Source organism: Thalia democratica, chromosome 6 (genome assembly GCF_965202585.1).
Source record: "Thalia democratica chromosome 6, ktThaDemo2.hap1.1, whole genome shotgun sequence".
Taxonomy (NCBI): Eukaryota; Metazoa; Chordata; class Thaliacea; order Salpida; family Salpidae; genus Thalia; species Thalia democratica.
In genome coordinates this window covers 21,428,831-21,551,337 of record NC_139170.1, presented here as the reverse complement: position 1 = coordinate 21,551,337, position 122,507 = coordinate 21,428,831, and the positions used below count along the sequence as shown (strand labels likewise).

Here is a 122,507-nt window from a genome sequence, read left to right as displayed (position 1 = left end):
AAAAATTTTTTTTTTGTAAGTGTTAATGCTAAAACTACTAAATTTACAGTTTTTAGACATAAATATACTATAAGGGTTCTGTTTAAGAAGTTTTATTAAGTTTTTAAATAGCTTCTTTTATTAAATGGTATCTTGCATGCTAAAAAGGTTTATATGTAGATTTAAACGTTGTTTAGTATTTATTTTAATGAAAAGACTAATATTAGGTAAACTGATAAATTTAGCGTGATTTAATCTACTTAGATTTCTGATTATAAAACTTAATCTAGTTAAAGAATATACTCTTTTAACTTTTAATTAATTTAATATATTATAAATAAAATGTTTAACTTTGTTAGTTTTGAATTTGTTTAATGTATTTTCTAAAATAACTTATCGTAATTATTATCATTTAAATGTCTAAGTAAGTAAAAGAAACAACTTAAGAAATAATACAATAAAATAAGTAACTTTACTTTTGGTTTTTTTATTTTTGAACAAATATTTTTTTTAAAAGTTTCGCTTATTTAAAACGAAAATAGTTTTCGATCTGTAGTTATATTTAAGGTGAAAACTGTTCCTACTTAAAAACAAAATATAAAACTAAAAAAGAAATATATATAAGTAATATCGTTTTCACTATTTTATGGTTTAAGTATAGTTTTATAATTTTAAATATATGATTTTTCTCCGAAAGTGTCTAAGTATTTTGAAAGTTTTTTATATATTTATAGATTAATTTTGAATATAAATAAGTTAAACAAAACTTTATTTGTTATAATATATGTGGTACATGATAGTCCAAAATTTAAAAAAATTCTTTAAAAGACCTTAACTTTAAACATAAATATATGAAAAAATATAAGTGTATAGGTTTTATAAATATCTACAAGCCATTTTGCTATTTTTTTTTAGATATAAAACAATAAAAAAACAAAAACTATATCTCAAAAAATGTTCAAAGTTTTGCAAAAAAAAAAGAAAATAGCTTATAGATATCAATAAGACCTACATCAATTTTTTTTTTCAAATATACAGTAAATTTTGAGTTATTGAACTTAAAAGAAGAATTCGAATTGTCCGTATTTGAATAGTCGTTTGCCCTATTTATGTAGATGTTTTGCCCTGGTATTAAACTTAGAGTGAATATTGAATTCAAAAACGTTAGTTTAAACTTAGTTTGAAAATCCCAATAAAAAAAAAAACGAGTTTTCAATCCACCCTGATAAAGGTGCTCTAATAAGTTTTAGAAACATGTAAAACTAAATATGATGTAATACACTCGCATTTGCCTAGAAAACATTTATCTATCCAAACGGTAGACTTTTACTTAAGATTTGTTACTATAAAAAAAAAAATTAATCATTCAATAAAGTTTTGGTTGTTGTAAATACTCCTATCAAACAAAAAAAAAAAAAAACACAGTTTCGTAAGTTTACTAAATAATTTTCAGATTTTTATTAAGGTTTGAGTTTAAGCCTTGAAAACTTGTAAAAATTTTATAGTTAAAGTAGGGTTTGGAGTTGTTAAAAGTACGAGTTTGATTAAGGGTTAATAAATAGGTTTTAATATAATTAAAAATAACTAAAATAAGAATAAAAACAATAAATAAATTTACTCACTCAAGTGTACCAATGAAAAACTAGATGTATAATGTATACGAACCAGTCTTACAAATTCAGTCAGCACTTTTAAGTAGCCTGCTGAAATTTTATGATTATTATTTACATTTTTTAAATAATTTTCTTTGGTATTAGCCAACTTGCTCACACAACTTGCTAATAATAATATTATAAGTAGCTAAAACTACTAATACCTAGCAGGGGCGTAGCGTGGGGAGGGACGCTGGCGCATGCGTGCCACCCAAAAAAAAATAAGTAAAAAATAATGCTATATCTTTATCCTTTATTGTTTTTTTTTTGCTTAATTTGCCTTTTTTCAACTATGTTTTTCTACTATTTGAAAAGTAAAACGAAATTTCGAATACCAATTAGTGACAAGTTAGGGAAATTACCGAGTATACTGATTCGGTGCGTAATTGCAAATGCGCACCGATGTTGATGAAAAACTCCACAAGGAAAAATTTCATAACTTCATTAACTTCATAAGAATTTAGACTCAAACAGTACGCAACTAGTTAGTGCACCGCAGTAGTATAACCTTATGACAGATTTTTTTAGACAGACAAATGCTAACATTTTGTAAACAAACCATAAAGCTAAACCTGTTTTATAGTGATAATGATTCAAGAATTAACAAACTGTAGTAAAAATAGCAATAAAAAACTGCTAAGAAAATAAAAACAAATTGATAATCAAAATAAAAAATACTAACAACATAATTTAAAAGAAAAATAACAAAAAACAGAAAAAAAAAAAAAAACAACAGTTTATACTGTGATTACAGTTTTAATCTCACTTAACAAAAAGTATTGTTTAAATTAACTAAACTTAAAATTTTTTAAATATTTTTTTTTTATTATGATAACAAACAAATCAAACTTTGTTATTTTATCAGCCATAAAGTTTAAAAATTAATCAATTTTTGTAGCAGGTTATTTTAAAATTTCTTTAGTCACATCATGAATAAATTTGTAGCAACTTGTAAAACAGAATTTTTTACAATCAATTTTTAGTCTAAAAGACATAATTGATTAATTTTAAATTTAAGTTTATTTTGTTTTAAATCAAATTTTAAATGATATTTAAAAAAAAATTCTTTCTACCAACTGTTTGTAGTATTTAAAAAATGCTATTCCCTAAAGATCTTAGAAAAACTGACTTTAAGATAAGTGAAAAGTTATATTTCTTGTGAATTTTTAAAAGCATTGAAAAAGTTGACCTTTAAAAATTTATCTTTCAAACATTTTTTTGTATCTCAAATATTTAGTAAAATATTTCCACACACTCAGGATAACTAGGATAACTCAGGATTTTATAAAGTTTTGGAAAACTTTAGTATGACTCAGTAAAAATCATGATAACTCTGAATGTTTAAAGTACTTTTAAGCTCAGGATGACTAAGGATAGACTTGTTTTTTTTTTAACTCAGGGTATATTTAGTGGTTTTAAAAGCTTTGTTATAAAGCTTAGTTTCTATTAGCTTTAAAAAAATAAAAAATAAACCTGTAAAAGAATTTAAAATGCTTATGATGACACATGACATTTTTTAACTAACTCAGGACAATTATTTTGACTCAAAGAGTGGCAAGGCAATCCTGATATCTTCAAAGTTAATTGTTTTTTGTAAAATGTGTTTTATAATACTAAAGAAAAAGTAAATATTTGTTTTCATTAATTTTTAGATTATTAATTAAAATAATATGCAAAGTAATATTGTATGGAATGTTGCAAGTATAAAAATATGTCAGGTAGGAAAATTATCTGAAGTTCAAAAGCTTGAATTGAAAAATAGCAGACCAACACCAGATATTACTATTACTTAAGACTGCAGTTCAAGTGGTATGAAATATTTTTTATATTTCAGATTTTCTTCATTTATTAAGATTAATTTTTACAGTTTTATATTGTAATATAGGTAAAAATGTAGAAGTTAAAAAAAAACTAGCTCATTAGATTTATTCCACAAAAAATTAAAACTTTTAATTTTAATACTGAAGATTTAACATTTTTATATAAAAGATTAAAATAGTATATTAAAAGCTGCAACAAACTAAAAGTATGACTTATTTTGAGTTTAATACAATTCTTTTTTGTTGATATAAAATAGATATTGAACATTATTTAGAAATTGCACAGAGAAAAATCCTTCGAGGTATTAATTGTTATACTTAGTTGACTATATATTTTAGTTTAAGGCCATAGGGGGGTTCAGCCATGTTTTTTAGAAGTTGATCTTATTTAAAAGATTTTTTTAAGCTTTAAGATGCTTTTTATTGTTTTAAAAAACTCGAATTATTTTTTGAGATATGACCAGTCAAAGTCGTGCAGCATAATAGTTTACCTATTGGAAGGAAAAATTAAAATAGCGAAAAAAGGCTTGTTTTTTTAAAATCTATCTCCTCCTACATTTTTCAAGCAATCTTCTTCAAACTTAAACAGTTTAATCTTTATACAATAACAAAAAAACCTTACTTGTGAATTTAAAAATTTGTAGTAAAAATATACTTTGTTTGAAAGAAAAAAGATTTTTTTTAAATTTTTGTGAAAAAATTTATTTTAATTATCTAAATTCATAAGTAATATTTTTTTCTTGTAATTTATAAAACATTTTCTAAAATTTGAAGATTGCTCGAAAAATGTAGTAGGAGATAGATTTTTAGTAATAATTTTAATTTCCGAGAAAATTGACCCCGAGAAATTTGCGGCCCAAAAGTTTTAACTTAGGGGATTTTATGAAAAAAGTTTGCGCACCCCCTGACCAAAATACCACGCTACGCCACTGATACCTAGTAAATACTGTATAATTTAGTACCTTTAATAATATTAAATCTAATATATTGTTATTTAAAAGAGCTCTAATTTGTTGCAATGTAGCTCCTGGGCAAGATGTTTAAATGTATCTGTGGTGTGCGGCTCGATTACCAAAAGATTCCTCTCGCACTAGGTCCTAGGACCAAATATTTTGAGCTTGTTTTTTTGTTGTTCAATAAACTGTGTATATATGTATACAAATTAATGTTAGTTTAATCTTTAATATAAGATGGTTTTTCATTTGATTTATAATTTTTCCAAACAGAGTCGTGTAACTTTGCTTTTTATAAGTTTGTTTTTAATGTTTCTAAATTTTTCATCATAATTACTTTAACCCTTTTAGATTTTTTATTTAAGTACTGACGAGATCTTTGACCGAAACTTAGTTTGCATAATAAAGTCTTGACAAAAAAAATATTTTTTTTTACCTCTAGTATTTAGGATCTCTTTATTTGTTTTCTAAAAGTCAAAACATATAATAATAATTTTAAATGAAATTTCTATAACTTCTTAAGTATTCAATCATATGTAGTTCTACTTTTTTCTAACATGTTGTGATCATTAAAGTTACAATTAGTTAAAAACTGTCTCCTACTTCAAAAGTAAACTAAAGTTAATCTAGTATACTTTTTACTCTCTACCTAAGGATGTCTTTCTAATGGTAGGACTTGATTTATCTATAATTGCTAAGATTTTAACAACAGATTATGCAAAGTTTATTTTTAAAATACTAAAGTTAAGAAAAGAATTTAATAAAGCAATTAAAGAAAAGTTTTTTATAATTTTTTTCGTTTTTTTTTTAAATTTTACCTCGTTTTTTATAAAAAGCTATAGATAGGTGTTGATAAAATAAATAAAAAATACTATAGGTAGTAAAATAGGTATGTTTGATAAAAAATTATATGCTAGACATATCTATAACGGCTAATTTTAAATTAAACTAATAGCGTTATGTACTTTTAATAGCACATCTATTCAAAATTTTAAAAATATAGCACGCAAATTTTTTTTTTATGAAATTTGGTCCGCAAATAATAATTTTTTTCCGACCATTGCTTTTAAGGGCATTTTTAATCGGATTAAATTCAAATTTTAAATTTTGCTAGAATGCTTATTTTACTATTGATAGCTAAAAAGAGACTTAATGAATATAATACTTTAAGCCCAAAGTTATCAAAAAAGATTTTTTTTTTGTTTGATTAATTGAATTATCATACATGAATTTTTTATTTGGTTATGTGTTGAATGCGTTAATATTTAGTTAGAACAGAGATTCTTAACCTGGGGGAAATTCCTTTGTTTTAGGAGGTAATTTTTCTTTATTGCAAGTTATGTAAGTTAATATTTATTAATTTTCTTTTTAATTTATAAAATAGTACTTAACTATAATTTTTTTTAAAGTTAAATAAACTCTTTAAGTTTTACTAGTTTTTATATGTGATATGTTTAAAATAAAAATTGTTTTTTCAATAAAACTAAACACTAATTTGTATATTGGGGTTAAATTTGCCAATAACCTTCCAAAAAGGTGAAACATGAAAAAAAAGGTTAAAAACTGCTGAGTTAGAAGATATTGTATCGATATATTGTCGACTAAGTTAACAATTTTATAATTTTTCTTCAAATCTTCTAAACAAATGTAATTATATTTTAATGCTATTTTCGTTAACACTTATGACATACAACTAATACTTTCTTAGATTAATTTTAATTATAAAACCTGTACATTTTTTTATTCTAAACTTTTTAATATTTTTACACATTTAAAGTTTTAGTCGAAAAATAAACATTTTTTTTATGATAGTAAAACTGAATTACGCTTATTGTTAGAGACAAGTTGACTTTTAGAACACCAAAATTTTTAATAAAAAAAAATCTTCTAAGCACCCACAGTCAGTTTGTTTACTTTTATAGATCATCGATACTTAAAAACCATAGTTGCCATATCAGATTTGAGAGTATCGCGACGCAATTACTGAAGCTTAAAATTAAAGAAAAAACTTTTGTGTACTTGTTAAAAAATTCTTAGACTTTGGTGATTTTGCTCTTTAGGGGTGACGCATAGGAAGTAACACTGAAGCAGTTGTCCCTCCTAAACAGAAAAATAATAAAAAAATGAAATCAGTTTACTAAAACATTAAACTTATTTATTAAGCCTTTAATTTCTCTGCTAATTTTGTTTTTTCTCAGCTGTGTAGTGTATATTTGATATCCGAAATGTTCGTTATTGGGAACAGATGCGGAACGCTAGTCGTGGTGGAAATTGTGCGCAGTTTGGAACTGAGCGTGTCCCTGTCTGACCATATCAACAAATCACTTTTAAAAAAATACTCCATGCTTAAAGTCTTTTAACTTTTACATTGAAGACCTTACTTATTGTTTTCTATAGGCTAAAGACTTTTATAAACTCTATTTAACATAAAAGAAAAACACTTTATTTATGCTTACAACTAGAAAAACTCACAAATTTCATAACAAAACAAAAAATAATTAGGTATCAATGACAGTAGAAATCTTCTACCTATGTAAATTGTTAAAAAACGCAAAACTAAAATTATTTTTTTTAGTTTTTAAGATCTGAAATACTTTTCTTTTCCTTTTAATAACTAATCTTAACAAGTAAATCTAAAGGAAACATCTTTTGTTATAGTTTGATTTTATTGAACGACAAAAAAAGCGCTCAAAATATACTGTCCTAGGACATGGGGCACGAAAAAACCTTTCGGTTATCGATTCGCACACCACGGATACCTTTTAACGTTTTGTCGAGGACTACTTAAAGTTTTTAATTATAAACGTTTAATTAAGATTAAAAAAAAGAACTTGGTTTCTTATAAAAAGTAATTGAATTAAAAGTTATTGGAACTTTTAAAAATAGTTTCTTTTTTACCTTATAGTTGCCTTAATAAGTCTTATAACTTATGTTTTTGTATAAAATAAACCAGTTCAGATTTTATTAATTAGAGCTAAGGTTTTATCTTTTAGTTGAAAAAACTTACTTTAACAAAAATATGTAGATTTCCAACCAATGTTAAGCTTATTTAGTTTAAACGGAAACCAGAACTTATCATTTAAGTTTAATAAACAAAAGTGTATTTAAAATTAATCGTTTTTGAACAAAAAAACAACAACACTAAGTATTTTTTATAATATTTTTTTTTAATATACATATCCAATTTTTCAAAAGTTCACATTAAAACAAACAAAATAAAGATTGTAGTCAAAATAGTTTAATTAAAAAAATTGAGCTAAAATTGTAAAGTTAACTATACACTAATAAAAAATACTTTAGCATAGAATTAACAAAACAAACAAAAGTTAATTTTTAGTATTTAACATAAAACCAGGTTTAACTTAACGGGCTTATCACTTAAAAAGTTTATATTCAAATAAAAAATTATTTGGTTCTGTTATTTTAAAAGTTTGTATAACTAATAAGCCTTTGAAAAGTGCAGAAAAATTTGTTAGAATGTTTTCTCCAGCTTAGTTTCAACCTGATTTAGGTTTTAGCTTAAGTTTTTAAATAAATTTTATACAATAAAAGTTTAAAAGATGTAATGTTTTGATTGGTTGTTAATATCTTATTTAATATTCTTTAGTAGCTAGAAATATACTTTTTGTACCAGTTTAATACACCTTAAAAAATGCTATAACTATAGTTCTTCAAGGAGTAAAAGTGAAATAAATAATCTTTATATCTAAAGATATATAAAAGTCAAACAAACAAAAATTAAAAGAAATAAAAACAATTAACTGGCTAAACTTACTGAGAAAAATCTGTACAAGCAGTTTTTAAAAAAGATAAAAACCTAATGAAAAATAGTAGCTGAAACACCAATCAAAATCTATTAAGTTAATTTAAAATGTTGTGTTATAAATATAACTAAAAAATTAAAGATTTTAAAACTGCAATAAATTAAGATATAACACATCTAAAACATTTCTTGATATATAAAGTTATTATTAACAAAATAGGCTAAGAAAAACATTGGCAAAAGTCTACAGCAAAGAAGACTGGACTTTCATATACCGTTCGACAAGCTCAAGTTTATATGGTTTGATCATACCAATCATCAGACCACAAGCTTTCGGTAGACTGAAACCGGTTTCGTCCTCATTAAGATTTTTCAGTCAGTCACAACTGAAAACTTGCAGTTAACAATTTACAAACGGTTTATACATGCAAGTATGATGCAACAATTTGCTGGCATTGATCAGTGACGCCAGCATTGTCTTTTGCCGTGCAACGTTCAATACATTGTCCACTAGGCAATACATCTGGTATGCTGGTTTTGAATATGATCAACAAAAACACGGCAAAAGACAATGCTGACGTCATTTATCAATGTCAGCAAATGGTTGCTTGATGTTTGCATATTTAAATTGTTTGTTGATCTAAGTTTTTCGGTTATAAACTGACTGATGTGTCCTAATCAGGACGAATCCGGTTTCAGTCTACCGAAAGCTTTCAGTCTGTTAATCGAAATGGTATGATCAAACCTAGTAAAAAATACTTTAATAAGATTGACGTATAGTATTTTCATGTATATGCAATTAAAAGTAAATTAATTGTTCGAATATGGTAGTTTGTACAGCTATATTCAAATAAGCCCAAATCGTTGAACAGTATCAAGTTCATGATAAACAGTCTAACCACATAGTAAAGGCTGAACTTGATATTAAATATAACGACGTACCATAAAGTCTTATAGTTGGCAGTGTGACAACACAAAAGTTTTGATTTTGTTAAAAAAACGATTGTATATATGTCATCATTGCCCTGTCCATCAATGATAGTTTCTTCTGTCTTACAATTGATTACTACACCAAATATAACTGATTTTCAAATTAAAAACTCCGGAACTTTAAGTACTAAATTCAGCACAACTTAATGTACAATCAAAGCTTTACTTTAATTTTTTACTTGCTAAACGTTCTTTAAAAACTCTTTTGGAAAAAAGTAACACTAAATAAATTTTAAAAGCTTATCATTGTATTTACCAATTGAGAGTTGAATAAAATTAATTAAAAAAAAAAAAAAATTTAATTAAACAAACTTTGTCGGTGGCGATTAATTAAAGTTAGATGGTTATTTAGTTGCTTAGGGTAAATAGTTTTTAAAATAACTGTTCACTTAAGAATTCTTCATTTTTAACGATGTTAAAAAAATTTAAAACAGAATAGGAGAAAATTAAATGTAATCTTTTGTCATTTCGTAAATGAAGTACTCACACACAAAACTTAGCTTGTCCTTACAGTTGCGTTTTTCTAGTGTCCATGAACCATGTTTGTTTTTGTTAAGGGCAATGCATGTTCCTGTGAAATCGTTTTGATAGCTTTTTTTACCCCATTCTTTCCATTGATTGTCTTCAACGTTTGTTCCATCTACATACCTCAAAGTACTTTCATTCTTATTTGCTGTACTGTTGCCGTCTATCCGTGCACCAATCCAATAAGGCTTGTGGTCATTGTGAGACATAAGAGTTGTTAAAAACTTCTGTCGAAATGAAAAAAAATATACAATCTGTCTATAAAAATATTTATATTATTTGTTTACAAAAAACATCTTTAAGTTCAAGCAGTCATATATGGGTAGCTGTCAAATTTGCACGAGCGTAAAAAATTTCATGAAGATAAAATTGCACGATGGGTCACTTTTGCACGAGCAGACAACTTTGCACGGAGACATTTTTCCAGGGGTTGAATTTTTTATCTATATTTTTTAATAATTTTTAGATAGTTTTTATTAATATTATTATTTTTTTCAAACTTAGTTTTTTTTTGCTATTTTACTATCACTGTTACTCCTAACCCTTATTCTCGATCGGTAACTTATTTCCTTTTTTGAGTTATTATAATTAAAATTTTTTTTTTTTTGCTATCACTGTTGCCCCTAACCCTTACCCTCGGTCGGTAGCTTTTTTTTTCTTTTTAAAAAACCTATTCTTATTTATTCATTTTATATTTTTTTTAATAATATTTTTTAATAGTTTTTATTTTTACTACAACTGTTACCCCTAACCCTTACTCTCTTTCAGTCTTTTTTTTGTTTTTTTATTAATTTATCTTTTAGATTCTTATTTCTGTTCTTTTTTTTATATTTTTTTTCTGTTTTTATTTACTCTCGTCCAAAAATGACCCTTGGTGCAAAATTGTTAATCGTGCAAAATTGTCTTCGTGCAATTTAGTTACCTCGTGCAGTTTTGTCTTCGTGCAATTTTGATCCGTTCGCGTTATTTATATATTACAAAATTTTTTTAAACAGATCAACTTTACAAAAAAAACTAAAACTGTATAATTTGATTTTAATTACTATAATATACAATCGTATAATTAGAATTTATCTTTATTATCGAATTAAAAAAAATCATTTATTAATGAGATGGTTATTTCTTAAAAACATATGTTTAGAATAAAATAAGAATTTTAAGATTAATGTCTGATAAAAAAAACTGTTTTATTTTAACTTGCATAAATTAGAGTTTTCTATTTGATTCATTACGTTATACACTAACTATGATTGCTGCACAAATGTGACCTGTAAATGGGCTTTGTTTGTATGACGCATTTTTTAAAGCTTGTTTTATTGATTAATAATTTTTAAATAAAATTAAAAAGTCGAGTTTTTTAAGCTCTTTTTATTTATATGTATCTAATACAATCTTTTAAATCAACTTAAAAACTTAAGTTTTTTTTCTTATAACTTTAAGTTCTGGTTTAAAAAAATTAAACGTAAATCAACAAAGAAACTAAATTGTTTGTAAAAACGTTTTGTATAGTTTAAAATTAATGCTTCAGGATAAGTATTTAATCAGTTATTAATTCATAAAATTTTCGATGAAGATCAACACTGTAGATTAAAATTACATTTTTTGTAGTATATGAAAAGAATCTTTAAATACAGTTCAAAAATTTTTTTTGTAAACATTGTTTATCAAAATTTATAAAATTCCATATATGTATTTTAAAGTTCACTAACAAACTGCAAGCTGTTTTTAAGCATTGCTAAATGTGAGTTTATGCCATTAATTTTTCCACACATTAGCTCCGACTTTTTGTAACTTGTTTTACTTTGCTGTACGTTGTAACAAAGCAAACCAAATCTGTTTGCTTCATCACCTTTTCTACAAACTGAAATTTTTTTGTGTAATTATTTTCTACAAAAAACAAAAAAAAACAAGCAGAAAATAAACTGACGGTTAGAGCTCGGGGACTTGGCAGACTTTTTCAAAGTATTTCTTTCAATCTCTGTTCAAGTAAGTCTTAAATTATTTTTAACATACAAACGATCATAAATTTAAACTGATTTAATTTTTAGCACTGGTGTTAAATGATCTCGTTCAATCTAAAATAAAACTTAACGAAACTATGGTTACTATACAAAAAATCTCATTAGTAATAATAGTGCAATAAGCTTAACAAGTAAAATTATAATAATGTTAAGTTTATACTTAAATGTATAGACATTTTTATTCATTTAACCTGATATTTTTTCTTCAATTTGTGGTATTTTGTTAATGTATACTTTTTGTTCAGTTGTTAGTTTTAATTCCCATATTTGATCATTATCATCATCATAATAGTTTTGTAGTTGTTCACAGCTAAAAATACTTTAACTATTAAACTATATACTACTTAACACTGATACGATGTCCGCATTTCGGGTTTGAAGTTTTTCAATGCTACAGTTTTACGAAAAATGATGTATAAATAAAACTTCTAAATATTGTAAGTGTTGTATGCTGCTGACTTAAGTACAACTACCTACTTTTCTATTTTCAATTTGTTTTCTTCTATATCATCTTTTATTTTAACAACTGTTTCATCAATTTCGTCTAATCTTTCCCACAATTCTTGTTGCTCTAGCTCTTCATTACTAATGGTATCTGTTAATTGGTACTCGTGTTTGAACATTTCATCATTTTGTTGGAAGTTTTTTGCTTTATCAACTGTAACTTGAGGTATAAATCTCTCTTCGCTACAAGTAAGTCGACAATTTTCGGTCTTACTGAATGCTGTTAAAGAATTATTCAATAAGTTTAAAACAGTAAAGTTATTTATAAGTATTAAATATAAGAAAATTCATTTTCCCAGTCAAAACTATACTATTGAACTTATTAAAGATTTGTTTAAAGCAAGTTAACAAAGGAATCAATTAAAGTTGAACATTATTATAATGAATAATATTTATTACAAACTCACACAGTTACTAAATTTTTTTGCTCAATGGATAATCAAACTGTTTATTTTCTAACAACTATAACTAGTAGCAATACTTTGGCTGTCTTCAGCAAAGCTGAGATATTTCACCATCATTTAATAAGCATCAGACTGCACCGTTCGACCATTTATAACAGCTCATAAGACATTTTTCAAATTGGTTTCGTCCTAAATAGGACTCATTTAGTAGAAATTGCTACGATGAACTGCTTTTATCAGTAAACATCAATGTATGAGAAGCAGTTATGAACGCTTTTGAGGCGTCAATTTTATCAATTTTATCCATAAAGAAAAGCTTCAACCTTAATGTATCTAATCAAATTTGATATGGTTGATACAACGGTTCATCGTATGTCTGCCTAATGAAAACAAATGGCAAAATATCACATGTTGTTTATGGTCGAGCGGTGTAATCTATTGCAGATGTAAAGATCTCGTAAAAATGTTGACAATCTAAATGTTTTACGATTTCGACAAACACTCTTTCAACAATAAATTATCAAAATTTAACAAAAGAAATTATTTTTTTTTCAAACGACGAAAAGTTTGGAACTATTAGAGTGAAGCTAAAAAATTCATTTTCTCCATGTTTTTATTATGCATATATTATGAGTCAAATACTTTTTCCAATTATTTGACTTTTTGTAATATTAAAAACCAAAAAACAAAGCTAAAAACCGAACAAAATACAACTAATTACTTTAAGTTTTTACTGAATAATAATATTTAATTGAAGCCTTTGTTTATTTCTTTGCTAAAGTAAATTATTTATGTATACTTTGTACCTATCTGAGCCAAAAATGTTTTTGCTAAGCTATAGTATCTGTACTAAATAGAAATCTTGTAAAGGAAACTAATTTCATAGACCAGTAGTCTTTAACCTTTTAATAAGTTGTAAACAGTAAATTACTTAAAAATAAAATCTGTTTACACTAGACAGTATAATATATAAATTATCATAAAAAAAGACTTCTGCTTTTATATTTTGAACACATTAATATATAACAAAAATATATTAGTTTATGTTATCTTTAGTTTTGTTATGCACAAGACATAACAAACGTCATTAATAAATACTTTTTTACCTACTTATATTTTCTGTGCACTATAAAACAAATTTTGTTCCCACTAGTGTACACAGGTACACATTAGGGTGCATTTGTTGCCTCGACCTTAGAGTTGAGCTTAGTCTAACTTTTAGTGCGTGGCAAATCACTTGAAAAATCTAAACAAAAAAAGATTAGCTTCCTAGCTTTTATCACATTCACGCTATTTATATTTTTCTGAAAACAACCCCTATTTAAATCATGGGACCTTAAAATTTCGACTTTCGAGTTTTTGACTGAAAAAGTTTTTTTACATGTAGCAATCATCACAAAACTAATTCTACGCGTTTTCAGACAATTTGAAGTAAGTTTCTCGGAGGAATTTCTTAGTTTCTAAAAAAATAATTAAAAATAACGACGAATGATAAAAAATACAGAAAAAATAAAAACACCTCTTTGAAACTTTCTTCCAATGCCACGCACTAAAATTTAAACTAATCTCTACTACCAAATTTTCATTTTTGAGGGGCAACAGGTGTACCCTAGTGCACATCGTAAAAATCACTGCTCTAGACAACAATAAAAGCTAGAAAAAACAAAAAAAAACAACGCTTATTTGGTATTAAAATGGTATAGATTACTTTTTTTTGTTTGAAAAATTACTTAAAATTGTTTACTTAAACAACTCATTACACAAAAGGTTTACCTGTACAATGTCAAATGTTGCTTCAAATTTGTTTATATAAATTTGAAATGTCAAACATAATAAACCAGTTTAGTTTCTATTTAGATAGTCTTGTTATAAAATCAAGCTGTTTCATTTTTAAACATTTGTAATTTTTTATGAAACATATTTATCTTAAAAATTATATAAAATATATCTCATATAAAAACTCATTAAAAAAAACTTTAACTCTATTACAATAAGTATTCAGACGAAAAAAAAAATATAAGTAACTATTTAATAAACTTTACGATAGTTAAAAATTCAAACAGAAAATTTCTTTAAACAGTAATTAATACCAAAATAAAAGTTGTTATTAAACTATGACTTTTTAAAGAACAATGCTATTTGCAACTTGTCGATTTAATTTATTTTAAAGCTTTTATATTAAAAATATCTAAAATAAAACTTGTGAATATATTTACAAAAGATACAATTTTACTCTTTTACAATTAGTATTATAATGATAACATTTTTTAAACGATTCTTTAACCTTGACAGTATAGATCTCTTTATACTGTTTAAAAATACTAGTTTTACACTGTAAAGCTTTAAATCAACGTAAAACAGATTTTGCTATTCTAAATAAACTTTAATGTATTTATATCTGTAGAGTAAGCTGTGAATTGTGATTTTTTTTTACATAGTGTCATAAATTTACTCTATTACGAATATTACTATAATGGCTCTTGTTTAATAAGAAAAACTATGTAGAAAAAATCACAGTTCACAGCTTACTCTATAGATACAAATACATTAAAATTTATTTAGAACAGCGTAATCAAAAACTGTAAAAAACAATAATTTCTTAGTGTCATAAAATTACTCTATTACGAATATATCTATAATGGCATTGTTTAAAAAGTAACTAAGAATTTATTGTTTTTTACAGTTTTTGATGAAGAGCAATGATCACGAAATATCTCAATAATAAAGAAAAAAGATGCCTTTCATAAAATTAAAAATAAGAAGTATTTAGTGTTACAATAATACTTGGTAAATTAATTTTCTAAATGAATTTTTTAAAATGCAAAAGTGTTTTTTTTTTGTAAAATATTCAAAAATAAAAAGTACTAGTTGTTTTGTTTTGAACATTTTTACAATATAAATAAAGAACTAAATTATAGTAAACTTTTGTATAGTAAATATTCTAAAATAAAACAATGTTTATTACAAAGACATAATTAAACATAGTTTAACTACTATAAATTTTTACCTATTTATTTATTTTTAACTTGTTATAGTAAATTTAGTCTTTTAACTTATTAAGTTTTAATTAAATTTTATAGTTTATTATAATAGTATTATAAAATATAATTTTTTTATTTCACTTTATTATTATTAATTTCAGTTTTATGTTTATTAAAAACTACTTCTTATAAAAGATTATTTACACATGTTTTGAATTGTGTAATATAAAACCATTTATTAAAAACTAACTAAAAAAAAAATTTTATAATAATGTATAAAAAATTTTATCTAGCACATCCAAGTAATCTAATCTAATTATTACTGTTTTCTATTTTCTTTATTCGAATTTCAAAACTAAAACCATATTTAATTTTAAATACTGCAAACCACAACATTGTTTATTTTAATAAAAGTAAACAATAATAAAAATCTTAAATTTTCTACACATAAAACTTAGTTTTTTAAACCTGGTAGGATAATGTACTTTACTACTCCACATAAAATGTTTAAATACTTTCCATGTACGAAATTTTTCGTATATATAACTTTATTATAAGTAGTGTTTAAAAATGAAGTAGTTTATTTTTTTAAGCTTAAGCTAACTTAATAATTAGCTACAATAATAGAAATTTATAAAGTGATACAAAATTATATAAATCTAAACAATTACTTGTGTATATAAGCATTCCAGCTAAACTAAGGTCAAAAAGAAACAAGATAGCTAAAGATATCTTTATCCACAGTTTTGTTGGTTGAGAAGGTACCCTATAAGGATTAGAAGCTGTATCCCTGTTCTTAAACATTTTTTTAGCAACACATATATAGCTGAAAGACTTTGAAAATTAATGAAATTATAAATAAAATAACAAAATAGATATTAGCTAAATTAATGTACTTTAAATAAACATTAAAAAAGTTTAATTACATAGTTATATTAAAAAATGTTTAGTAATATTTTATTTAGCTCACTTTTTTAGTTTTTTACTAGGTAAACATTGTTTTAATTTTATCCAAACTATAATATTTTCTCAGTTCTTAAGCTAAAGTATTAACAATTTTTTTTCTATAGTATAATAGTTTCGTAAGTTTCGTAAATTGTATAAAGTCAAATTTTAAGTTCTACAAATTTTTAACTGTATTTTGTGCTAAATGTTATAATTAATCTTTTTTTCTAATGTAATTTATTGAAATCTTTTTGTCGTATGTTAATTTTTCTTAGTTTTTACAAACAAGAATACTACAACATAAATATAGTGCTTTAACTTTTAAATTCATTAAAACCGAAGATCAAAACCGCTAAAAAACGAAGTTTTATGGAATGAAATTAAATTACAAAAAATTATATATATTTTTTAAATTTTTACGTTGAAAATAATATATGATTCGTTTGTCTAGTCTGATATACTGTCATTTTTTAACCTAAATGTTTTCACTGAGTCTCATTTGTATAATATTTGCTTAATAAAAAATAAAAAAAGATTTAAGAAAAAATACTTTAACATTTAAAAAAGGTAGTTGTTCTGTAAGATTTACTTTTGTTAACAACTTAGTATTTTGTCAACAACGCTTTGTTCACATAACAGAACTATGAAAATAACTTATTCATTGTTTTTTGTAAGTGATTTTTTAAACCAAGGCTTATAAAAGTTTTAAGTTAGGATAATTTTCGGTCTTATAAATTATGTGTTCAATATTATATGATACCATTTGATCAAAAAGACCTACATTATGCTGACATTTAGTTTTGTAGGGCATTCTTTTTAAGTCTTGAAGTAATCAAATTTTACCTTTGTAACAATGAAAACACTACAATTTCTAATATAGTCAGAAGTAGCTAATTTTTATTACTCTTAACTTCAACTTTTTCACAAAGAACTTTTCGGTTATCGAGTCGCACACCACGGATACTTTTTAACGTCTTGTCCAGGACAAAACTACAAAACTACAGTCTATCTAGTATTATCAACTTCTGTTTTAAGCGGGTCATATTTAAATGCTCACAAGTTTCAGTTTTATCATTCGCTGCGTCCCACTTAAAATAAAAACCCTTGCTGGCTGCAATTTTCCGTTCCCTGCACTAAGTTGTTCTTATACTTTATTAGAAAAAAAAAAGAATTAAAAGTGCTGGACGTTTTTTAAAGATTAAAACTTATAGAATACATTAAATTCACAAAAACTTATAAAACAGGGAATAACTAGCAATTAAAGACGTTTTCGGTGATTTTGTAAAAAGTAAATGTTTTTCAATATACTTTAGTTTTCAAATAAGGGTTAGAAATAGTATATTAATTTTTTTGAAGTCAGATCCCAGCCTTATGTGTTAAATGTTTTTTGAAGTGTGCATTATTGTAAATTTTATACTATGCTACAGATTTAAGGAAGTATTCTAATTTTTACAATACAAAGCTTGTTTGTTTCCAAAACTTTTTATATTTATAGTTAATTCAGCTTAGAATATCTAATAATCTAAATAACTTTACTGTTTCCTATAAAATATAAATTCTGTGATTTGTTAAAAGATTGTTGGTATAAAATAATGCAAAGTTACTTAAGTGTATGTTACATATTTACTAAAAAAAATGTATAGTAGACGTAAAAATATTTGTTTTCTTAAACTAACTACCACTTTTAGCAAAAAAGTAATCTTTTTGACACTTCATAGTTTTCTATTAATAAAAAATCTCGAGTTTATTTTAAAACAGCTCTGTAAAGTAATTAAAGTAATAACTTTGTTAAGTTTAAACTATTTTCTTGCGATACTACAGACTTTGACTTAAAGTAATAATGTACGCTTGCAACCTGCAGTATAAGACTGATCAATAATTCATAGTTTGCATTACTTTTTACCTTTGCTTCTATCATGTTTTACTGATGTAAAGAGTAAACATAAAATTTCATAAAAACTTAGTTTTTGTAGAAATAATTTTTTAATTAAAAATAAATGTTACTAAAAGTGTATAAAAAATGAAAAACATTTTATAATAAACTTTGTTGAAAAACATAAAGACTCAGGGAAAAAACGGAGTAAAACGTAACAGATTATAACGAAAAAGAAAGATAAGAAAAATGTTTTTAAAACCATGATGGGTCTAACATTTGCTTTATACAAAAAAAAAGATCTTAAATAATTAATTTAATGAAAAAAAGTTATTTTTTTACTTATTAACTAGAATGTTTTTACCTAAACATTTTTAAAGGCTTAATAAAAATTAGAATAAGAATATTGAAAAACGATATCTCAAAAATCGTAGAAGGTTAAAATTTTTTACAGAAGGAATCACATTTTTGCTTTTTAGTTTGCGCTTTCCAAGAGTAACCATAAAATTTAAAACTTCGATCGCTTATTCCTCTAAAATTAGTTGATAAAAACAGTATAAAGCAACTGTTACCTTAGCTACTAATGTAAAAGATATAACTTTGAAATTAGGTTTACTTTCTTTTTTTGATTTATACAATGTTTTAACTCAAGTTTGTAAAAGACAATGTGTTTCGATCTAATTACTTAGTTAACAAACGCTTATAAGTTTTGTAAATTGATTATTTAAAAGTATATATATATATATATTTTAATGTTTTAACGTGTTTAATTCATGCTAGCAGGGACGTGTCTAGACTTTTCTCAGTGGGGTTGCACAATTATTAGAAATTTTGGAAAAATACATAACTGTCTAAAATTTCTCAGGTACATAAAAATATTTAAACTTAAAATAAGTTGAAAATACTAATAAAACAGAAGGCAAAATCTTCATAAGTAATTTAGCTCTTTAATTTTTAGTAAACTATTTTAAATATAAACCTTAGTCTTGTTTTTAATATTAAATTTAAAACTTTGCTTTACCTTGTGAAACTAAAATGCTTAATGAAATGTTTTATACACAAACAGCTAAAATAAATGTACTAATTAAAATTAAAGATTAGCTTGTCTTAGTAATAAAATGCATGTTCAATCATATGTAAATAAATAGTTTAGTCAAACAGGTTCAGTTAAAATAATTTAGCTAAAAATCAAATTTAAATCAAAAACAATTATGTTTTCAAAAACTAACTAATAACAGACATAAACATTTATTTTACGATTTTATGACAAAAAATAAACAGCTTGTAAAAATACGGTTTTTTTAATGTTGAACAAATAAAAACAGTATGCGAATTGGTCAAATATTTCCAAAGTTGAGATTAAAATTCTTTTAGTTGTAAAATTATTCGAAAATAGTTTTTAAAAACACTTTTGATTGGTTAATTTTGAGTGAAAAGTTTCCATTATCAAATTTTTGTAATTATAATTTTTTTTGTACAGTTTATAAAAAACTTTCAAAACAATGTCATTTTTGATGTAGTTCTAAAAAATAACTTAAATTTATTTGATATCAAAAATTTAACATATAAATATGAAGCGTCGGCTGCAGATCTAAGGTCGCTTATGATTGGCTAATATTTTATCGATATGAATTTTTAGTAAAATATTTTTGTGGAAAACTAAATTCAGTCGCTTTTTCTAAAGTTAATTTCAGTTTTTTAGGGGTCGCACAGGAAACAAGAAACCAGTCAAAACACGCCCCTAGATGCTAGACATATAAGATAACAAAAATTGCATTAATGTTATTCAGAATTTATAACCATTACTCTCTTAATTTTGGCAGTAATTTGTTTAATGTTGGTTTTTATGTTTACTTATTTTTATTTAAAGTTTAGATTATTAATTATATTTCAAATTGAATAATTGCAAAAAGTATATATAACAAATAAAAAACAATTTAACGTTTATTAAAAAAAAATCAAAATAAACAACATATTGAAAACATTGCTAAATGGACAAAAGATGTTATTTTTTAGGAAACAAGTTATAAATGTTTGGAACACCTCATTTGGCTCTTTTGATTAAACTAGTTTATAACTTAGTTTTAAAATACAAACTATGAAACAAATTAATGTCAAATAATTACTGTGTCAAAAACCCAATTAAAAAAATTATAATAAAAAGATATACAATATGCATATGATAATATTTGATACAATCAAACAAATTTCCATATTTTTGAGTTTTTCTATTATTACTAATATTCATATTTCTCATAATTTTTCTTTATTTTTTAATTTATTTTATTGAAATTAATTATTTAAAATAAATATGGATTTAAACATAATTTTAAGTTTATATCGTTGTTTTGTTTATATGATGTTCGCAGTATTATTGTTAATGGTTTGTGCTAAATGTTAATTTGCTTCACTATTTATTTTACGTTAGCCATTTACTTAATTTTTGATTCTATTGCTATTTTTAAAAAAAGGTTTATTATATTATGTATAATTTTCATAACTATTGATTTGTATTAAAAACTTTTCGCTGGTAAAATGGTATTTATAAAAGAAACTTTCAAAATTACTGGTAATGTATTATGTGTTTTTTTAAGTAATTGTAAATAACAAAAAATATTAAAAAAAGTAAACTTATAATATTTAAAAAAAAAGGATAAACTAAAATAGAAAAAAATAATAATTTCAATGTTTCGATTAAACCTAAAGAACAAATAGGTTAAGTCTTTATTATTTGTTTGAGATAGTGTAGTTTTAAGTTTGGTCAAAACAAAAATATCATGTTCTCGCAATATTTTAAAACAAAGTTAGATTTAAAAAGGACTTTGCTTTAAAGCGTTGTTTTATCTATTTATGTTAACTTCGTATATAAAAATCTATAGAACAAACTTACTTATTGAAAATAGCTAAAACAACAATTTTAAAAGGCCACATTAATAAACTTAAAAAATTTTGAAACTTATTTTGTTTCAAAAATAAAGGTATATCCTTTTAAACAAAATAAAACTAACTGCTTTATCTGTTATCAAAAGAAATATATTTGATGCTGAAATTTAGTAATATGAAAAAAAGAAAAAAATAAAGTTTTACCTGTAGTGTGACTACGGTAATAAGTTTAAGCTTTATTTATGATACTTTATGATTGGAAATAGAATATTTAGAAGATAAGATTGTGTTTAACGTGACATACTGCATTGACAAGTTTCTTTATAATTGTTATACAATTAACCATTTTTAACACGTGCAGTATGACTAGATAGATTTTATCGTCCGTTTAACTCTTATATTAAACTTTATGAGCATTGTTTTTGTCGTTTAATAAACATAATGTTGTATAGCTCGATGACCGACCTTCTTTATATACCAGCTCCTTTGACAAATTTTCAAGCTTCGATTTCTTTACCGAGTCTAATAAACTTACTTGTTGATGGCGCAAAAACGTCATTAAAATACCCTAAATTAATAAAACTAAATCGAACGTTTTTCAAAACTAAATATTTAGAGAAACTAGATCAGATTGTTTTCTTATACCTATCTGTAGCTGATTGTAAGTAAAATTATTTTAAAAGCCTGAACAAAAAAAGATAACTAAAATTAGTACTAGTTTATTTTAAAAACAATGCGAATAAGCGGGCTTGAATGGTGTGTTAAAATTTTGAAACTATGATTTATTGAAAAAAAAGCTGTATTATAATAAAAATAATCTAAAAGCAAAAGTTTTAATTTATCGTCTTTAACTTTAATATTTTTAAACTATGCATTATATAAATATTTTTAGATTTTAAGTATAGTTTTTTGTGTTTCTACTTAAAATTGTTAGTGCAGTTTGGTATATTTACTGTTGTTTAAAATATATTTAGTATAACAAACATGTTTTGATTTAAAAGTTTTTCAAAGATATCTAAAAATAAGTTGAATTCAAATAACTTTTTAGTACTGCAGATATTATACAAAAACTTGAGACACAATCCATTTAAAGCATTTTATTGAGAAAACAAGTAAATTACATTTTAGCATACCTTTATCAATTACTACTCTTAGTATCTAATTTTAAAATTAAATTTTGAGTAAATAAACAGTTTTAGGTTTCATCAGAAAATACACAATTAGTAAACTAAGAAAAATTAAGCCAAATTAATTAAAGATAGATTAACCATTTATATGTACACGATTAAAAACTAGTTAGTAATTTAAATAAGATGAGCGTACGAACAAAAATAAGAATAAAACTAACAAACAATAAAATAAAATTAACGACAAAATAGACAAAACATATATAACAACTTATAAAGGATATATTTATAAACGTACTGTTGCTTGCATAACTTTGGTCTAAACGTTTTTATAAAATCGATTCTAAAACAATTAGATGATATATATTACGTGCTAAACTTAAAATAAAATAAAAAACTATCACAATAAGTATTTGCACTATCATTTTTGTTTAATAAGTGTTCAGAAATTGCCTATGACCTATTATATGGTTTATTCAAACCTGTGTCCATCTAACTTCTAAAGAATTTTCATGTATTTTGGTCATTTATAGTCTTTGGGAAGTACTGCCGATATACACACTATCACAGTGGCATTTAAATTTATAAATGATTTTAATTTTTTCTGAAAAACGATTGTATTCAAAAAGTAGTCAATGTACATTCAAAATTTATCTAATTTAATAAATTTAATAAAATGAACTCAAGTAGAGCACAGGGTTAATATAAATAGTAAAAGGCTTAAAAAAAGAGTTTTTGAAACAAAAAATGTATATTTAACAAAAATATATCCAGGTCTTAGTACTGATGTTAATTCATTGATTATTAAGTTTGACGAATGATTTGGAGATAACATCTTTTAAATGGCTAACAGAAATTAAATTTTTTTTTACTTTATTTATTCTTATCCTAATTAAAATACATATAGTAAGAATAATAACTAATTTAAAATCTACAGTGTCTACCTTTTGAATACGTTCGTTTGAGCAGAAAATGTTGTGTTCCAATACAAATTTTTGCATAAACTCTTACGTAAAAAAACTAGATGAAAGTAAATTCAAATTATACCATTAAAAAACAAAATTTTTACTGTACGTAAATAAGATAAAAATAAAAACACAAAACTTTAAAATACTGATAACTTAAAGTATTGTACTTCAACATAATAGATACCAAATGCTTTAGAAATAACGGTAAAACGAAATATATAAAACTAAGTTATTTAGCGAATACAACGAACAGTGCAATTGATATATACTTATGACTAAATTCTTGAACTTTTTTTGATAGAGTGGATTATTTTTTTGGTAAGCATCTATGTTGTTGAATTTTCAAAGTATTTCAAATTATATAAAGCAAACTGTAGTGATTAAAAGTTGTGACCTTTCTTTAGTAGGATCAACATTTATTGGCTTACATCATCTGATATAATATTTTAATTGTTTTTACTACTTTATGTTTTCAACAAAATTATTTCGTTCTTCAAATATCTCATTTTGGTACAAGCTAAACCTCTTTAGCGTAGTAAGCTTAGTTAGTTTTACTAGCAATAGAGTGTTTGTGATGAATGTTTATTTTTGTTTTGGAAAAACTTAACTAATGATCTGATCATTTGGCTAAAGTTCTATTTATTTTTATTAAAAGTAAAACTTTTTTTTTATAGTTTAGTAAAAGTACTATTTGTTATACGAATTAGAAATAGTAGTTTAGGGATTAGCGATTAAATTTAAATTTTTGGGTAAATGGCTTAAGTATAGGACTTTGAATTTTGGTATTCTACTGCTGTATTGTTACTGTTTTCATTTGTAAACTAATTTACTTGCGTTTTATATGCTTTCTATAATCAGTAAGTTTTAATTAACGTATTTGGAATAGTTATGTGTGTATGTATATATAAAACCAGGACTTTTTAAGTATACATTTAAAGGCTTTGTCCAAAGTGCGGACTTAAAAGATTAGTATTAAGTTTTAAAACTATTATTAGATTAATTGCTATCAACATCTCGATGGTTAAACATTGAAATTAAAAAAGCTGATATTTGCTTTTTGATTTTAAAACTTCTATATACTTCTCAAAAATCCTAAGCGCAATTAAAATATTTAAATTAATTCGGAAGAAAATCATATAAGACGTTTAAAGGTAATAAAAGTAACCAGTCTTTTTGGTTCACAAGCTATTTCCACTACTAGAGAACATTTATAAGTAGTTGTTAGAACTGTTTGAGCATATTGAGGTTTTAGTCTAGTTGTTTTATTCCTTTGTTGTTTTCAATTTTTTACAAAACATTTTGAAAGTTTTTAAAAATGAGTTTTGGTTTTCCATAGTTGTAAAATTTTACTTGTACTATCAGTTTTTATTAGCTGATCCTTATCTGATGTTCGCATTTTCATTCACTGCTTTCTTAATTTTTATAATTAAAAAAAAGACGTTTTCAAAAAATCACAATGAACAGGTTTCGTTTAAAATTAGTTATCTTTAACTATTTAACTGAAATAAACTTTTATCAGTTTATTGTTTAAAACCAAAAATTATGTATAAATCAGTATAAACAATCTTATGTAGCTTTTTATGTGTTATAATGGTGATAAAACATTTTATTCTTACTCTAAAGCTTTCATACTCTATAATTTATAACAACAGTATAATATTTTATCTACAAAAAGAAAAAAAATGTTAATTTAATATTAGCTTATACCTATAAAACTACTGAAGACAAATTTTAAGCAAAACACTTATTATTGATAATTACCTTTCTGTACATCTATCTTAAAACACATTCGTAAGAAAAATTGTAGTTTTTCGAAAAAAATAATACTATTTTCATTTTTATTTTAGGTAAATTTATGTAAAAAATTGAGTAATATCTGTTATTAACAAGAGTAAGATAAATTATAAGTTGTTTGAGAAATTAGTATATTTGCTTTAAAACCCGTTTTGTTGAAAATGGAATTAAATAAATAAATATATATATATAAACCATTAAGGTTCTATTATTTTGGGAGCCGATCATTTCTAACTCAATCATATATAACCCAATTATTTCTAACCTGATCAATTCTTACCCGACCAATTCTAAACCGATCATTTTTAACCCAATAACTCTTAACCCGATCATATTTAATCTGATCAGTAAACTTTTTATTTGTTTATATTATTTTCTAAATCAAGATTTATCATAAAACCAAACTAATGTTAACAAAGTTAGTTTAAAAAAAAACGCTATTTTGTCTAAAACAAAACTTAATATTTGTTGATATTTGTTTATATATTTGTATTTTACATTTTCTTTAATGATAAGAATTAAAACAACGAAATCACTAAGAAAATAAAAATGAACAAGAAAAAAACTATTCAAAAAGAAAATAACAAAGTTACTCTATGTTAAATTAAGTATAACTACGAGCAATATCTCGTAAAAACACTATCACAGTTTTTTATTCCCTTTCATAAGCTATATTTTTAGACAGTAATTCAAAGCAATATTCTTATAATTCTTTTTTTACATAAAAGCCAACTTGATATTTTTCGACTATGTTATTAGTGGTCAATTGCTCCTATAAATTTTTTGATATGTTTTAAGTTTTTTCTTTTATTATAAACTAAAACCTATACAATAGATTTCACAAAGGTCCTATCATGACCACTCTTAGTAAAAGATTTTTTTCATACTTTTTTGTAAATTTTATGTTTATTTAAATAAGAGGTTATTTTTGTTGTTTAAAAGTAAGTTGTTTAAAATTTATAATTACAAAATTTTTTCAATTACTTTTTTTTTAATAACTTTGTTGTAGTAATCATTATTTCTTTGTATTAAACTAATATTTTAGTACTTTTATATGTTAAATATTTCTTTTTTCTTTGTTTTATGTTAGTTTAAGCAATTTTTTTTGCAAATATAATGGCAAAACATGGCGAAGTATGGCAAGTTTTAGTAAATATCTACATCTTAAATTTTTGTCCGTTATAAGATATATAGTTCAAATTTACCTATTATGTTAGGGGCTTTAAGGAATGGTCATAATATAGCTCGACTCAAACGTTAGGCGACCATTGTTTTCGATTAATTTTTGGAGTTTAAATGAAACAATTAACATAGAATTAAAACCAGGTTGCAGAGTGGCACAGAAGATTCAAGTCTTGGTTATCATGTGCTAGTTTTGTTTTCTTACTTGTGTTAAAGAATTGAAAACAGAGCAGATGAACACCGATAAAAAATTAAACAGACTTCAAGCTGGCTTCCCTGTAAAGTAAAACAATGCAAAGTAAGAACTTTTCCTTTAAATATCCTTTAAAAAAAGTTGATGAAAGGGAAGACAGAACTTTGATGGAGAGTTTACAAACTACTGCTCGTAATTCAACAACAAGTAACTTCATTATTTTCCTTTAAAAGTGTTCTTGAATTTTTCATTGTCATTTTGTTTCTGCTTTCGTTTCAAGTTTTTTATCGAAATGAATGTAAAAACAAGTACGTCAATATAATTACTAACTTAAGTCGTAATAAAAAAGAATTAAGTGGTATTACAATTCGTCTATTATATAAACTTAAGTGAAAAATTATTTTAAAGAAGATTAACAAAACGAGATCTGATCACTCTCGGACTTGTTAAATTAATGAACAAGTCTGATCAAGTGTGAGTGATGTTTTTTGCCCTTGGTCTTTGTAGTTATTTTTTGTTTGACTTTGAGTTTTTTGATCTAAAACAAATTACAATATTATAATATTTAGTGTGGTTGTACACTATTTTTGTCCGTAACTTCGTATTTCGATTATAAGGTAAAAAGTGCGCAAATATACGGCAGGTGCAAAAAAAAAAAAAAAAGTGTGCAAATATATGGCAAGTACCAATATAAATAATCAAGTGCGCAAATATACGGCAGGTGTGAAAGGTTTGAACAAATGTAAGCAAAAATGAAATTTATTAATGAACGAAAAGCTAGACGGTGTTTTGCGGTTTCTTAAATCTTACAACTGTTTTTCAAGTTTTATTTAGATAGATTATTTCCAAAAGTTATAGTTTTACACTACATAAAACAAAATTATCCAAATTTGCCTAATGTTTGTTTAAATTTAGTTATCTGAATAGGACTGTGCAAGTTTTAAAACAATTTGTTTAAGTATTTTATCTGAAAAAAAAAATAAACCGACTATAAATTAGTATTGGATTAGATAACAACTATACAAAGTTTGTGCTAGACTTACAGAGTAATTTTTAGACTGTAATTTGAAGATTTTTTACCTAAAGGTTTGTAAAACAATGAAAGTAAGTTAAAATATTATATCTTAAAAATTATTAATGTAAAAAGTTAAAGTATTAAAGTACAAATAAATAAAAACTAAGTTTTGTTTGAAAAAATTCACTAAATTCTAATATAAAAACAATTTTTAAGATGAGTTTGTTTTTATAACAAAATCTTATCAAAAATCTTTAAATAAAATAAAATTTTACTGAGCGATTTATGTATTATCGGATTAGAAATGGTCAGGTTAGATCGGTTTAGAAATGATCGGGTTAGAAATGATCTGGTTATAAGTGATCCAGTTAAAAATGATCGGGTCAGAAACGATCACGGGTTAGAAATGATAGTAAACCTACTACTTTAGTTTATAGTTTAACTTAAACTAGTTTCTACACTGTGGTCAAAGAATTATGAAAACTTGAATAATTAAGCTAGGGCTATATTTATAGAATCCAATTAAAGGCTAATTTCTTAAAATTCTTTTCGCTGATCTTATCTTCATCTTCAAAAATTAAAAGTATGAATTGAGTTTTTTAAGCTATAAATGTTTTTTTTTTGTTTTATACACAAATTTTTGAATATTCATTATTTTTAGTTTGCCTTATTCATGCTAGGTGACCAAATAAACTTATCTTTGTATTTAGAGAACATTTTTACAGCAGTAATTTTCAGTTAATTTATTTAAATATTAATTTTAAGATATACTTGTTCTTCACTCTGCAGTTGCATTAATACAAGGTTCGCATTAGATATCAACACAAGTATGTTTAATACTTTAAATAAGACCTTTACGCTTAATAGTTGATTATATATTAGATAAAATAATAAAGTTGTATGTATTAGCTTTTTTTTAATAAGTCACCGTTATTTAATTAAAATATATCTAACAAAAATTATTAAAGAGTAAAGTATTATTATGCAGGTTTCAAAAATGAATACCAAAAAAAAAACTTCTAGTAAATGAAAAAAAGGGTAAGTTTAATAATTTTTAGATAGATAAATGACAAACATTTTTCTTGATTGTAGCTCCAGTTAAAATTAAAAAAAAATTTAAAACAAATATTGTAACCATGAAAAGACTTTAAAAGCAATTTACACCTTGTTTAAAATTTTCACTCGGTATAGTATATAAATATGTTTTATTAACTTTTTTTTTAATTCAGTTTTTTTACTAATCCAGTAGACTTACATTTACATTTTTTACCTAACACTTGTATTTAATTAAAAATAGACCTTTTTTAGTTTTATCTTTGGTTGCTTACGATTTTAGTATTTATAAGCTTATTTATATTTCAAAGTACTACCTATAGATAACTTTATTGCTTAAATAACCTACGTTTTATAATTAAGTATCCAAACACTGATTTAGTTTAGTAAAGCAATTTATTTTAGTAGTATGTATTGAAGATAAAAACAGTTTTTTATATTCTTTAGAGAATTAATATAATTTTTTATAGGTTTATATAAAGTGGTTGTTTCTAATGAAAACTATTAATAGTTGTACTTAAAATAATTTTTTATTCAAAGTTTAAGAAATTTAGCAGATTTATAAACGAAAAAAGATTGTAAACGTTTTATTGTATTTTTTATGTTATATTGTAATTATAACGAAAATTCATATATATCATATGCCATACACTTATGTTAAAGCAAAACTTTAGTTAATAAAACTTAATATCAAAAACATTATCAGAAAAATATAGTACTTAACTTTTGAATTTATACTTTTCAACTAAATTTATTGAAAATTTTTAATTTTCAGTAACTAAATATTTAGTGTTACCAATTAGTCTTTGAATGTATATGCTTAACTTTTTTTTAATTTCAAACTATTTATAACATTTATTTTAGCTTTTAATGATTTTTCTTACATTAGAATACTTGTATGTTTTTGAACTAAAATTTTAAAAACAAAATTACTTAAAATAATTTTCTACAGTTTAAGACTAAAAAACAAAACTTAAACTTTAAGGTAAAAAATATCTTGTGATTCTTAAATTTTATAATCATATTTATATTAGAACGAATTTGTCAGATGACAAAACTTCGCAGTTTAATCTTCACTTGTTTCAAACTCTAACAAACATCTTTCAGACCTTTTTCAAGACTTAAAAGTGACTTTACTGAAATTTTCGAGAGCAATAATAAAAAGGTAAGCAAATTGCTTTTTTTTTCTTAAACGTCTTAGAACGAGAGAAAATTTAAACCTGCAAGACAAGCTTGCAGTAATGCCTTCTTAAAATGCGATAACTTCTTATAAACAGTGGTTAATTTAAATTTAAAGTAGTTAAAATTGCATAAAATCTAGCTACGCATCATTAAAGATAGAATAAATTGGAATTATCTTTTTGTTTTGTTTAATCCTATAACTATATTTTAAAAAGCTTGTATGTCCTTGTCGATGCTTATGTTCATTTTCCAGACAGATTTAAATAACACAGTATTTATTTTAACAGAAATTGTTTAAAAATATTCAATTTGTACTGAAATGAGTTTATTTCATTTTTGAAAATAATCTGAGAGAAAAGCATTGAATATGAAGCACATTGATTGGCTTTTTATAAAAGCAGTTTTAGTTTTGCAAATATCAGTGTGGAGGGTGAATGGACAACAGAACAGTTTGCTACAGGTTAACGAGAGCTTAAAACTATTTTTGTCGAAATCAAAAAGCACAGCAATTTAGAAATTGATACTTCCTATTACGTCATAAAATGGGGTTATTAGAAATCAAAAATAGAAAACAATAACAAATTCAGAATGAATTAAAAAAAAACGTTTTAAACTTTCAAATGCAACTAACATAGTTTTTTTATTAAAAAAAGAATTTACGCACTCATAAGTTTTTCTTATAAAATTTCCAAAATTTACATGTTTTATCGAAATAAATTTTATATTTATTGTTTTTATATAATTTCTTTAAAAAAGTCATTGATCAACGTTAAACAATTTGATCACCAAAAGCCTAACAACACTTTTTATAAACATAGTTAAACATTTTAAACTAAAACAAAATTAAAAGTATTTTACTTACTAAATTTCTATGCTTAATAAAAAGCTAATATGCACACTAATGATATTAGTAGCACATATCTACAATACTATTTTAATAGAAACTTAACATGCAGCTTTAGGTTTAAGGCTAAGATAAATGTTTTGAAAACAAACGTAAAAGGTGCCAGTGTTTAATTAAAAGGTTCCAATTTATAAGCGAGTTATTGAGTTGAAATGCAGAATTTGTTACAAAGTTTTCTAAAGCAAACTTTAAAAGAAAATTTTAAGCAAACTTGCGTTTGATCTTGAAACGTTCTGGGATTTCCCTACACCGCGTTGTAATAAAAAATCGGAAGATTGACAAAATTCGTGAGAATTCGCGAATATTTTTTTAAAGCGGCGAAAATCGTTTCGTTATGTTTCAGTGATCATTGTTGTCGCTCAGTACTCGTACTTATTTCATATTTGCATGTTGGGAATGTGACGTCAAAGTTGAACAAGTGCGATACTATGAAGCGGTCTTTTGTTTGGCGGTTCGAAGGTGACGTCATCATAAAGTTGATTTTACGGTCGCCGGGTCGAAGCTCCGGCAGTTTTTAATACTAAACTGATAAAGCTTTGGATAATTTTAAGTACAACAAAACAATTAGTTCTATGAAGAAATTTAGTAGTTTTAAAGAAAACTTGCTAGGATGTTATTTTGGCTCAGGCTTTTTAAACATAGCTAATAAAATCCACTTAAAATAGAAAATTAAGTTTAAGCCGAATTGCTTTTATTTGTAATAAGTTGAACAAGTTTAAATTTTATTGCGTTAGTTCTTATAGCATGAAGTAGTATGTTTATTCAGAACTTTAAAAAAAATATTTTTACAGTTGCAAAGCACATATTTATGCTGCTTTTCTATTTTTAATTGATAAAAATTGATTTTTATAACAAACATAATTTTTTAATCGTTACTATAAGAAATTAACTAAGTTGGTATAAAAACTTTTTTGAAAAAAAAAAATAATAATATCCACAAGTTTTAAGCATAACAAATATTATTTTCACATTCTATTTTTTCCAAAACCCTAAATATATAATAAATTATAGAAATTACAATAAAACAAAGAAAAACATAAAGTTAATAAAATAATAGAAAAATTTAATTTTAAACATTTACAACAAATGTTATTTTTACAAGTTCACCAATTAACTGAGAGTATAAATATAGAAAATATGTATATTTAACTGTTATGCTAATTTAATTTTAGTTATGGTCCGCATTAGCTTAATAAGTATAGCTACTCATGAAGTCAATTATAAAGAAAAAACTAAACAATTTTTTTTTTGAATAGTATTAAAAAGATTATATATATGATTGACAATACTAATTTTAAAACTTTGAAGATAGTTTTTGATAAGTTTTTTGAAATATAAGTAATATTAACAAAAAAATGGTCGTAACGCTGTTATTAAGGGGTAGCTGTCTAAATTGCGCGAGCGTACAAAATTGCACGAGGGGACAAAATTTCACAAAGATAAAATTGCACGGAGAAACTTTTGCACGAAGGGTTACTTTTGTACGAAGACACTTTTGCACGAGCAGACAATTTTGCACGGGTTAATTTTATTTTTTTATATGTTTTAATTATCTTTTTAAATTTCTTTTTTATTACTATTACTGTTAACCCTAACCCTTACCCTCGGTCGGAAAGTTTTTTTTTTCTTTTAAATTTTTATTTTTTTTTTTTTTTATTTATTCATATTTTTTATTATCACTGTTACCCCTAACCCTTACCCACGGTCGGTAGCTTTTATTTTTTTAATTATTATTTTTTTTTTATTATAACTTTTATTAGTTATTTTTTATTTATATTTTTACTATCACTGTTACCCCTAACCCTTTACCCTCGGTCGGTATATTTTATTTTTTGAATTAATTTTATATTAATTTTTTTTTCATTATAATTTTTATAAGCTTCTTTTTTATTTTTTTTATCACTATTTCTCCTAACCCTTGATCAGTAACTTTTTTTTATTAATTTTTTAGTGTCTTTTCTGTTTAATTTTTATTTAATTTTTATTTTTTTACTCACGTGCAAAAATGTAACTCGTGCAAAATTGACCGTTGGTGCAAAATCATCTACGTGCAGTTTTGTTCACTCGTGTAATTTTGTGCCCTCGTGCAATTTTGGCTATGTGCAAATTTGGCTTCGTGCAATTTATACCCGTTGCCGTTATTAAGATAGTAATTTAATATTGAAGTAGTAAAATTGTATGAATTTACAAATCAATAACAAAACTACTAATAAAACGATTTATCTATGAAAATTTTTGAACTTAAAGAAAGGCTAGAATAGGGCTGGGCAACGATTTTCAATCAACGGGCCGGATCCGAAAATTTTTAGTCTTTTGCGGGCCGGAGCATTTCAAACAAGTGATTTACCAATCCAGATTCCAGATCTAACCGAATAATGACTTTCCGACATATGAATAACGACATAATAATTAAAGGTCCGAATCTGAATGGATACTAATTTTAAGTCGAGATCATTATTCGGTCGGATTCTAATTTAAATAAAAGTTTTGGTTCCGGTCGGAAGCTAATATTATGGATGCAGTTGATCGCTTTTTTAAATCCTTCAAATTCACAAAATTTCTCAACTCTGAAAACTTTAGATGTAGATTGAGACATTTCAGATGTATAAATAATGTCTACAAAATAGAATTGATATTGTAATTGACATTTTTACGTATGTAAAAAATCATACTTGAAAAAACACTTTGTTGGGGTAACTTAACAAAAAGATATTCCAATTAAGTTAGAACATCACAAAGTACTAGGACTAAATGGTGTAATTATTAGTATAGTACAAATTAATTTATTAAGTAATAAAAAAAAAATATGTTAGATTCTTGCAGTTTTGTTTTGTAAAATATGATACAAAGTTTAATAAAAAAGTTTTTATACTGACCCTTTGCGGGCCTGTTACTTTGCTCGCGGGCCGGTCAATTTCATTTGGGGGCCGGATCCCATTAAAGATTTAAAAACGGTCGGGAGCCGGTCATTTTCACTCTGCGGACCGGATCCGGCCCGCGGGCTGTACGTTGCCCACCCCTAGGCTAGAACAATGTTATCAAACAAAAATAACCATACAGCAATAACTTTTATGTAATTTGGGTTTTTACGTTACAGTGGAAACTATTTTAAAGTCACAATCGTAACCGTGCTACACAAGTTAAAGAATATTTAAATATTTGTAGTGTAACACACTAAGTGTAAAACAATGTTTTCAATAGTCGAATAATAAGATCTAGGTATATGATTTATGTAAAACAACTTATCAAACTTTTTTTGTACAAGAATATAAAAATTCTTGTACTTAAATTTCGAAACAGTTAAAGTAAAAAGCTATTACATATATATTAAATTTTCGTAAATATTTTAAAATTTTGCATCTTTTAATAAATGTAAATTGCTTGCATTATTTTATATGCTCAATTTTATAGATTTTAAAATGTTGCTTAAAATGTTTTTTTTGCTATTTACTTATAAAGGAAAATATTTAACTAAGGAAACTTAAACTTTTATAATGAAAAGAAAAAACAATTTAGAAGTATATATTTATAAAGGTAACAAATTTTCATATTACAAAGTTTATAAATATTAGCTATTGTAAAATAAATCAATCAAATAGCAAAATGTAATTGTTTTAACGGTTGAATTAAAACAAAGGGGAGAAACCCGCAGCCACCAAGAATCGCACCAGGTGCGAACCCAGATGTAGTTCAACCTCCACCCCAAACATTACCAGATCCGATTATTCAAGAAATACTTACAAGGTTTGGATGGATGGAACAAGCTGTAATGGCAATGAACTCCCGACAAATGGATTTTGCAAAAAGGTTGCAGCATTTGATGTCCATGCCAAAACCCGAAACTACTAGTAAATACAGTTTATTAATAGCTTAAAAATATTTTTTCTCGAAAATCTTAAACTAATACCTTTAGATAGATGAAACAAGTGTTTTTTTACTATAATTCTATACTAGAATATTAAAAGTGTTATACAGTATTTTAAACAAGGTTCTCCTTTGTTTATTAAATTTATAAAAAGGATTTTAATTAAAATGAATTGGTTTATAAACCAATTTCTTAATTAAAAAAAAAAAAACGACAAACCATAAAGTAAACAAAAGTATAAAAGTTATAAAAACTATATTTCAAGTTCTAAGTTAACTTCATAGTAAAGAAGAAATAAAAAAAAAGAACTAAACCTGCTGTAATTTTTAAAATGTAATATAGATGTTTTTATAAACAAATTTTATGAATTTTGACTTTTGTTTTTTAGTATTTGAAAACTGATGCTTTTTTTACTCGGTTAATTTTTGAAAAAAACCTAAATCATAGTAAATTATACTTAATATACTTTGTTTTGTATCAGCATTTTTAAAACTTTAGAAATAAGTGTTAAAATATGTGTATGTAAAGAACGATAAAATTTTATAAACAATTTTTTAAGGAACTTTTTTTAAACTAACCGTTTATATTGATTTTGTTTCATTTTACGTGTTTATTCATATAAAATAATGATTGAATTGAATTCAAGGTAATACTGACTCTAATGGAGATACGACAGAGTATGAATCTAAAATTACAAAAAACAAAGAATCAGTCGATTTCTTAAAAAAAGAGTTAGGATATTTAAAAAACAGTAATGATAATATGCAACAAAGAATAACTAACTTGGAAGGTCAGTAAATGTTGTTTTTAAACGATAAAATGCTACTTAATTCAGCTCAAGTAGTTTGTTAAGCTTCAAAACTAATACATGAGTTGAAAATTAAAACTTTTTTGTTTTGTTTCGTGAAAAAATTATATTTATGTTAATTATTTGACTGCTAAAATAAATAAAACATACTATATAGTAAGTAGTGTATATTAAAACTCATGCTTGATAACTAAAATGATCTAAAAACCGTAAAAAGTATTGTAAAAAGGTTTGTGTAACAACAAAATCTTAATTATTCTTAGAATAATCTAAAATCTTTTTTTTAGTTGTTCAACTTAATTAAGGCGATTTTAAATACTTCCTTGTTGTAAACATTTCAAATTATTTAAAGTTTGTTTTGGAAAATAGAAGTTTTGCTCTTTTTTATGTAAACAAAGCTGTTTATTATTTTATTCGTTAAAGTAAACTGGTCAAGTACAATTAGTGTTAATATTTAAAGCTATTTAGCAGATTAAAAAAATGAAAATTTTTTTAAGAAGATTTTTAATATTGGTATGCAGATTACTACCTACACTTTGATTATCTAAAAAAAAGGTTTTTTTAATACCTTAGAATAAGCAGTTTTTTTAATAAATACTTTCGACGATAACCAATTAAAATATAAAGCATATGACATAGTACTCACAATATTCTTTTATATACAAAATTACATTTTCTTTAATGTTACGAATACTTAGATACATAGACATTAAACACAGATAACTACATAACTAAAATAATAAGACTTAATATTTTCCGCAACATAAAAAATTTGAATTACTTATTTGCTTTTTAGACATTCAAAAACAGCAATCCTCGGAAATACAATCAATAAGAAGTTTAGTTCAAGAAATAGAAAAGAAACCTTTTAAAAATCCACAGCAGCAAGTTTACACTTCTACAATTACGAGTCAAGTAGACTCTATAGGTAAGTACAAAATTGTTTTGTTATTTTAAGATTTTGTATAACTTAAAATCAAAACACCCATTATCGAGTCAAGTTTTACAACCAATTATACAAAGTATTACTTAAAATGCAAAATGTTTTAAAACTTGTTTGTTTATTATAACTGTTTTTTTTAAACTACTCTAATGCTATATATTACTCGAGTACATATATCTAATGTTCAGCATTGAATTTCATAATTTTGAAAACTATTCATACTAATTAAATAAATGACATTTAAACCGTTTTTTTATAGGCATAAGGTTTATATTAATTTTCAAACAAAATTTATTGAACTCTATAAATTTCACTTAACTATCTAAGTGATGAAAAAATATTTGTTTTAAAAATTTTTTTGGAAAAAAAAATACAAGGATAATAAACTTTTAAACTTGATATTTCTAAAATTCATTAATTATTAGTTTTACACTCCTTTTAGAATTTCATAATACTTTTCAAAACATTACAACCTTAAAATATTTATTGTTTAATTTTTACATCTTTGATAGGTGTAACTAATAAAAACGTTACATTTTAAAATAATAATAATAAAAAGCAACACGACGAAATTCTGATGAAATATCTATGTTGGGACTTCAGTTAAATCAACTTTATAACACTGTTAACAATACTGGATCAGTTGTAAATGACTTAAGAGGTTACATGATAGGAATATCTGGTGATCTCAATGATTTAGATCAAAGATCTCGAATTTTAAAAGGTATTTCTAGATTTTATATGTTTTGAAAAAATTCTTAGTTTTTTAAACTATGTTAAAACACTATACAACAAAAACATTGTTACCAATATTTAGATTTAAAAATAAAACATGTAAACTTTTCGTTTATAAAAGTTTATTATAGTTCGTATAAAATACCAGTTAAATTTTGTAAGTAAGCTTGCAAATCATAAAATAATTAAATAAATTAAAAAATTTTTAGCACAAGCTGACTCTAATGAACAGAGGGCAGATACTATTCGTAATCAGGTTCAACAGTTAACTCGTAAGTATTGTCTAAACTTTAGACAATAGTAGTAGCGACAGGGGTCGGCAAACTGCGGCCCGCGGGCCACATTGTAATTTTTATTCAACTAGTTTAACATACTAATATTCTCAAAAACACAAAAATAAAATTTTAGTGTTACATTAAAAGGATATTCTAATGCCTAAATTTTTTTTCTTTAAAAAAACTTTCTTTAAATATGTTTTTTAAAGCACATAAAAAAAACTTCCTTTTTGACTTGCCGACCCCTGGTCTAAAGTATAAATAAACCAAAAACTGACTCAAATTTAAAATTTACTATTTTATAGGCTCAATATGGCTTAAAAAATTAAATTTATTACTTTTATTAAAAAAGTATAATCAGAACATTTTTTAATAAATCTGTATCTTTTTTAAGATATTTTTTCTGTTAAAAGTCATTTAAACTTATAAAAAATTATCAAAGTACTTTTTAAAACTGTTGAAATAATTTTTGTTTTCCAAATTAAAAAAAAAAACTGTTAAGAACAGTTAAAAGTCTTTTAAAAGGAGTTTTACCCGTAACACTAATGTGTTGCCATACTTTTAAAACTTTTTGTTAATTTTCGCTATTCTAACTTAAAATTAATTCAATTTTAAGTCAATGCATTTTTGAATAATTACCAAGTATTATAAAAAAAGTATCTCTGTAACTACAGATGTAGTTAAAAAAAGCTTTATAACAAACACCTTGTTAAAACTATTGTAAACACTACTATTTAAAGCTAACTTATCTATTATGTTTAATAGATCTATTATGTTTAATCTATTATGTTTAATAAACATTGATTAATAGACAAAAGAAGCACATTTTTGTTTTAATTTACCGAACAAAAAGTTCTTATATTTCTAGCTAGATATTAAACGAGAAAATAGAGTAAATGATAAAAGGAGGCTTATATTTAGATAAAATTTATTGTAAAGTATTGAAACCCAAGTATAACCAAGTAAAATTGTTTTTTCTAGTATAAGTTATATAGGTTTTTTTTTGAAATTTTTTCTTTTTATTTTCAAAACTAGAGCTATTATACATTTTCTTAACAATGACAGTCTCACATGAAAGATTTGCTCGTAATACAACAGCAACATTACTATTGTCTCGTTTTCAACAACCATCAATGAAAAGTGAGGTTATAAACAACCTGCAATTTCAAATTGACGATGTTCGAAGCGACCAAATAAAGTTATCTGACTCGATAAAGGTTTTTCTTGCTTTATTTTATATCATTAGAGAGATGTACTTAAAACTTTAATAAAAGAAGCTCAACTAGTAAGGTTAAAAAAACTAAATTAAAATGCTAAATTTATTTAAATAATAAAAGGTAATATCTTTAAGCCGATATTACTTAGTTAAACTATTTTTTATTGTTTAGTAGATATTAAACTTAAACAGGTAATAGAGTCAGATGTACAAGAAAATAAAGACTTAAATAGTCACAACAAAAATAATATTGATAAAAACTCTGAAAACATAGTAAAAAGTTCTCTTAAAGTTGCTGAACTTGAACAAAGAACAGATCAAATATCTGATAGAGTTGGAGAGATATTTAGCAAAACAGAAGAAACGTTCTTATTAGTATCTGAGATAAAAAGTAAGTCGGAAACAAAAACATCAGTTGCATCAGTCAGAAAAAGTTATGAAAAAGAAGTAGACGAGCTAAAACATAAACAAGAAATACTCGAAGAAAGTCTTGCAAACACTTATAGTTAGTTTATCTAGAAATACTTTAGTACAATTTTGACTATTATTTAGTTATTTCTAAGAAACTTTTATATGATGATACTGATGAGTATAAATGAATTTGATAGCTTGTTTTAGTTTGTACGAACTTCCTCTTTAATTAATAATTAATTTTTTTCTTTAGTAACTTGTTTTATGTAGCAAAACGAAACTAACATAAACAGTAGTTTTAATCAAGGTTGCAGCAGGTTTTTACTCAAATGCTGGAAACAAAACTCAAAATTTTCAAATTGAAAACTGTTCTTATATTATTTTGAATGACTTTTAATAGTTTTTTAAACAAGATAAACAAATTTTCACTTAAAAATATAGTTTAAAGAAAAAACCTGACGGTCATCAAGCTACACTTCACTTGATTATTTTAACTATTTTGAGCTTAATGTTTTTTAGAAAAATATAAAATTAAAAAAATAAATTAAAATATAACAAACATAAAAAATGGTATATAAATAGTAGAAAAAGTTGTGCTTAGGACAATAAACTCAAGCGTATAAACTTGTTATAATATCTCCAAATAGATAAAGTACTGATTTTAAAGTCAATGTTGTTCAAAAATATGTTCTTTATACTCGTTTTAAACTTTTAAATTATTACTACTATGAAAAAATATTTAAACTTACAAATTAAACTATAGCGAAACAAACCATGCAAACAAAAATAAAAAGTACTTTAGTTTTATACTGTATCACTTTTATATACGAAAAAACAAACACAAAAACTAGTTAAGATACTACAAACTTAAAAATTTAACAGTAGTTTCAATTAGTTAATTAACTGATTAGTTTTTTTTCCGTATAAAATATTTGAAGGAATTACAGACAAAAAAAACGCTAAGTGTAAAATAAATCTTTTATGCACTGTATTAGCTTTTCTTTTTTCTTTTTCAAAAGCAGAAAACTTTGGCAACGTTTCTAAGTAAACTTTCAACCATTATCATTTTTAAATTTTTTTCTGTATGATAAAGAATTTCGAGACTTGACAATTTTGCAAGATTTCATTAATAATCACAGTATCAAGATGTTTATTTATGTTGATGAAGTCTTTAAAAAATAGTAGTTTTGATATTTTAAACTTTGATGATTTATCTTAGCCTTCTCGTCATAAAATCTTACTTTCTAAAAGTAGGGTTTAAACAGCGATTTTCACTTACAACCTTTTTATTTTAGGCATAATTTTTTACAAGAACCTATTTGGCTTCTTTAAAAACTGGGGTAAACTAACTTTTTCAGATTAAATTAAATTAATTCAACATCTTAATTACTTTTAGTTGACTTTCAGTAACAGCTCCTTTTCTTTTTTTATAACTTTTAGAAAATTCTCTGATAACCTTATGCATACTTTCATTACTAATTCTATCTAGCTGTGCATGGTCTTATTATCTTTTTAAATTAATTTAAATTCTTTATCCAAAAACTCACCCTCTCTTCGAACTCATTTATTCGCTGTTTTTGGTTAAGAGTTCCTTTTTTTATCTCTTTTGTTTCCTTGACAATTTTATATTGCCTATTTTAAGGTCAGTATTTAATTGTTTTGTTCATGCTTTTAAACCAATTTTTTTTTAAAATCTGAGCCTTGATGTTATTTATCATTTTTTCGAAGGACTTGACGTTTGATATATTATACATTTTTATCAATTTGTATAGCACTTTATAAAAATAAAATAAAACAAAATAACCTTACAAACTTATAGTTTTTAAAAATAACTAAATTAAAGAAACATAAGTAATTTTTTTTAATATCATATAAAAATTTTAAAAGAAAATACTATAAAAAGAGTTATGGTTTTTAAGCTATAGTTGATTAAACGTATATTAGTTTGTAAAAATGTATTTACAACAACACAAGAAAAGTTCAAGTAGTTGTTTTAAAAAGCTTAACTATAAATATGTAATTAATAGCTACTTAATTATATATTTATTTATTTATTTTAAATTAAATGTCCAACCAATGACCATATAAAAACAACAAGTTTTATATAAACTTTTTTGTTTAATTGTTAAGTAAAAAAAAAAATTACAATCTAAACTAAAATAGCATATATACAGAGCTAATTAATAATTTACTCATTTAGGATATCAGATAACACAAAGTGATGAGCTAAAGTTTTTAACAAGAGATTTTAGTGAACTTAATCAAAAGTTTCATAATCAAACAAATGTCTTACGAGTTGGAATAGAAGTAAAAAAGTTTTTTTGAAGCATTCAAAACATTATTATTTCAAACTTTATGTATACTCATTAATTTCTAGCACACTAAAATTAATCGACAGTACATTCGATGAAACTAATTAAAAATGTTTTTTTAATTTTATCTACTAGCTAAAAACTTTTTTTCATTAGAGCACTTGGATATTCATTGATGAAATTCGTGCATCTGTCGATTTTCTTTTGAGTAAGTTTTAAATATATATTTATATAAAGTATAACACACTGTAAAATATTGTTTTATCTTTAGGCAAAAAAAAAAAGAAAAACTGCACAATTTTTATTATTGAATCTAAAAGTTTTCAGTAGGTACTTTAAATGTATTTTTGATTTAAATCAGAGATTGGGTTGCTTTAATAGACAAGAAATAATTTATTTAAGGTTACGTTAAAAAAATAACCACAAATGGAAGTCGTCTTAATTTTAAAATATTTATTATTTCAAAAATATTGAGAGAATCTAATAAAATATTGATCAAGTAAAATTTTATTACAACAATTCAAATTAAAAAAAAATCTTGTTTATTAAGACTTTGAAATTAGCATTTCTTGTGCAATCCGCAAGCTTTATGATTATATCAATAGTCTACACATGTAGATTTTTTTACAGATTAGTTTTATAAATTTTAGTAATTCTTTAAAACCAAGTATCTAGCCATTTAGTTTTTTTTTCAATATTTTTTAATCAATTAAATGAAATCTACTACAAAATAAATGAATATCTTTTTAAAATTTTCATTTAATTTGTACAGTTGTCAGAGTTTCTAGTACTGCAGTTTGAAATCAAACATACAAAAAATAAAAACTTTGTGCTGGGTTGGTCATGTAGTAGTTTTGTACGATCTGAATTCTAAAAAACTTTAAGGCCACGAAAAGTCGATTCAAAACATATTGAAAAAAATTATTTTTAATTTTTAATTCTGTTAACAAAAAGCCAATCTAAGAGTTTGTGGATTAAAGTACAGTAAACATTTGGTTTAGAACTATAGACAAATAATAAGCCAAGTGTAAATTTAAAATTCAAAAGCAGTCTACTAAAGTTTTTTTTAAGGTGTTATTTTTCGTTCAACTCAAATTTTTAATAACTCTAATGATACTCAAACTCATGCTACTAAATATCAAACATTAAAAGTAAATTAGTTATTATTAAATTAATTTTTAGCTTTACTAACCTTCTTATAGTTTTGAAATGTTTCCACATTTTTATTAGATTAAACAAAAAGCTGTGAAAATTAATTGACTTTAATTTGAAAGTATTACTTTAATTAATAGTATACACTGAGTTTTATTGTTTTAATGTGAAGTACTTTTTACTTTATAAAAACAGATGATACATACAACCGAGAGCAAGATTTTGAACAGACTCCTAATAAAATTTTACTTGCTGACTATGTTACTATACAATACCTCGAAGACAGAGATCAAGAACTGAAGCAGAACTTTAATAACGTTTTGAACAAAAAATCTGATGATTTTAACCAAACTCTAACGTCTTCAATGAGTAGACTTGACAAACAAGTCCGTACTTTAGAACCAAGGATCATTTCAGTAGAACATTCTTTTAAAGCGAACAATAACTTAATAAAGTCTTCCTTTGATGAAATAAATCTAAAAATTACAACTTTTAATTCTGGCTTAGATGACATTAAAGTTGATCTACAATTTGTAAACACGTCACAAATACAATTAAAAAGGTTTTTAGAAAACAAAACAAAGAATACCGGCAGTTTGGACGAAAGGTTAAATTTTTAAACATAATACTCTTTTAAATGAATAAATCATTAAATTACGTATATTATGGCTACAAATTAAAAAAAAAATTTTGAACCCTGTAAAAGATTTAATAAGCCATTTTTTGATAATTATAACTTTTAAGTTAATTTTAGTATATAAGGTATTTTACAAATTAATAAAACATAGCTTTACTATACAAAAAAAAACACTTAAAATGAAAATTTTTTAAAGTTTTTTATTACGGAATCCATTTACCAACTGTTAAATTGATCTTTAATATTGAATTCAAGATTTTTATAACAGTTTAGAAACCTTTAAACTTCTTTTATAATATGAAATACAGCTTTAAGCCAATGATATTTTATCAAGTTAAAAAACAAAGTTTCTTTTTATTTGTTAAGGCTTTTACTTATGGCCGGAAGGTCTTACTAAACACCAGTTTATCTAAATATATTTTTGAGCGTGGATTTTTTTATCTTGTTCAACATAATAATTTAAAAAAATATTAAGTTAATTAGAAATCAAATTTATCTTATATGCTCCACTTTTGTATAAATATAAAAGTTTTACAGCACCATGAAGTGTTAAAATTGTAATACTTACTTTACTAGATGTTCTTAAACTGTTTTAAAATTTATAATCATTATCTTATCAAAAAAAAAAAGATGATGTACTTAAGCAAAAGTTCTGTTCAATCTCTCAACTTATTTAAATTCTTATAAAATTCTTTTTTTTTCTAAGTCAGAAATTTAATTGCACTTTTAAAACTAAGCTTAACTTTATATTAGCTGGCGCACTTAAGTAATTATTTTGACTAAATCGACCTTCGCATTTTGAAGTACCTAATAAACTTGTTTTATATTTGTTATAAAAGTTAAAGTTTATTAAAAACATCAATTAATAGATCAATAAAAAAACAGCAAAGTCTATATGAAGGTATTCACATAACACTTGCAATTTAAATATTTTCTAAATTGAAGCTATGCTGCATCTGTATAATTTAAACTAGAAGCATGTAAAATTAACTAATTTACATAAATAAAGCTTAGCTTTTAGTAAAATTTGGGCGCGGTTTCGGTCAGCTTTTTCTGAAGACGACAAAGTTATGGCTTCGGTAGAAAATATTTCTGTTTATAAAATAAACAATCGTAATGTTGCAAAAGCTATAAAAATACATTAAACATACTTGGTGTTTGTAAGAATAAATGTTATTGAGTTATTTATTTTTAATTAGGCCACTTATCTAAACTTTGAAAATCTTAAGAGTCGAATTGCTGTGTCATTAAATATACTAAAAATTATCAATTTTGACACTCGGAGTTTACTATATAATTTAACTTAAACATTGTTTTGGTGTTAGAATACGACGTAATTCATTATCAAACTTTTTTTCTTACTTTATGACTTAAAAAAATTAAACTATATGTTTGATTATTATTTGAATAAATGTTTATATGTACCGATAATTTTAGCATAAACAACAAATTTTGTTTACTTTGATAAATCAAATGCAGCAAAAAGGATTTGAAAAATGTTTAAAAATAAGCATTAAGTAATATATATATATGTGTATACATATCTTTTTTTAAATTATATTTTCTCTCAGGTTTAATTTATATACCAAACTAAATAGTTAAATTAAAAAAAATCCACTCATCAAACTATACAGTTTTAAGAGGAAATAAAAAACCACAAATTTCTTGTCGGCTAAGTTTAAGAATAAGTTTAGACAAATGTTTATTTTTAAAGATAAACATCTATTACAAAACGATCAAAATTTGTAACAAAAAATTCTTACGTTTAAATGTCTTCAGTGTTAAAAAAGCTATATTGGATTAACTTTAACACTTTTGAAACCTAAATTGATAGATCACATTCCAAACGCATTAAAAATTGTATCATTAGAAAACCTACTACAACGACAACTATGCTAAAATTTGCAACAAAATTAACTTAAGTAGTACAAAACTTAGTAAAACACATAAGGTGTTCACACCAAGTGAAGGAGCCTAACTTTAAATTAATGAGGCAAATAAAGTTTTTTTAAACTTGAACTACTAAAACTTTTATAAATATAAACATTTTATATAAATATAATAAAAGTTAAATATTAAGTATTAATAAATTTTTACATACTTAGTAAATTTTAAGCTGATTAAAGATCTGGCCTACTTTAAAGTTTAAAAAAACGAAGTGTTTTACTTAAACTTAGGTAAAACTAGATACAATAGTAACATTAAATTAGAAAACAATAAATCAAATGCTTATATTTAAACTTATGAATTATAAAACTTGTATTTAAATTAAGCTATTGAATTTTCAATTACACATATTCTGTGTTTGAAATGAATACATTGTAGGTAAACTGTAACACTTAATTGCAACCAGAACCCTACCATAGCAAAAAATTGAACCTTATAAATAAAATCTAAAAACAATTGATATGCAAAATGTTATTTTAAGGTGTTTAGTCCCTAAAATATAAAATTGTAGTTCTAAATATTGATAAGCTATGACATTAATCGAAACATAAAAATGTTAGAACTAAAACAAGAAAGCTATGCTTATTGTTTTATTCATCTCTGGTTAACAATAAAAAACTTTAACGTAATACAATAATAAGTAATCGTAGTTTACAACGAAAATATAGAATAAGTTTATGTTCAAACCAAGTAAAACTTTATGCGGAATTATAAAAGGTTTTTTTTTGATATTCAGTGAATTTCTATTACATTTAAAAATGTTTTAGAGATTTTTTTATCGTCATCAATAAAAATGTCAGTAAAAACTAGTTTTTACTTAGTCAGTTTATTTTCAAAATAGAAATATTTAAATGTTATCAAAGACTAAAAACCTATTTTCAGAGTTTAAAATATGCTATCTAGTACTGTTGCGTGGATTTTTCAAAAAACTAAATCGTTTTTGATAAAATGGGTCGAAAGGATTTTTAGAGAGTCAAGTCAAGTATATTTTCAAAACATGAATAAAAAATAAGTCTTTTTATTTCAAATAGTTTAAAATGCTTAAACAAAACTTTCAAAAACTTTAAAGAACAATAAAGTATCTAATAGTTAGGTTTTATAAAACATAAACGATAAAAAAAGAGTTTTTAGTCTATTGAACTTGAAAAACAATACATTAACTTTAGCAGGAAACCATTGAGTTAATAAGACTTATCGAGGGTCTATTAGGCACAGCCTGAATTGCTTGGTGAAACTGCATAAGCCTGAAATAACATTGAGACTAACTTTTATTTTGTTCTGTAATATGGTGTTCTATATAAGTTACGCAAATTAAACCCTCGCTAAAACCATTTAAGTTAAGAAAGAACATTCTGTAGTTTGTAACAAATTTTGCTCAACAGAATAAGTAAACAAAAACGAATAGAAGCAATCTTGAAACCTGAGAATGTTGTAATAGTCTAAATTTTAAAGAAAACTTAAGTAGATCAAATTAAAAAATAATAAACCCTCGTTAATATTTTATGCTTGTTTTTATAGTTTTGAATAAACACAATAACTAATTACATAACTAAAAGAAAAAAAAAATATTACTTGTGTTTAAAGCTTATTTTTAGCGTTTAAGTTGTTATATAGTTTTCTTAGCTTTTAAGTTTACTATGTTAATTTTAAGTTTTATTATACGAAATGTTTTAATTTATTTCTACCGTTTGATTTTAACTTTCAACGTGTGTGCAATAGCAATGTAAAAATGCAAGTATAACCATTCAATCTTCAATGAAAGAACATTTTTTAGATTAAATATAATTTGTAACTTTAAATTATTTAAGAAAACAGCTTATTTTCAAGTTTAGTTTTTTAACAACTTTTTGTAAAGTTGCAAATTGTTTTTTACTAATTTTTACTTGTGATTCATTTAAATTCATTCTCTTGTTGAACAGTTCTTTATAACTTAAATACTCTTAGCGTTAAAGCTTTAGACTACAACTTTTAATACATTAAACAGTAAAAAAAAGTTAATAATCTGCTCTTCATGTGTGCGCTTTTGTTAGATATTTAAAATCTATAAGAAGCTTAAAACAAACTTATACTTTTACAGCATTCAAAGTTTAAACAGAAAACTCGAAAATAACTCAGATGAACTTGAATTAATGCGAAGTCAAATCACTTCAACTGGTACTATTATATCTGATATTAGTTTGTCGTTGGCTGACTTAAACATCCAATCGGAAATTGTTGAACAGGTTTATTTGTTTGTTGTAAGCTTTGGATCACTTTTATCATACTTTTACTACCTAATTTTTTATATAGCTTATACATATTTTAACAAATATATTAGTTTGATAAATAAACAGTTCTATTTAAACTAACGCTTTACTACTCTTACTTTGTGCAATTTTATATTTATTTTTAGTCTTATTTATGATATTGATTACGCTCAAGTTAACATCAAAAATTCACCAGAAAATGCAAGGTATAGATGAGCTGGTACATGTATGTAATCAAATTAGCTACGAAACTAAGTTTAACATGGCTGTACTCAATCAAACTGTCCAAGGTCTTGTCGACGGCAGTATAGGTAGTTTGAGTGACGAAGCAAGAGAACACGCAATTAAAATAACTGCTGAGTCAAATGAGCAGCTTCAAACTAAACTTAAAAATGTAGAATCTTTTTACCAAGGTCTAAAAATGAAGCTTGACGAACTAGACAGCTTGGAGAAGCATTCGCCGCCTTTTAACTTATCTGGACTAGCTACTAAGTCAGATTTAGAGCTTTTATCAAATAAGATAAATGGAGTAAAAGTTGAAGTTTTAGGATCTTCTACTCAGAAAGTTGCTGAACTAATGAAGGACCACGATGTAATGATAGAAAATCAGCGAAAGAGAATTAGACTTTTAGAGAGTTAGTTTTATACTTGTAATAAAGTCGTAATTTTTTAAATATGAAACTTTATGTAACTAAAATCAATTAAATAAAGTTTTTCGTAATATATGTTTTCGAAGGTTGTACCACTAAAAATTGTTGTAAAAAGTTTCAAAGAAGAATAACCTTGACTTTAAGTTATTTTATATGCTTTAGTTTTCAAATAGTTTTTAAATACCTGAATAAATTATAACCAAAATTAATGGACATGTGTTTTTTTAAAATTTTTGTGAAAAAAAATTTAGTTATACAGCAAACTCATTAGCAAAGGTAGCTTATTTATATAAAAAATAAAAATGAAGTTTAAGTGTATTTTACTTACTTAAAATTTAATGTCTCATATCATAATTACTTTCTTTTCATTATATTACAATTTACCTTAAAAAACAAAACAAACTTATTAAGCTTTAACTACAAGTATTTGTAAATTTATGCATTAGATATCTGTGCTTAAAATAAAAAATATTAATGTCTACAAACTAGACTTTTAGTTTGTTTAACAATTTTTAACTTTAAAACACGTTTAATTGTGTGTTTTACTGCTAAGTCTTAAAATATTTAGTACTGCAATATACCATAAAATTATGTTACATTAAAGGATTTTTTTATTACTGTTAAAAGTTTAATAAGATTATAAAAAAATTCTTGCTTCAAGTTAAATATTTTTGTGCTTTGGTTAACCGCTAGGTAGCGTAATTGCAATACAAAAGTATTATACTCCTAGTAAATTACGTAAAACTGATTTACATAGTTTAGTAAATGGTATACATTAAACAGCAAATGATAAGTTTACATAAAATTTTTGTTAATATAACAAAACTTACTTTATTTAAAAACTGAACAACATTTTTATATTTGTTCACATATATTTTAAACTAAAAAGTTTATTACAAAAAGTTATTAAAATAAGTTTTGCACAGTACACTTGCATTAATAAACAAACATATGTTTCTGTGTGTCGAGCAAGTTAACACACTTTAACGGGTTTATGCAAGTCCAAATGATACTCCGTTAAGGTAATTTAACTTGTTTGACATACAAAAACATAAGTTAGATTAATAAAGAAAGAGTGCTGTGAAAATTTGTATAGAAACATTTAATTTTTTTTATTAATTTTATACATTTCAGGCCAAGATTTCAGCCAATTCGTAAGATTTTCTGATATAAGAATACTTAATAAAAGCATTTCTGCTGATATGTCTTCACTAAACTATGCAATGAGCTCAGCAATAGAACGAGTTAATAACCTGCAAGTTCGTGTGATAGCCTTAGAAATACTTGATCATGATTCTGATTATTCAGTTGCTTCTGATTACTCTCAAGTAATTATTTGAAATATTTTTAAATATTACTCTATAGTAACAAAGTTCATGTAGTTGTATGTTACAATATTTTTTAGTCAAGTTAAGTTTGTTTTTATTTATTTATGACTTTTTAAAGGAAATAAAACACAAATAAACAAATCATATACATATAAAACTTAAAAACGATTCACTATTCATTATTTTGAAAATATCTAAAGTTTTAATACTTCACTAGAAGTAAAAAAATTGTCATAAAATTGATACCAGAGTATAAATAAAGTACTTCACTTTTTTTTAACTGTTATAAACTTACAGCTGGTACACTGTTTTTAAACTTAAAAAATGTTAATTGAAAAACAACTTTCATTTTTATTAGCTAAAAAACTATTTACTTATGACAAAGTTATAATATTTTGACTTTTTAAATGATAAAGTTAGACTTAATTTTAGATTTTTAGTATCAAGCAAAACAAAGTACTATGTGAAAACTTGAAACTAAAATATTTATCGTGATTTTTACCTATTTATTATTTTTTATTTTTACATATGCTATAATACAGTTTAAACTTTAAAAACTAAAGAAGCTATAATAAAACTTTGTATTTACTTATACTAAAATCTCAAATAAATTCTTTTGTGCTTTGACGTATTTTTTAATGTACTTTCTTTTAAAGTTATAAAACCTACTTATATAATTATCTTTTTTTTTCATAGTGAAATTATTAATGTACCTGGTTGTTTAATAATTTCTTTTAACTAATATGTATTCTACAGTTTTTGAATGAGTTATAAAACAAAAAAAACTCTTTACTTACTATTTTTTTAAAACTCTATAAAGGTGAACTAAGTTTACTTATAAACTTAACATATTTTAATAAGAATCTAGGTTGACTCTATTTATTTTGCTTATATTCATTTTTTTGGTTGAATATACGAGCGTTAACTTGGCTTAAATGGTTTTTTCTGTAATTTTTTTTAAAGCAAATTTAAAAACCAATTGTTTCCAATTTCTTTAATGCTAACTTGGAACTTTTTTTTATTCTAAACAACGATCTTTTGCTTTTCACAATAATTTTTATCGAATTAGGGTTTTACTTTAGTAGTGGGGCTCCTTTAAAAGTTTAATGTTTTTTTGCATTTTTTCACTTTGCAACGTTTTTCTTTAAAAGTATATTTTTTTCAAATTTTTTTTTATAACGTATGCTTAAATAAATTTTCCAGAAAAGTTCCAAATTTGCACGGTTTTGGTTTTTTTTTACATGGTTTTATAGCAAAAGAAAAATATATTTTTAATAAGTTTTATTTTTAACAGCCTTATATAATTAAGTTTTATAACTTTATTATAATTTCTTCCAACTTATTATTATTTTTCAAATATATGACCCATTTAAGTTTTACCTAAATTCTTAGCATTTGATCAAAAAATCCCTCAATTACGTCAACAAAAAAATTAGGTAAAACTTGTATGGGTCATATATTTGAAAAATAACAATAAGTTGGGAAAAAATATAATAACGTTATAAAACTTAATTATATAAGTCTGTTAAAAATAAAACTTATTAAAAAAATTACTTTTGCTATAAAAATATTAAAAAAAAACCAAAACTGTGCAAATTTGGAACTTTTCTGAAAAATTTATTTAAGCATTTGTTATAAAGAAAAAATAACTTGAAAAAAAAAACGTCTTAAAACTCAATCTAATAAGTATGTTCATAATAAAAAAAATTCAAAAAAAAAAAAAAGGTTTTTTGAGAAAAACATTGCAAAGTGAAAGAATGCAAAAATAAATCGAATTTTTAAAGGGGCCCACTACAAAAGTAAAACCCCAATTCGATGAAAAATATTGTGAAAAGCTAAGCAAAAGAACGTTATTTAAAATAAAAAAAAAGTTCCAAGTTAGCATTAAAGAAATCGGAAATAATTGGTTTTAAAGTTTGGTTAAAAAAAAATTTCAAAAAATTCTATTCCAGCCAAGGTAACGTTCGTGTTGAATGTACGTATAAAATAGCTTAGATTTTTACGTCATCAACAAATTTAGAACTTCTAAGTTTTTATCAACAGCCCTTTAAAAAAATTATTTTTATCTTTTATTGTTTATAAACAGGTATTGAATTTATTTTTGAGTAAATACTGAGTACAAATAAACACAGTTCTTAAAGCTAGAAGTATAGTTGCTTTCAATTGTTTAGAAAAAACAGTCGAATGATTTAAAATAAAAGATCCACAATTTTTTATTGCACATTCAAGTTCAAAACGTTTTCAAGAGTTCTGTTTTCTTCGTCAATAAATTTTTCAAAGTGCTTTAATAGTTTACATAAAGTTTATTGACAAAGAGAGTAGAACTCTTGAAAACATTTTGAACTTGAATGTGCAAAAATTGTTTTTTAGATTTTTGTTTAAGATTCATTCGATTATTTTATCCACTTGATGCCGTACAAAATCACAAACGAACATTGACTGTGTTCTGGATAGATTTGAGTATTATATTTGATTTATAAATCTTATCTTTTAAAAGTTTAAAGTGGACCTTTACATTAATAAATTTTTGCTTTATTTTGTACAATTTAGTATCTATTAAACATTAGGAATAAAAAACAAAAAGTATTTGTTAACTATAAAATTTCGTTTTTATACTGCTTAAAAAGAACTTTTAAGTTTAAACACGTTGTTTCTTAATATTAAGTGTTTTTTGTGTTTGTTTATTTGGTATTTGATAATACAACTTAGTACTTAATAAACACTATTCTAAAAAACTAAAATTTTGTTTAATTTTTTTATTTTTTAGTTTTATCAAAATAATTATAAAGTAAAACGTTTGTGTAAAAATATTTTTTGACGATGCTTATTTTATATACTGCTCGTAAACAAAAACACATATTTATCATATTTGATAACAAACTAGTGAAAACAATAACTAGCTTATTTGCTTTATTTTAAATAGATGTTACAGACTAACTGGACAAGAATGTTAAATATTAATTTTAAATTGTTTACAAAAAAGTTAGACTTTCTTATTTCAATATAGATTAATTTTTACTCTAAAATCTTTAAAACTAAAGGTTTGTTTTCATAAATTGTAGCAATAACAGTACATATTTAAAAAATTTAAATGTCTAAACAAAGTAAATACAAGGAAATTGTTAAAAAATTGTAGACTAAAAAATATTTTAAACAAATATCTTCAAATTTTAATATTACTTATAATATAAATAAATAAAACCTTTTTTTTGACAGAAAGCAGTATTAAACACAACAACTTCAGAAGAGGAATATGTAAGTTTTGAAACATATCCAGAAGTAGAAAGTGAGTATTGGGAGCAGACTGTTGTTGAAAAACCAACTGTTAAAAGCAACCCTGAAATACAAACAAATCAGTTGCACGATGTACTTGACAAACAAGTTGAAATTTCAAACTTAATCCGTATTGTTGAATCACAGGTATATATATCTAATATTATACTAAACATAAAAAAACAATAAAACAGTTATTTATAATATGACACCTCTTATAAATGTATAAAATATTAAACATTTGTCTGCTATTTTACTTGATTATAAAACAAACAAAGTCTTTTATCCAACACAAAACTGTTTCAACAAATTTTCATTAGTGTAATACAGTTGTGACAAAATGGATTTTTTTTTATTTATATAGCCTTATAATAACATCACAGTTTAGTAAATCAAGCAGAAAACAAAGTTTATTTAAAATTAAAAAAAAACATAATTAACTACAACATGAGAGTAACTAATTTAAAACCAAAAATAGTTTAACTTAACAAGGATAATGAATAATCAAACTATTTCTGCTCACATAACTTTGGTTTGTTTTAATGGCTGTAAATGGCTTCAGTTTTGATTAGGTAAGCAAATATTATTACCACTTCTTAATATTTAGTATCTCATTTCATTATAACCTTTTCCACATATTGGATTTTTAACTAAATTTTCTGATATTGATGATCTGTTCGTAGTATTGGAAGTTGCAATACTAATTGTCTTTGGCTGATTTTTAATATATTTTCTTACACACTTTGGAACGTGCTCTTTTATTCTAGTTTCAAAAGGTCTAGAAGTTTGACCACAGTATAACTGTTTGAGTAATAGCACTAAAACGTTTAAACCACTCAACTTTTATGTTTGTTAGATATAAGGCCGTAACCTTTAGAAGTCGAAACAGAACTAGATGTAAAAATAGCTCTCGGTTTGGCTGCACGGTATATATTTTCCGTTATTTTCTTTGTGTTTCTTTCGATCTGGGTCGATTTTTAACCTGCATAAAGCAAAATAAAAAAAAACAGACATTTCTCAGGCCAATTAGATTTTATATAATTTAATCTGTCAATTTTAGCTTTAAAAATTTTATCAATTAAAGGGTTAGGATATCCGTTCTTTAAACGCATTTCTTTTGTAGCAATGAGTTCAGTTTAAAAAATTCTTAAAATAAATTCTTAATTAAACCTTTTTTTTTCTCTTACTTAAATAAGATTAAGAATTTAAATGTTGACATAAGAACGAATTAAAACTTTGTCACACTGTATCACACTGATGTAAATTTGTTGAAATGTTATTTTTGTTGAATAAAAGACTTTGTTTGTTTTATTATTATATAAAACACGTTTTCTCTTAAAATTCGTAATAACAATAGTACTCGATTAAAAAATTAATTTAATTATTTTGCTAATATTTTATACTTTGTTATGATTAGACTAATATAACATTTATTAAAAATCATACTTATCATACTTTTTACAAACTGGACACTTTTTTTTAAATAATTAAGTTTGTTATAAACATAAAATATGCTAAAGAACTTAAGATAGATTTTAAAAACTTGGCTTTTTAGTTTTTATAGATAAATTAATATTCAGTATAATTACAAAAAACAGACGTCAGGGGTCACTGTTAGAGCTACTAGTTTTAGTTAACAACCAAACCGACCTCATGAAATTTTGAAAAGTAACGATCAATATTCACTTACTTAGGATGTACTTAAAATTTACTAGAAAATTAAGCATTTTGAATAATTAAGGATCTTTTAATACCATCATGACTATTAAAAAAAGGCTTCGTTTTTTTTAGATTTAAAACAAAATAGCTTAATTTATAAACAAAGGGTGAATAACTTATAGCCCACGGGCCGAGTCCAACCCGCCAAGCAGAAACATATGGCTCGAAACGTAATTTTAGCTGAAAAATTGTTGTTAAATTTAAAATTGTGCAAAATAGATAAAATAGAGCTTATTTAAAAAAAGTTTTAAAACAATCTCATAGCTTGATTTTTTTATACAGAATAGTGCTTGTTAAATGATTATTTCCTAACTAATTTGATTTTTTAATGTTTTTATAATCATTACTCCATAATTTTAAAACTACGCTGCCCGCGTATGACTTTTTCTGATAAATCTTATCTGCCGAACAGTTGTCCATTCTATTTACTAAATCTTAATGCCGCCTGGCTATAAAAATCGTAATAGAATAACTTGTTTTGTAGATTCAACACCTTCAAGAGTCAACAGCAGTTGTTGAAGAAATGAGGCAAAAAGTAGAAGCTATTGATTCCTTAAAGCAAAATGTCATTCAAAACTCACACCACATAAACGGAATATTTAGCAAACAAGAAACTTATCATAATAGGCTAACATTAGCTGATAGCAGTAGAAACGATTTAACTACAAAGTTTTTACGACTTCAAATGCAGCATGATAGTCTAAAGTAAGACTACTTAATAGTAATATTTTGCGTAAAACTAAAATAACAGTTCTAAAACAAAAAAAAAATCGTTTCGAAAAGATCTGCTGAATGTTTTTCAAATTTGTAAATGCTTTTTTTTAAGTTTTTTTAACAATACATTTTTTTGAATTTTTTTTAACTGATAATTAAATAAGTTACTTGTTAAAACTCTAAATATGTGTCAGATCACGCTTAAATGAAACAAATCATCGAGCGGACGGACAAGATGACATTTCAAACAACCTACTTTATCAACTGCGTAGTTTTAAACACAGCTCTAATTTAAATTTTACACAAATACGTTCATTAATAAATTCACATGAAAGCAAGCTGTCAAACCTTAAAAAATATTCCGACAAGATCAGCAACGACAACATTGAGCTTGATGGCAAAATTGTATCATTAAAGTCTGATTTTGAAGTTGAAAAACTTCAGTTGAAAGTTAAAGTTTCTAAACTGGATGATAAAATAGTTAGAGTCAAGTCAGATATAGAAAAGCAAGCACGTAAAGTTAGAGAAGTTGAAAGTAGTTTAAGAACAATCGAAAACAAACCTGTTGAAAAAGTTGATACCACTCAAATTGAAATTGACATTGAAGATATGAGAAGCAAGATTTTTGAACTTGAAGATTACACAAACAGCAAATTTTCTAACTTTAATTTACAAGTTTTAAAGTTAGACAATAATATTACCCACCTAAATAATAAAAACATACATTTTAAAAGAAGAGTTAGCCAGTTTGAAGTTAAAATCCTTAACGTAGAAAACTCTGTAAATCGTCTTGAGCAATTAAACAACGAAATGGATAACAAAATAAACGCAATTAACAGCAGCCTTAACTTTAATGTTAGTTTTTTTTAATAACCTTAAATATTAAAAAAAAAAGAAAATATTAAACTTTTACAACTTTAACTTTATCAAAAAACTAAGTATGCAAAATGTTACAGTTAATAATTTATAATGTTTTATTTTAATTTTTAGTTTGCATCACTTTTGAAGTAACTAATATAAAAGTTCGTTGTTTATTATACTAACTTTTTGAAGTTTATTAATATGTATTAATCATTAAAACAGGATAAGTCATTAATAAAAACCAATGAAGACTTACAAGAAATTCGTATGAATATAAACCAAGCTCAAAAACAAATTAAGGCAAGTTAAACTTTTTACTTTACTTATGGTTTTAACAACAGCAACTAAAAAAAGGATTTTGGTAGTCTTTGAATGCTTTTTTATGAAAAATTCTTAAATATGACTACAATGACAAACTACATTTGAAATTCCATAAAAAAATATTTTTTTAGAGAACATTTGAACATTTAAAGTTACATTGCAAATTTAAAGTTTAGTTTATAGTAAAACTTTATAACCATTTTTTATCAAAACAGCCGTGTTTATGATAAAACACTCGACAAATTTACTTTTGCTTTGCACAGCAGTTAAGTATTTGTTTTGTTATTCGGTACATTAAAAAAACTCTAATGTATCTAAACTTAAGTATAATTTTTTGTAAGTAGCTACGTCAACTTAATGTTTTTCTAAATTTATCTTAGTATAAAGTTAACTATCTGAGAAAAGTAGAGTAAAAAATGTATTACATCATTTAGAAAATCCTGCAGTATGTTGTGACCGTTGCTGCATTTTAAAATTACTTAGCAGCATTATACACATAAGAAAACTATTGTGATATTGAAACTATTAAATAAAGAAAAATAGTTTATAGTCTTTTATGTAATATAAATAACTATTTTTGTAATTAAAAACCACCAATTACACCAAAAAACTTTGAATTTTTTTTAATTTTGTTAACGACTTAAAAACTTACTAGTTGCTTAACTTTTTTTTTTAACAGAAGTACAAAAACTTGCTTACTAGAATAGAAAAGACAGAAAACAAGAATTCCGATGATATTTTAATAATTTTCGATAGTTTTACTAATCATTCTTCAGCAATTCATAAGTTAAGAAAAAAACTTAAACATGCACCTATTGGTCAGTAAAAACATGTTTTTTTTTTAATAACGATACCTATGAAAATGCTGTTTTTTAAACAATAAAACAATAAAAATAATTTCTTTATGTCTTTTAAAGTTTTGTTTTTGTAAGTAATATAAGTGTCAATAATTTTTCTATAAAATCTGTTAAAATTTATACATAAAACAGAAAAACAAGTAAATATCTCAAGAGAACTTATTACTGAGTTAGAACAGTTATCTGATAAGCAAGAAGAATTAACACAAGAACTTGGATTACTTAAAAAACTAAGGAAAAAGGATAAAATTTTATTGGATCAAACAAGCGAGTCATTAGCTCATCTAAAGCACCAGTAATTTTAGTTATTTTAATTTTTGCTATTTTCTCGATATAAATGTATACATTAAACAAAAATAGTTTTAATTCATTGAAAAAACTAGGTACACACTAATTACACAGTTACAAAAGACAATAGTAGTATATTCTAAGGTTTAGAAATTGTTAAGTTATACTTTTTTTTTTAATTGAAAGTTTTTTGAAGTTTTATGATTTATATACGTATTGAGTATAAGTTACTATTTTTGTGTCTATAAATATCTAAACTTAAGCTATTTGCAACTAAAAAGTTTAACTAACTGTAAAACGTAGTTTTTTTAAACATAAAAGTGTTCTTGCATTATAAAAACTAGTTTTCACTTATAAAAAATTAATGTAAGTGAATAATCTAAGTTACTTATTTTTATGTTTAAGTAAAACAAAAAGTTTTTTAATTTTTTTTTTCCCTTAACTTTTTTTTTTTTATAAAATCTAATGAATCAACTACTTTTAAACGTAGTTTCTAACTGTTGAAAGTTGGAAAAATGATAACAAAATTTAGAATATATAATATAAATTTCTTATGGTAGATTTAACTTTTTTGTTTTTGATATGTAGAACATTTGTGTGAATAAAATATTAAAGTCTTACTACAATTTTTATTTAGTTTTAAATATAAAAATATAATTAGAATAATATTTTGTTCAATCAGGTTAAACTAAGAGAAGAACTTAACCAAAAAAGTATGTCGTAAATTTTACTTTTATTTTTAATAAAGTAAAATCAATTGTCATTACAATTATACACAAAGAATGTATTTTTTTTGTTGTAATCGCTAAAATATAGAGTAACCGAGCTTTGCTTAACTAAAGATAGCTAAACAAACTACAAGTAAACAACAATTATTATGTAACTTAAATTTGATTGACATAGTTTCAATTACAGGTGAGCATACAGTCCAGCTTACACAAATAACCTTTGTGTTTGTGCAAGTTAAACCAAAGTAATATAATCAAATATGAGTAGTTATAAAGTTAAAGCAGTTGTAAGCATTTTCCTACAGAATATCAAAATAATATTACCATAGTACCAGTTTGTATACCTATAGCTAAATATACATAAATAAATCTTAATAGCTGTTTTTTTATTAAACTTGTCAAAAGATATACAACCTCAAAAAAACTAAAGTAATAAAGAAACGAAAAAGGAGTGTTTACATATATGTATTAACTGAATTCACAACAAGTTAAATTTATAATAAGTAATATAGTAATGTTTGCAATTTTAACATTTTATACCAATTTAATCTTTTATTGTTATCTTATATGAAATATATAAATCAAAAACTATATAACGATGAATTAATTTAGCTTAAAAAACGTTTTTTTTTTGACAAAGTTTATTTTAACTAAGCATAACTTTAAGGTTTAAAACCTAAATTAAGTTTTGTATATTTGTATTTAAAAGAACAATTTCTCTACAATACATAACTGTTTTTATAAGGTACTTTTTATATAAAACATATTATAAACACATTAAACTTTTATATTAAGTTAGTTTTTGATTTATTATACTTCAAGTTACTCTAGTTGTCAACAAAAATATCTGTATTGCTTAATAATATTCTGTAGATTTTATGCATCAAAAATATTTTATTATAAGTTAGTTTTCTAAAAAAAAAAGTTATTTTTGATTATTAATCGAAAATATTTTATGAATATGTGCTAAAGTTTCAACGCGTTTTAATGATGTACTAAATATCGAATTTTTTTTTGTTTTTTTTAGTGTTATTAAGTATAAAAAATTAACTATTTACCATAAATGCAATAATTACTACTAACGGTTAGTAGTATATGTTATTAAAGATAACATATATCAGTATATGTTATCTTTAATTACTTTAAAATTTTGGTTTGGTTTTAAAATGTAGTTTGTTTTGCATAAGATAATATCAGCAAGTAAAGTTGTATTGTTATTTTAATGTACTTTTCTCCTACTTCTCAGCAATATTTAAATAACACTTAAACATATACATTTTTTAAAATTACCTAATCTGATCCTCTACAACTTTAGATCATATCAAGACCGAATACAAGAAAATACAAACAAAAGAAATCGGCTTCGAGATGAAATAAATCAAAAAATTAGGCAATTAGAAATAAATCACAACGAGCATCAGACAACTATAAACGATCTAGAACTAGTTTACCATATTTTTTTCAAAACAGAACTATTCTGTAGATTAAGATATTTAGTATTTTAATGTTGTATTAAAGTTATATTTACTACTTTAATACAGATCTTTTATAGACAAACATTATAGAGTCTACACACAATACTAATGAGTGATCAGATATTGTTTTTTACATTTAAAGTCTTTTACAAACACTACTAAGGTATATAGATTAATAGACTAAAATATTTAGAACTTTCTATTTTATTTTGGCTTTAATCACTTTTAAAATAGTATGAAGTACAAAATATTTACAAATGTAAACTGTTTAGAATAAGTTTCAATAAGGAATTTGCATAATCAGGTTGTAATGGAAGGAAGAAGTAAGTGGAATGAAATAAAAAGTATAAGCAATGGGCTAAAAGTGCTTAGAAACGAAATACTAGAAATGTTTATGTCAAACAATAATAGAACAATTGTTTTCAAAAACTTATTCAATCAGTATGAGTCTACAGTAAATACATTATTATGTGTTCTTTTATATATAGTTTTTGAACTATTTAGTAACTTCATCGACTATTTTTCTACTTTTATATTACTTGATATCATATATACTAATAGTAACATTGTACATCTTAGCAGTAATACAAATGACCAAACAGTATTGTATTTATTTATTGTTCTTTTTAATTAAAAAAAAACAGATATGCAACTGTTTAACAGTAAAACGTTTCAATAAATACCATCATGATCATTTGTATACACAACAAACAATTAGCTTTTTTTAACGCAAGTAAAGATAAATAATCTAAAATCAGCTACATGGAATTAAAGGTCAACTAGAATCCCATAGAGAAAAGTTTCAGCGAATAAATGAAGATCGTCTAGGAGTTGAACAAACCCTTGAGCAATTAAGGATTGAACGATCTTCCAATCAAGATGAAGCTATACAAATGGCACATAATTTACAGGAGTTAAGAGAAAAAATCAATTATGTTGAACACCTACAAGGTAGCAAGAAAGGAGAAAAAAAGTAAATGCAACTTTTAAGAAGATTTTTCTAAACAATTACATTTTTTAAGTATACAGCCTTGTGTAAGGCTTTAATTTCAAAGAGAAGTAAAAATATTATATTGTACTTAAATCTTGCTGAAATTATACCATTGTTTTGAACATAAGACTTTAACTTTTACTCACCTAATCACTTTAATTTTATAAATTATGATAGTAGCTTTTATTTTCAAAGAATAAATTTGTTTTTAAAACCGATATCTTAACTAATTTAGCTTTAAAATTTTTAAGTAAACTTTTCGTGTATATAATAAAGATATTTATTGGATAGTTCATTAGTCATATAATTTAATTCTTCTCTTGTCTTAGAAACATTTTTAATTGTTAATTTTTACGCATTATAATAGATCTCTAATAAAACAGTTTTATCTGATCGTTTATTAAAATTAAAAATTTTGTATAATATATTATCTTCTGCATGTACTTTAACCTGGAAAGCTAAATCTAAATGTAGTAAAAATACAGACGATCTAGATTACTAAAAAAAATATTATACAAGAAGTTGATAAGTTTAAATTGTTTGATTAGCAAACTGTTACATGAGTAAAATAGTAAAAATTTAAACAGTAAAAAATCGTTTACTGAAGCTTTATCGGTTGTCGAGGATAAATTAGTTTCTAACGAACATAAGATTGCAGCTTTGCAAGAGTCTGCTTCTTCTTTAAATGATGTAATCCAAAAAGCAAGAAACTCTATTGAATCTCGTGACATAACTCTAAATGCGAGAAATAGAGACCAAATTCTAAGATATCAGGACTTAAGAAATTTAATGGAAAGTATTCAGCAACAAATGCGTGAAACAGAAGTATATTTTTTTGAAATTAAAATTGAGAAAACTTTAAATAAAAAGTAACAAAAATGTGTAACAATACAATTATTTTAACAAAAATTTAAAAATATATAAAGCTGTATTAACTACACAAAATAAATAATCCTTAAACTAGTATTAAGTTCTATTAAAGTTGCACAAACCTTAAGAACCGCTTTATAAGCTTTTTATTTAAATACAATGTTTAAAGTATAACACATCTTAAGAAAATTATTTATTTTAAAAACACTGTTCTCCAATAGAGTCAGCTAAACACAACGAAACAAAAAGTTCAAGTTCTCAGCAACAAAAAAAAATCAAGTGAATTAAATGAGGGTGAATGAAAAGCTGATAAAATTGAAACAGTGCATCTGAACATGCAATGACGTCATATGTTTAAGGACGCAATGACGTCATCATATTTTCAGTTTTTGTTATCACCTTTTGGTTTTAACTTTACATCAGCTTTTTTTTCATCTAATATTATAAAGTTTTGTTCCGATTAACATGTAACTAATTTTATTTACATTTTAATAAAATAAACTATGTATTGAGTTGCTAAGAAATTTTTTTTTCAAGTATAATTAGAGTATTTAATTATTTTAGTAATACTGTTTAAGTATTTGAATATTTAAAGGAAGGTGTTTATTTTATTATGTTGAAAAAAAGCTAAGTCTGAATTTTTTTTGTAGAAATAATTTAAAATCATAAACGGATTCACTATTCATAATTAAAACTTTTGCATGACTAATGTATAATTTTTTATCATTTAAATTACTCGACATAAAAAAAAACAGTTCTTAAAAGTTTTATTTCATCAAAATAGTTTAATATGTAAAGTTAAAGCACGCAATATGCATGTTATTAAAAAGAAACACTACATTTAAAATTAAATATGTTTTTCTTCACTTCAATATACCATTTTTTTTCTTTTAAAAAATAACTTTTAAATTATAGAAAAAAGTGTCTAGTCTACAATCTACATACATTTAAAACGGGTAGCTGTCAAACTTGCACGAGCGTACAAAGTTGCACGAAGAAATTTTTGCACGAAGAAAGTTTTGCACGAGGGGATGAAATTGCACAAAGATAAAATTGCACGAGGAAATTTTTGCACGAAGGGTCACTTTCACACGAAGACATTTTCGCACGAGCAGTCAATTTTGCACGGAGACATTTTTGCACGGGTTAAATTATATTTTTAAATTTTAATTAATTATTGTTATTATTGTTGGAGTTTATTGTGCGGAGATGGACTCGGGTATTAAAACCTGAGCCGCTTAAACAGTACACACGAAAAAAGAAACAAACAAATTACATTCAATGAAAATTGAAAAACTAAACATAACATAGTAAAAAATTACAAACAAATAGTCCTGTATGATCAATTATAACTTAGTATGCTCAAAAAATAAAACGAAATAAATTCTCATATACAAACTTATGCATAGACTATAAAAGATTAAAGATTTACAAAAATTATATATAACAACTTATAATGTGTAGGGGGAAGGCGAAGGGAATAAAAATTAATCTTAGTGATACTAACGCTTTAAAATAAGTAAATAGAAATTACTTCAAACCATCCTTATAAATTTAATTAATTTTTTTTAGTTTTATTTTTTTACTCACTGTTACCACTAACCCTTACCCTCGGTCGGTAACTTATTCTTTTTTTTTTTTTTTACTATCACTGTTACCCCTAACTCTTACCCTCATTCAGTTTTTTTTTCTTTTTGTTTTTTTTATTAATTTATCATTAACTTTTTTTTTTGTTTTATTTTTACTCTCGTGCAAAAATTTAACTCTTGCGAAATTGACCCTTAGTGCAAAATTGTTATCGTGCATTTTTGTGCACTCGTGCAAAAGTATCTTCGTGCAATTTTTTTTTCGTGCTATTTAGTCCCCCCGTGCAATTTAGTAACCTCGTGCAATTTTGTCTGCGTGCAATTTTGACCCGTTCCCATTTGAAACAGATTTTTTTTTGTTTAAAATAACAATAGCTCTGTATTAGTAACATTATTGTAGTACTTAGCAGAAATACTTACATACAATTAAAAATTAGAAAATCGGAAGAAAAACTATTTAAGCAAAGATGAGTTCAAAAGGACGCTTGAAAAATACTTATCAAAAGAAAAGTTAGACATATTGATTGATTCAAAGCTAAATGGATACGTTTCACAAGATACTTTCGATCTTAAACTGTCATCACGTCTTAAGTCTTATGTTGAGCGCCAAAGCTTTGAGTCAGCACTAGCTAACGAAACATATACTGACAGTGATTCACTTAAAAGTATTATCAGCGAAAAGCTAAAATCTTATGTTACCAGAAGCTCGTTTGACGATGTTATTACAATGTTCGCAGAAGACGTTAACAACATGACGATGGGAGTGACGATATTGCGAAGTGATATGGAGTCAGAATTTGAAAACTTATTCAATGAGTTGATATTTTTTAAAAAGGTTAATTTTACTACTTTGAATAGAAAGTATATCATTTTAAGAGTCTTATTGTTTATTACTAAGGTAATACTATTTAGAAAATATATAATTTATTCATGTTTTTACAGAGGTTAAAAAAACTAGATTTAGATGATATCAAAAACTCAATTGCAGTTCAAAACACAGCATACACAATGTTATCAAATCATACCTCTGTTTTAAGTAGTCAGCTAGACACAAGCATCAGAAAGTGTCTAAATCTAATAAAATTGAATTCTTTCGACATAAAAAATCTTAAAACTGCAACTAAAAACAAGTATTTTTTAATGCATAATAAGTCATTTTAAAACTACTTTTAAGTTTAGCTTCGATTAAGTTTAAGAAATGTTTAAGTATACATAACTTTAATTATATATATTTTTTAAGTTTATTTATATAATTTGCAGTGAGATTGAAGAAGATAGAATAAATGAGCTGCTCAGTAACTTCTCACAGGCTCTTGAAAATGTAGAATTAAACCTTGCATCTATTCAAGCACCGATTCCATCAATAAGCAGTGAGGATCTTGCACGATATGAAACGAAGTTTGGATCTTTCAAAAATGTTATCGAGAAAAAGATAGATGTTTGTTTTTAACTTGATTTTAACTATTTTAATAACTATAATAATTGTTAATAACTTGTGTTTTATCATAAAGAACAAGACACTCGGTATACTTTAAATGAGAAATTTTTTTTGATAACTTCACTACTACAATTTTAGGTTTGATCCTAATGTTTTAATTAAAAAATATATAAATATGCAACAGAAAATGAGACTGCAAGTCAACACTGTGATTCAAAGTGTTAATCAAGCAAGACAAACTCTTGGTAGAAAAAGTGATGTGGGTCACACTCACGAAACGAACTTAAATGATGACTTATTAGCTACCATCAACAAGGAAATAGCTCAAGTAAGGCAGAATGTAACAGTTCTTTACAAAGATGTTCTAGAGTTCAAACAATTCAATGCAGAAAATGTAAAAGAAAACAAAGACGAGTACAGTGAATTACAAAACAATGTTAGAATATTTATTTTAATTAAGCTGTTATAGATTAATAATTATTTTTCTTAATATAGCCAAACGTTTAATTTGTAAACTTATAAAAAATAAGGTTTTAGTCTGCTTAGTATAAAATATTTTTAAAATAGTTGTTTTTTAATTTCATTTGAAAATTAACATTTTAAAATTAGCTTAAGCACCCAGAAGTAATATTGATTGATCTACTTAGATTATCGTTTAAACAGATACCTAAATAAAATGTTTAAATAGTTGAAGATCTTAAACAATTTTTAAGAGTTCATGAGTACGTAATTTAGTTGTTTTTTAATATTTACATTTTTTTAATTTAATAATAATAACAAAGTTACTAAGTTTAACTTATTTGAATTGAGAAAACATAAAGATTTAACAAACCAAGTTAATTATTTTATAAAGTTTTTTTTTCTGCTATATATTAGCACCAGCTTATATAAAAATGTTATAAGTACTAAAAAAAGACTTTTAAAATTAATATTTCATTTAAAATATTTGAATAAAAAAAAAATTACTTGTTTATTAAGCAATCAAAGCATACTATAAAAATGACGTAAATTATAAATGGATAAAGACAAAATTATCTTAATAAACAATAAGTATTAGCCTCGATAAATTATAAAGCTCGTTATATATTCTTAGAGTTTGTTTACCACATTGAAAAATTCTTGATTAGATAAAAAGTATTAGCTTAAATTTTATTTTAAAAGTTTTAAATGCATAGCAAAAGAAAAACAACAGTCTCCTACTTTTTAATTTTATCACACAAAAACATAGAGTAAGCGAGGCTGAAAAAAAGGAAGAGAGCCATGCATTGTTCTCAAAAATTTGCCGAGAAAGTTTTTTTAGTTTTTATACTGTTTTTTTCGGAGTTATCTCAAAACTGCTTTTTATAAAATATTTTTTTCTATGTTAAGGTTATAACATTATAAAAGTACTTGTTTTATACAAAACATAAGAATTCTAAAATCACAAAAAACTAGTTGTGTATAAGTTACTGCTAGAATTATTCTTATAATAATAATGTTTTATACAGGGCAAAAAAAAATATACCAAGTAGTTTTAGATTCCAAACTACATAGCTTCCACTAAAAGAACAAAAATTTAAATAGTTTTATAATTAAAAACAACTTTAAAATACCCGTCATGTAGCTTCAATTTCTATATAATCTAGGCTTTTAAATTGAGATACCAACTTTAAAAACTACAGATTTATTGATTTAGCTTAAACCCAGAACCCGATTAAAAACTCTAAACTTTAGAGTCTAAAATCCTGTACTAAATATCTGCAATATAACTTATATAGAGATTTTTAAATATTACAACAAACTGCTAAAATAGTAATTAATTCTGAAAACCTTTGTAATACTTATCCTTAAGACAGAAAAAAAATTTAAGGTGTTCTATTTGAATGAGCTTATTACGGAGTTTGATGCAAACATAAATCATGAAATTGGCCAATTACATCTTATAGATCTAAATTTTAACAGCAATCTTAATGCTGCAACAGAACAAATACAGGAAAACCTAAAACTAATCAATGAGTTAGTTCATCTAAATAAAACTCGATTTTAAGAGAGTATTATATCAAAGTATTTTCAAGTAAACATTCAATGCTAATGAAATAAATATTTCTTAAAGTATAAATGCTGTCGTACTTTTAGTTAAAGTAAGTAAAACGTCTCTACGGTAATCATACGAAAAAGAGTTCTGTTTTTAAATGTTAGTACACAATTGTTCAGATTGTATATGTTGCTTTAAAAATTAATACTGTTTTAGTCATAATTTAAAATAAAAAACTTCTAGATTCTTAAAATATATAGCACTTTTAAACTATTAAAGTTTTCATTGTGCATTTTATAATAAATTTTATACTTTAACTTTTTTTTAGTGATTTAATAAAATTTTAATTCTTCTATATTAACAACAAACTTTGATTATATGACTTCGAAGACAAGACCAAAATTTTCGGTAGACTAAAACTCGGGTTCTGTTCTTGGTAAAACCCGACAGTTAGTCATAATAACCGAGTGTACCAGCTGTCTTGCTAGTAAATAACATATTCTACGTTTCACGGTAATTAGACAACCTGAAGTCACTGATCATACTACCATACTAAAGTTTAGTAAAAAGTACCTTCATGGAAAACTTTTATGATAGAAAATTAAAGCTGTTTGTAGGTTGACGAATACTGCTTTTTTCGGTTATGACTAACTATTTTAATAAAAAAAAAACCATTGTCTTAGTCTTCCGAGAACTTTGTTCTGGTCTTTGAACTAATATAACTTAAACTTGTTGTTACAAAGTTTTAAGACTTTCTAACGCACATGAAAGTCCAGAATTTTGCTTTGAAGACCTCTGCCAATTTTGTCTTATTTAATTAAAATCTAAATAATACATATTTACACAAAATCATAATAAATAAGTCACTATCTAGTTTGTATACAGTAAAAAGTAACTGAAACTGAACGTTTTTTTTTATTACAGAATAAAAGATAAATCTAGTTTGGCAACTAACGAAATTATAAATAATTTCAACTATTCAGTTCAAGAAAACCAGGGTGAGCAAAAATTTCCACTGGTTTTTGAATAAAATTTTTTTATAAAAAATTGTAACTTTTCTTTATAGAAAAAATAACTTTCTTTCATTAGATACTAAATAAACGGTTAGTAATTTATATACTTTTTTTCCATGACTTTAAAAATATGTTATGTTAAACTAAATAACTTCGTTTAATCTTATCGTTTCTAAACTTACAGTGCGAAGCCTTATAAATTCAATAAGTATAACAATTGATGATTTAGAAAAATACAGTAGGAATGTTCAAAAATCCTTAAATGAAACTGATGGACATTTGCCGAGTAAAGTTTGTTGAATAAAAAAATAAGTTTCTGTAATTTTGAGTATAAATCAACACTAAAGTTTTAATAAATGATAAATGAATTCAAAAAATACCTAGTTCAGTTTCAATAAAAAGTAAAAAACTTATTGCACAGCAGTGTTGACGATAAAACTTATTGTTGTATAGAAAAAATTTCATTATAAATTCTGTCATAAATGTTTTCAAAATTATTTTGTTAAAAATTGTTATTTTCTATTTAAAGTTTTAATATTAAAAAGGTTTATCTTTGTTAAGTTTCAATATAAAAGTTTAGTTAAGAAAAACTTAAGTTATATTAGAAGTTATGAAAAAATCAAGCTAGAAAAATACTTTTGTAAAATTAAATAAAAAAAGTGTTTAAGAATATATTCGGTTGGTTTAATACTTTTGCTAATATTTCAAAAGTAGACTTTTTATAGGTTTAAATTGACTTGAACAAGACGTTAAAAGGTATCTGTGGTGTGCGACTCGATAATCGAAAGGTTATTCGTGTACCAGGTCCTAGGACTAAATATTTTGACCGCCTTTTTTTGTCATTCAATAAACTATAAATATTAAGCTAAAATTAAATTAGTATTTTGTTTGTTCCGTACTTAATCGTTTAGTTATAAAAAAATTTCACACTTCAAACATATACCAATTAAGAATAAAATTTTTATTTCAGATAAAAGTTAAAAATGGAAACGTTGTAGAAAATGCATTGATAGATACAATAGAATCCTTGCGCGAGTTTTTTTATAAGATTTCCAAAATATCAATAATAAATGGAACTATTAAAGTTAAAGAAGAAAAAGATCAAAATTCTAAACCCCATTACAGTATGTATACTAGATTTATAGTATAGGAAAATCTTGTGAAAAAACAGTGTTTAGGAAACTTGCATACGAAACTAAAATATTTTAACGTATACTAAAACTTAAAACTAAATATTTACAATAACTATACTGCTTCTTAAAAATAAAAATGGTATTTATTCTTTCACATTTATTATAGCAATTTGTTAAAGGATTTTTTTTATAAAGCAAAAGTACGAGTTTTTAAGAACAAGTAAATTAAAAACAAATTAATATGAATTCTAAAAAAATCAATTTGTAAACTTTTTTTTACTTTTTAACAGCAAATACAAGAAAAACTGTTTAAATTACTTTATAAAGTTAATGCTTTGATAACTGTTGATGATTTTTTTGTTAATACCAGTATTTAATAAGCTTTGTTCATGTAACCTTATTAATTTGTAAAATTATAAATGCTTCATTTTAGTAACTACTGAAGAATACGAAAATTTCAAAAATCATGTTACAAAACTGAGCAAGAAGATAGAAAATAAAAGCAAAGAAATTAAAAAAATTGAGGTTTGTAAAAAACTCTTTTTGTATAATATACTTTGTAAAATTTATACAAGATTAAAAATATTATACGTCTATTTTAATATTGAAACTTTCTTAAGTTTCTGAACTGATTTCTACATAAATAAAAAACGTAAATGTCGCCGTTAGAACTAGTAGCTAGTAAAATAATGCAAACCTTTATGATAAAAGGAAGACATACTTTTTATTTTTATACTATCGTTTAAAGTTTTAAAAGTTTCTATTTTTTGAATTGATTGTTTTTTTTTTGGTTCTTTTTAGTGTTTTGTAAAAGTAATTTCAAGTCCGCTGAGAAAGGTCTAAATCAATAACAAAAAAAAACTAGTTTGTTTTTTAATGCTTTTGTATTTAAGTCGAAATTTAATTTTTTATCGAACAATTATAGTAAAACATCTCATGAGTATAAAAATATTTTTAATCTTTTAAAGTCGTTATTTTACTAAAGTGAGCTTTTAAGTGTAGTAGTTATTTACCTAGTTATAACAGTGTATTCGATCCAAATATACAAGTTGTAAACGTTATTTCAGGGTAAAATGTATTCTCAACAAGAAGAAATAAATATACTAACAGGTAGCTTGTATGACGTTCAATACGTTTTAAACACAACTGCTCTATCACCAGAACAAATTTTCAACTACTCAAGGGTAAATCTTAAGAAACTACAGTATTAATTTAAGAAATACAACATTAAATTTTTATTAAAATTTTTTTTTAATTTTTTCTACTTTCAACATAAATAAGTTAAGTTTAACCCTTAAGCTAAATAGTTTGTTAAGTAGTTAAAAAAAATCACTAAGAGTTTAATGTGATTTTCTTTTAAGTATGTACTACTTTAAACTTTGAAGATTTTTAAGAGTAGTTCTACAATTTTTTTTTTCAATTTAGGTTTTTTTTAATTAAAAATACCGTAGAAAATAAATATTAAACATAACTCATAAGTATTAATCATAACTTTCATTAAGTTTTGAAAGTTTAGAACTAAAAAAAATAATATAAAACCGTAAATTGAAGCTAAGTTTGTAAACTATTTCTTATAGCAAGCTTTAGTGTCTTCCATAGAAGATAACAATCTCAACATTCTGAGTAAAGTTGATATGAACAGCAAACTAATCAACAACTATCTTTTTGAAGCAGGAAAAAACATCGACAATGTTGATAGTTTAGAATTAAGGTGAAAAATGATAAGCTTTGTAGCAACATTTGACTTGTGCTTAAACATTTTTCTTAAGATAGTTGTTAGCTATAAAATATGCTATATTATATTTTCACAGCTTATTACAAACAGATTTTTTTACAGTATCATAAAATAAGCTACATATAGTTTAACAAAGTTAACGCTTTAATTACTAAAATCTTTCTAAATTTATTTTTAAACTAAGTCAAAGCTTAAAAAAGTAGGTAATAATAATAATAGTAATAATAAGTGATTATAATTATGATAACAATAACGTACTGTACAGTACAGTTTTGTAGCCCATTGTACCGTATTCTATTTCTATTCTATTATTAACTCGTAAAGATCGTATATCATTTAAAACTAAATAAACTAAGCAAATAAAAAAATTAATTATTCTTTAAATAATTACAAAACTTGTGAAAGAAAATATATCAATAAAATTCATAACTTTATTGTTAAAATTTTCTATAAAAAGTTTAAAGTTACCAAATATGTATTATAATGAACTAATCAGTCGAAACTTAGTCTAATAAACAAGGTTTACTTAGCTGCAAATCTATCTACTTTGCAAACTTTATTAATAATATAACTATATGTTATGATAAACCTTTTTTTTTATATAGAACTTTGTTTTGAAATCAGTTTTATTTTAATTATATTGATAGGAAGCTAAATTTTTATAATTTAACATTTAAGTAAACCGAAATGGTCTAAGAAAAATGAAGTTCATCAAAGACAATAACACTTTAAAAGTTAAGTAGAATTTTCAAGAATAATTTCGATACTGAATTTTTTTATACATCCTTAAAAAAAGTTCTAATATTCAAATAAAACAACAAAACTTTTTGCTTTCTATAAATGTTTTATTCAAGTTTGTTTTTTATGTTACATACTTTTCTGAAGTCACAAGCCACATGTTATTGAGAATGTTAAATTATAGACTTAAAGAAGGACTAAAAAGAATTGACAACATTGTAGAAATAGAATTTAGACCAACTTTAGAAAGACTAGCTCAAAGTTGTGAGCAAATTCCTTTATTAGATGAATCAATCAAGAAGATAAATGAAGAGAAAGCAGACAACGTAGGTTTGTAAGTCGAAAAAAAAGCAATAAAATCCTTTGTTTATACAATATGTTAATTCAAAGAATATCCAATTAAATAGTGTTGTTTTAGAGTCAGCTATAGACTTTAGTGACTAATTAAGGTACTTTTTCTTAAGTTTTATTTCAAATATAATAAATATAATCTCAAAGTAAGTTAGCTTTTATTTTTAAGATCACTTTTTTCTAATTAATACTTTAGCAGTTTTTTTGAAATTTTGTGTTTGATAGAGTTAAAGTATAATAAAACAAGTTCGCATAATCTAACAAAAAGTCGCAAGGCTTAATAAAAAAAAAAACTATAACTTTATAATAAAAACAAAAATAATAATAATAATAGAAAAAAAACTGTACAAAATATAGATTTAATCGGTTGCTTATAAAAGGTCCTAGTTTTTCTTTCACTTAAAAACCCAGTTGAAGTGTGTTAATTTGTCAACACACAGAAAAATATGTTGGTACAATAAGGGAAGATTGCTGTATACTTTGTTTTTATAGAATTTTTTTTTTCATTGGTTTTGAGTACAATACAAAAAACATTTTTTAAGGTTGTATTAATGATCTACCAGATTTTGGTTTCATATATGTCTTATTTAAAAAGAAATAATTATACCTTTTTTTAACAAAATGTATACAATTTAAAGTAGGGACGGGTCAAATATGCACGGAGAAACTTTTGCACGATGGGACATTTTTTGCACAAAGTCACTTTTGTACAAAAGGTTAATTTTGCACGAGGACTAAGAAAAAAAAAAAAAATAATAATAATAATAATAATAATAATAATAATAATAATAATAATAATAATAATAATAATAATAATAATAATAATAATAATAATAATAATAATAATAATAATAATAATGAATAATAATAATAATAATAATAATAATAATAATAATAATAATAATAATAATAATAATAATAATAATAATAATAATAATAATAATAATAATAATAATAATAATAATAATAATAATAATAATAATAATAATAATAATAATAATAATAATAATAATAATAATAATAATAATAATAATAATAATAATAATAATAATAATAATAATAATAATAATAATAATAATAATAATAATAATAATAATAATAATAATAATAATAATAATAATAATAATAATAATAATAATAATAATAATAATAATAATAATAATAATAATAATAATAATAATAATAATAATAATAATAATAATAATAATAATAATAATAATAATAATAATAATAATAATAATAATAATAATAATAATAATAATAATAATAATAATAATAATAATAATAATAATAATAATAATAATAATAATAATAATAAGAATAACAATAACAATAACAATAACAATAACAATAACAATAACAATAACAATAACAATAACAATAACAATAACAATAACAATAACAATAACAATAACAATAACAATAACAATAACAATAACAATAACAATAACAATAACAATAACAATAACAATAACAATAACAATAACAATAACAATAACAATAACAATAACAATAACAATAACAATAACAATAACAATAACAATAACAATAACAATAACAATAACAATAACAATAACAATAACAATAACAATAACAATAACAATAACAATAACAATAATAATAATAATAATAATAATAATAATAATAATAATAATAATAATAATAATAATAATAATAATAATAATAATAATAATAATAATAATAATAATAATAATAATAATAATAATAATAATAATAATAATAATAATAATAATAATAATAATAATAATAATAATAATAATAATAATAATAATAATAATAATAATAATAATAATAATAATAATAATAATAATAATAATAATAATAATAATAATAATAATAATAATAATAATAATAATAATAATAATAATAATAATAATAATAATAATAATAATAATAATAATAATAATAATAATAATAATAATAATAATAATAATAATAATAATAATAATAATAATAATAATAATAATAATAATAATAATAATAATAATAATAATAATAATAATAATAATAATAATAATAATAATAATAATAATAATAATAATAATAATAATAATAATAATAATAATAATAATAATAATAATAATAATAATAATAATAATAATAATAATAATAATAATAATAATAATAATAATAATAATAATAATAATAATAATAATAATAATAATAATAATAATAATAATAATAATAAAATACCAAGGGTACTGTTTATGGGTAACAGTGGTAGTAAAAAAACGAAAAAAAGAAAGAAAAACTAATTAAAAAAACAGCTTGAACCCGTGCAAAAGTGTCTTCGTTTTAAAAGATTTAACAAACATAAACTGACATTAGGTAAATGAATCTTTTATAAAAGTTTTAAAACTACTAGATTTATTTTAATCTGTCTGATAAAAAAAAACACTAGCTAAGTTTAAACACTAAAACAAGAAAGATTAAGTAATTAATCCTTTAAAAACTAAAAAACTTAGTAAAATTCCCTTTAAAGTACAAATAAAACCAAAGCACTTCTAAAGTAAATAAATCGACTAGTTGTCAAAGTAGTTACAGAATGATGGCTTGGCTTCAAAATTTCTACACAATTTAGAATCAGAAGATAAAGATAAAAGCTTCTATTATTTTCAATAGTACGCAGCTAACTCATTGTTTTTTTTCAAAAAAGCATTACAAAATGAGTCAAACTGACATAGTAAAAATGCATATTCATTTAACGTTGTAAATAATAAACTAGACTAAAGCAAAATCAAAATTAAAACAGAATCAAATCCAGTTTGATTAAAAACTCATTTTTTATATTACATTGAATATTCTATTACAATGGTGATTAGTTTCAATATCATTGCACCAGAAGTTAAAAGTTTAAGCTAAAAGACACTTTTAAATCTTAACAACTTCGTGGAACAGTGTTAACTTGTTTAACACAGAAAAACATATGTTATTTTAAAAATAAAAGTTACTTGGCAATTTTTTTTATTATTACACTAGAAAATGTTAATTCTTTTTTTTAGTTTAGCTTTATAACAATAGGTTGTAAACAAATAAAACAGTATTTCTGAGTACAATTTATACTATTTTAGCTGTTTAGTATTATATTTATCTAAATCTGGCCGGACCTCAACTAGAAACAAATAATCGGATTCTTTTGACAGTGTTAAAATGAAATTCAAACTGATTTTCATCAATCAAATAAAATATCAGCAAAATTCTACAGAGCAAAGTCTGAACTTTCGTATCCGTGAGACAATCTCAAGTTAACATAAAAGTTTGATCATACGAACTCGATCATCAGACTACAAGCCTTCGGTAGACTGAGATCTGGGTTTCGTTCATATTGAATCTCATCAGTCAGCCGCAACCGAAAAACTTGCAGTCGTCAGTCTACAAATGGTTTATCATGTTTTACGATGAAGTAACTGTTTGCTAGTATTGATTAGTGACAAGGTTTTCGGTTGCGGCTGACGGATGAGTTTTAATAAAATCGAAACCCGGGTCTCAGTCTACCGAAGGCTTTTTGTCTAATTATCCAATTGGTATGATCAAACCTTTATCATTTTCATAAACGTCCATTTTTGATGTTTTATATAGACTAAAAATACTTTTTTACTTATAGTTTTTTTTAACATATATACATCCTAAGTAAATATAAAAACAACCATTATTGTAATAAAATACACTTGTTTAGTTTTGTATTTTTAATAAAAAAGTAGTTTGGATAGTAGAACAAAGTTTTATCAAATCTGTTTTTAAACTAATATAACGTCTTTTTCAGACCTGAATTCGATCAGTGAAAGTCTTAAAAAAACTAGAAAAGTTCAAAAGGAGAACTCAAAAATATTCCTTAGTAATTTTGCTGCACATAACGAGTATGGTTTAATTGTGGTCTTATTATACATATTTCTTTTGTTTTTGGTATAAAAACATTCAATTTAAATAAAAAAAATTACAACAATTAGTATTAGTTATTTCAATTTAAAAAAACGTTATTTAAATCAAAAAATGTACATATACTTTACAAAAAAGCAAGGTTTTTTATTTTTAAACCATGCTTAAAATAATTATCAACGTAATTTTTCACTATTGATATCAATAATTTAACATACATATTAAGTATATAACTTTTTTCTTTTTTTTTAATTGTATAAAACACACTAAATTAGAAAACAGTTTAATGAAGACTAAACAAACAGATTAATTTTGACTATGTTCACCAGTGTTATATTGTGGTAAATATATTAACAAGCAACTAAAAAATAAATATTTACATACTATAGAAAAAAAATTGAGAATTGATTAAATAAAACTAAACAAAGTAAAATAAACCGTAAAAAATAACTAATTCAGTTGTACAGTCATTAAAATTCGATATAACAATGGTTGATTCGAAGTTTTTTTTTACAAAGCTTGGATTTAAAACTTAAAATATAAATATCTTTGAAACCTTTAGGTCAAGTGTTTTTTGTTCTATAAAATTATTTTCTAATTATTAACCTATAGTTATCAAAACAACCTGGTCTGTTAACCAAGTGTAAACTTGTTTCTGAAATTTTATGAGTTATTTCTATTCCCTATATTTGTTTTAGAAATTATTTCTTAATCTTAAAATTTATTAAATTGTTGTAGAAATGAAAATTTATCGATAGAAAATACACAATCTTAAAAATATATATAATGGCTTAAAACCAGTTTAAAAAAAATTATTTTCAAACAGAATTAATGTTCTACAGTTTGTAAAACTATTTGTACATCTTTAGACTATAGTTATTTAAATATGTATATTATACACCTGTATCAAAATGAATTTCCAAATATTTTTACATTGACTTGGTTATACTAAATAAGGAAATTTAATTTACTTTAGACTTTACATTACTTCAAATTTTATTGAAGCTTTTAAGAAAAACAAAGATATTCGAGAATGAACAAAAGAATTTTATGTTTTTTGTTTAAAATATAAAAGCTATTTTTCTTGTTTGTATGTTCTATGCAAGAATATTTTAAATTGCTTTTCTAAGAACATTAAAAATACTCCATAGTACAATAATAGCTAAAATGTAGTCTTTGCTTCATAGAGTTGTTTATTTATTCAATTTTTTGATAGGCTATTAGAAATATTGAAGTATCAGCAAAATATCATTAATGAAAATGTTCTGACTTTACAAATAAATATGTCTTCACACGAATCTGTTTTGGAACAAACAAAGTCAGAAGTCGAGTCGTTAAATTATCTAACAATAGTCGAAACGGTTAAAACCATTTTTATTAACATCTTATGAATAAAGAATACTTAATTAATTTTATCTAACAATTTAAAACAAATCATATAATGCATATTGGATAGTTTTTAAAAGGGTCTATCAGTTATCAATTTTCCAAAAAATTGTAGATATATTTTTTGTATAAAATTTAAAAAACTATTTAGTTTACGTACTAATAAGTCAAAGTACACGGCTTTAATTTTTTTTAATAATAAAAAACAGGCATTATCTGCGTCACCGCAAATAATGAGTATTTCTGAACGTATAATTCAGCAAGATAATGAGATCGGAGGTATAAAAGATCAATTACAAGCTATAAATACTGGGCTTGAGGGAGAAATACAAAATGTTTCAATTACTCTTGAAGACTTTATCCAACTTTCTAAGTTTAGACAAGGGGATGGTAAAAAACAAGAAGTATCGAAAGATAGCTCAATAGCAGATATGAGTGCTTTAGAGACAACTGTAAATCATAACACTAATAACATATTTGGTATGGACAGCAGGATAACTGTAAGTTAATAATGACTTAACTTTACATTTACATCATAACTATATTAAAATTAGCTTTTACTAATTTATGATATACCTTAAAAAGTTATGCTTTAGAATGCTAAATTTTTTCAATTCAAAAGTTTAAAAATACAACAAGTTTATTCATTAAAGTACTCTCATTTAATTGATTCTAAAAGTTCTAAAAGGAAGGGGTAAAAGCTTGAAGTTTTTACAGGCGTATGTAAACATTTGTTTATATAAAAGTCATAACCTATTTCTATTTTTGTTTTGCTGATTATGTTTTAACATAAACAACTTTGTAAAGTATCAGTTTGTTTATTTAATTTATTATTATTTATTATTTAAATTTATACTGTAGCACTTAAAAATCTTTTAAAAATCTGATTTATTGATTTATTTGATAAGAATTTCTTTCTTGCAATAAAAACGTTTATAAATAGACTTAAACATTTCTAGTCAATCAGAAATCAAGTTAACCAATTTGAAGACAAGTACACTTTGTTTTCAGAAGATATTGTAAAACAAATGTATAGTCAAGAAAAGTCGATCTTAACGAACTCATTTATCGCTTCAAATAATTCTGAAAAAGTAAAACTAATTGCTTTAGTATATATATGTTTTTGTTTTCTATTATTAAAATTTAGTTTCGAATTTGAATAATATTGTTTAAACAGTATTTTTTTTGAAACAAACTCTTTATTTTCTATTGCAATATATATATTCAGCTAATATTAGATATTAAAAAAAGTAGTTTAAAAAGTAAAACATTTAAACATAATAAAAAACGAATTGTTTTGGGAAAAGTAAAACTTTTATTACTGTATCAAAATAGATAACTCTTTAAAGTTATTCAGGTAGAGGTTTTTAACTCAATTTTTTTTTTGTATTTTATATAAAAGTATACCTGGTGAAATAATATTTTTATCAAATGATAGTCAAACTTACTTAGTCAGACGTATAAATTTGCTAATATAATCATTCTACCACTTCTAAGTAAATTTTTTGTACTTCTAGGCTTTATAGAACTTTATTAAATCATAAAGTTAGCAATAACAGTTTTAAGTTTATAAAATGGTTCTTTTTGAACACTTCAACTTTCTTGTTGTTATTTATTTTTTCTAAAACTGAATTTTATGCTGTAAAATCTGGAAAACTTATCGTTTAATTGACTTTTGTCTTAATTATTGTCCTCGCTGTCTTGAAGTGTTTAAACATTTCTTTCAAATGCTTTATGTCTTTATATTGGTTTAGAAACTGTAGATACAGTTTTAGTGTACGGATAATATTAATGTACTAACATTTTAAAATCTTTAAACTTTTTTTGTTTGCTGGTGATATTTAGCTAGCAATAAAACTTTGCACGAACTATTTTGGTTGTAGTCTTGAGTTTGAAAACAATAACACTCTTAAGATGAGTTTTTGACCTTAGAGTTTTTTATAGTTTTTATTTGCCAATTTTAACGCAACTTACAGTTGTAATGTTTCAAAAGCAACTTAACAAAAAATGAAAAACTCTCGTATTTATGAACTTTTGCATTATTTTTGTTTGGGTACTAATTGGGAACACTTTTTACAACTTTATCTAATACTTTGTTTTTTGGAAATAAACTAAAGTATGAATATATTTGAAAACAATACTAAATCTAAAACACATAATTTTACGTAGCAACTAACTCTCACATCTTTTTAAATTGTACCTTCTGACTCGAAAGTTTGAACTAACAGCAACAAGCTAGTCTTCACTTTTTAGTTACATAAAAATTTCTAATTTTAGAGACTTTATATAATTTTTAATTTCTTCTCTTAAGTTTTTCATACTTTTTTTACTTTCTAGGATTTTACAAACTTAGTTTATTTCTAAATGTAGAGTTTTGTTTAAAATAAATTCTAAAATAAAAACTCAATTTGCCTGTTTTAAATTTTTTAAACAATGCAATGTCTGAGTTTTAGAAAACGTTTTAATGTTTTTAATGCACCGTCTTATAGTTTCTTTTAAACTAATGAATGCTTGTAAAACTATTGCTTTTTAAAACAAGTTTTTACTCAAGTTATGAGCTTTTTAGTTTTTACTTTATTTTTTATTAAAAACTAAGGTTATGTTACTAAAAAGTTAAGTTTAATTTTAAGCTACAAGGAAAGTGAAAAGCTATTAAAAATACCATTATTATAAATACCTAAACTTCATATGTTTTGAAAAACAACCGATTTAAATTCGATTGTTTGGGTTTATAGATTGTTATTATAGTAACTTTATTTAAATGAAACCATAAACCAAAAATGACGATTAGAAATGAATTATTCTAATATGTACTTTAATTTAATTTAATCATATCCTGGATAACACGCTAAAAGGTATCCGTGGTGTGCGACTCGATAACCGAAAGGTTCTTCGTGCACCAGGTCCTACGACCAAAAGTTTTGAGCTTTATTTTTTTTCGTTCAATAAAATATAATAATGTATAGTTTTAATTGAACTCAGTAGTAATAGTAGGGTTTAAAACAAAGTCTGTTTTAAGATTTTCAAGCTTGAAGTTCTTATGATGTCGTCGAATACACCTCATGGAACAGTAAATTTAGTTGTAACAGATGATTTAATAAATCCTGACAGTGTTGTTATCACAACTCATCAGGAAACAACAAAAGATTTAACAAAAAAACAGAGAATAAACAACAGTAAGATAACAGTGGCAACAACTGTTGTCCCCAAGACTGTAAAAAGTACGACTTTTGTCGATATTGAAGGTAAGAGTGTATTCTAGCTATTCAAATAATATTAAAAATGTTCTCAACGTTCAAATTAGCATTAAAATATCTTACTTATTTTTCAAACAAATTTAATCTCAAAAAATTGTATTGCATGAAATTATTTTAATCTTATTTTAGTATATTTTAACTCAGTTTATTAAGTTATTTATAAACAGAAAATAATAGTATACTATCTCCACAAAACCTACGTGTTGAATCATCTACTTATGAGAGTGTTGTAGTGAGTTGGTCTCCTAATAAAAACGTTCAAGGATATAGAGTGATGTACCAAACTGGCGACAACAGCATACCTCCACACCAGGTAAACTACTTTTAAAATAACAAGTTATTTATTTATAACAAATAGATAAAAAAAAATAAAGTAAAATTGAAACAAATACTTGAAACTTACGAAAAACAATTTACTAAAAGAAAGTTATTAATCTAATCATTTCAAACAGAGAAAAAAAAATTTAATTGTTAGGACTATTTCGGCTATTTTCAGCAAAACTGAGGTGTTTTTGCCAAGTATTTGAACAGTCTCTTAGACGTTTGTGGTGCAGTCTAGTCCGCTTTGAAATGTCTTTAAAATACATTTAATGGTCTTAAAGGCTTTTAACTTTAGAAATTAAAGTTTAAATTGTTTAAATAAATATGTTTTTAACCACTAGATTTTTTATAAGCTTAAAAGAATTAGAAAGATTACCAAAAATAAATTTTATAGATAGACACAAAAGAAAATCAAATTGTGTATAGTTCATTAGATCCATCAACTGAATATATTATAAGTGTGTACGCAATGAAAGGACGATTGATAAGTCTTCCAGCAGTCATCGTTGTTAAGACTAGTTTGTTTTCTTAATTTTTTTTTTAATAAGCTTTATATTGAAACTAAATATAAATATGTTAATAAAAACAAATGTTTAACTTAAAAGTTCCACTAGATCCTTTGGTAAAGAACTCTTAAAATGTAAAAGCAAACATTACTTTAATGATGAAATTGTTATAGAATAATTACTTCAGATAAATCTACTAGAAATAAACTTTTTTTTTTGTAGATTTCTTAATAAAAACAAAACGTTTTTATCTTTTCACTTTTTTGCGGATGAAATAAGTATATTGCTTTTTCGTTAAACATTTTTAATGCATATCAAAGTTTAAGCATCTGAAAATTATTAGTAAGTAGTATTAAATAGTGGTTGTTAAATAAGGTTTTTAATTATATCATCAATACTTTAAAGTAATTTATAATTTGTTCAAGTTTCTTGATAATGAGAGTTATATACTTAAAAGCGTTTTAAACTTTTAACGTGCAATAAAATCTGTTGCTATTTTCAAGTTAGAACCATTCGATTATTTATCTATTTGATGCCTGCGAAAAAAATCACAAAACAACGTTGACTGTGTCCTAGACGAATTTAAGTGTCATATTTTATATATAAAGCTTGTCAACGTGATACAAAAGAAAATTATTAAATTTATCTTTAAATTCAAATATATGTATAAGAACAGCTTCATGTACGTTTATATACTTTTTAAACACACCTTTTGAATTTTTTGAAAAAGATCCCTTACCTACACCTGCCGAACAGTTAGAAAACGAAAACACGGATGATCAAATTTTGATTACAGATGATGACTATTCTTCTCAAACCGAACCTAAAAAAAAAGACAACATTGGTTAGTGCTGGCTTTACTTAGTATTTCAGTAAAAAAAAAAAACCTTCGTATAACAAAAAGTTTCTATTTGTTAACTTTTCAGACCTTCTAAAAGATATTAGTTTTTCACATAAATCAACTGATTAAAATAAAAATATCAAAATAATTTATAAATTTAAAAACATTTTAAACGTTTTACTTTAATTAAACTACCTGGGTTAAAAAATCAAAAAATTAAAGTAGCTTATTTCTAATATCATTTCTTAACATAATTTTTTTTGTACAAAAGTACTTTATTTGTTTAATGGCGGTTCGATGGCCAACAATTACTAACAAATTTAAGGATTTTGTAATGATTATAACGTACGCAATAAAGAATAAATCATTGTTACTTTAGTAAATCAATTATTAACAATAAATAATCTGAAATAAAAACGAGTATAAATACAAGTACACTAAAATGAGCTACATTTTACATAATCTACATCCCCTCCAGCTCAAAAACAAGTAGTCATTGAGAGACGATCGAAACTAGCAATAAAACGCTTATTAGGACAATTCTTAACTGAAAAAACATTTAACAAAAAAAGTTTGCACACTTTATCACTAGGTTGATATGGCGTCTGGTACTTACATTTACGGATTGGGCACTTTATACAACCGTATTCAGTTACTACGAAGATGTTTTATGAATAATAACTTCCTGATATTTTAGACATTAAATTGTTTATTAACATTGAACAACGATTAACAATAATTTTTGGTGAACAATGATAGATGATTATAAATACAAACATACTAAAATAAGCTACATGTTACTAATTCAAAACATTAAAAAAACATGCAAAAAGTTAAATTTGTTGTTTATGTGTTAGTTATAATATCAACAAGTTTTAACAGTATCCTTTCTTTATTACACTAACACATTTTTCTGTTTCACTAACTAGTTATATCTATTTATAAGTATTCACATGTATAAATACAACTATGATATAAACAATTATAAAAGAGTAGGTTATCTAAAGAAAAAATTATTTTAAACTTTGTTAATTTAAAAATAAGTTTAGGTTTTAAAGCATCTTTGTACGCTGTACTTTTTACAGATTCCGTAGAGTTGTTAATAATTTGTTAGCAGAGAAACGGTGTTATTCTAACAAAGCATTTTCGTACAAAAACAGTTAATTTTTATAATCTAACGAGCTTTGTTTGCATAAAACTTTAGTATTTAATGAAGAGTTTCTCCAAGGGAGTATTATCGCCCTTTTTTGGGTGTTTTCAGTAATTCGGGGGGAAGGGGGTTAATAACTAGTTAAGGGGCATAAAAGAGGAGGGGGCGATGACTAGTAAGACAAATAATTTATACTAGATATTCTTAGGTTTGAAATGAAGATTAAAGAAAATGAAGGCAAAAAAAACTTAAAAAATTAGTGTCTTAAATATTAATCTAGTTTTAAACTTAAATAATAATAAATTATTATCAAGATCTTAACTTTTAATAGATTTCCTAGTAAATAAAACTTGAAAGTAATTCACAGTTTTGGATTGTAACTTTGAGCAAAATGATACTGATTGTTGGTTTTACGATGATTTAAGCGTCGAGTTTAACTGGACACTTGCTTATGCGACTACACCATCTACAGACACTGGACCAACTGGAGACCACACATTTTTACTGTCAAATGGTTTTATATTTTTTTAGTTTATAGCAGAATCTTTACAAAAATTTTAAAGTATACTAAATAAGAAAAGTCTATAATCGAATTTAAAAGTTCAAACCGAATTTAATTATTTTTGGTATGTTAAACTCTTTACTTATTTTTATTTAAAATTTTTAGAATATACTATACATTTTTATAAGCAGCATAAATATTTATAATATTAAAGTAAATTTAAACACAGTTGTTGATTATTTAAATTTTTAAGAGCTTAAACCATGTAGTTTTATTTCAAGCTTTTACTACAATCTTAACTAAGTTGATTTCAATTTACAAGATCCTCCAGTGCAAGGACACTTTAAGTTCATTGAAGCATCTAGACCAAGGATTGCGGGGGATCGTGCTAGACTGCTATCAAACCCAATTATTCCTTATCCTGGTTTGTGTACATAAAAAAAATTTTGTTTAAGTATAAATTAAACTAAAAAATAAACATGTATATAGAGCAGGGGTCGGCAAACTGTGGCCCGCGGGCCAAATGCGGCCCTCAAAGCAAAAATCTGCGGCCCGCGAGGTACTTTTTAGATAAAAACATACTCTTTTAAAACAATAAAAATAAAAGGCTTTGTAATAAAAAAATAGAATTAGGCTTTTAGTTCGATAAATACTCTTTGCTAGTACTTTATTTTTGCTAATTTTATCATTTTTTTGGTTTTAAACAGTATTTTGTTAGTAATTATTACAATTGTTTCAAAATAAGTGCAGCCCTCGAAGACTTATTTCTAAATAGTGCGGCCCGCGAGAATTTTTTTTATGAAAATTGACCAGCGAGTCACTAAAGGCTGCCGACCCCTGATATAGAGTAATGTTACAAACGCAATTGCACTAAAAAACACTTTACATTACAATTTTCAAATAACTTAAAACATCATAACTGATTATACACTTTTAAAATTAAAAATTAAACAGAAGGTCAATGTTTTTCCTTCTTCTATCACATGTATGGTTCTGGTACAGGATCATTAAAAATTCTACTCACGTACGACAGTGGTAAAAGCTTTAAGAAACTGTGGAAAATGTCTGGACAACAAGGGAATCAGTGGAAAAACGAAAAGCTTACCATTAATGCCACCGGAACGTATCAGGTATAAAAAATCTAATAAACTATTATACTACAAAAAAAAAACTAGACACTAAATTAAATCGATGATACAAATACGTAAAATATGTTGTTATATTTTTTTTTTCCTTTTGATATAATTTTCAATCAACTTAAAAAACATTTATTCTAAGAGATTTTGAAATTTCCATTTTTTTAAAATATATATAGGACCCTTTAAAGGTCTAAATACTTTTGTATTAAATATGATAACTTTTTAAAACGTTTAACACCTTAGCATTAAAATTATGATAAAAAAGACGAGTTCTGAAATTATTTTGGTATAATCATTTTTATTTTTTTCATAGCTGGCAATAGAGGGAAAGCGCGGTAACTCTTTTAAGGGCGATATCGGAATAGACGACATCACATTGTACACTGAACCTTGCCCATCAGTCTTTTTTAAGTGCAACTTTGAGCATTTTAATTGGTGTGGTTGTGAAAATGTTTGTTTTATTATTAAAGCTATTAACTAAACTTAAACAAATTTGTTTTAGTTAAATAGCTCTCTTTTAAACTTAAAACAACTATTGTATACTTTAAGAGTTAACTAAAAAACTATTATCTGAATTAAAAAAACTTAAAGTTACTAATTTTCAATCTACCATAAACTCTACTTAAAACAAAGAATATTTACGTTACTAGTTAATTTATACGTTTTTAAATTTAAATATTTCATTAGTTTCCTACTAAAGTCTGTTGTTGTAGAATTATTAAAACAGGGGTCGACAAACTGGACACCGCAAAGCAAAAAGTTTGCGGTGTTAAAAACTTACAATTAGTCTATCAATTTAGTAACTAGTAATTGCTATAGTCGCTAATTCTATCACAAATAAGCTTTAAAATAGTATTTTTATAATGACTAGTAGAATTGTTTTCAATAAGTGCAGCCCTTAAAATAAATTTATGTATATAGTTTGGCCCGCTAGCAAGTTCTTTTAAGAAAGTTGGCCCGTTAATTAAAAAAGGTAGATATGTTATATTTTAAACTACAAACTGCCGACCCCTGCTACACAACTTAACTAAACAAATATTTATTTTTTTATAACTTCAATTATTTTAGTAGTACAATAGTATGTGATTATATATACGTTTCAAAGTACATTAAATTTAAAGGATCACTCAGATGATTTTGACTGGACATGGGAATACGGGGCTACAAAATCTGCCAGCACTGGACCAAAATACGACCACACGCTAAAAAGCAAGCAAAACGGTCATTACATGTATATAGAAGCTTCAACTCCTAGGTTTAAAAGTCTTGTTTAAATTTATTAGTAGACATTTTTTTAAACAAAGTAAGTACGTCAAACACTACTCTAACATGATTAAGTTTTAACTGAATTGTTTTTAAACAAACTATTTTAAGCATACTGACAACATCGATTTTTTACTTAATTTATACATTTTTAATTTTTTATGTGCAATCAGTTATATGATTTACTTAAGACATAATGAAATTAATTTCTATCAGAATGGAAGGAGATAAAGCAGTTTTAAAAACACCTAAGTTTGCTCAAGTTCAACTTGCTTGTCTGAAGTTTTGGTATCACATGAAGGTATTAAAAACTTTTTTATAACCTATATAAATTCACACTTTTAAACAGCTAAAAAACTAACTTTACTTAAACAGGGAAGTGGAATAGGAACTCTGTCAGTTCATGAATCATCCGATGTAACAAAATCATCTCCTCTGCACAGTACAAAAAAAACACTGTTATGGACAAAGACTGCCGAGCAAGGTAAAACCGGATATTTAATTTAGAATGATATATTTTACAACTGTAATTAGCAAAAACTTTATTACAGGACCTAACTGGTTAAAAGCACAAGTTGAATTTAGTACAACAGACGACTTCCAAATAATGTTTTCTGGAACCCGAGGAAGTGATTACAACGGAGATATAGCGATTGACGATATTATATTACACAGAGGCCACTGCATTAATAATCTTTAAAAGGAAAACTTTATGTTTTAGTTTTGCTCTTTACTGTCTTCTAGGCTATTTTTCATGTAGTTTTTCTTGATAAAACTGTTAGTGTTGGGAGTCAGCCAATACAAAACATATAGTTTTGTTACTTACAGCAAATAAAATTAAAATTGTTATAAAAGCAAATAATTATTTTACCATATTAGAAATATAAAATTGGAAGCTTAAATTTATACTAAAGAACCTGTATAATTTTTATAATAACTCTGTTGCAATAGTAGCTTTATAAGCATAGAAATATTTATTTGACGATATCTGCCTTTTCTTCCTTCAAGTGTATTTAATTTGTTGCCAAAAAGTTTATTCATGTCTTTTTTTTATTTGATCACATTGATCACTATCATTTAAGTTTTTATCATTATGAAGCCTTCACATTTTTCACTAGCTCATTATTTTTGAAGAGATTTTTATTTTTACACATTTAAATTTTTTACACGTTTCATGAGCACTATTTTGATTTTAAAACATTTTCATTACAATAAACAAATCTAACATTAAGCTGTATACTTTTTTACTTATTTTTTTGAGTTTTTCGTTGTATAAAAGTACTAGTAGATATTTTTTATTAGTTTATATAACTTAAATATATTCTTTTCACAACCTTCAGTAAAAGTAATAAAAACGTTAAAAATTTTAAAAACGAACATAGATATAATACATAAATAATTCTATGTGGCAAAACAAAAGAGTTTAAGTAATGTATTTCCGAAATTAAATGATAAAGAGTAATAACAAATCTGTATTCATTTACTACTTTGTTTCAATAAACCAAAACCATCTCTTTGAATCTTAATTATTAAGAGAATTTCCTAAATTATCTCATACTACTTTATAACTTCTTTTCACGTTGCATAACTTACTAAAAATATATAACAGAACACATTTCATTTCAAGTACTCAAATAAATTTAAAATGAAATGTGTTCTGTTATAAACTTCTTTTCAGTACTAACTTTATATGAAAATTTGAGACAACAATTCATTTTGCAGTTTATTTTATTTTTGTGAACTAAAAATTTTTCAATCTCCCTTTTCTATAGTTCTTGTAGATAACTAATTAGATTTTTGTAAAATAGTGAAATTAATAAAATTGTAAGATCATGCGTCATAATAGGTAAATAAAATTACATGTACTATGCGATACTATTATAAAGTTGTTTAACAAAATACTTAAATTTATTTACCTATTATGACGCATAATCTTACAATTTTATTAATTTCACTATTTTACAAAAATCTAATTAGTTATCTACAAGAACTATTGAAAAATATATAACAGAGTGCATTTCATTTTGTTTAAATTTATTTAAGTACTTTCAAATAGGACTCGTCAGAAATTGTTTCCTACTGGATTGCAATGAATACAAATTGAAATAAATTGCAATCCAGTAGTAAACAATTTCTGACGAGTCCTATTTGAAAGTATTTAAATAAATTTAAACAAAATGAAATGCGCTCTGTTATATATTTTTAGTAAGTTATGCACCGGAAAAAAGCTGTTCAAATATTTAAAAGTCCGGTATTCAAAGGAGCATCTTAAAGAATTAGATGAACTCCTAAAGAAAAGAAGAAAAATCCAAAACCTAGTTCTTCAAAATGATTTTCTTAACAAATGCATTCAAAATAAGGTAATTCCTTCTTTCATAAAATTTAGAATAGATAAATCTAAACTTAAATTAAGCCCAAAAATAGAAAAGTTCTTTTTAAATGATGAAATCAACAAAAACTCAAAGCTAATTAAAAACATTAAATTTTCATACCAACAAACCCTTGTTGATATTGATTTATGGATTTCTCTACTAGATAAATTAAGATATCTGAGACATTCAAGTTATATTGATAAAAAAGAAAAGTTGAAAAGGTTAAATAAACATGATAAATTGTTAAGGTTTTTGAAAAAGAAAAGATTTGGTGTGACTAATGATAATATTGGCAACAATATAAATTTATCTACTAAAGTTTTAAATACAAATGAAATTAACGTTCTAAAATTGGGTTTAAAGTTTTCAATGCCAAAAAGAAACATAAGTCGTGAGGTAGTCTTTAGTAATTTTGAATCTTTGTCAGCACAGTTAAACCATCATAAGCCTGTAAGTACTGAAGCTCATAACAGTTTAGATGCCAAACTTTGTGATTTTGCACATAGTTATAGTCGTACACAAATTGATTTAGGTGATTTCAGAATGATTAAGAATTGCATAAAAGAGCTTAAACAACTTAAAAATGACAAAAACATTATTATCACAAAACCGGATAAAGGTTCGGGTGTTGTAATTTTAAATTCTTCTGATTATGTTAGTAAAATGGAAAATATATTAAACGATTGCACTAAATTCAAACATATAGGTTCTGTAAACTCTTTTGATTTCACAGCACGCATTGAACTTTCTTATCAAAGGAAAATGTTAGGTTGGTACAAAAATAAATTCATTAGTGAAATTACGTATAATTCAATCAGACCGGTAGGCTCACAACGTCCGAAACTGTATGGTCTTCCTAAAGTTCACAAAAATGATTGCCCTTTAAGGCCAATTTTATCAATGATAGGTTCGCCACAAAATGATTTGGCAAAATTCTTAGTAAAAACACTTGCACCAGTTTTACACAAATTTTCAAATTACTCTCTTAAAGATTCTTTCCAATTTATAGAAAAAATTAGTCTAATTCCTCGTTCCAAAGTCAAAAGTAGCTATATGATTTCATATGATATCAAAAGCTTGTTCACTAATATTCCAGTAGTGGAGGTTATTGAAATTTGCTTAAAGGTATTGTATCATTCCGATTTAAAACACCCTCAGATGCCGGAATTTGTGTGAAAAGAAATGTTACACATGGCTGTGTTAGGTGTTGAGTTTAGTTTTGATGGTAAAATGTATAAACAAATAGATGGGGTTGCAATGGGTTCACCTTTAGGTCCTATCTTGGCTAATATTGTTGTTGGTTACCTAGAAAGTAAGTTATTTTTGAACTGTAAAAGTCTTCTCATGTATCTTCGATACGTAGATGACACTTTTGTTATGTTTGAAAATAGACAAAAGAGCTCCAGTTTTCTTAATGATCTTAATAATCTTCACAAAAATCTTAGTTTTACAAAAGAAGAAGAACACAACAATTCGTTAAACTTTTTAGATGTTTGTGTCCAACGATCAGTTGAGGGGGAACTTTTAACTAAAATTCATCGTAAATTAAATTCAGAAGCATTATATGTTCCGTGGGCATCTTTTGGTCCAGTCAAACAGAAGTTAGGAGTTTTAACGGGTATGGTGAAGCGTTTCACCAGACTTTGTTCTCCTTGCTTTCTTGAAGGCGAGTTGAAAACACTTCAAAACACTTTCCTTTCGCTTGATTATCCAGGTAACTTAGTTTCGAAAGTTATAACAAGAGCTAGAAGTTCAACAGCTTTAAAAATGATTGGCCCTCAGAAGTGTCCAGTATACTTAAAACTTCCTTACCTTGGAAATATTTCTGAGAGGTTTTCTAAGAAAATTTCAGAGGAAATAAGCCAAGTTTTCAGCTCTGTTCATTTAAGAACAGTTTTGTATACTGATCGACCTCTAAATGGAATTTACAAAGATGCTTCTCCCACCCATGAAAAAAGTAACATCATCTATAAATTTAGTTGTGACTGTGGTAGTGACTACGTGGGAAAAACATCTCAAAGGTTCCATGTAAGAATCGATCAACATGTTCCGAAAGTCTTGAAAAAGTGGTTTGATGGCCGTTCTGAGAAACCAACTAAAAAATACTTCTCGGCGATTGGGCAACATTTGTTGGACAATCCTGAGTGTGTTAAAAATTATAAAAAGGACAATTATACAGTCTTAGTGAGAGCGGAGAACTCTTTTGAATTGCATATTCTGGAAGCCTTATGTATTCAATCTTTAAGACCCAGTTTATGTAAACAGAAAAAGTTCGTTTACCAAACTAGACTTTTTAAATCCTTATATTAGTAATTTTAAAGTAATTAGTTTCTTGTTAAACTTTTTTTTAAGCATAGTTTTAACTTAAAAAATTTTTATCGCTTCTTTATTTAGATTGTTTTAATTCTACCGAGTTTTATTAGTATACCAAATTTGTTTAGCATTATAACTTATTTAATTTTAAACTTTTGATTATTACGTTATTTTATATCTTAAAACTTTAAACTGCAGTATAATTTTATTTCAATTTGTATTCATTGCAATCCAGTAGGAAACAATTTCTGACGAGTCCTAATTCAAAGTACTTAAATAAATTTAAACAAAATGAAATGCACTCTGTTATATATTTTTAGTAAGTTATGCACCGGTAAAAAGAACTATTGAAAAGGGAGATTGAAAAATTTTTAGTTCACAAAAATAAAATAAACTGCAAAATGAATTGTTGTCTCAAATTTTCATACTACTTTATTGTGAATAATTGCTTAAAAAGAACGTTTTATAAAAAAATTACTTAATTATAAGCGTTTTGCTGTACCAGTTTTGCTGTCAAGAATGTCATCATTCGAGTAGTAGTATTCTCAAAGTTTTTATACAAAAAGAAATTATGTTTAGATATTTAGCTGTGTTCTATTCTATACTTAAGAAAGCAGCTAAATATAAATTACGGCATAACACGATATACATAAAAGTCTTATAAAACCAATAATAAATCTTGCGCTGTTGAACTTAAAATGTTTATTCCAGATGAAAATTCTTATTTTAATAAAAAGATAAATCTCTTTGTGTAATTAAATAACTTAAAACGATAAGCTGAATTAAGTTATAAGATATTTACTTTCATTTATTTTATACAATTTTTTGTATTTAAAAAATTAATCAGCTTGCTTTTAAAATTTAATCCGTCAATGGATTAAAAAAAATAGTATATTTTTTCCTAAAGTCAAAATTTTCATACTTTGGAAATAAGTAAAAAACCAAATAACTGTTTAGAAAAATTAACAAGTTTTTAATGCACAACATGTTATTTAAAACGCTTTCAGGTTCAAAACCCTTTTTTAATAAACTTTCAATAAACTATTAGAACTAAAACACACTTTTGCAACTAAGTTAAAAATAATAATGAAGTACAATATGACGTATTAATTCAAAACTGTGTAAAAAATTAAATTGTAAAAACTTAGAATATTTTTAGACTAATCTGATAATAATTTTGTATGAAAAGTCAATTTAAATAGTTTGGAAATAAAAGCAAAAATTTTTCCGATATAAACCTTAACATAAAAACTATCTTAGTTAGGAACTATTTGATTTAAATTATTGTTAATAAATAAACGATGAAACAAAGATAGAAAACCTTTTTTTTTTAAAGTAAGTATAAAAATATATTTTAATAAGAAACTGTTTGTTACAAACTTCTCATCTGAAAGAAATAACATCGATTAGATTTTTTTTTTAAATTAAATTAAAGAATTAAAAACTAAAATGGTTTTAGAAGAAACTTTTTTTTTGATTAAAGTAATATGTTTATCATATAATCAAAATGTTAAAAATTTTCTATAAAATTTTTTTTTAAATAAAGTAGTTTTAATAAAAAATTGGTTGTTGTAAAATATTGGATCTATAAAACTTTATTGATTATATCATTATTTAATTTTTTAAAGTTTAAGGGGTAGAAAAAACTAATCATAAAAAAGGTATTGTGAAGCAAAACAGAATAAAGGAAAAGTTTCTAAGTTATTTACAAAGCTTTACATGACTAAAATATTTAATTTAACAAACTTTTTTTTGAAAAAATCTCTGTATAAAACCTAACTTTTAAAACTGATAAAAATATTGCTTGTTATAACTTTTTAAGAAAACTAAAATATTATAGCTTTTAGCATTCTACAAAACTTGTTTTTGTACATAAAAATATTGAAAAATACATGCTAATATTTTTTTAAAGATAAATCGTAACAATATAAGTTCATAAGAATAAACATTAGCGCATGAAAATAGGGCCGATAAAAAAAACAATTTTTAGACAAACGGCAAGATACTTAAAACATCTGTACCAAACAAACGGTTTTTTTCAAATAGTACCTTTGTGTTTTATTATCTTTCACTTTTATTTCTACATGAATACATATATATGTATGTATTTAAAATGGGTAGGTTCCAGAAAAGCTCAGCGTCACTTTATCACGGCTCGTCACTTTAGCACACTGTGACACTTAAGCACGGCATCACTTTAGCACGGGATGACACTTTAGCACGAAATAATCTAAGACTTTTAAAAAGTTCATTTAAATGATGTTCAACTACTTAATAAGTATTAAGTTAACAAGCAAGTGAATGCAATAACTGGTTCTAAAAATTTTGAAGTATTGTTTTAAAAAAGTTATAAATAAAGCTTTTACTAGTAGCACTTTAAATTAAGCTGTTTGTTAAAGTTCCAAAACAATAAAAATAATAATAGAGCTGAACTGGTAAAAAATAGATGAACAGCGAAAAAATAGTTTAACCACCTTGTTGTTTTATGTTTTACATTTTAACTTTCATATTAAACTCGTAATTTATAACATAGTTTAATTATTAAATATTTAAAACATCTGTATAAGATCTTTAATTTAGATACCCTACTGCTCCTTTCTAAAACAATAATTAATTATTTCTTTTACTTATTGTATAATATACATGTAGTTTAAGTCATGGTGGTTTTATGTATGGCGCTGCAACTTAATTATTGGTCAGGACTTTGAAAACTTAGTAACAAGTTTGATTTTTGTGCTTTTTTTTTTTTTTTTTAATTTCAAATTTGAATTTATACTGCTTTCTAATTGTTTCTAACTTTAATTTTGTTATAAGTTAGATTTAACCATTATAAACATTCAATAAATAAAATATACATTATACCAAGTTTGTGTCGCTTTTATTGCCTTTACTACTGTTTAATTTATTAATTCAATAATTAATGTTTGTTGTTTTACTTTTTATTCACAATAGATTACATATTACTTTTTTAAATTAAAGCGATGTACCACTTTTTCCAAACATAAAAAATAAATTATATAACTTTTTAGTATAAGTTATCTAGCTGGTCCTAATGTTCATACATATTGTGACATAATTATTAGATACATTTTATTTAGGAACGGGTCAGAAAAGCACGGGCGTCACTTTAGCACGGAGTGACACTTTAGCACGGGGTGACACTTTAGCACGGAGTCACACTTTAGCACAAAGTGACACTTAAGCACAGACTGACATTTTAGCTCGGAGTGACATTTTAGCACGGAGTGACACTTTAACACGGCGTCACTTTATCATGGAGTGACATATTAGCTTGGCGTCACTTTAGCACGGAGTGACACTTTAGCACGGCGTCACTTTAGCACGGAGTGATATTTTAGCACGGCGTCACTTTAGCATGGACTGACACTCTTTTTTGTGCTTACATGACATTTTTAGTGTTTTGTTTAAAAATATAGAAACAAACTTTGCAACATGTAGAATAAAAGTTAAAAAGCTTTAAATATGTTACAAGTTAAAGTTTTAACTAAAACTTCGTATTTAGTATAAAATGAGACTAGTTATTTTAAAGCAAACCTTATCTTTTTAATAATAATATAAAAACAACTTAACAAATTTTATTAACTTATTTTACCAAAACATTTTAACAAAGGTATTTTCAAAACTTTTATTTTTATGTTTTCAGCATAAAACTATTTGTATAAACCTAGCCACATAAACAAGCTCAAGGTTTTTTATACCATTTTAATAAGCTTAAATTTATTATAATTAGTAAATATAAATATTAACAAATACTGATAAATAAATTGCCTTCGTGTTTTTAAAATACCAGTAACTTAAAACATTAAAATGAGTATATGTTTGAATATCGCAATACAAAAAGATGTTAAGTTCCTCTATTTCTACATCTACGTGTGTCGCAAATTTTTAATACGAATGTATGTGTTATAAGATTTCTATATAGACTACTGCAAAGATGAATAAACTTATTTCACATTTTTTTAATTTATTTAGCTTTTTTTTCTAATAAAATTTTAATAAACAGCATAACTTAAAGTTTTACTGGTAAAACTTTTTTTTTGATTTTTTAAGGCGATAGTTTTATAAGTTTAAGGACTCATGTTTTCATTTTTCAGTTTTTAAACTTGATAATTATAAAAAAATTAAACATCATTTATAGGTACAGTCTAAAAAATCTAATAACATAAAATTACCGACTTTTCAAAAAATTGTATGGCTAATGAAGTTTTCTTAACACAAAAATATAAATAAACAAACCTTAATTTGATCAGTCTACTTATTAAATTAAATACTACTTTAAAACAAAACTATTAATAAAGAAACTTTAGACAAATCTGACTGTAAACTGAAAAAAAAAGAATCAGAAAGGCTATATAGCTTAGAAATAACTATCAAATGAAATATAAACCAAACTATTTATTCACAAAGCTTTCATCATTTGTTTGACATCATCAATGTAATAAACGGCTTTACAACAAAATTGCGTGAAAACTGAAAAAAAAAGAATAAGAAATCACTTAAACCATTTTATTAAATATTTTATTTTATTTCTTTAGTACAAATTATCTGGTTGCTGAAGTTACATCAAAGGTCAAATTTTTTTTTCTGGCCGTAAGATGCAAAAATAACAAAAATAAAGAGTTATAAATACTAAATAAACTTTTGATTAAACTTAGATTAAAACAAAAGTTTAATTTAATGCACTATGTCACTTATTTAGGTAAGTTTCCGGTTTTTAAATCTTAAGTTTGGAAAATTTTGTTATACATAATATTTTTGGCACACACAAAGTTTTAAAAATATTTGAATTGTTAATTCATATAATGATATGTACATAAATAACAGATTTCATTCCTTTCAAAAAGAATGTAAAAAACATAAAACTTATAGGTGCTATAGGTCCGTCCTTATTTCCTATCACTTTGTGGAATCAATACCACCGTGTTCTTGCATGAAGTGATAGAACAAATAATATCGCGGAAGCAGCTCACCGAGCATTATACTCCGTACTCAACGGTAGCCACCCTAATCTTTGGAGTTTCGTTGATGTACTAAAAATCACCCAAAATTCTCGAGATTTGGGTGTCGAAGACCTTTCGGCTGGGATACAACCAGATCCTAAAAGAATAAGGTTCCGGCAAGCGGACGAACGGGTGTTTCATCTTGTTTCAAATTTTAATGAAATTGATAACATACTGGAATTCCTACGCGAAATACAGTATAATTTTAGTATAGATTAATATTGTTTTGTAAATTTCGTTTTTGTTCGTTCTTCAAATAAAGTTTGAACTAACTAGTGTTTTACATAAACAAGTATAAGTAATAAGTATAAATAAGTATTTAATCCAACTTTGTCAACCAACAGAAATATTAATATTTTATTATGTGTATTAAAATAGTAAAAATTTTAAGAATTTTAGTTCAAGTATTTAATTGTTCAGTTACCAGTTATTTAATAAATTTTTGTTTTTGAGTACTTTTTTTGGTATTAAGTATAATTCTTCTCAAAAAATATAGCCTACTAAAGATGTTTTCTAACTTAGTACTACCTACGAGTGATTTCTTTAAGTATAAATCTTATTTAATTTTAAAAGGCTGCCAAGCTTTGTCTTAAATTTACTCCTTGCCGAATTATAATTTAAATGAAAATAACTTTGGTAGATATACTTCCTTTTAATTTCACAGTTTAAATTGCCTAAAATTCGTAATCAACAGGATGCTGACTAATAAAAGTTAAATTTTAAACATTTTAACAAATATATTCTTAATTACTATTTAATTTAATTACTTAAAAGTGTCGAATGTGCTAAAGTGCCATTATGTGCTAAAGTGAAGCCGTTAAAAAGTGTCACTCCGTGTTAAAGTGATGCCGAACTAAAGTGTCACCCCGTGCTAAAGTGACATTTCGTGCTAAAGTGACGACGTGCGAAAAAGTCACTCTGTGCTAAAGTGTCACTCTGTTCTAAAATGACGCCGTACAAAAATATTACACCTTGCTGAAGTGTCACTCTGTGCTTAAGTGACGCCGTGCTAATGTGTCACTCTGTGCTAAAGTGTCACTCCGTACTAAAGTGAGGCTGTGCTAAAGTGTCACTCCGTGCTAAAGGGTCACCCCGTGCTAAAGTGTTTTTCTGTGCTAAAGTGTCGACCCGTGCTAAAGTGACGCTGTGCTTTTCTGACACCTACCCATTTTAATCAATGATTAGTAACCAGAATATATTTAGAATTAGTACTTCCTTCATTTTCATGTAAGTAGTTTATATTATGATTTGTTAGCTTGTTTTGTATTTTTACTTTAATCTATTTAATTTAGACTTTATAAATATTATATATTTTTATAACAGTCGGGTTTAACATTAAGTATGTTATCTATTATTAACCATTAACCTATTAAAATCTGGGAATGGGTCAGAAAAGCACGGGTGACACTTTAGCATAGAGTGACACTTTAGCACGGAGTGACACTTTAGCACAGAATGTCACTTTAGCACGGCGTCACTTTAGCACGGAGTGTCATTTTAGCACAGAATTAATTTTGCATTTTTTTTCTTTGCTTAAATCACATTAGATACTGTATTGTTTAAAAAATCTAAAAACGAATTATGCAACATGTAAACTAAAAATTAACAAGCTTTAAATGATTTACAAGTTTAAGATTATTATTTTTTTTTAAATGCCTTAAATAATTCTAATAAGACTAAATTTTAAGCGTAAGGTTTAAATAAAAAGTGAGAAATATAAAGATTAAAAACTGTCTTATTTTATTTTAAGCCCATAGTAAAAATTAGTTATAATTTTTTTTAAGACGATATTTTTAAAAGTGTTAAAACTAATTTTCACAATTGTTTGTTTGTTAAGTTAACTATTTTCAATAATAAATTTTAAATTTTATCAAACAAAACAATGTTTCACTCGTTTGAAGACGAGATCTTCAGTTGTTTAAAATCTGTAAAAATTTATATAGTAACATGTAGGAAGACATTATGCTAAATTTGAAACAAAAGAAAAAATATATATATAATAAAATACTGAATAAAATCTAATTAAAACTTATAGCTTCAAGTTACTAGTACACGAAGTTTATGTTGTTTGGTTAGATTTAGACAAATTTAAGTTACTTAATAATTATATAATCTAAAAACTTAAACAATTAGATAAAGAAGTAAAATAACAATAATATCTATACTAACATTTAGTAGTCTTTCGAAATTTTTAAATAACTAACAAAGAAAACAAAACAACTCTTCAACTAAAGATTAAGCATTATGTTAAATATTGTAATTTACTCGTTAAGAAAAGTTTGACTACCGTATTGTGACGTAACTATATATTGATTTAAATGTTTGTACAAACTAAAATAGTGATTTTCTTATCAAAATGCTCTTAAGTTTTAAAATAAAGCTTTTTAAAATGTACACAAGAACAAACTAATTCGTTCCTTTTATTTAAAGATGTTCCCCCGTCAGCGTTCGCTATCTCAATTTTTTCATAGGTGCAGGTCCTGCAGAGCCTCTGCGGTTTTCTTATGTGCCCGATGTGATGTAAAATTTCCCATTTGATGTTGTAGTTAGTATTGTTGCGTTTTAGTTTCCAAATATATTTAGACAGTTTGGTTCCGTTCTCCTTGCAAACTTTCATATCACTATTATGGCTATACCACCTTATTTTGAAAGTTCCTCTTGTGCTCCCTACATATTGCTTTATTTCTTTTTTTGTCGTAACCGTAGCTTTATAGATAACGTTCTTGGTTAGGCATTTGTTTTTTAGCGGGCATAAGCTCTTGTTTCTACAATTACATAGTGGCTCTTCTTTGTCAGTTTTTTAAGTTTTTTCTACATTATTTAAAGTTTTTTTGTTGTGTCCTTGGATTAACATTTTTATGTTGCTCATACAACTATACGCTAACTTAAAATTTATTATTGGTCAATCTCCTTTTATTTTATTTAAGTTAAGAACTTTAATTGCCACCTTTAAAGTATAAAGTACGCAGAGTTAACTATTTTAGATAATTAAACATTATTTTAATAAACATTTTAAATAATTTAAAATTTTTACGTGCAAAAATGTTACTCCGTGCTAAAGTGTCACCCCGTGCTAAAGTGATGCCGTGCTAAAGTGACACTCCGTGCTAAAGTGTCACTCTGTGCTAAAGTGACGCTGTGCTAAAGTGACACTTTGTGCTAAAGTGTCACCCCGTGCTAAAGTGACGCTGTGCTTTTCTGACACCTACCCAAAAATCTATACAATTATTTTTATTTTTGAAGGACACATGTATATACCTACTTTAGCTTCTATTTTTTCCTTACAGTAATATTTTTTTACAGAGCTCCGTTGAATTGTGTAAATCCGTTAACACACAGAAACATGTGTTAGTGTAATAAAAGAAGGATACTGTATAATTTGTTATTATAATATGTTTTTTTTTAATAACATAACTAAATTTCTAATAGCCTTTAAAGTTATCAAAGCTTGTAAAAAACAAAAGAAACTGTTTATCAATATTTATTTTCCTATTTATATCTCACCTTTTTTTTTTAATAACTATTTAAGTTTTAACCTACTAAAGTTAATTTAAACTTTTTAAAAAATAAATTAAAAAAACCTAGAGCTTTTGTACATTGCTAGGTTTATAAAAATAGGTTTATATCAAAGACATGAAAGTAAATGTATCAAAATGTTATCGTTAAAAATTATATAGTAATATAAACTAATTAAGTTTGTAAGTTTATTTTAGTTTTGGTAATGCTTAAGCTTGTAACGCATTTAAAGATTGTTAACTTTTAGTTTACATCTTTCATAGTTCGTTTTTACATTTTAAACATAATAGTACAAGTTTTATTTAACCATAAAAAAATATTGCAAAATAAATTACGTGCTAAATTGTCACTTTGTGCTAAAGTGTTACCTGTGCTAAAGTGACGCCGTGCTTTTCTAATGCCGTTACCATTTAATTTTTTATATAGTTTCCTAATTATCCTAAGTTTATACATAACTCTTTTGTATAGAGGTTTTATCTATTACTTAATCGTTCTGTCTGTCTCTTATTCTGTTAAAACTTTTAACTATAATTGGTAGCTTGTATTTAAGTCTCAGATAAGCCGTCACTTTTTTACTTTCTGCGCATAAAAGATCAGCGCAGCGAGAAACTTTTAACTGCAGGTGCAGGCTTATATTAACACATAGTTGTTGCTTTACTTTACATTCAGATTCCTTATAAAAGTAAAAAATATCTTTAAATTTAGATTAATTGTAACATTTTATACTAATTACAACTTTCTAATTGTTTTTCAAACCAAATTATATAAACTTTAAGCGATATACATCTACCCACAATTATATGTCATTTTTAGGCATTAATATTATGACATAACTCTTATTCATTAACGATTATTTTTTTATATTAATGTTACTTTTGGAAACCTTTAACGTAAGTTTAGTTATTTATTGTATTTTTTTAATCTAATGTAATTTTAGTATATTTTTCTAATATTAAAAACTCTTAATATTGCGCCTAACTGGTAAAGCTCATACCATAAGTACTTATTTTCAAAAACAGGTGGGGATACTGGAGTTTTTAAATACCAATTTAAAGAGAAACACATTCTAAGTTTAAAGTTTATTCGCAGACGACGTTTCAACTTTTCATCAGTCATTATCAACAAAATACTGTGCAAAATAACTAAAAAATAGTGTTAAAGAACTAAGTATACAAAAATTAAAGTAATACAATATACCACAGATGTTTTTGTGTCAAAACTTTATTCCGACTAACGGCATTTTACTGCTCTCAAATAAATTTAAGAACAGATCTGCGGAGTCGATAAAATATTAATAAACATTAGAAAAAAAGTATGTATAATTATGTATAGTGTTTATGAGAGTAGTAACTATAAACGAACTTTATGGTTTAAAAACAAAGTTTGGAATAAAAACATAAAAATATAAAATTGTCTAAAAAAATACAAATCTAATAAAAGTACACACTAACTTCAAAAAAGCTCTAAGAATAGGCAAGTTTTTAAAATGAAAATTAAATTAAGTTGTGCATCTCCAGGATTTAACGCCTTTTAACGTTACATCTTGTAATACAATATATAAACATTTATAAATTAAAATTGTAAACTAAAATAAAATTACATGTTACATAAATATTTACAGATTGCTAAACTAAAATATATCTAACTAATCAAAAATTCTTAGCGTATGGGTAATACCCGGCTTAGTTAATTATTTATTTAAAACTGGATTATAACGTTTAATTAGCAGAGCTTCACTTATCAGGGTCTCAATTTTATTTCTACATTCTTTCAAAATTCCAAAATTATTATCAGTTGTTTTCTTATTTTTACAAATATTAAAATTGCTAATGTGGTCAGATACAGCTGTTTTGCCTTTTAAATGTCATTTAACTTTTTCTACTAATGGTCTTGAAGTGAATCCAATATACTGGATACTCTTATCATAAAAGCATTAATACTCATAGACCACGTTGGATTTTAATTCATGGGGTGTATTATCTTTATTACTGAAGTAATTGCTTATTTTTCTTCTGTTGTTCTTATTTTAAGTTGTAATAAATAATAAACGTATAGTTTCCGAAGCACTACAGCTATTAGGTTGTTTTAAGCAGTTAAGTTGCATTACAAAAACCAATAGTTATGGTTCAAACTTAGTAAATACATATATTTACTTTTTAAATTTTCTCTTCTTTTTGCTTTACTTTTGTTTAGAACTCCATCGAACTGTTTTAGTTGTCTAACACAGAGAAACGTGTGTCAGTCAAAAAAAGTACTTTACAAATTTTTAGCAATAAAAAATTAGTTTTTACCTAGATTACAATAACGTCACTATTTTTTAATGTGCGTAGAGTAGGAAGGAGTCTTAAGTTTAACAACAATGTTCCAAGTTTGCCTACATATTTTATTACATGGCAGCAACTGCTCACCTTAAAGCTAATTTTATGAAGGTTAAAAATGTTGAACTTTTTTTTCAATTTTGGATAATTCGAGGCAATTTTAAAAGACTTACAATTGATTTAATAATTGAACAACAAAAAAAAAGCAAAAAATATTTGGTCCTAGGACCTGGTGCACAAAAAACCTTGTCGAGTTGCTCACCACGGATACCTTTTAACGTCTTGTCCAGAGCATAATAACTGATAAATTTATAATGTGATTCCTTTTATTTTTTCCAAACTAACTATAGTTAAAAGCTTAGTTTTTCAAAAAAGTAATTATAAACAAAATCTTACTAAAAAGTTTAATTACTTCCTTTAAATAATAATTATTTGAAAGCAAAACACAGAAAAATAATGGTTTATTGTTGCAGTGAGAAGAAAGTCTGATGTTTTTCTACCATAATAAGAAGTATGGTAACGTAAGGTATAATAATAAATGTAGCTTTTTGATAAATATAAAACTTGAAAAAAGTAAATTTTTATTAATAAAAAAAAAAGTTTTTAGTTAAGTATATGTGGTTCCTTATACTTAACCTGAAAAAACCTGGAATAACCTGGAATTTGACAGTTTAGGCAAAAAAACCTGGAAAGATCAGGAATTTTAACATATTCACATGTCCAGTAGTAAAATTTCAATTTGACTCAAAAAATCTATCATATAAATAAAAACTTTATGTCATCATCAAACATTTTTTTATTAAAAAACATATTTAAAGTAGCTTTACAGTATCTTTTCAATGTTTTTATACTATTTAGTACAGTTTAATATCTTTAACTTAAATTTAAAATAAGAATAGACCCAAAAATTTTTACTTATAAAAACCTGGAAGAAATTTGGAAAACCTGGAAAAATTTTTGAAAAAATGAGTGGCAACCCTGGTGGTTATGTTTTTCATCATTAAAATTGGTTTTTATAAAAGAAATTCAATTTTCAGTTTAATTTATTTCTTATACCAAGGGTTAACGTTTTCTTGCCTTAAACATCAAACTGTATCCAAGTGGTGTACAACTAAATAACCAAGTGTTTTTTTCACCAGGTCTTAGGACATTTGATATCAGGGGATAGTTATGTTTGAAAACCAACAGACTCATTTGATGAAGTTACTGCATGTATGGATATAAAAGTTAAAATTTTATTAAATCTTAATTAATTCAAGGTTCATATAAATCATGCTGAACTTTTTGTTTTTGAAAAAAATAATTAGCAAAATTTCAGTTTTTGTTAGTTAAAGTACTTCAAAATTTCAAAGTGTCTATTTTTGTCAGTTCAAATGCTTGAAAAGATATATTAAAATTTTGATAACCTGTCTTTTTTGAATAGACTATTTAATCGTAATCTTATTAAATATGCATTTAGTTTTTAAAGCACTAAATTTACTAAATTTTAATTTTTTTTGGATTTTAACATTTCAAATTCTTATAAATATTTCAGTTTATACTTAAGCTTTAACATAATTACAAAAATAAATATTGAGGTAGCCATTTTGTTTAAAAAAACCTGAAATTAAAAAATAGTAAGAAAACCTTGAACTTTTTACTTTTAGAAAATACCTGTAGTTTTGTTCAAAAGTATTAGAATAACCAAAATGTTGAACAATTATTGTAAGTAAATTAATAAAACTTAGATAAGATATGAAAATTGTTACAGGATTTCCAACTTTTTTAAAAACTCAGGCCTATTTGATTTTAATTTTCTGAAATTCTCAAGATTAGTTTATATATATTTCTTCATAATCAGAATTATTTTTGTCCACTCAAGCTGGCTTTTTTGCCTCAAAGAGTGGCAACTCTGTTTATGCAGAAAAATAAATTCTAAATATATATATATAACTCAACAAAAACCTTCATTATTTCTTCGTCATAATACTTATAAAATTTTAAAATTTAAATTTTCTGTTAATCTTTTTTAATAAACTTTAGCTTTACTGAGGAGTATATGGGATGTAATATCCACCTTGATTTTTACAAGTTGATTTTGTTTATTAGAGTTTTATCTGAGCTATAAGACAAATTTTAACCGTTTGAAAAAATTCAAAGTAATTTTTGAGATATAAGCTATCAAAGTTGTTGACCTGAATAGGTTCCTAATGGAAGGTGCAAACCAAAAACGCAAAAAAAAAACTATTTCATTAAAAATCTATCTTCTCCTTATTTTTTAACCAATCTTCTTCAAATTTTTACAGAAAGTCTATTATTGAAATTTAAAAGATTGAATGCACATTTTTTTACTTAGAAAAAAAAAATTATTAAAAATAAACCACCTATTTTGTTACCTTTTTTATCTAAAATTTTTATTTTTTATATTTTTGAAGTTGCAGCATTCAAAGTCAATTAAACTATAAAAGGAACATTTTCTGAAAGTTTGAGGTTTCTAACTCAAAAAATGAAGGAATAGATACATTTTTTTGTGATTTTTAAATTTTCAAGAAAATCAACCTCAAAAAATTTGCAGTCCAAACGTTTGTATCAAAAACTTTTTATAATAATTACAATATCTCAAAAGTTAAATAAGATTTTTTAATTCTATAAAAACTGGCTTGTAGTTTGTACTTAAAGCTTTCATGTAAGAGCCAATGTTATTTTTAGTAAAAATAAATGTTGGACCTCCCTATGCCCTTAATAACTAAATGCGCTTAATTATCATAAATTTTAATTAAGTATTTGAAATATATGCTAAATCATGTATTTAAAAAAAACCTTTTGATAATCTAAATTCATATCTAAGCTTATGCCAGGGTTGCCACACAATCAGGAGGCTCAGGATATTTTGAAATTTTTGAAAGTCTCAAGATATTTTAACTTTTTTTAAAACTCAGGCTGACTAGGATAGTTTTTTTTTATAAAACACTCAAGATAGTTTTAAGACTAGTATTTGAAAATCCCAGGACAAATTTTTAGATTTTTATTGATAATTAGTTGATTTAATTTTAACATTTTGTTTTTTTGATTCTTATTAGTTTTTCAGGGTTTGCCACATGGTCAGGAAAAGTAAGAAATCAAAAAAAGTCAGGAAAAAGTCAAAAAAATAATGAAAGTCAGGAAAAAATAGGAGGTTTTGAATAAAAGTCAGGAAAAATCAGGAAATTTGATTAAAAAAAAAACAGATTTTGTCAGTTAAAATTTACAAAATTCCTTATTTTCCAAAGCCTTCGAAAATTGATTAAAAATCCTTTAAAGTCGGAAAAAAGTTCCAAAATTTTCCTACAAATTTACTGAATTAATTAATTTCCAATGCTTTCATCTGGTATAAATTTGTAAAATAACCTTTTTTAAACTGCAAAATTTTTTCATTAACATATTGAACAAGTACTCTACTTTAACAAGCAGATTTTGTAAGCTTTTTAGTATTGATGATCTGTAGCAAGGAAATTTCCATAGTGAAACTGTGATATATACACAAAAGTTTATCAAGCATAATTGTAGAATCAAAGTGTTTTTTGTTTTAGTAAATAATTGAGTTCTTTATAGTAAAGCAGTAGTTTAGTATTTTATGTAACAAACTGATGTGTATACTTTACCTCTTTATAATTTTTTCAAAGTTGTTAAAATATATAAAAAAAGTTATAAGATAAGTATATGCCAAGATTAAGTTTACTTATTATTTGTATTTTTGTAGAATAACTTAAGTTTTTAAAATAAATAAGAATATATTTATTTGTTACAATTTTTATACTAAATGATAAGTGGAAATATTTTATACTACAGATGTATAGTTTAATTATTTATTTATTTTTTTACAGTTACTTAACTATATTTTTTATTTGATTTTTAGATTTTATAAAAAATAGTTTGGGTAGTATTTTATTAAACTTAGTGAACAATTTATATAAGTAAAACATGTTTTAAGTAAATAACTTTTATTATTAGGTATTTTTACCTTCAAGGTTAGGGGTGGATAACGTTTTTAAATCAACAGGCCAGACCACAAAAAAATCCATTTACAAGCCGGAACATTTTGAATTAGTGATTTACTGGATCCAGTATCCGGATCCTCCCAAAAGTTTTAGATCCAAATCCGACTGGATACTAATCTTAAGTCGTGATCCTGATCCGGTCAGATTTTAATTTAAGTAAAAGTTTTGGATCCGACCGGAATCTAATTTTATGGATACAGTTGATTGCGTTTTTGTATTCTTCTAATTAAAAGATATTTAATAGGTCTGACAACATAAGATGTAGATTGAGACATGTCAGATGTTTTAATAATGTCTATAAATAGAATTGACAAAGATACATATGTAAAATATCGTACTTAAAAAAACACTTTGCTTTCGGTAACTTGACAAAAAGATTTTCCAACTAAGTTAGAACAGCTCTACTAAATAATGAATTTATTAATACACAATAATTTACAAAAGTCATTTTTTAGCATATTTTAAAGTTAAATATTTACAGTTTTGTTTTGTTAAAATATGATTCAAAGTTTTATAAAAAAAATTGTAAAACATACCTTTTGTGGGCCTGTTACTTCTTTCGCGCGCCAGCCATTTTCATTTGTGGACGGGATCATATTTAAGTTTAGAGAACGGTCAGGGGCTGGTCATTTTCAATCTGCGGACCGGATCTGATTTGCGGGCCGTACGTTGCTCACCCCTATTCTAGGTTGTTTTACAACTTTTATGCTAAGTCTGACTGAAGTTTACTTTTTTAGTTGGATAAATAGCTTATTACTGGAAGAGAGTAAATTTATTTATTGTAATAAGGTGTTAGATTAAAATTATTTGTACAAAAAACTATTACTCTATGTGTTGGGTTTTCAAACGCAGACTAACCATTGTTATTTTTTCAGGTCAGTATTTCAGATCGTTTATTTAGATACAGTTATGCTAGAAAATTCTAGAAAATTGTGTTCTTTATTGTTTTAAATTGGTTATTGGTCAACTGTAAAAGTTAGTAATTGTTTTAAGACTTTAGTTGTGAAAGTTATTTTCTTTAGGTTTTAATTGTAAAAGTTCCTTATATGCTGTTTGGTTTATTTAGATACATTTATGCTAGAAAATGCTAAAAAAATGTGTCTTTTTCAGACAAGCTGTGTTTATAAGGTATTAATACAAGTATTTTGCTGATAGAGCTGTTTATTGAAAATACATCAATCATACACAGATAGTTCAAGTGATGTTATGGAAGTTTATTGATTGAATTCAGCAAAAAAAAACTGTTGTTTTAACCTATATTAAAATTAAATTAAAAGCTTTATATAGTTTCAAGTGTTAGATTATGTATTTTAGAATAATTATAAATTAAGAGTTTGAAAGTCAGGAAAATTTTTGTAAAAAGTCAGGAAATTTTTCTCAGCTTGATCTGTGGCAACCATGGTTTTTAAAACTTAAAAAAAAAAAAACTCAAGGATGACTCCAGTTTTTGTGCACTCAGTTTTTTCTTGTCTCACAGAATGGTAACTATGTGATGCTTATTGTTACAAAAATAAGAAATTTGTAAAAGGTTATAATTTTTCATTTTTGGAGTAGCATATTGCCAAAAAAATTTTAAGTCTATTTTTACATAATTTAACCTTAATTTCAAGCTTAAAGTATGAATTATAAGATGATTTTTACAGAATACAAAAAGTTTGATAAACTTTTAAGGTAAACTCAATTTTGTACATTTTTGTAATACAAACATATGAAAAAAAAAATTGCCTCCAAATTTTTTTGTAAACTGTAACACAAGCACTAAAATTCCATTATCTCTTTGGTTTTTTATGTTTCAGTTTTAAATTCTAAGTTAAGTTTCTTCCATAATTTGAAAATAAATTATTGTAGAATTTTCAAAATCAAAATTATTATAAAAATTAGCTTTTTATAACTAAAATTGAAACAAAAAGATTAAAACTATTCCTAAAACAAGTTGTTTATTATTTAATCAAAAGTTGTACCAAGAAAATTTAAAAAGCATTAAACGTTGTGGAAGAAGATAGATTTATATAAAATATTACTTTTCTACCATTTTGTTTTGTACCTTTCAGGCCAATAGCTTGGTATGTTGCTACAAACCTGCAGTAATGTATATTTTTTCCAAAAAAAAAACTTGCTTTTGTTTTAATTCTTTAGCTTAGAAACACACTGGTTTCTTTGCATTAATGCTTAGTATGCATTAATGCATAATTAATTATGCATTAATGCTTAGTTAGGCACTGCTAAGATATACTTTAAAATATGTATTTTTTACATTACTCTTTAACACTTTGAGTGTATTTAGGTGTTAACAAATAAAATTTATTTACTTTTTCATGCAAAATCTATTAATCTTAATATTTTCTTCATACAAAAGCCATTATATAAAGATGTTTCTAACAAAAACTTTATAAAATGTGAGAATAAGAAATAAAAAATGCAAAGGCAAACTTTGCACTTATGCTAATATTAGCAAACTTAATAACAAAAAATTGCAATTGATCAAAAACTATATTAAGAAAATATTATTAAATCATGTAAACTCATTGGTTTCAAAAATATTGGAGAAAAATAGAACTCATCATTTTTATAAACTCATTTAATTTTATCAAAACCTAGAAGTTTAAACAGCTTTTTTGTAAAATGTATAAAACAGCTTAACTTAATTTATACATTTTTTTATAAGTTTAGGTTATTTTCAAAGCCATAAATGCTCTTACTTTATCTAAGGGCATAGGGGGATTAAACACTTTTTTCACAATTTTATTTTATTTAATATAGTTTTTACTAAGCTACTATATACTTTTTACAAATTTTTAAAATTTAAAATAATTTTGAGATACAGCTGGTCAAATTCAGAGGCAACAATAGGTTCCTTATGGGAGGCGCAAACCAGAACGGCAAGTAACTAGAAATCACTAAAAATCTATCTCCTACGTTTTTTAGATAACTACCTCAAATTTTCAGGAAATTGTTCCTTGCCATATTTAGAAAATTTGTCAGAACAAAATTTAAAAAAATTTGAAATTAAAAAAAAAAAAACTTTTTTTTGTTCATTTTTTATATACAACTTTTTTAAAGTTTTGTTCTGAAAGAATTTTCTAAATATTGTAAGAAACATTTCCTGAAAGTTTGAGGTATTTATCTCAAAAAACATAAGAGAAGATAGATTTTTAGGGAAATATTCTATTTTTGCTGCCTTTTGTAAGAAACCTAATGTTGCCTCCAACTTATGTTGGAACTAATGTTGCCCAGCTATATCTCAAAAATTATTTTGAATTTATAAAATCTGTAAAAAGCATTTTGTAGCTTAGTGAAAACTATATAATACAAGATCAAATTGTGAAAAAAGTGTTAAACTACCTTATGCCCTTTACAAGATTGTCTTATTTTTAAAACTTTTACTCAGATACATTTTACAGCTGATAAACTTGTTAATTTTTCAAAATTTTGCTTAATTTTTGCTATTTTTTATAATTTTTTGCCAAAATTTGCTTTTAAATACAATATTTTTTGAAAAAAAACAATAATAAATAATTTTTTATAGTTTTTCAACTGTTGGATCACTTTTATTGAGATCAATTCAGAGTTGCAAAAAAACTTAAAATCCTGGAAAAATCTGGAGTTTAGACAATTTAGTTTAGACAGTTTTAGACAATTTAGACAAAAATAACTTTGAATTTGAGAAATTTAAAACAAAACCTGAAAATTTGAACAAATTTTAGATATAAAAAAATGATTTTTTATTAGATACAAAAAATCTATCATATATAATATTTATTTTCTTCAATTAAGTGTTTTTATTATTATTTATAATAGACTTTTAAAGTAGCATTGCAGTATCTATCCAATAGTTTTATACTTTTTACTTTCTAAACAATTTTTACCTTGAATTTAACTTAATACTAAAAATGAACAAAAAAAAACTAGTATATAATAAAACCTGGAAGAAATAATTCAGAAAACCTGGAAAAAAATCTCAAAAAATATTAAAAATTTTAAAATAGTATTATTATTGCTACTATATTGCTCTCAATTGTTTTCTTTAATTATCTCGTTTTATATCGAGTAGTTCTCTTCTTTTATTTATACTTTCTAATGTTAGGTAAGTTTTTACATATACCAGAGCAGAAAGAAAATTTGTTTGATTGTTACATGGCAACTCAAGTTCTGTCAATTCAAATTCTTTTAAATGTTTTAAACAGGGTTGCTAAAAAATTTGAAAACTTGGATAAACCTGGAATTTGACAATTTAGGCTAAATACCTAGAAAAACCCGGAATTTGAAACATTTTCAAAAGAAAAAGAAAACTGGAAAAACCTAGAATTTTAAACAGTTTTTATATGTTAAGTAGAAATTTTTTTATTTGACACAAAAATCTACCATATAGATAACATTTTTTTGTCATCATCAAAAGATATTTTTTAATAAAAAACACATTTGAAGTAGCTTTACAGTATCTTTTCAATGTTTTTATACTATTAAACACATTTTTTACCTTAGACTTAATTTTAAACTAAAAATAGACCCAAAAATGTGTACTTTTAAAAACCTGGAGGAAATTTTGAAAACCTGTAGAAAATTTGCCAAAAACATTTGGCAACTCTGTGTAAAGGGCATAACTCAAAAATTAATACATATTTGAGAAATAAAGGTTTTAGATGTAATTAATGAGATTATGCTGGTGAAAGAAAAATTAAACAAATACTTAATTTTATAAAATTTAAAAACAAACTAAATACTACTAAATTTAAAATAGATTTCAGCCATATCTCAAAAAATATTTATAAATTTACAAAAAAATGGTTTGTAGGTATTAGCTAGAAATAGAACTACTTAAAAGAAAAATAATATTTTTGAGGTGTGACTCTTATTTTTTTTAAAGAATTTGAGTAGTCCAAATTTAATTATTTGTGCACCCTTGTTAAATACAAGTTTTTAAAAAATCTTTGCAGTTTCACAATATTTTAACCATGCTACAATCCTGGTTTTTCCATAAGGATCTTACTTTGATCTGGTATTCTTAAATTAGTTTTGAACATTAAGAGAGTTCAAAAGCAATTAGAAGCTAGTTTTAAAATCTGTAAATTAAGACCAAGTTGTAAAATAACTTACCTCCCCTATGGTTTTATCAATATAACTATTATCTTGTAATTTAAAATACAAAAAAAGTTGTAAAGTATTTTGATAGTTATATCTACTTGCTACTAAAGATATTAGGCAATAGTGGGGGTAAATCACTTTTTTACAACATGAACATATTTTGTATAGTTTTGACTAGGTCTCTAATTAAAACAAGTTTCTTTTTTTAGCTTTTTCAAATTCAAACTAGTTTTAAATATATAGGTGGCTAAAGTTGGAGAATACAACAAGTTCCATTATGGGAGGAGAAAATTAAAACAGTGAATAATTACTAAACAAATTTCTCCTATTTTATTTGAGATAAATAATTAAAATTTTTAAGAAATGTTCTTAGCAATAATTTTAAAAAAATATCTGAGAATTCTTTCAAAATTAAAAAATAATAGTGGATCTTTTATGTTTATTTAAAACAGCTTTATTCCAATAGATTCTTTTAACTTCAAAACACTATTTAAAATTTTAGTCAGAAAATAAAACAATGAGCAACGAAGTTAATGCATTAAGTGATATTTTACAAGGAGCCTCCATTAAAAAGGAAAACAAAATTTCTATAAAAGGTCAAGGTCTTAAACTCGATTCAGCTGAGGATGCTGTAGAACTAATAAAGAGAATTAAAGATTTTAAAGACCTCGAATCTTTAGAACTTACTGGAAATACAATTGGTTAGTACTAGTTTGCTGCTAAATTATAGAGTTCTACAAATTTTGACAAAGTCTGAAATAGGTAAAACAGAAAGACTTAAGCTTAAAATCTCCTAATCAGTTATGTTTTATAAAATAAGTAGATTTGATTAAAAATAAAAATAAAATTGTTAAATTTTCATTCTGATATTGACTTATATACCTTTGAATTGATTCTATATGTAACTTTAAATATCAAATATAAACTAGCTTGTCCTTGATAATAATTAGTTAACTTTTGTTAAGTAAAATTACTTAAAACTTAGATCTCCATTTAAAAAATATAATATTTAAATTAAACTATCTTGTTTTTATTAAAAGTATAGTAGAAAGAGTCCTACAGACATCAGTAAAATTAAATTTTTGGTCTGTTATTCTATGTTTATATAAAGTTTTTGACTTGAAAAAACTTTTTGTAATGTGTAGCTATGTTTTTTATAAGTTGATCTTATTTTGTAGAGTTTATAATAAGCTTCAAGTTGCTTTTTACCGCTTTAAAAAATTTGAATTATTTTTTGAAATATGACAGGTCAAAGTCGGCCACATAATAGGTTCGTTTTGGCAAGGAAAAACTAAAACAGCTAAAAAAGACTATTTTATTTAAAATCTATCTCCTCCTACATTTTTCAAGCAATCTTCTTCAAACTTTCACAGTCTAATCTTTATACGGTAACAAAAAAACTTTACTTTGGACTTTAAATAAAAAATATGACTATTTTTTTAATTTTTGTCATAAGATTTTTATTTTTATAAATTATTAAAATTCATGAGTATCATTTTTTTCTTATGATATAAGGAACATTTTCTAAAAATCTGAAGAAGATTGCTTGAAAAATAAAGGAGGAAATAGATTTATAATATATTTTAAAATTTCTGAGAAAGTAGACCCCAAAAAGTTTACGGTCAATACGTTTGTATCGGAAACTTTTTACAAAATATAAAATATCTCAAAAGTGAAATGACAATTTGAATTCTATAAAAACTGTTTTGTAGTTTGTACATAAAGCTTTCATATAAAAGCCCAAGTTAATTTTTGTAAAAAAAAATGTTGCACCTCTCCTAAGGCCTTAAACTTGATTAATATTTCTTTTTCAGCTTATTTAGTTCATACTACTTTTTCAATTTTTTTATAAACTACAATAGTTTTTGGTCACTCAGACTGGTTTTTTAGCTTAAAAAAGTGGCAATGCTACAATAATAACTAGAAATTAATAATTTTAATTGTAATAATAAAAAATTATACAGTATCCTTCTTTTATTACACTAACATATGTTTCTGTAAGTTAAACAAACTTCAACTGAGCTCTGTAAAAAAATAAATACTTTAAGGAAAGGATAGAAGTTAAAGTAGGTATACCTGCTGGGTTGCCACATGGTCAGGAAATCAGGAAAAGTCAGGAAAAATTAAAAAAATGACAAAAGTCAGGTAAAAATGGGGCTTTTGAAAAAAAAATCAGGAAAAGTCAGGAAATTTAAAAAAAAAAAGTCAGATTTTGTCAGTTTAAATTTACAAATTTTCTTATTTTTCAAAGCCTTCAAGTGGTAATAATTAATTAAATGTCCTTTAAAGTCAGAACAAAAGCACAAAATTTTGCTAGAAATTTACAAAATTATTTAATTTCCAATGCCTTCATCAGGTTTAAATTAATATATTATCCTTATAAAACTGCAAAATTTTTATTTTAACATATTAAACAAGTACCCTACTTGAACTAGTAGATTTTGTAAGCATTTTAGTATTAATAATCTGTAGCAAGGACACTTCCATAGTGAAAGTGTGATATATACACAAAAGTTTAAATGCAAGTGGTGTTCATGTACTCTGTCACTGTCAAATATGAGAATAAAAGCACTCACTGTACATATGGCTGGAGCTGGACATAGAAATAAAAGGCCAGGAGTTTGCCAAATCCAAAAAAATTTCTGTAATGCTGGATCAAGCTCTAGTAGGTGAGAGCAGCGGCATAGTAGCAAGTTGTGGGAGCAGTGGTGTAAGCCCATCAATAGGTTTGGTAAGTAAGCTACAAACCAAAATCCCTGAAATTTATGGGCATTACACACTGTCAAGCACAATTACTCAGCCAGTTCGTGTAACAAACTGGCGGAACTGAACAAAAAAATGTTTCCTGAAAGTGCAAAAGCACAGTCATGTCAGATTGCCCGAACAAAATTATCATACATAATAAATTTTGGCCTTGGACCACATTTTGAAAACATCTCGTTGGAATAATAATGGACAAGCTGTGTTTTTAAGGTAATAATATAAGTATTTTGCTGATAAAGCTCTTAATTTAAAAAACATCTATCATACACAGATGGTTCAAGTGATGTAATGGAAGTTTGATGATTGAATTCAGCAAAAAACTGTTGTTTTATTTAACCTATTTTAAAATAAGATTAAAAGCTTTATATAGTTTCAAGTGTTAGATTATGTATTTTAGAATAAGTTAGAATTAAGAGTTTGATTTAGAAAATTCAGGAAAATTTTGATAAAAAGTCAGGAAAAGTCAAAAAAAATTTCTAAGCTTGGTCTGTGGCAACCATGTGTACTTGTGTCCATTAAAAATAAAAATAATTGCTTTAGATTTTTATAGGTTAATGATATATAATATACTTAATGTTTAGTTTGACTGTTATAAAACTATATAATATTTGTAATTATTAAATCTAAATTAGATAAATTAAAGCAAAAATACAACATAAGATAACAAATCATAATGTAAACTACTTAAATAAATTTGAAGGAAGTACTAATTCTAAATATTTACTGGTTACTAATCATTGAAAAAATGTATCTAATAATTACGTCACAGTATATATGAACATTAGGACTAGCTAGATAATTTATACTACAAAGTTATATAATTTATTCCTTACGTTTGGATAAAGTGGTATAGCGGTTTTATTTAAAAGTAATATGTAATCTATTGTGAATAAAAAGTAAAACAACAAACATTAATTATTGAATTAATAAATTAAACAATAGTAAAGGAAATAAAAGCCACTAAAACTTGGTATAATGTATATTTTATTTATTGAATCTTTATAATGGTTAAATCTAAATTATAACAAAATTAAAGTTAGATAAATTTAGAAAGCAGATTGAATTTAAATTTGAAATAAAAGAATTTTAAAACAAAGCACAAACAAAAACTTGTTGTTAATTTTTCAAAGTCCTGACCAATAATTAAGTTGCAGCAACATACATAAAACCACCATGACTTAAACTACATGTATATCATACAATAAGTAAAATAAATAATTACTTATTGTTTTAGAAAGAAGCAGTTGGGTATCTAAATTAAAGATCTTAAACAGATTTTTTAAATATTTAATAATTAAACTATGTTACAAACTACGGGTTTATTAATAATAAGAATGATAATAGTAATGTATAGCGGTTCGACAGGAGGTCATTTTAAAGATAGGTACACTGTGCATTAATATACTTTTAAGCATGTAAATAAAAAGAATATTGCCAGTTTTCGTTTGGCAATATTTTGATAGGTATGGTACCAAACCAGAAATAGAATGGAGCATCCTTCACCACGCCAACAATAACATCAGTAGCGCAAGATCTGCCAAGTATATAACCTTGAACGAATGGCAATTGTTGCAGAAGATAGTAAACAATTACTAAATAAAAGACATGATATTTCAAACAACTGTGTACACAGATGGTTCTTCTTCGAATAACACCTTAGCGCTTTCTCACCTTTTATTTTTTATTTACCTTAACACATACATAAACACACACACTCGACTAATATATATTTTAATATAGTTATATATCCTAAGTAAAAATATAGTTTTATTCATTTATTTATATATATATATTTCACGCATATCACTTTCTATTCTCCGAAATTCTATATATACATTTTATTCTTCGACTATAATTCTTTATATTTTTATGTGTTAAGTCACAAGTTTAATTGCAAACCTGTATTCAAATCACAGATAAACCGTGCTTTTTTACCTACTACGCCCAATACAACGGCTAGAGGTCTTTTTACTGGAGGTTTATACTTAGCATATATATTTAAACCACCTTGTTGTTTTATGTTTTACATTTTAACTTTCATATTAAACACAAACCCGTAGTTTGTAACATAGTTTAATTATTAAATATATTAAAAACTTCTGTATAAGATCTTTAATTTAGATACCCTACTGCTCCTTTCTAAAACAATAATTAATTATTTCTTTTACTTATTTTATAATATACATGTAGTTTAAGTCATGGTGGTTTTATGTATGGCGCTGCAACTTAATTATTGGTCAGGACTTTGAAAACTTAACAACAAGTTTTTGTTTGTGCTTTGTTTTAAAATTCTTTTATTTCAAATTTGAATTTATACTGCTTTCTAATTGTTTCTAACTTTAATTTTGTTATAATTTAGATTTAACCATTATAAAGATTCAATAAGTAAAATATACATTATACCAAGTTTTAGTGGCTTTTATTTCCTTTACTATTGTTTAATTTATTAAATCAATAATTAATGTTTGTTGTTTTACTTTTTATTCACAATAGATTACATATTAATTTTTTAAATAAAAGCGCTCTACCACTTTTTCCAAACATAAAATATAAATTATATAACTTTGTAGTATAAATTATCTAGCTGGTCCTAATGTTCATATATACTGTGACGTAATTATTAGATACATTTTTTCAATGATTAGTAACCAGTAAATATTTAGAATTAGTACTTCCTTCAAATTTATTTAAGTAGTTAATATTAAAATTTGTTATCTTATGTTGTATTTTTACTTTAATTTATCTAATTTAGATTTAATAATTACAGTTATTATATAGTTTTATAACAGTTAAATAAACATTAAGTATGTTATATATTATTAACCTATAAAACTCCAAAGCAATTATTTTTATTTTTAATGGACACATGTAAACCTACTTTAGCTTCTATTCTTTCCTTACATTAATTATTTTTTACAGAGCTCAGTTGAAGTGTGTTGACTCGTTTAACACACATAAACATATATTAGTGTAATAAAAAAAGGATACTGTATAATTTTGCATTATTATATATTCCAGTGAACTTGTTTCGCTAGGATCTTTTGTTAACAAACGATTAAATTAATATTTTGGATAATTGTTTTAATTATATCTACTATTACTTTTTTATATGCATTGATATTTCAATTACTTTTATTAATTTTAGGAGTTGATGCAGCAAAGGCAATAGCTGAAAGTATTTCATCACGCAGTGAACTCAAAAGATGTTTGTGGGCAGACATCTTTACTGGCAGACTGAGAAGTGAAATTCCCCATTCACTCATTAGTCTTGGTAAATCTTTGATATCTGCACAGTGTAATATAACAGAGTTTGATCTTAGTGATAACGCGTTTGGTCCTGATGGTGTTAAAGTAAGTATTCAATATAATTAGATTGAGGCCATGTATTTACTATACATTTTAATTTTCTGTAATTTTTAAAAATTATTCACTGTAAATCTTTTTAACTTTTTAAGGAATGTTTTGTAAAATTTTAGATCCAAGCTTTATAAATGAATACATAGATAAATAATTTAATTCAGAAAAATTGACATAAAATAATTTCATTCCATCTATTTGTGTTGGAAATTTTTCACATAAATGACTATATCTAAAATGTTAATTAAAATTTTTATATACTATAAAAACTGACTTTTAATTACTCTAAGCTTTCATATTTTTGTTAATGTTTGTTTTGTAAAACGAAGTTGGTGACCACCTGATGGCCTTAATTGTTAATATTTTATCTATCATTAAATGTTTGCAACATGTATTTAAAATTCTGTTGTTTTTCAACTAATATAAATTATACAACTAGTAACAAGTACCATAACTAAATTTTACATTTCAAAACAGAAATGAAAACTTGTTCTATTTCAGAGATTTAAAAGCTCAGATTATACAAAATATATTTATAAATTAATATTTTTGGTAAGAGCCTTATTTTATATATTAAACACTTTAAGATTGTACAAATAATTTTTAAATATTTATCTGTTTTGTGTAGGCTTGTGTAGAATTCTTAAAGAGTAAAGCAGCATTTTCCTTACAAGTTTTAAAGTTTAATAACAATGGTCTTGGTGGTGGAGGTGTAATCCTTGCAGATGCTCTCATAGAATGCCACAATAAAAGCAAAGAATATGGAAGGTCACTTCAATTAAAGACTTTTATAGCTGGTCGTAACAGGTCCGAATTATTTTAGTTTTATTAAACTGATCAACTAGATATAAATAAAATACTTCAGTTTCTTTCTTTTCAGTAAAGGTTAAATTTTGTCTATTGAAATACTCAGCCTAACATTAGTTTGAAATACTAGACATTTTCAAGCCAATATATATATATATAAAGTTGCACAAAAATAAACTTCTCTTGGAACAACTGTTTCTGCGTTCAACATGCCTCCTCAGCTAAGTATTTTATTCAACTAAAGGCAAACTTACAGTACAGTTAAAGTACAGTAACAAACTTATAAAAATTAGATATTACATAATTATAGATTAACTATTTAAAGCATTTTGAACAACATTTTAAACACAGTTTTTATATAAATTGTTTTCGGTAATGTAAATTGTAAACATCCAGTTTGCAATTCATTTCTTTTATTTAATGATTCTGATTTTTTAATGTTTAAAATTACTATTTTTTCCTTGTTGCATAATTTACATCAATCTTTAAAGCTGTATTTGTTTTTCGTTCTTGTTATTATTTCCCACTAAATTTTAAAGTTAAGTGTGTTATTTTTGAGTTTCCAAATATACTGTGGTAAAGTTGTAAATATATTGTTTAAACTTAACATAGTTTGATATATTTTCTGAAAAATTTAGACTGCTTAATTTCAGTTTTACATAGATAGTTGATCTTTTTTTTATAGTTCTAAAATTAATTTATGTATTTAAAAGTGTGCATCTGGTGCCCCTGATAAGTAAAAAATTGTAGTTGAGCAAAGTATTTTTTCAGTATATTTAACTAACTAAACTTACTCAGCTATCCAATTTATTTTAACAAAATACTAACTCTATGCGACCTTTTTTTTACTATACCTAGTGCAAGTTTCAAATTTCCTTTATATTTTACCTACAATGAAATTAATTAAAAAAACCTATAGAAAAAAGCTGTTTCAACACCTTGAAACAAAAAAAAAACATAATCAGAGATATTTTTTATTAAAAAAATTTCAGTTCTGCTTATTTAAATAGAAGAAGTCCAACTTCTTATATAAAAAAGGCAAACGACTTTCAAACTGTTTATTTAAAATTATAACTAAGATCTTTTTTTTACTCCAAATTTTAAGCCCAGAATGGGTTAGTGTCCCTTATACACTATAAGACAAATTGCACGGCAACTCTTTTGCAGGAGTGTTTTTTTAGCACAAGTGGACACTTTTGCACGGAGGGTCACTTTTGCAAAAGTACGCACTTGAAGTGGTATGCACCCGAGCAAAAACGCACCCACGTAAGGTACATCATAAAATTATTCTGTTTTGTTTATTTGAGATTTAGTGTGAACTCAACGTGTAAATAACGCAGATGCGTACTTGATGCGGGTGCAAACTTACGCAGTGCGTACCTCTTTAAGTGCGTACTTCAGGCAAAAGTGACGCCAAGCAAAACATTTCACTTGTGCAAGAATGATCATTTGTACGAAAGTGATGCTTTGTGCAAAAGTGACCTGTACTCTTCAGAATATCTAATGTAAGTTTAAAATTAGATTTAGTGGGCCAGATTTACATCCTTGCTGGCTGAGTTTTCTCTTTTGCTGGCTTCAACTTAATTTTTTTAAACATTGGTGGGACCGGTTATTTTCACTTATCATGCTGTACCTTGCCTACATCTACTCTAATTAATCCTTGTTATTAAAATATGTTGTTCCCTAGGTTTGGTAAAAAAGAAGGGACCAGTCTAATGTGCACAATGAAACTTTTGCACAAAGGGTCATTTTTGCACAAGAGTAAAAATACAAAAAAAAAACGTTAAAAATAAAAGTTACTGATCACAAAGGGTAAGGAGGGTTAACAGTGATACTAAAAAAAAAGAAAAAAATAATAATACAGTTGCCCCTCGCAAATCTACGCACACTCGTTTAGTCATGCAATTTAGAATTCTCTCTCTAAAAAGTGTTTAGTATTGTATATTCATTGTAAGTTATAAGTCAAAAGTTGGTTTAATTTTTTAATTATATAACTGTTAATCAATTGTTATTTGAATTTTTTTTCTGTTTGAATTGTTCTTTTGTAGAAGCTGCTTTCCACAGAAAATGATGACCTTCAATTCTTCGTAGTGCTCTCCAGCACCAGCTACAGGTTTGGAGGACACAACTGTGCGTTTAAATCAATAGTCTTCATGAACTTTGGTTTTAAACCCTCGAACTCAAAATCTTCTTCATTCACTCCAAAATCATATTCATCAGTATCATGAAGAACCTTTGAAATTACAGGCACGTTCAATATTATTATTGGCCACTTCAATCTTCTCTTAAATACTTTCTGAATACTCAGCAGTTGTTTTTCATCCATTCCTATAAAACTATATGCACATAAACAACTTAATTAAAACGATTTTCACATTTTTGTACAAGTTGTATAAAAATAATTTTATAAAAAAAAGTTAGTCCCTGAACTTTATTTAATCAAATGCATTAAAGGAAAAAATCCAATATATTAAGTATATTTGCTACCTTTTATTTAGTTACGTTCTCTCGTTTAGTTACGCACTTTTGCTGTAGACACAATGTACGTAGATTTGCTAGAGATGACTGTAGTTAAGAAAGTACTGACTAAAGGTTTGGGTTAACACTTATAGTAAAAAAAAAAAATTAAAAAAACAAGGGTTACGGGTAACAATGGTAGTAAAAAAAATAAAAAAAGAGTAAAATTAAATCAAAAAATAAAGTTTGACCAAGTTTAAGGGTAAGAGTGGTAGTAAAAAAATCAACTCGTTCAAAAGTTTCCCTTTGTGCATATTTGATACCTACTTAAAAAAGAATGACTGCAGTCTAGTATTAAAAAAAACATGAAATTCCTTCTAACATAATATGCTAGGTCTCTCTTCTCAGTTAAAGAAACAGGCAGTTAAGGTAATTCGTTCTTCTTTTAAGATATTATGGGTGAGTGCAGTTTTATTGATAATATAAAGCAACAGAAGCCTTAGTTTGACTGACAGAATAATATCATTATCAAAAAAACTCAGAGTTGTTATTTCTTCAACAACAAACCTGAGGTTGTGGTTAATGGAATTTAGCACATAGGCTGCACACAACTTATCAGTACTATTTTAATTTTGAAGTGTGTTTATTAATTCCAAGTATATTAACCACCAATTTCTATTACAACAGAAACAGTTGTTAATCATTGAGCATGAGTGATATTAGTTTTTTTTATAGCTGCAACTAACCTGTTGTCTATAAGAAAATCAGCAGGTAAAAACAGTGATACACTCTTTTTGAAAACACACTTTTAAGAACGTTTCTTAGGAAGTTTGGTTGATGATGGCACATTTGAACTGCAAGAATTACTAAGGGAACGTCAGAAGTTTCTTGACTTGTCATCACTGATGAGCATAATGGTTCTAAAACTTAACTGCCTACCTTCTGCTTGGGTATCTAAGTTTATTGATGTTTGATTTATCTCAATAAGTTTTCATCTTTTTATAATACCGAAAGCCAATTTTGATGTTATGATTTTATATATAATTTGTCACTCTAAAAAATTTTTGCAACGATTTACTCCAAGTGTCAGGACACAGGATGCACTCTAGTATTCTATCGTCTAGGTTTTTTTGTTAAAGCTTAATAGTTAAGTTTTATCTTTTTGCCTACAAGAGTTGCATCCCTTCTGTTAAAAACTAACTAAAAGATACACCTATGAAAAGTTTTTCAATTAACAAACTTTCCGTTTAATGTTGAAAAAATGTTTTAATTTATTGAGAGTTCAGTAGTTTTTATTTAATTTTTAAATTATATTTTTTGATATACTAAATTTTTCAGTTGAAAAAAGAGAGTTAATTTTCTAATGTAAGTTCGTTCTTTTTATTTTTATCAATAAGTTTATTTAAACTCTTATCGTATTGTAACCTGTCATTAAAATGTAAATCTTAACATTCAGAAAATGGCTTGAAAGTATCCAGCTTCATATAGCTAATTTTCTTTATAAGTTAAGCTAAAAAATAACTTTTGTTTGCTAAACTTTAAATTATGTTTTATTGAAATTATTGTTGTCTTATACTTATTTTAAAGATTAGAAAACCCTGGCGCTACAGCACTGTCAAAAGCTTTTAAGCAAATTGGAACTTTGGAAGAAATTCAGATTCCGCAAAACGGCATTCAGCACCAGGGTATTGCCATGATGGCGGATTGCGTTCGTCACAGTCCACATCTTCGCCACATAAATTTAAACGATAACACATTTACTAACAAGGGTGCGATTGCAATGGCTGAAGCCATAAAGCACATTGACAGTTTAGAGGTATAATTTTAACAATTTTATTTTTTGTTACTTAAGATGTGCAAGCTGATTTTTTTTTTAATTTTCAGTTTTGAATAATACTTTAAAGTTTGGTTTTTGTTATTTCAGCGCATAGTTGGTTAAGATTTATGTTTCTAAACTAATAAATAAGTTTACTTTTTGTTATTTATAAAACCTTACCTAACTTTTTAACGTTTAGCTTAAAACATTTTACTTAAGTACTTTTTTGCAGATTATAAACTTTGGAGACTGTTTGGTTCGCACCGAAGGCGCGCGCAAAATTGCTGCCAGTCTTCAAACGTCCAATCCAAATCTTAAAGAGCTGAACTTGAGTTTTGGCGAGATTCGCCTGTCGGGTGGTTTGAAAGTTTGCGAGTGCATGCAAAGCAAAGATAATCTGAAGCTGCTGGATCTCAATGGTAACCAGTTTGGCGAAGATGGTTGCGACGAAGTTCAGAAACTTGCGGAAAATTTAAAGCACGGAATGGATGTTTTGGTGGAACTGGAGGATGACGAGGGCGATAGCGATGATGAAGATGAAAGCGAGGAAGAGGTTACTCTTGTTATCTACGAATAAGTAAAATAAATGAGATTTATATTTTAAATTAACAAAAAAATTAAAGGTATATATTGTTTTATTTATCATTGAAAAATAGTTTGTAACTTTACTAAATTTTAATTTTCCAGCTGCTTTAAAAGTAGTGAATGATCCTAGTCGTGTACTTACTAGTAGTACAATAATATTAATTTAACTTGAATTTACAGTAAAAGTAAATAGCACAGGAAGAGTTTTTAAAGATATGCAAGCTTCATTTTCATTATTAGTCGAAATTTTGCTTTGAAGAGTTAAGGGCATAGTGGGTCCACCTTGATTTTTACAAGTTGATCTTATTTTATAGAGTTTTATCTGAGCTACTAGAATTTTTTAACGGCTTGAAAAATTCAAAATATTTTTTGAGGTACAAGCGATCAAAGTCGATGACCTCAATAGGTTCCTATGGAAGGCGCAAACTAAAAAAGCGAAAAAAGACCATTTCACTAAAAATCTATCTCCTCCTTTATTTTT

General features: G+C 24.8%; 3 protein-coding genes across 3 annotated transcripts in view; all 3 read left to right on the top strand.

Annotated features, from left to right (window-relative positions):
• The first annotated feature begins 30,121 nt into the window (after positions 1 to 30,121).
• Positions 30,122 to 53,013, top strand: LOC145838891 (uncharacterized). Its single transcript, XM_082946512.1, has 16 exons — positions 30,122 to 30,267; positions 34,349 to 34,559; positions 35,223 to 35,366; positions 36,181 to 36,312; positions 36,887 to 37,051; positions 37,272 to 37,334; positions 38,403 to 38,554; positions 38,746 to 39,058; positions 41,165 to 41,271; positions 41,433 to 41,484; positions 42,624 to 43,035; positions 47,090 to 47,234; positions 47,455 to 47,893; positions 49,043 to 49,236; positions 52,453 to 52,656; positions 53,002 to 53,013. Exons 1-16 carry the CDS (start codon positions 30,175 to 30,177, stop codon positions 53,011 to 53,013), a joined length of 2,838 nt encoding a protein of 945 aa, XP_082802638.1. The 5' UTR covers positions 30,122 to 30,174.
• A 1,789-nt stretch (positions 53,014 to 54,802) lies between these two features.
• LOC145837985 (uncharacterized) lies at positions 54,803 to 86,779 on the top strand. The gene is made up of 38 exons (XM_082945495.1): positions 54,803 to 54,933; positions 55,137 to 55,797; positions 56,026 to 56,103; positions 56,804 to 56,942; positions 57,114 to 57,276; positions 59,313 to 59,442; positions 59,777 to 59,926; positions 60,231 to 60,445; positions 61,051 to 61,288; positions 61,555 to 61,627; positions 63,357 to 63,754; positions 63,862 to 64,049; positions 64,180 to 64,357; positions 64,542 to 64,793; positions 66,207 to 66,352; positions 67,296 to 67,369; positions 67,569 to 67,675; positions 68,355 to 68,508; positions 68,951 to 69,042; positions 69,585 to 69,701; positions 70,095 to 70,228; positions 71,175 to 71,320; positions 75,126 to 75,219; positions 76,455 to 76,599; positions 76,834 to 77,124; positions 77,584 to 77,715; positions 79,644 to 79,869; positions 80,049 to 80,194; positions 80,597 to 80,720; positions 81,439 to 81,552; positions 83,067 to 83,213; positions 83,524 to 83,625; positions 84,156 to 84,331; positions 84,654 to 84,791; positions 85,462 to 85,595; positions 85,820 to 85,904; positions 85,979 to 86,087; positions 86,155 to 86,779. Exons 1-38 carry the CDS (start codon positions 54,914 to 54,916, stop codon positions 86,301 to 86,303), a joined length of 6,165 nt encoding a protein of 2,054 aa, XP_082801621.1. The 5' UTR covers positions 54,803 to 54,913; the 3' UTR covers positions 86,304 to 86,779.
• A 23,939-nt stretch (positions 86,780 to 110,718) lies between these two features.
• The window catches only part of LOC145837901 (ran GTPase-activating protein 1-like), a 13,821-nt gene continuing 2,032 nt past the window's right edge, over positions 110,719 to 122,507 (top strand). Inside the window, exons 1-5 of the mRNA XM_082945387.1 lie at positions 110,719 to 110,942; positions 116,150 to 116,355; positions 116,990 to 117,168; positions 121,213 to 121,441; positions 121,674 to 121,994. Of these exons, the coding sequence (XP_082801513.1) occupies positions 110,759 to 110,942; positions 116,150 to 116,355; positions 116,990 to 117,168; positions 121,213 to 121,441; positions 121,674 to 121,994 (1,119 nt within the window). The 5' untranslated portion in view covers positions 110,719 to 110,758. The remainder of the gene's footprint in view (positions 110,943 to 116,149; positions 116,356 to 116,989; positions 117,169 to 121,212; positions 121,442 to 121,673; positions 121,995 to 122,507) is intronic.

Bases quoted from the DNA above. Each gene is read 5' to 3' on its own strand.
- LOC145838891 (XM_082946512.1), top strand. From the start codon at position 30,175: ATGAAGCACATTGATTGGCTTTTTATAAAAGCAGTTTTAGTTTTGCAA. The intron at 30,268-34,348 runs GTTAACGAGAGC...ATTAAAACAAAG, and splicing joins AACAGAACAGTTTGCTACAG to GGGAGAAACCCGCAGCCACC. The intron at 37,052-37,271 runs GTATTTCTAGAT...AAAAATTTTTAG, and splicing joins AAGATCTCGAATTTTAAAAG to CACAAGCTGACTCTAATGAA.
- LOC145837985 (XM_082945495.1), top strand. From the start codon at position 54,914: ATGCAGCATGATAGTCTAAA. The intron at 57,277-59,312 runs GTAATTTTAGTT...CTACAACTTTAG, and splicing joins TTAGCTCATCTAAAGCACCA to ATCATATCAAGACCGAATAC. The intron at 75,220-76,454 runs GTATGGTTTAAT...ATTTTTTGATAG, and splicing joins AATTTTGCTGCACATAACGA to GCTATTAGAAATATTGAAGT.